This window comes from Gambusia affinis, linkage group LG02, assembly GCF_019740435.1.
Source record: "Gambusia affinis linkage group LG02, SWU_Gaff_1.0, whole genome shotgun sequence".
Taxonomy (NCBI): Eukaryota; Metazoa; Chordata; class Actinopteri; order Cyprinodontiformes; family Poeciliidae; genus Gambusia; species Gambusia affinis.
Genome location: NC_057869.1, coordinates 4,955,893 through 5,093,512, shown reverse-complemented (window position 1 = coordinate 5,093,512; position 137,620 = coordinate 4,955,893). Strand labels below are relative to the sequence as shown.

The following is a 137,620-nucleotide window of genomic DNA, read 5'->3' as shown; positions in this document are numbered from 1 at the left end:
TAATAATAATAATAATAATAATAATAATAATAATAATAATAATAATAATAATAATAATAATAATAATAATAATAATAATACTAAAACTGCGACAGACTGGCGACCTGTCCAGGGTGTACCCCGCCTCTCGCCCTGAATGCCGCTGGAGATAGGCACCAGAAACCCTCTTGACCCCACTAAGGGACAAGGGTGTAAGAAAATGGATGGATGGATAATACAAAAAGCTTTTTATTTGCTCATTTGATGCTCAAATGATCATGAAAGTGTACATAACCTAACTCTTCATAGTGTGTATTTCCAATTTTTTATGATGAATTGAAATATTGTTTTCATTATTTCCATAAATTTTCCTAGAAGGAAAATCTTAGCATTTCTTTTGGCAAAAAGTCTCAATTTTCTGTAAACTCTTGGACTGTCTTGTATTAACAGCATGTCTTGAATCTCCCCAAAATGGCTCAATGATACTGAGGTCAGGAGACTGAGGTGTGTCCACTCAGAAGCGACATTTTAACTTAGCGTCATGTTTGGGATCATTATATTGGAGTGTCCAAGCATGTCCGATGTGCAGCTTCCAGGCTGTGGAGTGTACATTTTCCTCCAATATGCTCTGTCAACAGTCATCTTGCTATTAAGTTTGACCACCTTGATGTAACTTTGTAACTCACAGATAAAACATCAGTAATACACCAGTGCATTTCACAGTAGATAGACACACTCTTCATGAAAGACCTTGTTGACTTCTTTCCAAATGTGAGGTTTATGGTTTTGGTCAGAAAGTTCAATTTTTGTCTCATCACTCCAATTAACGTTGTTCCAGAAAATTCTGGGAGCTTGTCTCTGTACTGTTTGGTACAGTAATTGCTCTGTTCCACATATTTGGTCATGCGGTTTGTTTTCTTCAAGATCATCCTTCTTTTGTAACTTGAAACAACTACACTATATGCCAGCTGAAGTTATCTGCAAGATTTTCCTTTGTTGCTGTTTTTCCACTCCAATCGATTTTCATGGCAGTTGTGGTAGACCCTTTTTTCAGTTTACTGGATCATTGTTTTGTTTCAACAGTTCCTGTGTTTTACTTCTTAATTGCAGATCAAAAACTGTCTTTTGGCCCCTAATTCCTTGGATGTTTTATATGTTCTTGTAATGTTACATATAGATCAACCACTTTCTCTCAAAGATATTTTGGTAAATATTTTTGCCTCTTCACTCCAGGAGTTTCCAAGCAGCACTGAATGAAACTTGAAGGTCCTCCTGTCAAGAGTCCAGAAAGTCACATAGACACAAATAACAAGCAAGCAGATCACAGACAAAGAAATGCTCCCTTTAATAGCAATCTAAACCCACAGACGCTAAATCACCTAGCATTTATATCAAAATTTAAACCTGAGCTCATAACTACACCTAGGATTTTTTTGGCCATACTCTTTGACTTCTAGTCATAAAAACTGTTTTAGGCTGGAGGAAATTCTGGCCCATTCATTCACTGATAGACATGTCGTTTTTTTACGATGCACTACCAGCTGGTCCAAATATAACAGAGAAGTTTTTCTTTTTCAGTTATTATAAAAGCAATGTGTTGAGTGCATGCTTCCTTTAAGAACATCTAGGGAAAAATATGATTTTATTACTGTATAATCAGAGTGTTTGACTCAGCCTTAACATTCCCTGCACCTCTCCTCTCTATGTCAAATCTTGGTATAAAAGCAGAAAGTTTGATACTTGGCAAATGTTTATTGTTTCAATGTGTAAATCCCATCATGACAAAATATATCAAAACCCAATATTTGTTTTTCACTTTTTAATTAATTTAGTGTGTTATAAAACCTTTAAATATGCCATTTAAGGACTTTTATTGCTACTGATGTATATGTTAATATGATTTGACTTTTCAAAAGTTATTTTGAAGGTAACTATTCTGAGGTTTAATTAATTTGATTAATTTGCATGACTGTCTTATAAACTATAAACATCTGTGATTTAATTGTCACTCAGGGTGGAACAGCAGAGATTGAAGCCCTTGGAAAATGACAGTTTTAATATGAACAGATACATCCAGGAGAAAAAAGCAAGACCATCAATTAAAAAGTCGGATGAACTGAGAAGTGCTTGGCAAATTCCGTTGAATTTAACAAGTAGCAGATGTCGCTTGAATCTCTGATCATCAGTATTATTACTTCTATAAAGGTTGACATTATGACACCTTGATGGTATGGAGTAGAGAAGTGTGTGTTTACATAAATCTAAAAGCAATTTTTGCAGCAAATCCAGCCTTAGATTTTCCAAAGCGTGGGGAAATAGCAGAAAATATAAGAGCTTTGTCTGAGATTCCACATACCTCAGCTAGCATTTTAAATATTACAGCTCATGAAAATACAATTACAAAAAGGCTGAATAAGTGTGAAGTTTTTCAACCAGATGAAAAGAGAAAGGTTATTCTGTCTCCAAAGATTGCGGCAGCACTAATTTTGCAGTTTAATTTCAATGAACCACAAGACTTCTCCAACACTGTGTCAGACAAATGAGACTAAAGTATAGATGATTGGTCATATTTCACAGTGTCATGCTTGCAAAAACCCCCCAGCACATTAGCCCAAAAATCTCATAGCAACTGTTGAACATAGTTTTGATTTGTTCTTCATTTTGCAGCTACAGAATTTGGGTGCTTTGTAGTATATAATACCTGAAAGTCTCTGAATCAGAGTTCAAGACCAAATTCTGCGACAGTCAATGTTCCAGAAATCAGATCATCATCAGGTAAGGTTTCAGCCTTGATAAAAGGAAGTCAGTGTTTCAGCTGTTTTGCAGTTTTCTTGAAGTTTGTTCCAGATTTGTGCTAGAAGCTGAATGCTGCTTTTAGACATGAACACAATTTCAGTGTTGTAGTTTGGTGTCAATAAAACTTTAAAAAACAAAACCTATATGAACAGAAGCAAATTAATAATAAAAGAGAAAGAAACAGTGCTAGGCTTGCTCCACCAGAAGAAAGAGATTTATTATATTTTTAAATAGCAATAAAGTGTACCAGCAACAAAGGGAAGTGTCGATGGAAGCTTGCATATTCACAGGAAGGTAAAAATATGAAACAAAAATCAGAGACTGCACAACAAGGTTGTAATTTATGGCACAGGAAAAGTGATTTTTTTGTGTTGTTTTACTGAACTTTTATTTTACCAGGAAAATAACCCAATGAGATTAAATACCTCTTTTCTGGCTAAGAGCCAGCAACAAATACAATAAAAATATTACACAGTTAAAAAACCGTCAAACTATAAAGAAAAAAAGGTAAACGTCATTGATTCGGCCTCAAGAACGTTTAGTTTGAATGCAAAAGCACTAAGCGAGATGAATTCAGCCAATTTCAAAGTTTCTTGTCAGAAGTTTCAATAAGGAGCAGAATGAAAGAAAGCCTTCTTACTCAATTCAGTCTGAGCAAAAGGAACAAAAAGGAGCAGCAAATCCTGTGAGCAAAAAGCATAGGAGTCAATATTTCTCAGCGCAATTGCAGTACAAATATGCCTTGTAAATAAAGATTAACAACTAGGAGTCCTTTGGGCAGCCAGACCAGTCCATCCCACCTGTGGGTATAAATCACAGTGGTGTGTTGCAGTTTGTAATGAGGGGTAGACGGAGTCAAGTATACTACATTGTGTGGAAGCAATCATATACAAAACAGCTCACAGTCCAACACAGGCATAAAACGCCACTGAGACAAGCCGCTTTTAGCAAGGTGTGAAAAACAAAACAAACTGTTCAAACTAACATACTCAGATTAAAAGAAATGTACAACTGAGCAGAATCATTTGAAACAAAGTATGAATATCAACCTTACATTTAAATTCACAAAATGCTTTGCCAGTTATTGCAGTTGCTTACAATTAAGAGTTTTCTAGTTTAACTCACTTGTGAAACTTTTGAAGCAACGTTTTAAAAGCACAATCCAAACAGCATTTCCTGTTGTTATCAGATTCATTCCAGGAGTTTTCTAAATGTTATTTCTGTGTGTTGAGCATCGTTTACACAATTTGCTGTCACTATGCTGAGTGCTTTATGCATCATGTGCCAGTCAAATTTATCTTGCTTTTATACAAAACCTAAATTTACCCTACGGAGTCTAAGAGCTTTTCCTGTCTGCATGACAGCAGTCTATTCATCTGAGGTGGTGTGTTTCTGTAAAGCTGTGCTTCAAAGAGATTAGAATAATACCTGCAAAGAATATTCATTGATAGTGTGATTCTGTAAGCACAATAAACTAACTCTAATGCTATTACAATTTGCACACTCTCTCGTGAGGTACATGTGTCTATGAAGAGGGATCAGTGTTATGCAGTATTTAACTTTATTCTTTCCTTTTGCTGCTTTATTGTCTTGCCTCGTAGCTTTCGTGACAAATCTTCCTCCCACAGTTCAACTTATGTATGACTCCCCAAACCCCATTTTAATCAGGACAACATAGTACCATTATAAGTCTCAATATCCTTAAGCTAATATATAGTTTTAGTATTTAAATGTAAGTTCAACTTGTCAGGATACAAAAGGTTTAACTTATAAAGATGAGTGAATATTTAGTTCTCATTATTTTTATTATATGTTAAAATTATGTACAATAGATGTACATCCACATGTAAGCAGCATGTGACCTTTTATTTTACCTAAATATACAATGCTGTGAAAGGTTATTTTCAAATCATCAAACAAATTGCAATATAAGACACAGATAAACCTGGGTAAATATAAAATAAAGCTTTACAATGATCCTTTCATCTAGATATAAGGGAAAACTATTCAAACAAACTGACTTGGGTTTATTTGAAGAAATAAGAAAACCTCTGCTAAATTCAACCACTTTTGTGGAAACCTGAGTTTATGTTCATTATACACACACAGGCTTTACTTCTACAAGACATAAGAATCAACAAATAACTAAAAGCACTGAAAGGACTGACGAGGAAATAGTGGATATTTTATTAAAGCTTTTCATTATGTTCGGAGCAAAACTAACAGACATTAGTTAGTCAAACATAGTGGTGGTACTGTAATGGTCTGAGGCAGATTTGCTGTTACCTGTATCAGACTGGCTGTAGTTGATGGAGCCATGCATTCTTTTCTCTTGCAGAAATTGTGGCCTTCAGCACAACTACGTTTAGGTTTTACTGCAGGGCAAAGTTTAGAAGCTTTGCTGACGGTCCATGTCTTCAAGGCCATAAAAACGAAGGCTATAAAATAAAATAGTTTCCCTTGAAACTAATCATTGCTTAAAAAATAACATTTTGCATTCATTCAGGTTGTCTTTATTTGATTTTAAAATTAGTTTGATAATCTGAAACATTTAAAAGTAACAGAAATGTTGTGGTTTAGCTTTTTGTTACCTTTAAATGTTGAAAGTTCTAAACATCTCAATAAGTTAAATGTTAAAGTTCATGACATGCAACGGGTAAAAAAAATAGCAAAGATATGGTATTTTGTAAATGCATTGCAAAAAGTCTATCCATCTAATAAAAAGGCTGCAATGTTTAGATTTGAAAAAATGCATCTGAACAAATTAACTGACTTGTGTAAATATCTCCTTTGGACAGATGAGACCCAAGTGGCAATGTTTGACCATAATTCAAAGTGTCACGTTTGACAAAAACCAAACACAGCATGTCAGCACAAACACCTCGTTCTGTCAAACGCATTGTTAGAGCACCAAATAGACAGGCTTGTTTTGGAGCCACATGACCAGGACATCTTGCAGCTATTGAATCCTGTATGAGTGTCTTTGTCTAAAGGCATCTAGACTAAACTATAATCTTGTTTGAATGCTGAAGTTTAACCCCTGTCAGGTCAAGGATCAAGCAAATGATGATAAGTAGACTGTGCAGATGTTGAAATCCCATGGAAGGATCTGGAAATACCTCCTCAGAAATAAATGCAACATATGTTTGTAAATATACCCATAAATGATAAAAACAACAGGTTAAAATCCCCATACAATGATGTGACAAATCAAAGGTACATTGAATTATTACTGTCTACAATGGCTTTACTTTGTATGGAAACCATTTATTGAAAAATGGTGCAATATGTATTATCATTCTTACCTGAGTTTACATTTTTAGGAGTAAATTATTATTTTTTTAATATGTAAAACAAGACAACTTAAATTGGTGGACTTTTAACATGCTTAACTCCATGGGCCTCATTTGACAAAACTGACTGGACAGAGTTTTCAAAACAAACAGTAGATATGATTTAGTGTGTATCATATGAAGGAAGAATGGAAATTCTTCATAATATTAATAAATAAAATAGAAATACACAATAAAAATTAGAGACTCTGCAAAGGTAAAAGGCCATTTATGTCATGTAAACAGTGACCTCAACCAAAAGACTTTTCCAACTTAGGCTCTGACTTTCCTTTTAAAGAATTTGTCCTATTCAGATATTGCCTGAGAAATGGTTTATTTAATAAAGTGTTCTTTTGTATTAGATTAGATGACCGATCTGAATGATGCTACACTGGCAGAGTCATAGCTCTGTCGTTTTAGCATGAATTACAATGCGGAGATTATGACAAAAGCCATTTTGCAAAGTCACTTGCCACAAAGAATTTAAAAGAATTCCAAAGTGATTGAATGACCTCATTGTGGTCGAGGGGAAAAGAGAGGGACATGCTGCACCATATTTGGGCTGTTAAACAACATTAAGAATAACGGGATTAAATGATAAATGACTGATTATTGGTGGGAAAGTAGTCAATGGTTGCTGTAACAAATGCAGAATGAAGAAATGTAAACATAAACTTGTTTCAGCCTCTAAAATGTTTCATTTTGATTTTAAGGCTGTTAGCAAGAAAGACAATCTTTAAGCAAATTAATTTCTACAACAATTATGTTATAGATACAGTAAATTTGTATTGTGTTCTGTATCTAGGAACTAAAGCACAACATGTAAATTGGGATTTTATTTGGCGTAGTCTTGGATACTTACTTAAACATGAACAAAGTGTAGTTTGTTCTTGGTTCTTCTTTCGCTCATCACCCATCCATTTTAGGAAAGTGCAAGGGCTGTTCATCAAGGAAACTGAGCATTCATCAGACAACCGATTATTCCCCTAGTCCTGCTTTTCTGTCCATCTCATTTCATTTCCATCAGTGAGGACTTGTTCTCTCGCTCTGTCTGCCCTACCCTTAATTAGCAAGCACAAAAAGAAAGTTACCATAATGAAGCAAGGAGAAGGGAAACTCCAATTTGGAGGACAAGTAGGCTAACTCTTTGGAGAATCATTTTTTCATTCTTCATTCATCCCCCAAGCCAGCCTTACCTGCATTATGTATAGATCTGAAACATAAATTCGGCTTTAGCTAATCCATATATATTTTTTTTAGCTTTTTTTTCTACCAGTTCTTGTGAATTTTATGTACACAATAATAGTAATGATCAATATAAAACATGTTTTGCAAAATAGAAAGCAAAGACTAACCATGTAAATTCCATCTCTGAATGAAAAGAAGAAAGATAGTGTTGAACACACATAGAAAAGTATTTTCCTGACTTTCCATGACACTTTAACTTCTGGTGGTTACTATGACAACACTGAACATCACACATCCATCAAAATCTTCAATGTAAATAATCATAGCCTAATAATCATAACCTTAACTATAAATGTAAATAGCAATGTGATATATGGTATAGTTCAATCATTTCCAGCACGATTGTTAAATTATATCTCTAATCTGGAATATTCCATCTCCAATTATGCCAAAAAGGGTCAATGTCTGCCCTTACATTCATTTAAATCATGCAGTGAATAACTGATTGCTATCTCTTTAGGAGACAAACTGATAAGCAGATTGATTGACAGATCAGTGGGTGTTGCTGTGGGATGATTTATCTCCAAATGGTTGCCGTGAGGTTCACATTGAGGGAAGATAAAGTCATTTTGCTCCTAATAAGCTAATGGATCCTAAATCCATTTTTTATCTTGCATTTGAGCTGAGCACCATTACTGTAATGGTGATGCACAGACTAGGGTTGAAGAGAATGGCAGGGAATGTTATTTGAGTTTAAATCCACTCTAACCTCAAACATGTGGGGGGTGGATTATGACAGAGGATATGATGGATGCAGTGTTTTCTCTCCAGTTCAGCCTGCCTTGGTGTTCAGGCTATTTCCTCGGAGGGATTAGATTGGATTATCTGGAATTATGGCAATTTATGTTTGATTGGGCATAAATCCCTTTTTGAATTACTATTATTAACTATTTAAGAACATCTACTTAGAACTAGTTATAAAATATAATTGAAGTTTGAGTATAACACTTTTTACATCTATGTTTAAGCTTATAGTGTCAAAAGAGAGTAAAAATATATCATTTAGACAACTAATAGAGGTCTGCAATCAAAAGCCATTTTGGGGTATTTCAATTGTACCCTAAACTGGTTTAAGTAGGAAAATAAATGTTAGACTTGAGGTTGTAAAAAGAACAGTATTATTCCTAAAACAGCATCAATTGCAAATGTGTTTGAATATATCACAACTACTAAACCAAAATGTCATTGTAGAATTAAACATAGATTTTTGGATGAAAATTGAATTTTTAAGCTTTACTTTTTCTACTATAACCAACTGCGTGATTTTATCTGAGAAGTGTTTAGGAAAAACATGAAAAATATCATCATGAGGATAATATCAAACCTGAAACATGCACATTGTGTTAATGTTTGGCAGTTGCCAGCTTGGTCTCAATCAAATTTTAGTAACTCACACTGCCATTCAAGATCTAAAATTACTTTTCAACATAAAAAAACAATTTTGAATTTAAGTAATATGTTACCCCCGATGAAAACTGTTATATACTGTAATAAAGTACTAAAGGGAAAGGAATGACTTAACATGCTGCCTAGCTGTTAATCAGGGGAAAAATCTGTTTTTGTAACATTCTAACTTTTTTTAGCACTTTCATTTGCTGCAGCATGAGTTTTTATATGCATATGTAGTGTTATGCCATCTGCTTCACAACTCTGAGACACCACATATACTTCATAAAGGTGACAAAGAAATGTACATAAATGATGTGTAAATATAGCAGCAATGACCCAATACTGATGGTACCTAAACTTATGATGAGATGTTCTGTCTGCATTAATGAAGATTTCCTTACCGTGGTCTGGTAAAGGCCTTAAGTTAACATTTAAAATCCACAAACTGAAGCTTATGTGCTGTAGTCGAAGCCTCACTGCAGAAAGTTTTCATCTTTTAGGTGGAGATGTATTCTAATAAAGATATTCTAATAAATTCAGCTAATATTTAGCTGAATTTAGCTATCAGGGCACACCTAGTCTGTGAATTGAGCAGTGAATTTTCCATCCAAGATTCTCAGGTAGTCATTAAGATGTTTATAGAAATGTACAAAAAGAGACAAAGACATGACAGCAAAATATAACACATAATCTATTATAGATCAAGATGTTCCAGAAAATGTGTATGTGAAAATGTATGTCCTTTCCTCATGTCTGACACATGAAACAAATTAAATACACCAACATGCCTTATGAACTTTACAAACTACAGTTACATTCATATTTTAAAGAAATCTTCTTCCAAATATTGGCGTTCTGTACCAGTATTTTTTAAAGTCTTGCCAAAAAGTCAAGCAGCTGCACATAAACCTGACCACCTGAAGAACACAGAGCCCCACTGTGCACTCACAGAGGGTGCCAATAATAAATTCATCACTTTATTACATCCACTCTTCTGATTCTGATCTGCTCATCAGTATCCAAACGGGTACATTTAGGATTACCTGACTACATGGCCATATGTCTTTAACCTCAAGTGACGCTTTTCTGAAAAATATTCAAGCATTCACCTCATAAACAATGACAGGTTTTTCCAGTGTGTATGCATTTTATGTTAGTATTGTGACTTCACAAATGTATAAACATGTTTTGTTTTCTTATCATTGTCAGTCAAGACTACATTTTTTTTCTTAAGATTATAATTTTGCTACTGACATTCAAAAGGTTAAGATCAGACAATTCACACCAGAAATGCTGTATTTTGTCCAAGCTTCTCATTTGTTTTGCTTGTTTAAATAAATTCAAAGCTGTTCCATGAGCTGAGTGTGTCCAATCACAATTGCCTGTCAGTCTAACCCACTGCTGTGTGCCCGACTTCTTGCCCCGTGGCAGCTGAAAAAGACTCCCGCTCCTCCACAACACAGGCCAGAATAAAATGGATATGGAAAATCAATGAGTGAAAAAATGCCTTAATTCGGTATTCCCCAGTCTTCATCCGTGGGGCATATGGCTCCGCATGTTTCATTTGTCAGAGTTAGAAACACCAGATTTAGACCAATTAATAGCCTGTTCTGTAAGTCATTAGGCTCCACTGAAGCCTTTTAAAGGTCTATAAATATAAACCATCTGGTCAGACATTTTTGGAAAATTAAACTCAGTTTAGAATAAAGTTTTTCATCTGTGGGAGACAATCATCCTGGTCAGTTTTACTATAATTTTTTCCTCATGTTTTGGTATGTGATTTAATTATTACAACCTGAGGGCCAGAAAAACAAGCTTTTACATGTGCACTCTGAAGACTGATTAGTTATTTTGAGAATATTCATTTGTTATATAAGCTTGTAAAACAAAAAACAAACAAACAAAATAAAAACATGAACGTTTTTGCACCAGTTAAAACCCTGAAGCAGTAATGATGGTCGTTGTCATCATTACTGTTCCTCTCAGAGTCTATGGTAGAAGCCATCACGGCTTAGAGCTTAACATTGTCAATCTTTGATTCAAAAAAGCAAAATACACAATCCAAAATTAGAAACTTTGTTTCTTCAGTTCTCTTAAACTTTGCATTTAAGAAGAATTGTGGAATTAAGCTTCAGAAACATTTATCATTATACATGCACCTTGCTAAAAATACTTACCTATCTAAATTAATTCTTTGGGGACCAATTTTATTCTTTTTCAGTGCTGATGCCTCTAAGCATCTGTGGTACTGATGCTTAAAAACATCAGTCCTGAATGAGACAAAGATGTTGTCTTTTGGATCTGTGCTTCAAAATGTCAAGAAAAGACAGGCTGATAGGGAATGTTAGGCGTTCTCTTTGATTTTTGTAACCAAGAGCACCACTGAAACCCCTGTTTCTAATCTTGATTAGTTTTGTCCTTTATCGGATATCTCTTGTATTTGTATGCCAAGGTTTTCTCATAAATCAAATACTTTGATAAAATCTCTTTTTGTCATTTGTTCCTTTGATTGAACACCTTTGAGGCAGGTGTTTTCCTAAATCACACAACAGGACCTGTGATCCTGATAACCAAATCTCGTCTGCTGCTTTTGTGTGAACCTGTGCTCTAGTTCTTTAATAATTTTCCACTGACTGAAGTCCTAAAGAACTTACAAAAGCATAGCCAAGCAAAAAAAACAAAAACAAAAAACAAAACATGGAATGCTGATAGGTTACACAGAGAAACACATTGGGAAAGATATATACACACACCACTGTCAGATAACAAAGGATTTCATTTTTTACATCAGGGATTTTATCATCTTTCAGTTTGGATTTTACCTAATTATTTATGTCAGCTTAGCAATTATTGACAATTATTTTTAGGCATCTCAGGAATTTTTGGGGGACAACATTACATTTTTTTTACTCAACGGTAAGCAGTGCAGAAGGACATGATGGGTTTTAGGCATGGCTGGTATAGCAGCTGAGTCATTGTCTCATACAGAAAATAACACATGAATCCTGAAAGTCCGTACAGTCTTTCACTTTAAGCACATTTTGTCATTTTAACTTCCTTCTCATCAAGTATAATTGCGTGAGGAAGGCATTTGGAGCAACACTGGGTTTTGCCACAGAATAAATTTTGAAAGAATGCATTTAGTCTTTTGTGTCTCTCACCAGCTATTAAGTGTGCCATAATAGTTTTTATATGAGCAGTCATTTGACTTGGTCCATCATTATGTATAATATATTTTTTTTCTATAGGACTGTACAATACCAGAGAATGTGAGATTCTTCCACAAGCACATAATAACAAAGCAAAAAGCACTGTTATACAATGGGCCCGTAGATGGATTCAAACCTTATCCATTATGCAGAAATCATGGATTTTTTTCATGCCTTTTGAAGCACATTTAAGGGGTGTTTTATTTTAAGCCATTATTTCAAAGTGCATTACAGCTGATGGTTGCGCTACAACATATCTTGATCTAATGAGATGCAATAGAAAAAATATCCCAAATTTTCTGATCAAATAATGCATTGGCCAACTATGCTTTTTTAAAAAGCCAATGTGGTATCAAACGGCCAAATTCAGTCTATTAATATTAAGTACTGGATACATGTTATTTTATTTGTGAGTTTCCTGATATCCCCTTGTAGATCCATATTTTTTTCTAAATAGGGCCTTGTTCGCCTCCAAAAACACTAACATTGTTTACTCAAATGCCAAACTGCATCGTCAAAACTGTTTTTCTCAAACTAATGGGATCACATTTATCTAAGTAAAGGTTTTGAATAATGATAAGAAAAGTTGCATCTTTAAAGTATACCTGAGAAACAGCATTTTGAGAAGAATTTTTATTACTGTGATAATAACTATGTTGTAAACTCAAAAACTACCTGATTTGACCTTTCACCCAATTTAACTACTTTAAATTCTTCTGTGTAAGATATTTCGTATACAAAACCATTTTGATTTAGTTACAACATCTACTTACAAACATAATTTAGTGTTGATCCTAAATAAATTGTAATCCTATTTACAGATATATGCAGAGATTTACATGAAGAATTAATTAAAATTTTGGTTTAAAACAAAAGATCTTTAATGGGAAAATGAAGAATTTAAAAAGAATTCTGATAGATAAAGAGACTGCTTTAGTTAAGAAGTACAAAAGTACAAAATAGCTTAACATAACTACACAGAAAGCTTAGAAATCCCCAAAAGAAGGTTTATTTTTTATGTGATCAAACTATGTTTCTATGTTTGGTTGTATGAGAGCATCAATTAACACAAGGTTTGTTTCACAATCAATGCATCTAACACTGCTTGGTATTGCTCACTGGTGTAGTTGTGCAACTAGTATACTAAAGTGGCCAAAAACTCTGTGTGAATCAAGTAAGAAAGTTATCTGTCAAGGCTCTCTGTATAAGAAAAAAATATTGGATATTATGATAGTTGAACATGTATGTACAGTGCAGATGTAAAAAATATTTTGAAATCATCATCTCATATTACTAAACCTTTTAATTTCTAGGCCACATATTGTTGCAGCTATTGAGTCACTTTACTGATGCCACAGGAGATTTATGCATAGTTAATGAAGCCATTCTCAGCATTGTGAATGTTGTCAAATGTTATCACAGTATCCACTACATGGGGCACTTTAGTGTTGCTTTGGCAGCTCTTGTGCATGCAGACTTTTTGTAATCTGTCATGTGCTGTGCTCTTGTAAAACAAGAGGAGCATCGGGTTTGAAGCATTGAAGATCTGGTTTCTTCAATCATGCCTGCCTCCAGGAAGGAATAACTATTTTGATGTTATAGAGACACTTTAAAAAGGTTTAAAATAATAAATATGCATAAAAAGTGATAGTAATGCAAACTATGTCTTGAGTATGTTGATGACCTATTTCCTGGTAAAATCTGTGCTTTCAAGCTTCAAAATAACTAAACTAACATGAGTCAATAATACAAGCTAGATTTACTATCACATGATTCAGAAAAAATTGATAGCATCAAAGCAAGAAACTTGTGTTGCAATATTGCTGTCCTCAAAATAATAGTGTGGGCTTCTTCAAGTAATAACACTGGACTTGTTTCAACTGATATTATGTGTTATCTTCGGGTGAATCAAATGGCCCAAATTATCTGCTGTCGCATTCTCAGGTTTCAATGAGCTGCAAGAAAACAACAACCTTCAGGCCTAAGACTGAGGACTCACATCGCAGCGTTGTTTAGGTTAGGTCTGCACTGTTAAAAAAAAAAAAAAAAAAAGAAAAGCTTTACGGTAAAATACTTGCAGGTGTGGTTGCCAGAACATTTTTTACCATAAATTAAAAAAAAAATATTTTTTGCAATTTTGACTTATGGTAATTCCATGTATTTTCTTCTTTTTTTTTCTCCTCTCCAGGGGGTCTTTTGTGGGCTCTAGTGTCCCTTATTTGAAAGTAGGCTGACAGGAAAGGGGGAAGGAGAGGTGGGAAGACATGCGGTAAATGACGATAGGTCCAGGAATCAAACCAGCGACGAGGACTCAAGGCCTCCAAACTTGGGTTGCACCATCCCCTACGACACCACACCACACCCAAATTTATGTATTTTCTACGGTAATAAAATGTTTTGGATATTACGGTCAGTAACTGTTGTTATTTCACCATTTTTTACTGTAAATTTACAGAGTTCTTATTTTTTTACAGTGTGGCATAAAATTACTCATAGCATTATTAATTAGCCAAAGATGCAATGCCAGCAGTAATGTTTGTCATATTGATTAGCGTAAGGAATGTTCACCTCAAGCCAAAACATAAGGAGCTGCTTTTCATATGTTTGGATATTTTCTCCCCTACCTTGATTGTCCTAAAACAAATTTAAACTGCTAGCTTGACAAATCACAAATGCTGGTAATCATTTATTTATTTGCTTGTTTGCTCAAGCCCTGACTTTCCATATAGATTTGTAGCCTGAAACGGTAACATAGATGAGATGATTTACATTTCGGTAATTAAAGAACAGATACCAAAGTCCTTAGAGGGGTATTTAACAGATGATATATAAACTTGTTAGTTCTCTTCAGGGCAACAATTACACCCTTCTATCCCAGATTTTTGTTTATGTAGAAATGAGCAAATACAGAAATTGTTATCATCTTAACTCAGCTCACAACTGGATTGAAAATCTGCATGGGAAGATGGAAAAATCTCCCCATGTAGATTTTCCTTCATGCTGAGAAAATCAGGAGGCTATCAGAGAGATGTAAAAAGAATCAGTGAACAGATTTGTATTTTTAGTAAATACATAAAAACAGAATTTTTTCAAGCTTTAATTGCTAATATCTGCCAGTTGTAGGGAAGGATGCATTTGATTTCTTTATCCCTGAACAGCAGTAGATATGAACATGCAAATTATTCAGATTGCAGAAATTAATGTGTCTGGACCTCTAGAAGAAGTGACAGCCAAACACACCTCACTAACGACCTTGTTTAAGCAAATATGACTTTGCTGGTTTGTTTAGTGAATAGTTGAAAAAGAAAAAAGGATATTGTCCAATTTACAATCAAAATTTACAGTTTCAGAGTTTGCAATTATCCTAAGGAGAAGCTATTTTCAGGTACTTGAATGATTTTGTTAGTTTGGTTACAATCCATGTCTCATGACCATTGGTAAGGGTTGAAATTAAGATGGACTAGTAAATGGAGAAATTCACTTTTTGACTTGGAATAAATTATTGGATAATTAATTCATAAATAATGAAGAGCAGAGCTAACATAAATGGTGTTTAGTAGTAAAATCTACCTTCACCCTCAGCACTTGAACGCCTCAAGGCTTTGGGCTCAGCCCTGCCCTTTACTCTCTCTTCACCTGCGGCTGCAAGGTTAACAACAATGCCCCGCTTTAATTTGCAGACAGCATGGCTATCGTAGGCCTCATGAACAACAACAATGAGAGGACCACACAATGGCAGCCTGGCGCAGGGAGAGTGACCGAAGAAGACAAAGAAGATGGTCCTTGACGTTAGAAAAAAAGAGGAACATTCAGCCACTGCTTGGAAAAAACAGCAAGCAAGTGGGGAGGTGTAGCAGTTTTAAGTTTCTGCTTAAATCAAATAAAACAAGTTCACTGTCATAAGGACTGATGACAAATATGTTCCAACAAGAAATATGAAGAAAGAATTCCAGATCATTTACTAATGTGCATGTCCGTTTGTTATATAGTTCACACTCTGCTGAGTGGAAGTAAAATTGTATATCTATGTGCAAAACTTGTGAAGTTATCCCCAAAAGACTTGCAGCTGTCTCTGCACTGAAATGTAGTTTTCTAAAGTATTAACTTAGGAGATATAGCTATAAAAACTGACTTCACAATGCACATGGTTATCATTTTATTTAACAAAAGGGAAGGCAATGGAACAGTCAATCACAAGTCTTTATGTTATTCTACAAGCCCCTTGATTGACACTTTGCTTTATGTTCTCAAAGTTCCTCAGCTAAAACTTATTCACATCAAAAGCATATGTCATTATAAGAAGGGGAAAAAAGGATTACTTTTTACAAGATAGGGTCTGCTTTTTCAAGTGACCAGTAAATTAATTTTTGCAGAGGAAACTATTGATAATAGAAAAAAGAGGAGGGAAGTATAGGGGGAAGTCATATCAACAGGATTTAGGGTGATTTGCAATATACCCACAAAAACAGGTTGTCCCATAATAATTCTACAAATGAACAAACTAATGCTTGAAGCATTTTAAAAGGGTTATTTGTTACTCACAAGTATTTGTAAATCACTAGTGATTTAGATTATTTAGGTATTATGGAATCAGAATCTATTTTCTTTAACTTGCTATCTTTTAATGTTTATTTTACCATATAGGAGCTAATTGAACTAACCAGTACAATAAGGCTTGTGGCTACAGTGACTATTTTGAGCTATTTGCTGCTCAACTATAGTTGATGCATGAGGGAAATTGAACTATGACTGAAGCTCCACACATCAACACTTTTAACTACTTTCTTATTGGCCATTAAAACTGCAACTGTTTTCTTTTGAAAGCAGAAACTTAATAATTACCTGTTGTCTTCATATTTAATCCCAAAACACTTGAGCCAATTTCGATACAATGATAATTAAGCCAAAAATGCTCACTGAATACGAGAGTAAATGTCAGACACACTTCTAAACATCATCATTATGCCGCTCCTCATTACGCAGTTATAGATTTGACTCATGAATAATAAAAAGTAACAAATATAAAGCCATCTAGTCTAACAAATCAGCCAAATTGATTCATAATAATGTTCAGTGGCAATGAAGCCTAAATTGCCAAATTTTCTATGCCTATAGGTCATAACAAATTAGAGATACTGTCACTCACCCTGCTAACTTATTTTCAGCTTCTCCCTCTAGAAAAATAACATGGTGTAATTAATTGTTCTCCCAAGTCAGTGCTCCTTTTCTAATTCCACCAGTTGTAGTGGGATTAGATAAAGGCGCAGGATGGCAGAGTTTCTATGTTAGAGTTGATTTTATCTAAGATTGTACTTTAATTTCTTCTTGTAAAGCAAACAAATCATTATCATGGGTTTTCTGGCCATACCAGGAGAACTACATTGTGGAAACTAGTGTGTAGTTATTCTATTACAAATGATAAATAAAGGTGCAGCAAAAATAATTTTTTTAACCGTACCCTAACCCTATTTTTTTACTCTTTCTAACAAAACCTTTTTGTAGAAAAATATCTCACACAGTAAGGCAACTTGTGTCACATTTCTGACATTTCTATTGATGTTCAAAAGTTATTTTATAGGAAGAAGGTGTTCTAAGTATGAAAATTTTATGCACATTCTTGCCCTTGACTTAGCCGACGCATTTCTTGTTCATTTTGTGATCTCCTGTGTCACCAAAAATGACTAAACAACCCAAAGAGAAAAGAGCATGAACTTATTACCTACAATAAAAGGTGGATGTACAGATATAATTGTCTCCCCAACAACATTCTTGACCACTGGGGCAAGTCTATGATTGAGGCCAAGCCCCTTACTGAAGTGTCTAGTGGCCAAGTTGCATTAATGCAATTTACTACATGGCTGTTGTTAAATCTAGAGTCTGCACTAAAACAGGTCACAATTTTTCCTCTGCACAGAATTATTTCCCCCTGTTTTGATTAGGTCTTGGTGCAAAATGATGGTTTCTGACCTCAAAAGGCCCAAACATGGCAATAGCAATTTCACTGTGCGTCACATTTCAGAATCAATAACCTTCAGGTTAGACAGTTGAAATTACCCAATTTAAAGATGCAATGGGAGGATATGTAGGTGACTCTACAACAATGTAGAAATAGAACACTATTGAGAGCCTGGGTAATACTCATGTTTCTTATGCATTATGATTGGTAATGTGATTGTTCTGTTTCAGCTGAGTAAACAAATTACAAATTTATGTTAGTTTTTCAAAACAGAACAAGAGTTCCAACCAAAACTAACTGTGCAAACTCAAAAAATATAATCAATGTCATGGAGAGCACTGAACATTTTGGCCTTCAGAGAGCTTTTAAATTAAGTTTTTATATTACATTTATTTTCCTGGTTCATTTTCTTTATTTTGAAATTACTCAACAAAAGTAGGAGATTATATTAAGTTATTAAGATTGCTACTATTTATTATTCAAAGGCTAAACCACTACAATAGATAAATATGCACTTTTTGGCACATTGTATTGCAAAAAGGAATATTGTGGCGTTTATCCTTAGACGAACAAACACTAAAACTATTATTGTTGACAAAATCATTTCTCAGTCCATTCATTTAAAGTAGAAGTAGCTTCACAGAAGACTGGACCTGATGCTATTATGTTATTTTCCACCAGCATCATTGTTATACTCGGTTTACTGTGTATATAGGGTGTAGCCTTTTTTCTTCTCTTTTGACTGAAAATGAGCAAACTCCTGCATCAGTACCATTTCATAAAAGCAGCATTTCACATTTATATTTGGTCTCATCTTCACACACAGCTCAGTGAAAAGCAAAGTGATACCCGTGGGGTTGCTTTTGGCTCATTTCTTCTTGTCTTACGTTTGTTGCACACAAACCCATTAAACTGCGAGGTCTTTTGTGGAGAGCCTGCTCTGTCATGTGCAACACAAACAAATGCGTTGTCAACGCACACACGCACACACGCACACATAAGCCTTCAGGCTTCTTTTTCTTGGAAGGGAGTGCTTACTTTGCAAAGTGAGAGAGTGCAAAGACTGGAAACCCAGTAAGTGGTAGGAAACTCTTGGATGTTTGACGTTGACAGAAGAGTCTGTACACTTTGTTGGTAGCTTTGACTGACACTAGAAAGATTGCATCAAATTAGAACCTATTTTAAGGAGTGGAATTGTGATGTAGTGTTCAACCTGAATGGATTATTTTTTGTACTTCTGAATATGGTAAGTATGATTACCTGAAAGGTCAAAGAAATATCAAGGTGTAAGGTGTATAACTCAAAAAATGGTCAGAGGATACAACTTTCAGTATTCACTCTCATACAGATTAGGTACTTAACAAATCAACCCTGACATAGAGCCCTTGCAAACATGTTCAGGTAAACTTTTATGCTGTCATGTTGGTTGGTTGGCAGCTGCCCCAGCCGGAAGTAGCATTAGAGCATATAGATTTTTTTTTTTAGAGAGGCAAAAACTTGATGGTAGCCAAATTATACTGCTGGAATGTGGTCTAGCCATAGGCCATGAGGCCATCTATTCATCTATTCTGTCTGAATGTGATATTTGGTACATGAAAAATACATTTTAATTTTCATTCCCAGTGAAATTCTTCATACAGATTCAAGCAGCCAACCAGGGCCAGGATTTGCCCAATTTCACCTACCTGTACTTTTTCATATTTTATACTTTTCAGGGTACATACTCAAAAGTCATGAACCTTGAAGCACACAAGGAGCTGACAGAAGGTTAATTGTTGCCATATTCAAATGTCCCAACATAGATTTTGTCATCTGAAGCTTAGGCAGGGATCAGCAATAAGTTTTATGCTGGATCAGTTTTGGATTGCCAGCATTTTACTGTATTGTTCGAATACGATAAAATACTGGCACTTTTGGTTGCCAGAATTTTACCGTATAAAGACGATAAAACCACAGCTGCCAGTATTTTACTGTAAATTAGAGCGTTGTTTTTTTTTTTTACAGTGTATTTTTAGAACGGTACCTGCATATGTTGTGTCTTTTATGTCGTTGTGTTCTGAGGCTTTTATCACCTGCAATGTCCCTTCAGCACACACAGAGCTTTGCAAAAAGACATTCTCATTTGCAGGTCCATCGACCTGGAACATTATACAGCCGGATCTGAAGTTGTCCAGACTAATTTCATTAGGCTACTTTAACATTATTTAGAGGTACTCGAAAAGTATCTTAAAATGTCTAGCTGTTTCTAGTTCAGAATTACAAAATGCACCACTAGGAAGATTGTTTTGGAATTGACGATACTTACAGCACCTGATAACATTTTTTCCTGTTTTCTATGACCTGCCTACTTTGATTTAAAGAGTTTAAAGAGTTATATATATATATATATATATATATATATATATATATATATATATATATATATATATATATATATATATATATATATATATATATATATATATATATATATATATATATATATATATATATATATATATATAGAGAGAGAGAGAGAGAGAGAGAGAGAGAGAGAGAGATGTATGTACTGTATATGCATATATGTTAAAGTAGCCTAATTAATAGATTAATGGAAATTTGTAGAAATGTGCTTGACATATTATGTCCACTTGTTCAAACATTTGCATGTTAAGACTTATTTGACAAATTTATGCTAAAATGTTGTGGAGGTTGAGGCCATTCAGCAGAGACCCATATAATACATGTTGATAAACATGACATAAGCAATTGAAAATGTCGGAAAAAGCAGAGAAGTGTACATAATCCCTTGCATGGATGTACAAAAGCATTTGCATCGTGTTGCCAGAAATGAGAAACAACTTATTTTTTTTTTTGGATATACACAAGTAACACAAAAAATCGAAGATTGAACAAGTAGCTTTGAGAATTTAAATTCTGTTCTGAGAAAAGCACTAAAGTGATTGAGAAAAGCAGTAAAAGTACATTTACATATTCACTTTTATTTGAAGCCAAAAAAAGAGGAGAAATTGCAGAGGAAAGAATCTCTCAAGTATTATTGATTTAATCAGAAAATATTCAGCATAAGCGAACACACCAAAGATATCAAAGGAGTGATTCACTAATCTTTCCCCATATGGGCTAATCTTTGAAGAGTATCCTGGAGACCTCATGCTGTTCAAGTATTTTATCTTGGTCACCATTGGTGGTACATCACACATTAGATGCTGGAGAAGCATAGGGAAGCAACATCATAGTGAGCATTATTGAAATGCACAGCTATGCCATTATCTCTCTAGTTAATTTGTATTGGGCTTTTCTCCACTCTGATCTTTTGTTAAAGACCTCAGGTGGGTTTTACAACACATGCATGCTGGCAAAGACATCATAACACATTGAGATCACGCATAGACAACCCACTGATGTCTATGCGTGACATCAGTGGGTTAAAAAACTTTTAAGAGATTTTACTTGTACATGAAATTAAAGTGTCCCACTGGTCCATAAATGCAGGTCATTTTTCAGTTGCAACAGAAATTTAAATGGTTATTTGGGTTTTACACAATAAAGTCAGCAGGAATTCACAGCATCAACACTAAACTGCTGTTCCATACAACTGTTTTCGAACCACCAGCTGATGCAACCATTTTAAAAATTTATAAGTTGTTAGTGATTATTTTTATCACTGCAGCATGCACTCTACTAAGTTATTGTTTTAAATAATGATTTTATGAAAATGTTTGTCTCTGAAACAGGTTAAGGGCAGGATTCAAGAGTGGAATAACCGCCTACAGGGTTAAGGAGAAGATATCTGTCAGTCAGGAGGCTGTTAGTTCGAACCTTGCCTCTAGAAAGTGTCATTGAGTGACACTGAACGCTTTGTTTCTGTCGATACATTGATCCATGTGTAAATGTGTGTGAGGAAAATAGTACTTTTACCTAAGTACAACTTAAAAGGTGTTACTATGTGAAACTGTTGTGAGTGCAGTGAATATATTAGCTGTAGCAAGCCATCTGACAAACATATGAAAGAAAATGCATTATTGGTCTCTGAATTATGACAGGCACATAATTTCTCTGTTGAAATAACTTTAGTTACGTATACATTTTAAAGGCTTCCTCACCTAACAGCATGCTGAAATTTAGGGTTGACTCATTTACTATTTACTGGCAATGCTGTAGATCTCACGAGAAGTTATTTGCATTTTTTAATTGGATGTTTAATTTAAAACAGACCAGCTGAACACTGTAACATATTTTCTATAAAATGATTGGTTATTTACATTTCCCTCAGGAAACAGGAAAATGATTAGGTAATTATTTCTCAATGAATAGACCACAACATCATTTCTTATTTTTTTTTGTGTGTGTGTTTTGGTGCTAAAGACACTCAGTACTCAACCTGTTTTTGAATTGAGGAAGCCTCGAGGTGCTCTTCAAGATGAAAAAGTCATCACAGAGAATAAAATGTTATTCAAGAGCCTGGAGAGAAGCAAGAAGATTAGATGAATCAGAAGTTTCTGCAAAGTAGTGCATGATGTTAAGATAGGCTACCAAAACTCATTCGGGTCTGCTCTGCTTTAGTTGAGAAACAGTAAGGGCAAAAAAGTTTAATCTTTTATGCAAAGAAAATACGCAAATGAATGTGCATATGCAATATTGCACATCACATATGTCTTCTGTCATATAGCTTTTGTCAGTGCTTTCTGTTTTGTGGTATCATTTTGAGGTCAAACAAAATTTCTCTTGTAGTGTCATGCAGTGTTGATTTGAATAACCAAGTGGCCCAGAGGCTTGATGTCACAGACCTGGCATGAGCTTTTAGCTCAGGTTGGACTGAAATCAAAGTGAAAAATCAAAGCTCTTGGAGTAAAAACAGAAAAAAAATACTGCAGAGTAGAAAGGCAGAAAAGGGAATCAATAAAGGCTTTGAGAGTAGCTTTTACACTTAGGCTTCAATTATGGAGCTGAGGATGCGGTGGATCATCGGTTCTGTGTGTGCAATATGTAATATATACACCACCCTGCAGATAGATAGATAGATAGATAGATAGATAGATAGATAGATAGATAGATAGATAGATAGATAGATAGATAGATAGATAGATAGATAGATAGATAGATAGATAGATAGATAGATAGATAGATAGATAGATAGATAGATAGATAGATAGATAGATAGATAGATAGATAGATAGATATAAACAATAATTAAGAAAATAGGCACCCCAACATCATTTTTCATTTTGTATCTAATTTCTCGTTGTAATAAGTTCATTAGTGTTATTTCAGTTAGTCCGTGGGGTGCAGCCGCGTTGGTGGCATAGAGGAGATTGAACACACAAGAAGAATAAATCTTCCAGTTGAATGTGAAGGAAGCTCAACGTGTGTGTCTCATCTTTCTCATAACACAGGTCAGTGGAAATTTATTTTTATACACATGTATTAGTTCTCTTGAAGAGTCGAAAAGATTTTGGTTTCTCTGTTTTATTTCATTTTATTTATCACAACACAATTGCATCCAAATTAGGGTGACCAGACGTCCTCTTTTTCCCAGACATGTCCTACTTTGTCCTGTTTTATTTCAATGTCCCCAGTTGGCGAGACCACTTAAACTTTCTCCTATTCCAACAAATGTCAGAAAAATGTTTTTATCAGTTGTCAGTGCAAAGCACACCAAATAAAGGACACATATCATAGAATCAACATTGACTAGAAATAATAAAACAAGAAAAAAAAATCATCCTAAGATGATTTAAGAAATGTATGCAATGAGAGTAAATCTATTTAGTGAGAGAGGTCACAGCTTTAATAAAACACGTTTCTCAAAATATACACTGTTTTACTCACCAACTACACCAACTCAAACAGGATCTGTTGTTTGTCATTAATCTCTCTTTGTGACTCTAATGGTTTAGTGGTAAACCCTGCTTCTTAGTGTTATGTGTCTTTTTAGATTAACAGTTGAAATCCCAGAGGTCCTTAAAGAAAGATCTCCCAGCTAAAAGTCTGGATCCCAGTGTGTCTCCAGCAACTAACTGGAAGAGCTGAAATATTTCTTCATGCTAGTAAGATTCTTTTTTTTAAAAGTTCACTATTTTATTTTGTAGGCAAAGTTAGAATGTCAGTCATGATAATACTACATCGACTTCAGTTTCAAATGTGATTTTCAATGTCGCTGAAAGTTACACTCAGATTTCCTACTGGGATAGATAAGTGATGAATTCTGAATATCTTTAAGTTATTAGTAAATTTTCTAAAAAGCCAATCAGTCCCAAATTAAAATGTGTTCTCTAATAAAATTATGAACAAACTTTGAAGTTCACACTCACTTAAATCAGCATTTTGAGAAAATAGCTCATTTCTCCTCTGAAGGCAGTAGTTGGCAAAAAAAATATATTTTTTTTTATATATAAATATATATATTTTTCCAGTAAGAACACTCATCTTCTTAAAAAAGTAGAAATAATTGTAGTGTGTTACATTACAAGATGAGACCTGTTGATTTTAATTTTTAATTTTTAATTTTTTATCTTATATGAAGAAGGAGTAACATAAAAAACAATACTTTCAAGGCCTTCTCTGAATACCTGTTGATTCACCTTTTACTAAACCCAAACAGAGAGAAAGCAGCGCTGGGAGACTAAGTAACGAGGATGGGAGATCGAAGGTGATGACTTGTCCAGGACTGAGTGCAGGGAACTGATGAAAGCAGACAGGCAGGTGTTCAATGGAAGAAGCAGGAGTGGCGAGGGACCACTGTGGCAGAAGGTGAGGATCCAGGTGAGTATCTCTTTGAGGAGAAAATAATGCCTGGAAAAGTAAGTACTTTCAGAGGAGGAAGAAACCTAAAAGGCACAAAAGACACAATGTGATTATCTTAGAGACCAAGCTACAGTTTACCTGGAGGATCCTTGACTGCATCACATTGGTTGAACATCATCTGAATAGTAGTTTGTCTGCCAGCTCCTTAAGCACTGCAACCCACTAGGCCTAAACAGGCTGGAGTTAGCCTGTTTAGGCCTAGTGGTGGAAAACCTGCAGCTTCAGTAGAAAGAAAAAACCTTACTCCCCAGACACCCATGTTGTCTTTCTTTCTCCTAAAGGACTTTGTTTTGATTTGCATTCAGTTTTCATTCATTCCTATAGTTTAATCCTAAATCTTAGTCCTAACTCTAGCCATTACCAGTACATGTCTAACTCAATTCTCATCTTAGTCCTGAATTTAACCTTTAATCTAATACGAAAATGGGGATTGAGCTTTGGACCCCATAAGGAGCAGTGGGTCCTCACAAGGTAGTTTTTGTTGGAAAAAAACAGCCTTACAAGATGAAAAATGCTGAAACACACTTTAGAATCACATTTGGTTATAATTTTCTATAGCTGACAGCAACTGCTTAGGATTATTTACCTTGTGTAAATACGAGCAAACAGAATTATATCAGGCTTTCCTCAAGGCTCCATTCATGGTTCACATTTACTTAATATTTATATTCTTAACCTAAAGAAAGACATACATTTCTTAGTCTCTATTTTAGAGTTTTACCTCTCATTGACTAAATAAAATATTGTTCAAATAATGTCCTCTCCCAGGTGTTTTTGGCGCAATAGTAGGATATGATACTTTGTCTAGAGTTTTTTTTTATTCTATTTTACAAAAGATTCATAAATTAGCACAACTTTATCTGAAAGCATAACACCTTCTGATATCTGCTTTTATGTTGTTTTTTTTGTTTTTGATGCAACTGCTCTGCTGGGTGTTTCATTAATGGAGGTTTAATGGAAACAGCTCTTTGTATGATGCAATAATAGTATACCTGCGATGTGAAAATTGTCCTTTTCTTTCTGTTCCAAAAGTTTTTTTTTTTTACAGGTAAAAAAAAAAGCTGTTACCATTTGTTAAATTTATGCTAATAAATTAATATTTCTGAAGAACAATTGTGGAAAACAAAGTGTGTAATTTCTTACTAAACTCTCAGATAGCTATTTAGTCATGTTTCTAAATAAGTCTAATGTAAATGTATAATTGTGCACTGAGAATAATTTGTGCCATCAACATAAAGATACACAGGCTACATTAAACCTAAATAACTCATGGCAGCACAAAAATAAATCTATGTGACAGTAAATAAGTCACAATGAACTGACTATAACAGCACTGCAGACACATGCATTCATCATAAGTTGTCAAATCCTACATTATGCTCCAGCTTTATGGTGCTCTCCTGTTTAAATCCTTATGTAAATGTCTGTGCGTGTGCAATAAGTGAGTGAGAAAAGGAAAAGAACTGTGTACAGAAAATAAGGTATCCCCAGGGACCGTCCTTACTCCTGGTGGAGCGACCTGTCTTAAATAAATCATTCCATTTCCATGCCCAACTTCCCTATCTTTCTTTAATCCGTGGGAGAGAGTGGAAAAAGATAGGAGAGTAAGCTGTTTGCCATCCTCCTTTGCCTCTATGTTGCTTTAAGCCTTTAGTAACTTGAGTTCCTAAACTTTTTTCTTTTTTTGTTGTTGACCCACTTAAATGTTACTGTAAACCCACAAATTGAGTTTTACTGTAGTGCAGGGGAAATTTCCCCCAAAGTGTATTTGCTAGTAAACAAGAAGATAGTTTGCTAAGAATATTAAACCATTTGCAAGTTTCTGCAGCTATATTGGCAGGTTGACCACATACATAACCCACGAGAGCGTGTTATGTATGTGACACAATTTTCCATTTTTTTTTGCCCCGACTTTCCCCTTATGATAATTTTAGAACGCTACGAGTTCTGAGATGGTCACTGCAATAATTCTAACCGATCATACTGCAGTATGTGGTGTGTTATGTAGAACGGATGGACTGCTCCGCTCTAACATCGGGCATATTCAACATGTTGGATTGTCTTGGCCCGATTATTGAAGCGTGTGGGGTTTTCCCTGACTAGGAGCGAGAACTCAACCTGTTAAATGTGAGAGGTAGCCAATCAGAAAGTGAGGTGACGCAATCACGGAGAGGAATGCCCAACAGCTGACATTGCACAACAGAGAGCCCGGTTTAGTGCATAGTGCAGCAAATAGATCTTTTATCGCTTAAAATGAGTCCACAAACTATCACTATTGCTTCTACATCGTCGGACATGTTTCGTACTCTAAATTGACGTATGGTATGGTGGGGGTTTTATGGAATTTTCTTCAGGAATTGGGATGTTTGTGAGTGGAATCGGCTCGTGTGTGGTGTGTTGCTCCTGCTGTGTGGCTGGACACACAAACCAATCGAACCTGTTGTACTTTTATTGGCTCCTGTGTGGTCACAGAGGTTTGGAAAATTGTCCGACATTCCTAAAATCATGTCATTGTCAACCAGACTTAAGGCTCATAAGCTCTACTCTACTTGTCTCGACCACTGCCTTAACGCTCTCTGACTCTGGTAGCTATGGTAATGTTTTCTCATCCCTTCAAAATAAGATACAAATGCGCCCCAAAAATGAACATTTTACTTTAATGAAAATTTTAACTTGGATAAAATAAGTCTAATGTAAAATCAATGGAAGCCCTGAGCTTGAGCCCTGCAACAAGATGGTCCCATCTGGGATTGATGGGAGACAATGACACCCAAGGTGTCTATGCACAGCCTGCTTGGTTTGTAAGTAGCAAAGCAGTTTGAAGGCTTCTTTGCCTCTTTAGCGAGCCGGTCACCGCATATCATGGAGAGCATGCTTGGAATGTGGGAATAATTTACTGGTCCGGGATAAGTCCATTCTCATGTCGCTTCTGGTACCGGCCCACGGCCCAGGGGTGGAGGACAACTGCCCTAGAATACTTTAGACTACCATTGTCGTCACACAGAGAACAAATTAAATGAACTAATATTTCTTTTAAAAATGAACTCTATTGTGTTTGGTATTTTTTGAGACAAAACTAAAATTGTAAACCACAAGGAATACTTTACAAGTTGAGATTTGGAGGTTGTTGGCCTTATGAATTGAAACAGTGTTGCTTAGACCCCATGGGTTTGCCTGAAAAATGCCCATGCTGCATAACAGATCAGATGTCAGCTGAAATATTGCAGTGATTGACATACCACTCACAGAAAGCAGATTCCTCTTTACTATTGCTGACAAAACAATTTCTTTTGTTTTTTTTGTTTTTTTAAATCCTGATGGACAACTCTTTTGTCTAAAACTCAAATCAGGATCTGCCAACAAAACACAAATTTGCCATTTATCGTTATAGTTTTTCATTTTAATTTTATCACTCACAGTCGAAGCTCATTTTGACTGTTACATTAAATAGAAATAAGATTTTTTCTTTTAAGCAGTGCTGAGATAAAACTGTTAAATTCAAAGTTATAAAAGAGAGGAGTAAGGAAAATAAGAAAGCAGTGTAATCTTCATCTTCTGGGCATGTTTTTTATAGGCTTGCCTGTTTATTTCTGACTGAACTCACTAAGCAGGTTGCTCCAAATCCAGTCTGCACAGACTCAAACACATCCATCAAGTTCAGCGGTTAGGAGTAATTTGCATCTATTTTTGCATCAAGGTGTAATTGTCCGCTCTCCATAGTGATATTTAAACTTTGGCTTAAAAATGTGCTCCAAGCCCATCTTGAGGGCTAGAGATCTAATGCGCTTTTTCAGACACTACACAACTTGGGTCATTTAGATTCAAAGTCAGGTTGATGTCACTTCAACATGAGGAACATCATTTAAGTATGATCATACTGGACAGCACAGATGAAAGAATTGCTATTTGCTTACAAGTACCATAAATTCTAATGTTTTAACATGTATAAATGTAACATTTGTTTATTGAGATTATTTGATTTAATGGTTTCAGCATACATAAATTACAAGATTTTAAATATTTGGCAAGTTTACTTTGTAAAAGTTCAAAGAACAATGCTCATAGTTAGATTGTTTTGTTACTATAGCAACAATCTGATGCTTTGAGTTTAAATCTTTGAGTTTGAGCTCTGTTTGTTCACAAATACAAATTAGTAAACTGCAATTATAACTGATTGTTTTTAGGTTTTCCAATTAAACTACCTGCCCTCTCCCAGATTTTACTAAATCTAACACATAAGCTAGATATAGATTGGTCAACGCGCTGCATCAACTATAAACCTATCTATTATAAACTTATCTTTTAGGAATAAATCTACTGAAATGCTCAGAGTAACAGAGACGCTTGCAATCCGGCTTAAAAGTAAAAAAAATTAAGCAATTTTTATTTATTTTTTTATTTTTAATTATCATTTTTCTAAAAACATAAACAAGCAACGCTTAGCCTGGGGGAGGGGCCAGTAAAGCAAGGCAGCCGCCAGGCTAACAATACACCGGAGGAAATCCTGGAGTCCCTGAGTTTAGCACTTACCCATTAAATCAAATCCTCTGGCTTAGAGCTTTCTCCAGTCAAGTCTCGCTGGTCAGCCTTTTTTAACATTACTTCCTTGTATTTGTTTGTGGTGCCCACCAGAAAAAGCTCACATTAGCTGTTTCGGGCATTTCAGACCTTCACAAGTTGAATCTAATTCACAGAGCACAAAAAACATGACAGCTTTAAAATAGTTTTGTTGGTGTCATTCAATTTTATGTTACAGCATCATGAAATATATATTCTGTTTCAAATGTGGCTCTGTCTTCTTTTCAGCTCAATGTCTTCCCTAGCTCTTTTAAGTTCAGTAATAAAATGTTTCAATATGTCCACATGTGTCCCAATTTGACTGACACAAAAATAATTACATGTTGAAATAGACTACAAAAAGCAAACCCCCCGTTTCCCCCCAAGATAAAGACTCATATCATTTTAGAAACAATTAGGGGAAAATGTTCAAGTATTGTATTGATAAACCCACTTGACTAATTTTGGAGGTATCAAAATTACATGGAAACCACTGTTCTGGATCTCAAGATTCTGACAATTAATATAAAATGTATTGATGTTTATTGCTGACTTTGTTTCAACACCTCTGAATGACAAAGCATTGGTGAAATGCACATGATTTGCTGAAACATGTTAATATGGATAAGGCGATGGTTTTTATAAAATTCAACATTCCTTTGAAATTGCAAAAATAATATTAAACATTAAGTTACAAATTTCATTAAAATGTATATGTGAGTAGGGCTGCACAGTGGCGCAGTTGGTAGAGCTGTTCCCTTGCAGCAAGAAGGTCCTGGGTTCGATTCCCGGCCGGGGATCTTTCTGCATGGAGTTTGCATGTTCTCCCTGTGCATGCGTGGGTTCTCTCCGGGTTCTCCGGCTTCCTCCCACAGTCGAAAAACATGACTGTCATGGTTTCTCAAAATTTTCCCTAGGTGTGAGTGTGTGTGTGAATGGTTGTTTGTCTTGTATGTCTTTGTGTTGCCCTGCGACAGACTGGCGACCTGTCCAGGGTGTACCCCGCCTCTCGCCCGGGACGCAGCTGGAGATAGGCACCAGCAACCCTCCCGACCCCATTAGGGAAGAAGGGTGTAAAGAAAATGGATGGATGGATGGATGTATATGTGAGTTTTCAATCTGTCTTGTTTTTGTTAAATTTGTGTCTTGCTATGAAAGAACCCTTTGTGGGATATATAAAAGAAAATTCTTACAAAGAATTTCAGTAACAAAGGAAAGAAGAGAAAAACAACCTTTTGAGACATTTTCAAAAGCAGGAGGTCACTCTCTCTAATACATGGTCATCTGCCCACTATGTTTTAAACAGCTTCTTGTGCTGTGGTAAATCATAAAAAAAACATGTTTCAGAAGTTTTACTGTTACTCTTCGGTAGAGAAAACCTTGGAGACTTTAACTTTACAAGCAATTTTCAGTTAGACTTCCACAAGTGTGCTTCTCCCAACAAGAATGTTTTGACGTCATTTTCAGTGTCAGCCCTGCTATTTAAGAGGACATTCTTCTTTTAATCATGTAATGATTGAATTATAATGCTTTTCACACTCTTTTCAATGTGCCAATTAGATGTGGCAGACAATATATGTAATACAGTAATTCCCCTATTGTTAAGTTATGAATTACTTATGATTAAACCCAATTATTGGCTCAATTTCATGAACCCCACGTGGGCCAGGTGACGGCCTGAGCTGCAAAATCAAGAAATTACCTAAAAAGAACATCTAATAAAATGCCCTAATAAAATAAAAAATATATATATATATATATTCAAAATCTCTCTCAGATTGGAAGAGGTTACAAAGCCTTTTCCAAGACTTTGGTACTCCAGTGAACCACAATGAGTCCCATATTCCCCTAGTCTCATATTCCATGCAGAAAAACATATTAGCCAGTGGTGAATCTTAGTGATACTGAAAAGGTCTGTTTTATCTGGATAACTTGCGCATACTGCTCCCTGCCGGAAAGTCCTGCAGAAAAATATCTGGCCATGAGTTTGTGACCTTTGGTTCAAACAGACTTGAGTTATGCATCAGGACAATAATCCAAAGCACACCAGCAGGTCCTACTCTAATTAGCTACATAAATAACAAGCAAATAAATTAAATAAATAGTCAAAATCCAAACTGTAAGGTAAAGTCCAGCATTACCTTAAACATGCTATTAATGCTCAGAACCATCAAACAATTTGGTGGGGCAAAATTCCTCCACACTGATGTAAAACACTTGTCCAAAGATCAAGTGCTTGATGGCAGTTGTTCTCACTAAGTGTAGTTATTTTTTTCTATCAAAATTTGCTTGATGCTCTGAAACATTTAATAATGACAAAAAAAAAAGCAAACTGTAAGTGGGAGCTCAGATTGCTGAGGCAGTCCACATGCTGCTCGTTCACATGTAATCTTTCTCACACTCTCCAGAATCCATAGAACGTACTCTAAAGATTTTGGTGGTCTATTTAAGCTGCAAAGCCTTCAGCTGCTCTTTGCAGTTTCTGCACTACTCCTGTCTGTCTGCCTGTCTTGTGCAACTGCTGCTTCCTGCATGCTGCTGCCAACTTCACCTTGGTTCTCTTCAGTCCATCCACCATCCCTTCACCCCCCTAAGGCTCTCAGGTCAGTCATCCTCGCCTCACTTCCTGACATGTGTAAGACATGTTCAGGGGGAAGAGACCCATTCATCACAACATGACACGTTGAACAGCATCATTGTGGAGTAATGAGACTGCAGCCTAGCTGCCAAATTCTACCTCATAGTGTAGTGGCTAATAAAGATGTATTTAAGCATCTACACATGAGTTATCTTTTTGCATTTGTCTTACTTTCTGGGAAGATCTTGAATTATCTACTAGTGTGTGAATGGCTGGTCTGAGGGTATTTTAGTGTCTGCCTGCAGTTCTAAAACAAAATGTTTGCCTAATACCCATCCATCCATCCATCCATTTTCTGTTCACCCTTGTCCCTAGTGGGGTCGGGAGGGTTGCTGCTGCCTATCTCCAGCTACGTTCCAGGCGAGAGGCGGGGTGCACCCTGGACAGGTCACCAGTCTGTCGCAGGGCAACACAGAAACAGACAGGACAAACAATCACACACACACACCTAGGGAGAATTTAGTAAAACCAATAAATCACACACACACACCTAGGGAGAATTTAGAGAAACCAATAAATCACACACACACACACCTAGGGAGAATTTAGAGAAACCAATAAACCTGACAGGCATGTTTTTGGACTGTGGGAGAAAGCCGGAGTACCCGGAGAGAACCCACACATGCACAGGGAGAACATACAAACTCCATGCAGAAAGACCCCGGGCCAGGAATCAAACTCAGGACATTTTTGCTGCAAGGCAACAGTGCTACCAACTGTGCCACTGTGCAGCCCACTGTGTGTAAATAGATGCACACAAGGCTGTTTGTCTGGTTTGGTTTTATGATGCTCTTGTGATGGAATGACAGTCTAGTCAGGATGTCCCCACCCAATTTATTAATTTCAGTGATTTTTCACACTTGATTTAGACATGGGTGTACCTCTTTTCTTTCCCCAAAAAACTTCAAGTTGTGTGTAATTTTTTTTTTAATAAATAATGTCATAGTGAGAGTTATAATGTATTGTTCAGCACTCTTGAGGTACAGTTTATTTATGCAAAGTTTGGATGATTCATATGTTAAAGCGAAATTAAAGAGTGCATTTTTCCTTGCGACTGTATATCTTTAGGAGAAGATTTTCTCTTTACTTGGATGCTCAGCAGTTTGTTGTTGGATAAGGCAATGCCTGTGTGGGAACCAGACAGTTAGGAGGTGTTGATCAATAGCATTATATTGGGTGTATAGAATTAAACTACTGTAATATCCCTAGGGAGAGACAGCCTCAGTTTCAGTTGCAAGAAGGTGCACACAGTATCTATTGCAGGATCTTTCTGTCTGTGGAAGAGGAGATTAAATTTGAGAAGGAAAGACTGGAGGACATTGCAGAAGTTGTTTTTGATAAACCACCCAGCGTAAAACTGAATCATCTTTCTGAAAACAGTTACTGAATAATGTAAAATGCTGATAGATTTCTCTCTCTTTAGATGCTTATATTTTAGGATCTCAATGTTTGTCACTCTGCTTGGTGGATTTCAAGAATCTAAAATAAGGTACAAGTGATGAAGAGCTAGCTGAATTGCGTGATTCTCTTGATACTATGTGATGAAACTTTATTGTTTCTACGTAATACTATTGATAGATTTTCACAAACTGGATATGTTACATGATTTAGTCTATTTCCTTTTATTCTCATTCTTTGAACATATTGACAACTGGCAATTACCAGTAGCAGTATGGCTGGGAACATGTTCAGCTATACCTACCAGTGCTTCTCAATTCTGGTCCTCAGGCCCCCCTGCCCTGCATGTTTCAGTTGTTTCCCTGCTGCCACACTCCTGGATTGAATCTATGAGTGATTAACAGGCTTCTACAGTACTTGATGCCTGCAGAAGAGGTATTGTAATCATTTGGATCAGCCTTTCTGAAATAGGGGCGCATCTAAAACATGCAGAGCAGTTCAGTTGAACTAAATTTAAACAATTTCATAATAAATTTGTTGCAATTCTGAATTGCTTGATACTTTGCTCTTATGGTATTTTCCCCAAACCCTGGTTCTTCGCACACTAAAGTAAAGCTCTGTATTCATCACACGGTGCAGAACACTTTCCATTAAAGAGATCTTAATTGCGGTCTCAACCTCTGAAATGCAGCTCCTGTCCATATCTGCAAATCCTCATTATTAGTAATATTCAAAAATGCCTACAATATTATTTATTTACCAAAAGAATTAATTCCTTTGTTATATATATTTTTTGTTTTTTGTCAGGGGTGAGGTTTGGAGGATTGGGTTTTGGAGCGTTTGTTGGTAAAATTATGAAGTTAAAATAAGTCAACTAAAAAACTAAATTATTTATCTTTAATTTGTACCTTTTAAAAGTACTTCTTTATAAAATGGAATTTGGCATTGGACATTGAAATTGCACAGCAGATTTATGCAATAAAAGGCAAAGTGTTACATGCAACAAAATTACTAGTTCAAACCAAGTAATATAGCATGTCATTGCTGCCCTTTAACAGCCTGGCATTCTTAAATATGCTCTTATTTTTTGTTCACAAATAGATGCAGAGAAGCCAAAAACATACTTTTGGCATTACTTTTACTATTTAGTGTAATTTGCTCTCAGTTGTATATACCGTCTTAGAATTGATCGTATAAACAATATTGTATTTACATGCACAAGTTTTTTTTAATAGATTTCATTTGTTTTATGTGTTTGCATTTGATCTCTCCATATTTGTGAAAATCTAATTACCCTAATAAGCTGAAGTAGCATGTAGTGTTTCAAGTATGCTTGAAGAATTATTAAATGCAGGTGCTGCCCCTTGAGCAGTCCATGTCAAAAAATAGGAACGTTTGAACTGCTCTAGACCAGCATATTTAGTTTCAAATAAATATTTGTGTCATTTATTAGTTTTCTCCCTCATGGGCCAGCCATAAATTCAAGCGTTTGAAGATTTGTTACTTTAAATTTAATTGCAGTGTCTGAAGGTCATCTTTGCAAAAATATTTTAAAAATTACCCTTGTTTGGAATAAATGTTTTAATGCTTACAGCAGTCCTTGCAATGAAGATAACAAAGACCTTTACGTTCATTAGTGGCAGTAACAAAAATCTTGAACATGTTAAAAACCGCGCTTTAAATAAAAGTAAGTCAAGGAACATGTTAATTAAAGAGTTAAAACTCAGTGTATAAGGTCAGCATGAGCAGATATGCTTCAAGTATTATGAGATAAAAAATGGTACTTTTAAATATTTATTATCCTTTGCTGAGCCAATAGTGAAACATATTGCATCTAGGCCTATCTTTCATATAAAAGACAATGTTTAAGTAGCAGTTTACAAAGCAAAGTTTGATCAAGGCCTCGGCAATGCAGCTAAAGTCAGCAAATTAAAGCTACAACTAATCTCTTAAGACCCGTGTAACGCTACATTGTTCTGCAGCACAAAACTGTTTTTTACAAGCCAAGTTTCATCCCAGTGCAAGAGGCCAAACACGATAAATATTGAAAGTACCCTCACTGCCAACCTGACAGGAGCCTCCTAACATTACACTTTAACATGCTTTCTGCACATTTTGATGTGCAGGGAATTTACCCACAAGCTGTAGCTTGTTCAATCAGCACAAACCTCATTTTACCATGAATACACAAGTCGGTCATAACATTTTAACCACTGACAGATAAAGGGAATCACCATACCCATTTATTTTTATTTTGTTGAGAAACCTGCACAAAGAATGCATTTTTAAATTTCCAACTACATTGTAGCAGCCCTCTCCAGTAGTAGCAGTGAGATCTTAAATTAAAGGGAAAGGAACACCACAAACAGATTGTACTCACCAAATGATTTTTTTCCCTGAAAAGCTTGAAGATCAATTATACCAGGTCACAAATGTCCAGTGAATTTTAGTTGGAAACACAATTACACTTGATTAAGTACAATTTGATAAAGTTCATTCTATTTTCTGGATCATTGCAATGTGTCAGTACGTTTTTGTTTAGAGAGCAATCAGAAGAGAATTTGCACGTGAGCAGACTAAGACTGCTTAATTAATTTTTCTAAAATAAACATATTGATATCACAAAAGCAGGTAAATGTAGGATATCACAATAAATCAATGTAATGTTTATTTTTATTTAAATGTCTTTTTTGCACATGTGCTTTTGATGTGATGGACTCTGCTGACTTGTAAGGACATTTTAGTACAAGACTTTTTCAGACCCCTTCTCCTTTTGCACACCTTGCTGCTTTGGATTTTATTAATAACTGAAGTTTATTATGCTTTCAAAAAAAGGCTTTGCACTGGCAAAAACAATTTAGATTAAAGACCAATTCTTTCATGTAGAGTTTAGGCCCTTTATTTACATAAGCTCCTTTGGCAGGACTTATACTTCTCCAGTTCTACATAGGACATTATTTTTTTCAAGCCGCATCACAATAGATGCAAAAGATATATAAACTGCCATGTTCAGTCCTCTTCAGAAAAGGTTGTCAGAGGTGGACAAATTTGCTCTTACTGCTACGGTCTGATCAAACAGTTTTGAAATGAATTGTTCAAATACTAGTGTCTTAAGCTCACCTTAAGTGCTTTATGGATTTGACAGAAAAAAATAACAGAAATATGAAAGTAACTACTTTTTTTGCACTATTTGTTTACATTATTGTTTTTGGCTTAACCAGAATGTTTTTCCCTATCTTTGAAACTGTGCTATGTAGTTTTGTATTGAAATGTGTATGTGTGAAACATCCAGATAGATCAGAGTGAGCTATCCTGAATTATGACTTCTATGTGTTTGGGCTGTGATCTGCTTAGTGTTCTGATTTGAGTATTAGTTTGCTTTGCTGGTTCAGTGATTCTTTGTAGTGTGTTGATTGCTCTGTTTTATCATTCATGAGTTTTGTTTATGGATTAATTATCTTCTCAGTTTCCGTTTCTTCAGTCATTCTTTCATTTATTTTCCCTCTGTTTGCCTCAGTTGTCTGAGTTTTCCAGGCCCTTCAGAATAATGCAGTAATCATTATTCTCAGTATTCTGTTATGGGAAAAAAGGACACTGTATTTTTCATATGAATTTGGACATGTGCATATTTCATATAGATTTTAACAACACTGAAAAATGCCATTTCCAAAATACAGTCAAGGCATGCTTATATTTATTCCTACTTAATTGACTATGATTACACATAATGGGCTATTGCACAGACATTTGCTATGATTTTGTCAAGGGCCAGTTATTGAAATCCAATTCATTTAGTGAACTATGAGACCTTCCCTCAAACTAATGTAAAGTTTGACATTTTAATAAAATACTGGTAGTCATATTAGACTACGTTTTTACTGAGCAGGTATTTTATAGTTGAATACAACAAAGCTTATTTCAAGAAAACAATTACAGAGAAAAAACAAAGGAAAATGTAATTTGTATAAATACAAATGTCAAAATGTCAAGGCTTGTAAATCCTTTCAAAAGGTGGTGATGTCACCTCTTAGTTACTGGCCTGATTCCAATCTCCATTGCAAAGAAAATGCTTACTCCTAGCCCTAGAGGTGAGCACTAAGTTTGGATTCCATTTTCTGCTCTCATTTTTTCCCTTATTCTGGCTTGGTGGGGATTATTTTGCTATTATTGCAAATTGATTTACTATATTAGTGTACAGTATTCTCCTTAAAGCATGCCAGATTTTATTCAGCATCAGCATTCATCAAACACTAAAAGGTTTTGCAAATATCCTTTGCAGATGTATATTGGAGGTGTGGCTGTGTTAATTTAGTCTCATATAAGCAAATGTGCTAAAACCATATTTCCAAAAAAATCAATTTAGTGCTAAAGAGGATAATGTGCTTTAGTAACTAGAGTTTCATCATTATCATATATTGCATTCCAAAAAAACAAAAAACAAAATGAAAATAAAAATGCAACCAAGTGTGTATATATATATATATATATATATATATATATATATATATATATATATATATATATATATATATATATATATATATATATATATAACAGCCATGTCACAGCTACAAATAAAGTTTACTAAGCAGATTTATTTGGCTTGCTCAGCTAATTAGTGAAAATGCTGCATGATAATATTTATATTAATTAAAAGACTTACTTCTCAGTTGCTTAAGTTGTGTTAGGGAAATAAGAGGCAAACAATCTTCAGCAGGGTGTTTTCAATTAACCCTTAATGAAAAATAAAATGATTTTTCTATTCTTGTGTAATACAGTTTCAAAATGTAGTTTGTCGCTCTTATATATTTAATTTCTTCCTCTTCAAATTCAGTGGTTTCACCTCCAACTTGGCTCCTTTATCAGATCCCTGCCGGTTTGAGGGTTGTATGTAGAACCTAGCTATTTCTGCACATAAATCTTAGAGTTTGTCTATATAGATCTGCCACTAACCAATGGCAACTTTTAGGACCTCAATGCCCACAGCTTGTTATTTCTCATTTCAACCATTGGTATTTTGTAAAGCTTTGTGTGCTTCTTCTTGTCAATGACCTTTCTACTGAGATATAGAAGAGACATAGGAAGGAAGAAAAGCATAGTTCTTGGAAAATTGAGAGTAACTAACTTTGACTTAGCTCACATATTTCTGTACACTGCTCTAACCGCTTGGTCAAGACATTCTATCTGTGCTTTGTGTGCCTGAATCTTGTTGCTGTCATGGGATAAACTCACTGTCTTCTTTTCTACCCACCGTTGGTCTTCCTTCCTTTTCTATGGCAGATGTTCCATAAAAAGAGCTTTGCTTTATTTAATATTCTATGTATTCCTCCACTACTATTTAAACATTCTGTCTGACGTCTGTCCTCCCACCACATGTCTGTCTTCCTTTCCTTACAGCAGCTGTTGCCAGGCAACAGCTCATGACTGCATTAGAATATTAATATATACATAAAAACAATATCAACCGGTTGGCAAATGGATATTAGATGTAAATTGCATCACTGGGTAATTCACTAGAGCTCGTATGTTATGTGTAGACAGGGACATCTCCCCTTGTTTGTCAGTGATAGTGCAGTCATCAGCACTGCTCTTTTGATTTAGTGTTTTTCTGTGACACCTATGTTTCAATGACATTATTCAACTGTAAGTAGTGAACAATTTGAGCCAAATTGGGTTTGCTCATGTTGTCTTTGTGAGAATAAATAGTTGAAGGTATAGTAAAAAAATTAGATCTAAATTTTAAAAATAGCAGATAGATAATATAGCCAAACGATGGTATTTCCTGTATTTGTGTGTTCAACATAACTTGTTATGTTGATACCACATTATAGTGTAGATAACAGGGGATAACAGTGTCTACAAAATCCAAATACAACTAAAAATATTTATTCTGCTAGACTGCTACCATATTTATTTTTAGTTTGTTATTTTTGACATCCAGAGTGCCAGTGGCTTTCTGTCATATTCATGGTTTTCCTTTAATCCACCATTCTCCTTCGCACCTGCTGTGACATAGCTCCAGATTTGGAAGAGTTCCTATCACAGCTGATCTGAATTCCAGCTGCCTGTCAGGTTTTGAACAGGTTCTGACAATTTTAAGTATTCTTTTTGTCTTTAAACCAGAAGAAGGTTGTTCCAGTGTTTTGATTCATTTTGAAGAGAATGTTTAAAGAATCTCAGACAGAGTCAAGTTAGGTATTTTAGATATCTGGCTCTGGTTAAACATTAGAAAATTTTGTGTTAGTTATTTCTTGGATGGAATATTATTTTGTATTAATTAAAGGATGTTACATCCATCCATCCATCCATTTTCTGTTCACCCTTGTCCCTTAGTGAGGTCGGGAGGATTTGTACTGCTAGATTAGCTCGGTCATATTGCAAGTGCCAGACTGAAGAAGCAACTGGTCACTTGAACAACTGCACAGCAAGGCTGTCTGCTGCCAGCTCATCAAAGCTTGGAAAAGGGCAGGTAATTTCAGGGGCACTGCCAGCCATATCTGGCAACACAGGTAACCACCTGTTTAGCATAAGACATGTCTGGTGCATCCAAGCTCACAACAGTTTCCACTGAAACAAAATACTAATTCCTTCCACCTGTGCAGGACTCAATCCCACACTCATATAGTCACTACCATTTATCCAAGCCTGCAAGTAACAGCTGTTAATGAATCATCAAAATGTCAGGTGTAGTCTTCAGTGTCACAAAATCCACAAGGGTGTAATCAGATTGCCTACTTCTACTTGCCCAGCACTGGAATAATTCAGTGTTTTGTTGGTGCTGATACAAAAAAGATAAAATCTCCAAATGCTCTTTGAATTAATTCATTGATTTTCTTTAGGCAATGAAATTGATTTAGGTTCTTCTTTTGATATTCTGCACTATACACTTACATAGCATATCTCAGTCCAAAATGAATAGGCATTTTAGTTTGTCTATACACACTTGATATGCAGCATGACAGTCTAATTTGTCACCAGCACCTGTCAGGTCTTGTGGCAGTTTGCCCTCCATGAAATGTGTCAATTTTGTTATGTTAAACTCACTTCTAATTTGTCAGCACCAGTTAATTAAAACCACATTTTTATCTGCTTCCTCACAAAATAAATGGATTCAATGACAATTACTTTGTTCAAGCTTGTCTAAATGCAACCTTTGACAATCGGCGCAAAGAAGTGAAAGGGTATTCACTTTTACTTAAGATATTCATGGTTTTGTCTGCATGGGAAGAGAAAAATATACCAAAGAGGTTGGATGGAGAATGTAATTGGTGTCTTTTCTTTGGATTTCATTTTATTTTAACCTATTTCCAGATCCTACGAAATTTAATAGGTACATTGTATATTCAGTGGTGCTTATCTTGCCAGATTTGCTCCTGTAGTGCATTTATACACATACTAGAATCCCACACTGTTAAAGTCTTTTTCTGAGCTAAATGGGAAACACTGGATGTAACAAAATAAAGGATTTGCAGCTTACATGGTGAATGTAAGGGTGTAACTGACTTTACTTTTTGTGCCATTTTTTGTCCTGTCTATGCACCAGTCATCCAGTAGAAAATAAAGTAAAATTAACACAAGAATAGCTGTTGCCAAGACAACTTGGAACCATTTCTCTTATATGCCACAGCCATGTTAAAGTGTAGACTCCACATAATGTAGTCCATTATGAAAACTATTCTGTATGTGCCAATATCTACATCTTTTCATACTCTTCATTTGGTCAGTCTCAAGTGACTCTGAGGCAGAAAACATATCTAGTATTGGTAGCAGCATTTTGTTTGTACACAAAAAATGTCAATGTTGCAGCCTCTATTTTGCTCTACTTCTGTTTGTCTGGTAGATATTGCAAGAAACCATTCCAGAAATCATTCTTATATTTTAAAGATGAAACATATCCTGAGCAGAATACACACAGTAGTAGGCACTGAAACCACATAAATATTTCCTCTTCTTTTTCTACCCATAACATTACAAGTTATTTGGCACTTTTCTCTTATCCAGTCATTGCAGGCAAATGTCTGAAGCTACTCTAAGCACAAAAGCTGCCAAAACTGTGAGAGATGCCAAAATGCAAAAAGAGGAAGCCATCACAGCCTGGAAACTGAATTTCAACACTTGGCCTACAGCTGTTACAAACTGGCTCCCTATGATGTCAACTGTAGCAATGTTGCTTCATGATACTACTAACTGTGTTTATTTTAACATACAGTTTTGTTTTTGTAGGCAAATTCTCTAGGAAAATGGAAAGAAAAAAAAAAAACAAGTCTGTATTTTATGATTAGATTTTTTTGTTGTCGTTTTCTTTTCAGTTATGTGTTTTACCATATTTCATCTAGAAACTAGTATTGTCCTAACAATGTCATTCAGTGGGGGTGTGCATAATTATCTTAAAATGTTTGTGCTTCCTCCCACTCTAACACATACTAAGTAGCTATTGCAAGGAGACTTTACCATTTTACAGTGCTAAACAAACGTAGTAAAACTACTTTCATTTTATCACACGTTGTCATTTTACAAACTCAAACATCAAAGTAATTCAATGAGACATTTTCTTTAGATCAACAGCAAGTAATGCATTATTGCATGGAAAGAGTGAGATGTGTCCTTTTCTTCAAAAAAGTTCATTTTAAAAGAGTGACATGGTTTTGTATGCAGCATCTTTAATTCTGATACCCTAAGATGGATGAGACTAAATACAGGGGCTGTAAGTACTCACCTCATTGAAGTAGATTGAATTAATTAATCTAGTATGCTTAAGTAAGGTTACACCCTGTTGCTGTATGTCTCTTAACACCTGTTTTCAGTAGAGAAAATGAAACCAGAGCTGAAAAGAGAAACAGTTTGAACTTTAAAATATGACTATTAACCATCTAGACTTCTGTTCTAGCTGGCTCTGAGTTACAATATTTTCAAAGACTTTGCTACTAGCACAGCTTCGTTATCTGCTGAATTGTCAGGAGCATAGGGGCTGTATTTCTGCTAACAGTTGTCAGTAGATAAATTGGCATTCAGCTAAAATCAACACATAGATGCACAGATTTTATTAATGCATGCACTGTCATGCTGTTATATGTCAGTTTACATCAGCAAACATGGATGTTCTGAACAGAGCTTCCCTAAGTTCTTAATTTGCTAATTGACCTAGTTTTGCCTAATGTGGTCTGCAAATAATCCACGCATTAAATCAGCCTCCTACTCCCCGGATATCCCCTTTCTGAATCTGAGTCAATTATAGTTAAAACAGAACATGAATTTAGAGTGATTCTTTCTGAGAACATTTACAATAGACCCAATTACATCAAGATTGTTGAGTCGCCCTGAAGGGTTTCTTATTTACTTCATTATTGAGATTCCACATGACTAAAAAAAAGAAAAAAAACACATATACTTGAGGTAATGATTGTGAGATTTAACATATTACAGATGTGACTTTTTCGCAAGGTTGTTAAATTTTGCTATAAGAATGTGTCACTGCTATTCGCTAAACTTTAAGATTTCTCTTGTGGGAATTTTCAAAAATAGCCTAGAGCTTGCAGTCTGCTACATGCTACCTCATCTCTAATTGAAGAGTCAATTATGCTGAATTTTTTGCACGTAACTATAGCGGATAGTATGTTAAGTGTACGTTCAGTGATTCCAAAATGCAGGTGATCTGTCACTCAGTAATGTGACCTGTTTCCTGGTTTTTAAGAGTGATGAGGACCTGAGTTTACGCTGCTTCTCTAAAAATGCTTCAAGCATGCCCCCTATGTAATCATGCCTACCTATCATTCAAAAACACAAGTCACTGTTGTACTCCCTTCCTCACGGACATTCATCAGATTTTGCATGCCACTGTTAGGCACCCTGACCTCTTCTCTAGCTGTCCACCTTTCACATGTGTAATAGGTATTACTAGATACAGGATTATGAACAGCAGCAGTCAAATCTTAAGCCATCTGTTTCACAGCTTGTTGTTGGACTTTTTAACTCCCCTGTCTTTCAGCTACAACTCAACATCGTCAGTAGAGCACTTTATTCAGGATGTCCATAAGCATATTACTAAACAGGCATGAAAATCAGAGTAACTTGTTTGATAATAAAGTGTATTTTAATTTTTGTCAAATACACTAAACAAAGGGCAAAATTTTATTAGTGAATAAAGCATTGAAATGAAGCAGTGGTTAAATGTAACAAAAGAACCAAATTGTTTTCAGCTTAAGGAACGTAATTTTGTCTCGATAAAAGAAGACTGTCACATGTTCACACGTTGTAGTGCGGCTTAGGAAAATGTGTGAAAAGTTACAATATCTAATTACATTTTATTTTTATTTTTTTTCATGTTTTAAGTTATGCATTCACCATTACCTCAGCAGGTGAAATTAACAATGTAGTCAAGCAGAAAAGCTGTAAACAAGCAGGCAGAACTAAAGGTGAAGATATTTATAGAGCAAATCAGATTACAGCTATACAACAGGACTGTGAAAAAGTATTTTCCTCTGACAGATTTCTTTTGTTTTTGCTTTTTGTCAACATAAATTTTTGGGATCACACAGCAAATTTTAATATCATCCAAAATTAACTTGAAGAAAAACAAAAAGTAGTTTAGAAATGATGATGGAATTTATTATGGGGAAAAAAAAACAAAACTATCCCAACTGACCTGGACATATGTAATGAAGTAAGTACTGCATCTTCCTAAGTCATTAATTAACTATGTAGTTGAATATTTGTGAAAACCAGGTTTATTTTTGCTAGATAAATAGTGGACGCATAGATTTTTGTGACCGCTGACTATACATCCTAACAATGACATTAATATTGTCATTTAAAGGGTGGTGTCAAAAACACTGCAGAAATAGAAAACTCTGAGTTAGACAGTGAGCAGAAGAAGATAAACAGCAATGATGCTTGATTTTAACAAGTGGAGTGATGGACATGTGCTATTTTCTCAAGTTTGATCATTTATTTTGCTGGGATCCTAAGAACACAAAAAAATTGATTTCCAGGAAAGAAATTCCTTTTTTTTCCCCTTTTTTTCTTTTAATATTTTCACCTCTCTGCCTGTACTGAAAATTGCAGTGAATGGAATGTGTGTTTGTTGTTTAGGTCCATATCACTCACCTTCACGGACACCAATGTTTAGACCTTCATGTATCAGGCTGCTGATCAGCAGATTTAGAAGTTATTTCATCTCACTAACCAGCACTTCAATCTCTCCTAATTGTTAAAGTAATTAATTCAATTAGATAACAATTAAATTGTTGATGCTTTAAGATTAGTTACAAAATTATATCAAACCAGTATAAAAACTTTGAAATAGTCAATTTGAACTATTACAATTACCTGTTCATTTACGTCTGCTCTGAGCAGCTCATAGCATGGTTTCTTGAATCAGAATTACCACTTATACTTCAAATTATGATCACAATGATTGTGGTCTTGCTGCTGCTAAGACACTGACCTCTCAATAGTGCTCGAAGGAATCAACCTAATATTAAATTAATTGGAAAAAGAAGAATAAATGTAAAAGTCTGGTGTGTAGTCAGATGATGATGTCAAACTAAAATTAAACTACCATGTAGTATGCTGCTAATTAACAAACCTTAACTAGGCTTTTATTAAGCTATAGTCAATGAACAACATGTGTTTTTCAGATGGGATTTTTTCCCCCCTATGAATATCTCTTTCTTTTCATTTGCAGGCTGCTTTGTGTTTTGCTGACATTTGATGTGTAGCTGTGTTTACGGTACTTTATGTTCCACAGTCATACAGCATCTAAAATTTAACTAAGAAATACCAAACGGTAGAATTTGTACTGACAAATATTGTTGTTACTACAATAACAAGGATGTATTCCTAGTTTGTGTTGAACCTACTTCATACTGCTAAAAATGTAGAATATTAGCATTTCCTCTGTAGAGAAAAAGTATAATTCACTAATTTTTTACTTACCTTTCATTTTTTATTCAATTTGACTTAATTTTATTTAGCCTTAATGAATCCATTACTTGGCTAATTAATTAATTAGAGTATTGAAATTGACAGTGTGCATGGCCAGCCATTTATCCCAGTAGCATCTGAATGAAGCCAACTCAATTTGCTTAATTTTGCTGGGCAACCATTTTATAAGTACTTTGTGACAGCAGTGGAACACTTTCAAAAAGCATTTTTGACCCTGAGCAATTCTGTGCCATTTGGAGATATGGTCCTTTCAAAATGAGATGCATGTTCGTTTTTTTGTTTTGGTTTTGTTTTTGACGCAATACATTTTTACTTTCACTGAAGACTTATAAATTTATTTTGAGTCTATAAATATTCTAAAATATCCCGGTATGTGGGTGAGAATGGGTATTTTCTGTTCCTCTTGGAAAGATTTACTTGCCTTCTTTAATTTGTCTTCTTGAAATAAATCACACTTTTCTGTTTAGTTTTCTTAGCACAAATGTCGATACATGAACAAAACAAACACATTGCAAAAGGAAGCTCTGATTGTTGTCTTTGTTAATGATCCATGCCAACTCTGTAGAAAAAAGAGAATTGCTGTCTTTTTATTTGTATTCATGTACAGTATGAACTACAATCTCAGGTATCAATATTGAACATCATCCTTAGTGAAATTATTTGGACTCCATACAAGCACTCTTTTTTTTCTGGTTTTTGTTTTGTTTTTTGTCTTTTTTTAACAACTTGGAGCACATGTAAAATTATGATCATAAGATTTTTTTTTGCATGATGTTTTTGAAAATACTTTTTTTTCTGTAGAAATTTAGCCATGTGATGATTTTCCTCTCCAAAAAATGAGAGATGTCCCCACACACGATAACCCTCCCCATATATGGACAGTTGGCAGAATTACACACAAGAATTCAATCACCTTGGCTGGGGGTTTGCGCAAAAAACAAACTTAGTCTGCTGGTATGTCGAGTCCAACATTCTGCTCGACAGTCTTCATTCAATTCCATCCCAGCAATCAAATATCTTTCTAGATAAGCCATCTTGCCGAAAGCACCTACCAATACACAGATTTCCCATTCATTCTGGAAAAAAAACTCACAAGCTCCAAATATAGATAAAAAATCTGAACCTTTTTTTTACAGTAGCCAGCATCAACATTGAATCATTAATCCACCAAAAGCATTGAAAAGGAATTGAGCATTTGATAAAAGAAAAAAGCGAAAAGGGAAAGAATGGTTTACTCATCCTTATGCTGAAGAGCACCATTCTTGTCATCCAAAATGAAGAGCTGCAATGAGTAGTTCCTGGTTCAGCTACTCAGGCCTGACATGCAGTTACATCTGGATTGCCTGCAAAGGCAAAAACTGCTAATTTTACTTCTTTTTGAGTTATTATTATAGTGTAAAATCCAAAAACCCAGTCATACAGCCCAAAATTATTTATACTGCTGGCAAAAAAAGTTCAAATTATTTAATTCAGAAATTTTGTTAGACATTAATGGAAAATAAAAATTCCCCAAACAATAGTAAGACATTTTTCAAGGGGTATATTTAAAAAATAAATAAATACAATTCTTTTCTTAATTAAAGAAAAAAAAATACCCTTTTAATAATTAATGGAAAAGCCTTTATTGCCATTGCAGCAATTAAGTTCCTCTACTAACCATTGACCAGCTACTGGTGTTTTTTGATTATTCATGTTTGGCAATAAGTTCCAAGTGTACCTTGCCAGTATTTTGTTCCAATAGAAACTCCTCTTGGATCAGTACAGAATGTTTATTAGCTCCTCTCAGCAAAAGCATGTTGGTTGAATTAAGAAATTATTTTTGAATCAATTCTACCAACTATATGAATAATTTTGAGCCTACTTTTTTGGAAAATTCCCCAGAAATTTCAGGTTTGTGACTGGACATCAAATTATTATTTTTTTTGCTATTCTGACATGATTTGTTTGGAAGTAACAGTAAGTAACACTACAACCCATGTTCTTAATACAATGTACTGTGTGTCAAATCCCCCCAGACCCAGCTGTAAATGCACATTCCATTAAGCCAGTTTGGTTAATAATTGGCCCAAATTGTAAATTTGCCAGTGGGAAATTAAAATATGCTTGTTGCACAGAGACCAAAGCAAAAGGCATGTCTACCTCCTCTTACTCTCCACATAAGGTCACTGTTTCCATGGCGACAGGCTGATGGCTAGTTTGCCTCCTTATTTCTTATCTATTTTTTACTTCTCCCCCATCATATGTGCAATATCAGTGTTTGAAGACCTTTCATGACCACTGTTGATAAGAGCCTCCCCCATGTGCTCGCCTCTCGCCTCTACCCCAAACATTGCTCTTTCCTTTTTCTCTCCTATTATCCACTTCCTTAAGCCTCCTATTCTACTAAGACTAAATGAAAACCGCAGCATGTAAATAGACAGGGGGAGAGACAATGTTTTGATGGTCTATAAATGGTGTGACATCAAAGTGTCTGTGAGTTTTTCCTCTGCCAAAAATGAGACTGAGCAGGGGTCGCGTCAGTATCAAAGCCCTCTACCCTCTGTAAGATGTCAGCCACAAAGTCTCATGCTGTTTTCTTATCAGCTTTCCTCTATTAGTCCGGAAATGAACTGCTGATACAGATTAATGAGCTATAACACAACTTTTCTTAGTTTGTTGCAGGTTCCTAGCTGCTTCAGTGACTATGCTATCCCTGTTTGTCTGACAGGGTCACACTACATTACAAACCAGCATCATTTGCCTTTTTATCCGAACTAACAGATGGACTATCAGCGCCTGAGCTCGTGTGACCCTGGGGTGACGGCAAGGTGGCGCGACACCAAGTGGATGTAGATCATTACCAGGTTAACAGGGAGGCTGCAGACCACAACCTTATGCTACCCTTCATTTTCCTAAGAAACATTTTGCCGTTGTGCAGCACACGTATGCAGACAAAGCAAGACAAATGAGAGATGAGAACAGGGTGAAGAACATGCCAAAGCTCAATGACAGAAAGGCAATCACACAAACCAGAAGAGTGAAAACGGGGCAAATGTTGACCAGGGAAAATGGATAATTTAGTGATAAAAGAACAGAGGAGGAATAGAAGAAAATGATTAAGGGTATGAAGTCTAGAGAAATGTGAGGAGGCAGAGTGGGAGCGAGACCTTAATCTTAATTAAAGCAAAGGATGTATGGCTGTTGTTTAGGAGCCACAGGGGAAATGCACATTTACTCATTTGGCAGCTTTGCTCTGCAGGCATGCTGGTTCCACGGTGATATAAACCAGAGCTGTGTCATTAAAAGATCTAATCTCATCGTGAGTGACAGCTGGAATATGATGGTTAGGAAAATAACACCGCAGTTGTTTTGTTTGATGTCTTGTAAGCTTCTTCCATTTTGGACACAGCAATGTCCTTCAACAAATAACAGGTTAATGGAATCAGAAATATTTGCACACTAGGCCAAAATCTGCTGTAATTTCACAAGCTGCATAACATCCAGCTCAGATTCACATTTAATAAACCATTCTTTCCCTTGAGCAGTATCACACAGAGAAAGAGAGAAAAAATGAGCTAAAAAGCTATCACAAACAGTTTTTTTTTTCATTTAGCCACTAGACATTTTTAATAAATAACTTTTGCTTTTGTAAAGACCCTTTTCAAAGTTTCAAGTTGTCTCTTTGCCAAACACTGATTGAGTGCCGTCAAGATCAACTGTCAAGTCAACGGCATTTTATTATTTTAAAGTTTTGGTCCATTGTATTCCAGTTGTAGACTGGCAATACTGGATATGTAGTCAATCTTAAGGTCAGATTTGGGTTTCTTGGACATTGTCTTTTGAACAAGCTTGAATCAGTAAAGGTTCTTGTGTGGCCGAGCTGTGTATGGTACTGAGCATTGGAGGGTGATGATAAGTGCTCTTGTACGTGTTGTAGTGGTTGTAGTGCTCCAATGGGGGGAGCGATAGGTGTCTCTCCATAGCAGCAACACCTGCAAGCTCTTCTTCAACAGTAATGACTTCCATGGAGGAGGCAGGACCATCAGGGTCCTGTTGGTTATGTTGCTTCCTCATCTTGTAGAAAATAACCAGCAGAACTGCAGCCATGAGTGTAATGGCTACAAAACAGCCAATGATAATCTTGGTGGTTTTCATCACCTCATCCAGACCATTGAGGGCTCCTTCTCCATCTCCATTAAGAATTGGTATGGTGTAAGTCCGTTCTGTGGTCCTTGTTAAAACGGGTATACCCTTTGTAGTAGAGGATGGTACCCAGCCGTATGGGGGTAGTGGTGTTTGACTGTCATCCATGGGGCTCTCAATGGTTTCCACAGTGACTGTGGTAAAGTAGGTAACTCCATTGTTTTCCACTGCAGTGACATTAAGGACTGCAGAAGCAGTAATGTTTCCTGCTGTGTTGCTGACCATACAAGTGTAAGTTCCAGTGTCCTGCATTGTTACACTGGTAAAATTTAATGTCCCATCATTGAGTACGGACAACCGTACCTTATAAGCCCCATGTGTTATCAAAGAGCCATTTGGTGTGAGCCAGCTGATGGATGTCAGCGAACTTGTACGACATTTAAGTTCAGCACCCATGCCTTCTGTCACATTCAGGTCACTGGGGGGCTCAACAATAACAGGAACATCACACTGGAAGTAGCTGTGGTCCAGTTCCCCAATATAACGACCTCTAAAGGTTGAAGGAGAATGACAACGAGCACAGCAACTGGTATTGGCAGGCACAGTTTCCTTAAGCCACCAGCTGAGCCACAAAATATCACAGTTGCAGTTCCAAGGGTTGTGATGGAGGTGCACTCTTTCCAGACGATGCAATGGCGTAAAGAGGTCATGTGGCAAAAAGGTCAGGTTGTTGTGAGCCAGGTTGAGTTCCACTAGTGACTGAAGATCATCAAAGGAATTTCTCTCAATGGTTTGGATCTGGGCATGCATCATCCACAGCTTTTGAAGGCTCACTAAACCTGTAAATGAGCTGGGCTTAATGACAGACAACTGGTTTCCCGACATTTCTAGCTCTTCGAGCCTAATTAAAGGTAAGATGTTAGGGATCTCTTTGAGGTTGCACATTCCCAAGTTCAGATAGCGCAGGTTGGTCAAGTCCTTAAAAGCTCCATCAGAAATGTAGGAGAGACGTTTGAGCTCCCCTAGATCTAGCCTTCGGAGTGAAGGAACCCGGTTGAAGGCATAAGATGGTATACTTTCAATGGGATTGTTCCGTAGCCAGAGTTCTTTAAGTTTAGACAAGTACTCAAACGCTCCATTGGGAATTGTCGTAAGTCGATTATCAAAGAGTTCTAATGTGTTCAGACTTGCCAGCCCATTAAAAGCACCAATTTCAATGCTGCGGATATGATTCTTGCTGAGTTGCAAAATCTCCAGATGACGTAGATGCTTGAAACTGTCTACCTTGATCACCTGAATCAGGTTGTCCTGAAGATTCAGGTACCGAGTATTGGTAGAAATGCCGTCTGGGACATCCCGTAGACCACGACGTGTGCAGATGACTTTGCTGAATTGGTTACTACATGAGCAGACAGAAGGACAGGTCTGAGCACGAACTAGTCCAGCCACCACCAGTATCTGAAGAGCCAAAAGTACCACAAAAAGGGGGTTGGACAGTGCCCCCTTCAGCCTACGACCTCTCATTGTCTGGCGTTGGAGGGAGTAGATCATTGTGTTCCACATTCATAGTTCATCTGGTGTTAGGCTTCCCTGTAAGAAAGAGAAGAAAAAAAGAAAAAACCCTCAGTACTCATTTGCTGTTGGTAGAAGACTATTGAGTGTTTTGAATTTAACGAAAGAGGGGGAAAAAACACTTCCTTTGTCATTAATGTCATTAGGACAAACTTTCTCAATTGACATCCATCAAGTACAGTTACTTCTTGCATATGTTTTATTTTCCTGATGATATAAAAGGAGATATTTTAATAAGTCAAGTAGAAAATTTGGAAATCATCATGTCAAAAAATTGTCAAACTTGGTTATGTCATTTTGTGTATATTTATTAAAACATAAACACTGAGAAATATCTGCATGCCAATCAATAACTTATCCATGATTTAAAAAAAATCTTTTACAAACACTAATGGTTAATAACCCTCACCCCTGAAAATACAATGAAAAAGGGAACATGGGGATTCTGCTGCATATTAAGGAGTTTTGGAGAAAATTAATTTAAACTTTTAAAGGGTAACATGCAACAACATACAGAAGGCTTTAGCTTAAGAAAGCATGTCTGTGGTCAGCTTACTGAGTTTTTGATTTTTTTTTCATTGATTAATTATTAATAATCTGAATTCATATACTAAATCAAACCACAATATGGTAACAAAAAAAAACCTTAATCTGCTATTTCAGAATCAAATCATATTGAGATTGATGAGTCAATTCAACCGACAGGTCCAGGAGTATGCGTGAAAATGCTTATGATAAAAATAAACCCAGAAAATCATACACATAGAGCACAGCCTGTACCTCTCACTTACATTCAGCAGTGCTGATGTGTCTCTGCTACTCCTTGTGTTTTACATTTAAAGATAACAACCTACCAATAAATCTATACATTCTTTACAACAAACCTATATAGGTGCTAAAAGTATAAAATGTGACAAGGCTCTGTCAAGATGTGCTGTAAAGTAATTCACACTCTGCAGTGCAGTTACTGTCTTTGCCAAGAGCAGGGCACACTCTGTATCACAAAGTAAATGTATTATTTAAAAATTAACATGTACTGGGTCCTTCTGGGTTTTCTGTTATCTCTTAATCATCTCTTTCTGCCAGCCCACAAACAGGGAAACACCGGTGTATTATGACAGGTGTTTTCTAAACTGTAAAAATTGTTAACTGAGGTAGAAATGCTCACCACTGAGGGTGAGGGGCTGACTTAATCAGAAGAAATGAGGCTAGATGCCTTGATTTTGCACCAACAAGGCTGCCACAATACTCGTGATGGAACGAGGCTGCAGAGAGACATGCCTCTGCAGGGGAATCAGATCGAATAAGACCTCCCACTGGCTGGAGCTCATTTTGTCTGGCTGGAATTACAACAAACCCTGCACTGCCACCAAAGAAAAGAAAATGTCAGACATGGCAAACACACTGACAGTGATTATCTGCTGCCAATAAAACATATCAGTTTGCAAATCCACTGGAATGCTAAAAGGGATGAGCCTTGCAACCATTCCAAGAGTAAATTAAGCTTTGGCCACATGCCGTATTCATAGTGCATCTAATGCCTCATTACGTGCAGAAATGGAATATATATCATAAGAAGGAAAAAAAATCCCCCCTTTGTTGATGCAACACTGCATGGATTAATTTCCATCTAGCTATGCTCAACATGTGTTCAGAGCCACTGCAAGCAGTAAATGCTTACATCTAAAATCCTGCCAGTAACATAAAAACACCCACCTTCACTTTTCAGCTACTGCACCAGCAGCACTGGCTTTGTGTCTGTCGGTGCTGGGACTTGCCAAATTCAATGGTTATAATGAGTTAGTTGGGAAGGTGAAAGGAAACACATTCTATCTGTAAGATCTGTAATTCAGATCTTTTAAATTAAAATGTCAGTTTATTAAAATTATTGCCACTGTTAAATCCCTTAAAAGAGCAGTGTATCGTTTTCAACTAGCAATATGCGCTAACTTGGACATTCCAACACAGCATTGTAGCAAGCTTGGCACAAAAGCATGTAAAGCCCTCCTTTGAGGAACTGAAGAGCCTAACACATTGAAATAAAAAAATCTGTTTGATCTTCTCATTGTATAAAAATGAGATATGGTATTCTAAATCTATTCTGCACAAATCCAACTTGTGAAGATAATAAATCTTTTAGGATGAAACAAAAAGCACAAAACGTTGCATTATGTATTACTTGCTTTGCAGTCACATTTTGATTTTGATATTTGCACAAACTTGTTCACATGTTTAGCATTTTCCCTCTGGATACTAAGGGGAATTTGGAATCTTTTATGTGCAACAGGATTAGACCAACCCAGTGACAAACACAAGCATTTGAATTTGCATTTGTAGAATCAGACTAAATAGTTTCATGTTTAGAGGACAGGGATTCTCAGAAAGTAAAAATATTGTTTTCACAGAACTCTTTTCCACTATCTTTTTATTGCAGTGCATATTTCTACTAATAAAATACATATTTGTTTTCAAATTGGTCCCCCTTTACATAGGACAACAGAACAGAAGAGATCACAATGCAATGAAAAATAAATAAGGTCGGATTGTTGATTAGACAATTACAGATAATTTCCAGTTAATTATATGAATATAAAATTGAATAGAGTGTTAAATATGAAGTGGTATGAAATCTGGCGAGACCTACAATGAAAGACAAATAAGTTCCCAGCTACTGCGGAGGATGTCTGATGAGCTGAGTACCATCTTGCTAATTGATTCAACACATTACTGATTCATTACATTTGCATACGTTTGTTGCATGTCTGCTTTTCAACCTCGTTGGGGTGATGTTATAACCTCACAGGCCATCTGGGTCTGTGGAGACCTGGCTGCAGACAAAGCACCACACAGATATACGGATAGATGACAAGTCTGATGTATCAGTGTTTGAAATTATCATAAATCTTGACTGCTGTGAATATATTTGCATATACCGGGCATACGCCGAAACAGCACAAGCATAGAAAGCAGCAGGCCATCTTATATTATCTTGATACTAAAGCACACTATTTTGTAACTGCTGATTATGAAGTGATTTATTGTTCTGCCTGCCTGCCTGCCTGCCTGTCTGTGTCTGTTTCTTTTAAAGCTTGTTTTAAATTCTCAGTTATTTTCCTACATACTTAAATCAAGAAGCTGGTAAATAACTAATAATTTAATTATTTATTTTAATTAAATTACACTGAAACCAGCCTTATTTTGTACTGCAGCTTAAAAGATTCAGAAGGACAGGACTGTTTTTCTAATTGCAATATGTTTACTATTACATTTTTATGTGAACATTAACTGATTTTATATAATATTTCAATAATAACCACTTAAACTTTAAAATCCAGACCTCTATGGCACAGTTACACCTACCAACGGGTGCACAACAGAGAATACATGATAGAGTTAGGATTCTACCAGCACTTATTTTGTTAAGAAACCAACTTTATTAGCAGTCCAACACATTTTGTGACATGATGGACACTGAAACTGGCTGTGTTTCACTATCCACTGTGCAGTTCTGCTCCATCTTGGCATCAGTGCTCAGAGTGCTTGGGTGTGTGGGAAATAAATCTGCCACAAGAAGTTGTTGGGTGTTGCTGACTTATCAGAATAAGATTATTTAATAAGATCTGGCATTATTAAAATTATTTCAATAACATAGCTTTAAGAAACAACATCTATTTTTGTCTGGGCATTTTTGCAGTTCAGGTTTTTTTATTTTTTTTATTTTACAGAGGCCATTTCTAAACTATGCCTGTCTATAACAAGGGTAAAGTTGCTTGCCAGCTGTCACATGGAAAATTCTGTGTCATGTTTAGAGTGGTTGTGCTAATCACATCTGTTGTTTTTCACTAGCCATTTAATCTGGACATCATTTTTATCAGCCACTTAACTCCATTGTGTGGATTAGTTTGGTCGGCCGCTTTAAAAACCAGAACTAAAAGCCATTTTGATATTTTTTGTAAGAGTGGCTGGTGGTTCTGTCTTCTCTGTGGCAAAGCACTGCTTTAATTCATTGGAGTTGAGATGAACATATAATGGTGTTGATATAATACTCTTTGTATCTGGTGTATGAAATGCTAGTTGTTGTTTTTTTATGGAATACCATAAAAAATAGGAATGAGTAACCTAAAATTAATTCTGTTTTGTGAAAGTGGCAGCAGCTTAAACACTTTTTTTTTTTTCAAGATGATGAAAGTAAATCGGCACCCTTTACTTTCAGTTACAACTGCACAGTAACACTGTCTTAAGCCAGTACATAATAGATCCAGGTTTTCATCATTCCGATTCCACAGATAATACTACCTTTGGCAGAATTTGTAAGATCTTATAAGATTTACTCTCACTGTTTCAGATCTGGATCATTTAAAAACAGCAAAAGAAAAAAAAAAAAAATTACATCTTATGTTATACATTTCTTTCATTTTTTGATAGAAACAAAATGCTGCCTGAATAGGCCATTACTGCTTATTTTAAATAATGGTTAAAAAGCCTAGTTTCTGTTTCCTGGCCTGCATATTCACTAGCAACACATAAGCAACCTATTTGTAAAATGAGTGGTTCATTTATGTTTTCAAAGCTGTCTTGATTTATTGCTTTTTATAAGGGGCAAAAGTATGGGAAAAAATCTAAGGCATTTTACAAATAGGTTGCTTTGTGTTGCTAGTGAATATGCAGGCCAGGAAACAGAAACTAGGCTTGTAAACGTGTGGAACAATGCAGTAACAGCCTATTCAGCTTATTCATTGCTTAGTACGTATTTCATGTTGATTTAATTTGGTTTTGGTTCTGATTGTAATATAAATTTGTAAAATCTGTAAAGCACCCTAATAGGTACAATCACACCATACGTAGCAGTGTATATTTTCATTTTCTAAGGTGACGTTTCATTGGTTTATAAAACAAGACCAGGTAATAATCCAACAGAGGCGATACACTTGACCCTCTGCCCTGGACTAAATCTTCGGAGCTTTCAGAAAAGGCAAAAGTTAAACAACAGCAGCAATCCCTGAGAGCGCAATTGTTTTCTTCAAAATCTCAGAGTATTTAGAAGATCAAATTCATTTTCCTCCGATTTGAATGAAAGCTATTTGATTAAAAATGAACATATTTGAGAGCAATCAACTTGCCATCTGGAAACAGAGCCAGATGGACAATAACTGGCTGTTCCAAAAGCAACAGTATAGACATTTTTCAATTTAACATCAGTTATTATGCCTAAAAATGGACTGAAGATTTGTCAGCAACTTTATTTCATAGACAGTGGTCACAGTGAATGCCTTTATTACATTCCGGTTTTCCATGCATTTATGAAATGAATATGGATTTAAAATTTTTTCTAGCTATAGAAAATTTAAAATAAGAAAATCTAAGACTTTGAACATTGATGTATTAGCATTTTTTTAGATCTTAGTTTTAAAAACTCATTGAATTAAGTTTTTTCTAACAAAAATACAGTTTTCAAACTGTCTAACTCTGCCAAAATTTTGCATATTGCTTTGTGAAAATGTTCCCAATTATTTATTTATTTATTTATTTTTTACATTTTTTGACATTGCAATAAAAAATCAATAAAAAAAATCAATTTCATTAAACTTCAGTGTCAGCCTGGGCTACATAGTGGAGCAGTTGTTTGAACTGCTGCTTTGCAGCAAGAAGGTCCTAGGTTTGAATTTCCGCCTGGGGTCTTGCTGCATGGCGTAAAAATTTGCATCTTCCCCTTGTGCAAGTTTAGGTTCTTTCCTAAATGACTGATAAAAATATGACTGAGGTTTGTGAGTCTGTCTTAATTGTCCTTGTGTATGAGCACATGGCTGGCTGTTCGGTGTATCTCTGTGTTGTATAATGCTGTATAATGCTCCTACAACATAAGTGTTATAGGAGCAGGATATATAGACAATAGATGGATAGATGGATGAATGTCATAAGCTAACACAAAGGAAGCAAAGGAAAGATATGCTGCATTGTTGTATGCAGTTTTTACACAAAAAATGTCTAGTGTGTATGTGTATTCAGATTTTGCCTCTAAACAAAATCTGTCCTGTCAATGACAAACTGCATCGAGAGGACACCTAAATCATAAGTCCAGTTTATAGAGAATGCTAGTGAAGAAGCAGCATCACAAGGACCAATGACCATACAGGTATGAGGAAGTTTAAACAATAACTCAAGTTTTGGAGATCTCAGAGACATCATTGACGGTCACAGACGGTAGATGAGAGCAAAATAAAACATGTGGCAGACAACTAGCATTCCACATCAATCTGAACACGATTCTCAGTTGTGGTTGTGGAAGCATCATGCTTTGCAAAGATTTTTCTTCAGCAGGGACAGTGAAACTGGAGAAGTAGAGAATGAGGTGAGGGGTTCTAAAATTAAAGCCTAGGTCATAGTGAATCAGTTAGAGTAAAACATTTTCATATTTTTGAATGGTCTAGTCCAGGGGTTTTCAAAGTATGAAAGGGTGAGCCCCCCTCAAGGAGCACAATGCCTGCTGCCCCCCCAAAAGACTCTAAGAGGGATTTTAAAGCCCCCCTCCCTCCAGCCTCCAGATTCTGCGTTACTCTGCCTCCACAGCTCAGATGGTTGCACAGATTTGTGACACTTATATTAATATTAATAATTATAACGGTGCTAACTTGCCATTATAACTATTGCCAACTACGGACACGTTTATTCGTGGCTGTTTTCACGTTTATTGCGCTGTTCATATTGGTTTCGATGTTTGTAGTTTTCTGGAGCGCGACGTCTTTCAGAGGTAATACATTAACTTGACATTAACAAAGACACAGCGAGACGGATCATCCGGGAAATGATGGACAAGGAGAGACTGAGTAAAACTACCTTAATGACAGACAAATTCTGGGATTTATTGTGAGTCTCTGTTTATTCCCAACCCCAAATGAGGAACTTCATGTTCAAAAACGAGCCCAAAAAGGCGCAACCAGCAAATCGTTAAATTTTCAAGCGACTTTAAAAAAAATGAAGCCCAAAGCCGCTTATAATAATCGGACTTGTCGACAGAAACTCAAAATAGTTCCAGTTTTTCCACCAAAAAAATGCGCATCTCCCTCCATTGTTTACATTTCTGTCGCATAGAGACGTCGGTCACTCGACTAGACGAGTAGAGGAAATACGATTAAATAACAAAAGAAGATAGCAACGCACAGTAACACAAAAATGATTTTTATAAGTAACTGTAGTCTGACTACTGGATTTGAAATAGCAACGCGTTAGATTACTCGTTACTGAAAAAAGTGGTCTGACATCAATAACGTTACTGACATCACTGACCAAAACATCATCTAAGGTGGGAAACATTTCCACTGATCCCCGCTCCACACGCGCACCCCACAGTACCAACTTTTTCCTAAATCCACAGAGTTGATCGTGTGCGTAAAAGAAGTTTCTCTCACATCAGTAGACAGCAAGCAGATAGCTTTTCCGGTTTACTTTTTCCCTCGCACCGCGCCTCCCCTTAAGTGCTCTGGCGCCCCCCAGGGGAGGCGCGCCTCACACTTTGAAAACCGCCGGTCTAGTCAAATTTCAGAACCAAATCCAATTAGGAATTTATGGTAAGGCTTAGAATCTTATATTCACCTACATAATGTGGTATTGACTCAGGAAGGCTAACATCCACATTTGCGCACTTTTCAGATTTCCATTTTGTAAATATATAACTTCTTTCATCTTCAAACTTCTGCTGAACTTTGTGTTTTTTTTCTCAGTTATAATACATATCAAATATAAAGGAGTTTCTGTTTGCAGGGTGAGAAAACAAGGAAAAGTGGTCTAAATATTTTTGCAAGACAGTTTGTGATTCACTGCAGAAAAAAATAAATAAATAATTGACCCCTTTAAAATGAGACTACCGGTGCATACTTTTAGGATATTCCAAAAATCTACAGTTACTTTGATGACAAACTAAAAAGTCAGACATTTTACCTTTTTTTTCTGATTTATTTTTTTCTGATAAATAGGGGGGAAATGCTTTTTCTGATCAAGGCAGTATCCTTTGAACAGAGTTATTATGTATACTTTTACTTTTGTGCCTTTATTAGTTTCAATTGGGCAGTACAGAGGGAGACAGAGCAAGAGGGTAAAGAGACACCTTTCAAGTGTTAATTCAATTCCTATTCACGAACCATCTTATGGTGCCTCCATTATGATAATTGCAAAGGCTAAATAATCTGCAGGGACCTCCATGTTCAAATGCACTTTGCAAAGGCTCTGTCTAGTCTCTGCAAAGGGATTAAGACAGGATGCCCTGGGTGGCAGACTGGCTGAATGCGAGGGTGCACTTAGTATTCGTGTCACTTGTCTGGCCCACCAATCTGCTCCCATGACTGAGCTTCAAAAAAGAGATTTGCAGGATTGGCAAACTGTAAGTGGAAGGGCATCACAGTGGAGTTTAGGCTCATTAAACTAAATGAAAACATGGCACCATGCAGTATGTTAGTATGACTCAGCCAGTAGTGACAATCTTGTTGATTGGCTCCACGCATACTGTATAAACTAACACTGTACTGTAAAACAATTTGTTTTTAGCAATCAGAAAGCTGAGGAACACTGCTAGCAAACACAATGGTAATGTGCAAGAAACACACAAAGCCTCTGTTCTAAATAGGCAAGATGAAAAAGAATGTGAGGTTAGGAAGGTGAGAACACACAGCACTGGGTGAATAATACACACATCCTTTATCCAGCCTATTTACACTAGTTTGACACATCATTGATTTATATGAGAATTGAGAATGTATCTCATCATGTTTATCTGACAAACAGATTTTTAAATGTTTACTTAGATTTTACATCTCAGCATTTTCTTCTTCATTTTATGATCAGCTAAAAGTCTTGGCTCTGCACAAGAGTATACATACCATGATAAAATTGATTACTTTTCACAAGATGTAGGGACAATGTTTTAACAATTCAACACAAGCAAATTTAAAGATTTTGTGACCAGAGATGAAAACTGAATCAATTTGCAAATTTTCAACATTTCTGAAATCCCTGCCTGTCTGTGGCATCATAGTAAGACTAAACATGATCATACAGCTGAAAAACCAGGATACTGGTTTCCAGTGTTAGTGCTGGATGAAAAAACTGTGTTGCATTAAATATGACAAAATAGCACAGTAGCTTCAATGGCCAGACTTGGCAGAATGCTACTCCCTCCAAAATGCGGAGTGCTTGAAGGGATTAGTTCACTGAAGTGTCCTCTGTTCAGTCACAGCTATTTGCCAATGCATTCCAGCCATTCTAGTTTGCAAATTGACTGAAAGCAGAAGTTGCGGGCAGCTGCTTTTCCTGCAGCTTTTGTGCTCACACTTGGGGTGAAACAATACTGACACCAAATGACTTCATACAGTGACACTGCAGTCATTTGTTCTTTTGCTTACTATTGCTGCCCATAAGAGAAGCTGCTACCGCTCATGAAATCCTTCCCATGGATCCTGTCCTGGTGATGAGTTATTCAGATGCCATACTATAGTTGTTAGGATGGAGTCAAATTGTGATTTCTGATATGCAGTCAAAAACAAAATTTGTATTTTAAATTTAAAATTGAAATGAAATTTTTGACCTCAAACAATCACTTCTTTATAACTGAGAAACCAAATTACTATCAGAATATTTTGACAGAATTTTTTTCTAGCAAATAAAAAAGTGGCTTTGGAACATCTTTACTAGATGTTCAAAGCTCACTGAGAAATTATGCTAAAAAGCCCTCATTTGTCCAAATATTGTACAGTTATAGAAATATTTTTTTTCAGGAATTTTCATACACACATATATATATATATATATATATATATGTATTTGCATTTAAAATTATTTTCCAAAGAAGCAGAATATTTTCGCATAAAAAGAGAAACAATCTTTGTTTTAAAATATTTAAATGTGTTATAATGGGAAAATATTGCATTTAAATTCAGATAATTAGATATAATTCCTATATGTATTTTGTAAGTCAGAATTAAGAATAATTTTTACATTTTGAAACTTGAAAAGGTTTTCTTACATTTTCAACTAAACCCACTGGCTTAAAGAAAAAATAAGCTCTCACTTTCCTTAGTTGTCAAACTGATAACTGAAACATAAATGCATAACATATTTGCATGTTCTTGTGAATACGTGGGTTTTCTCGGGTACTTGAGCTTCCTCCCACAGTCCAAAAATACAGTTGTTAGGTTAATAGGTTATTCTAAAGTGCCTTTAGTTACTGTATGAGTTCATGTGTGTGTTGCCCTCTGATGAGCTGATGACCTATCTCTGACCTCTGAGATAGGCACCAGCCCTCCCATGAGTCTTTAAGGATACACAGGTTTAGAGAAAGGGTGGATGGATAGCTTTCAAATAAAGGGGAAAAAATATGTTGCTGCTCTGATTCAACATGGGTGAATAATTTTAGTGCTCAGACTTCTAGTCAGACCTAAATCTGTATGCACTCTGAGGCCAGACTGCAGCACTCATAATCATGTTTAGAGTTTTATAAAATGTCCAAGATGAAAGCACTGCTGCTGTACAGATAATGGCTTTTCCTCAAATGAATTGGCCTCTACAGCATCGTCTAAAAAGCATGTTGCCTGTAATCAGAGAGATCCCTTAAAGAGTAGACTGTAGACTGTGTGCACCTGTGACTAGATGTCTATTTTTGGAAGTGCAAGAATACTATGATGTACTAAATAATGCATTTAAAACAAATTAAAGCAATAGAACACTAGCATGGTACATAGAAATAGGTTCTTTTGTGCTATAATTTTGTAACATATAAAAACAGATAGAAGGTATAAGTGGGAAAATCCTCAGCCCTGCACGGAGGATCCTGAAACCTCAAGCTAGGAGAAATGTACATTTCTTTCTGTAAGTTCTGAGTCTTCCTTAGGGTCCTCTTCCAGTGTTACATTCTCAGAATATCTAAATAAAAGATGTCCAGGAGGATTCCTGGACATTTGACTGAACCACCTTAACCATGCAGAGTTCTGCTCAGCGCACATGAGCAAATAAATTTAGTTCCTTCGATAAGAATAATCACTGGGACAATGCTTTTGCTGCTACCACTACCTGAAATGATTATTCACCCCTCATTTCATTCTACCATGAATTGTGAACATCTTCATACAGGACCCCTAACAAAATTCACTTTTTTTCCAATGTCCAATCAGCATTCAAAAATTGTTTAGCTCTCACAAATAGGCTGAGTTATCCTGACAGATTTCTTCTTCAACTCTTTGGTCAAATTTAATTATACTGTCATCTAGTTAAAGTATTCTGTTGAACTGTACTGTCATACTAGTGATAAAAAAACTACCCATGTAGTTTATCTGTATCTTGATACTAACCATGTTAATACTATCTTTCCAAAAGCAGAATGTAATAACCCTTCATGACTGCTGAGTTTATTCTTCTGTTTAGAATACACCTAAAATGGGATCTTTATATTTTCAGTGGTAATGTCAATCTTACAGATCGAGAAATAATAACACTGCATCATAGCAGCTGTGATTTGTTGACTTTGTTTTTTTACTACTTTTGGTGAATGTCTCTGTTCCTTTTATTCAAAAAGAATTTAAACAGCATAGAGAGTGTTTTTGAGATGACTTTAGTGGCCAGGCGCTTCGAGGTGGATCATGTGAGAGGTTACATGTTGATGAGGAAGATCTTCGACCATGTAGAGGACTCTACAAGCCCTCAAACCACTCAAATTGTTAAAAGAGAACAGAGAAAATGTATTCTGACAGTACTAAAATTACTTTGCTACAGGGGATTTCTGCAGATTTCACAACTGGAACAAAACTATAGAGTCAGGGAACACATTACCAGCAAACACACTATTCAAGGAGAAAGAAAAATGTGGGTCTTTATTCTGAAGACGCAACCAAGTTACAATCACAGCCACAAAAGAAAGTTGCTAGATACAGCTAAAACACATACCATTTTTCCCACTGTCTGTCATTAAACTAAGTTAAAGTTTTTGGTTTTGATATCAATTAGGATTTAAAAGATATTTCTACATGCTAACTGCCAGAATAATGAGAACACTAATGATCTTGATAATACTGGCTTTGTAAGGGTCTAATAGGCTAATTCACAACAGTTCAGTGGAATCTAGTACACCTCTGGCTATGTTTTAAAGCTTTCTTCCAGAAAACCACAATCACTGCTTTTTGCTCAGCCGTCTCTTTGTGACATCAAGGAAGAATCAAAAGAAATCAGGTAAAATGTCAGGAAGTGAACTGTGGAGCTCAATGAGTCTGAATCACGCTTGGATTTCATTTCCAGATGTCTGATGGTGCCATGTCCATCTGTTCAAACAATTACCTGCAAGTAAAAAACAGCATGGGAATGTCCTGCCATCATACTGATCAGAAAAGAGATAGGTTCAAAATGTGTGTGGAGAAAAAAAACAAAACAGGAAAATGGTTTAAAAAGCTTGTAAACATGCTGTTTGAAGCTGATGAGAGAATGCCAATATTCACAGTGAAAGGAATATTGGCAACATGGGCTGAAAGGCCACTTGGGGGAATAACGAATACGAAAATACTAAAGGAGAATCTTAAAGGGTGACTGTTACCTTCTGTTGTATATCCTATTTATTCAACATGATTCAAACATAGTTTGACTTTGTAATTTGACTCATTGAAATTGGGCCTTAGCATTTTAATACCATTTAATACCACTGCATTTATGACCTTTTAACTTTCTCACTGGATTTACTGTAACTGTTTTATTTGCTTATGATGTACTTGCAATTCATCATATATTTAGATTCAAACTTAAATTATAGATTAAAACTCAAATAGTACTTTGCTTATTCTTTGCATCACTATTGAAAAGATCCAATTACTATACTTTAGCAATTTCTAAAGCAAAAACTAAAACAAATTGTTTTTAATTTGTTACTGAGCTCATAATCCAGCAAAACCAACAATAATCAAAGTTCCTTTATGCTCTGATAACATTTTTTAAATCTGTATCTCTAACACTGAAGCAAAGACTGACATTGAGGCTTAATAAACACCATGAAAGGATGGGTGGACAGAACAGATGCCTGCCTCTATTGGTCAAGCATGCTGCTTGAATAAAATATAAAAAATACTGAGTCTCCAATCGATTCTCATACAATTCTCTTTTCGCTCTTTCTGCGGAGAGCAGGGTGTTAGGTCATCTTCACAGAGGATGTCCCTGGAGCTGGTAGTGAGTCTATGGGGAATTGCTGACTTGCTCAAGGGCAGGACTAAAGCTGCTTGCTTGTTACAAGTGCTTATATTTTGTGGTTGCAACTTTCTCTGCGCATTTTCAAAATAAATTTGCAACACAAAAGCAGCTCCTAGACCTTTATTTCAACTGGATCAAGGAGCAGCTTTTAAAGATGTTCTATTATACAGATAGCTTATTCACCGGGGCCTGTATATTGAACAAGAGAATAATAGATACTTCTCACCATTCACTTTAAGTATATACCTGCCATGTGCCTCATATTCTCTTACGGTTAACCACCAACCACAGGTACCTATTACTGTCTTGGAGTTGCAATGGTTTATTCCGAACAACGTTTTTCCATGTGATGTATGTTTTAATCTGTATGTGCAGAATTGTAGAACACAATACTGCAATCATTAAGCAACTCTTCTAGTCTACTGCAGTGACTTAGAGCTTAAAATTAAATTCCCTTTGTCCAGATTGCTATAATTATCCACCTCACTATAAAGGGTGAGGCGAAGCTTAAGGTCTGTTTAAAAATAACTACCATCCAATAAATTTGGACTCAATAAATGAAAGCTGAAGAGCAGACGTTTTCTCTCTGAAGTAATTTTGATTATATTTTTTTTCCTGTCTCTCTCTCCACTTTTGCCCCCTCCCCTTTCTGCTCTCTCTGATAATCTGCTTCGATTAATCAACAGTGAATGCATGATGCTTAGTGGGAAATTGTTATAAAATCAATCAGAAATCAGAAGTAAAGCAAGTGGAAGCCTATAATTTCCTAAAAGCTGCTTTCACACTGTGCACACGTTTTGCCATAAAGCCCCAATTCTAGCAAGAGGAAGATAAATCATCAGCATTTGCTGTACCATTGTTCTTCGAGCGCACATATTTGTTGTATTTTTGCAGCATGAGCAAGACCTAGATGATCATTAAGACTTATTTTGATGGTAGAAAAGGTAGCGCATTATATCATATATATCATATACCATATCATATACCAGCTGTGCTTGTGTTGCACTGAGGACTGGGCTAGTTTTCTCTCTGCTAATTGCTGATTGATTATGTGTAGCCAGTGTTGACAGCACACAGTAGGTAGTCCATTTTTTGTTATTATTTGTTCCTGACAAAAAGTCTCAGCTTGCAAGCTAATAAGTTCTGGTGGTGTTTATTTCCTATTAAAAAATTTTTTGGGTGGGGTTTTGGCCATGTTTGTTATACAGTCCTGACCCCATTCATCAGCACCCCTGGTGACGATGTGCAAAAAGACTTTAAATAAATTCATTTTTATCGCAGCAGCACAGTTCCAGAAAGTCGTAGAAAAGTCCAGCCCCTCATTTAAGCACATTTGCAATGAGGCAGACAAAGTAAATAAGTTAAATTTGTTATTTGCAAAATCAGTAGTTGGCAGTTATTGGCATTTCTACTAGTAATGCTTCAAAGAACCTAATTTTCCTGACAGGAAGTGCTGTCCTTAGTTTTCTACAACATTGCTGATATTGGAGCATAAAGAGACCTTCTTCTTTGTACTGTATCTCCCATGTTTGTTCACACAGCCCAACACATTGTCATTTAAAATCTCTGGGTATTTTAGAGTTCATGTTGATGCATTCCAACAAGCTTTAGGCACGGCAAAGCGAGTTTATTTGTACAGCACCTTTCAGAAACAAATAAATTGTGGAACACAAAACGGCTTGTTGTGCTTCTCACAACATTCTGTCATTCCCTCATCGATGCACACATTAACACATTGATGGTGGTAAGTTACTACATTCTAGCCAGAGATGCCCTGGGGCTGTCTGACAGGAGCAAGGCTGCCAGGCATGGGTGCCACCAGTCCCTCTGGCCACCATCAGCAGGCAAGGGACACAGCCATTGAGACAAATGGAGTGGGGATTTGAACCTACAACCCACATGTTACAAGACAAACTTCTACCAGCATCGTCATTTAAGTGAAGTGAAGTATCTTACATGATGGAATCCCAAAATATCAAACAAACAAAATGACTCTGCAGTGACATGGTAAAAGAATGTAATACAAGTTGGAATACAGACTGAAACTAGTGATATTTCAGTTAGTAATCCAAAGCATGATCAAGATCTCTTATTTAAATTTAGAAATTTTAAAGCTGGATTTTTATATCTTTTTGTGCCAAATTGTATTTGAAAATCAATTTATTTTAACAAATGTTTTTTGGAGGGCACCAATAAATGTGAGTGACAAAGCATCTTTACGTTGCCTATGTTTTGATGTAAAAACTGTCAATTCTTCTGTGGATGAAAATTTAATTTCATGTGTAATAAAAACACCAATTTCACCTATTTGAGTGAATTATTTGGTGCTTTTAATTGAGAAAAAATAAATGCTCCATATAATAAACATATCTTCCAACACTTAAAGTATTAACCCTGAGTTCTGCCTCAGTAGTGAATATAGTCTGGAATTACTTTCACATGTAAGTAATTATTCGTATTCTATGTCCAACCCCTGAAGTAATTGTTTACGTGAAGCAAATTGTTTTACTCCCAGGACCTTTATGGTCGCATTCCGACATCCAGCTTACATACTACTTGATTGCTTATCACACACACAAAATCTAAGTAAATGTGAGATTAATTTCTGTCCTTGCTTTGTTGTTTTATGTCTATTCATTTAACCAACTAATATACAGTAAGCACCTTCGATGAGAACCTTTTTAATCCAATTTAAATAAATTGCCTCCTCGATCTTACTCAGCTCTCCTCTTTCATTTGATTTAACTGAACACATGAATAGAAGCTCCTCAACATGTAGCTGGCATAATATTAGAAGTCAACTACTTTGAGAAAAGCAGTTGCTATATTTATATGAAAGCTGAAAAAAATTATGAAAAATAAACAAGTGATATGTTGATGAACAAATGATACTTCTTTTTGTTTTCCCCAAGTTATTTCAGAATGGATGAACGAAAACAATGATTAAAAATACTTTATTAATTGTTTTTACATAGATGGAAAATGATTGTTTAAATCAAACAGATTTAGACAATCTGTTTGACAGCAAACTGTTGTTTCAATTTTTAGAAACAATTGTGGTCTGAGCTGCAAACAGCAGCTGAGACCACACTATTAAAAAACTACTTAAAGTTTTTTATATAACTTTCAATAATGTAGATAAAGAGGCAAAATGTCATGAATCAGAATTATTTTAAGTATGTTCCCCACTAGTAATGTAACCATAACAAGCATGATTTGACAGCTACAACATTAAAATCTATTAAAAGATACAACAATTTAATAAAGCGACAAGCTTAAACTTCGACCTATGTGAAATATGAACTTAATTGTTATTATGGAGTCAAATTTGCATGCATATTAAAATGCTGTGTACAATATTTCGGTTTTCCTCAATCCATAAAGCATATGACAAAAATGAACGCTAAGACACCACTGGGTTACTACATCCAGGGTGATTAATACATTTATTTATATGCAGTTATATTTGCATTACTATTATATCTATTTATTTAGAAGACATAAAGAATAACAAGTTTAAACCCATACAGTATGATGAGGTTAAGTCCAATTTTGAAAGCATTTATGGCTGTTTATTTGCAAAATGCTACATCGCATTTCATAATATTCACTCCCAACAGTTTGGACCTGGGTATGTAGTTCACAGTGGTTGTTTTTCCTAAAACAGCTGCCAGCTGTGATTCAGATCAATTTTCCTGTCCAGAAAACCAAAACAATGACCTGGGGGAGGCTGCAGTTCAATGAGAGTTCCCCATTGTCAGCAACTCTTGTCACATTATACAAACAAATTCTACACACTCTGTACATATGGCAAGTAGCCATAGTAACAAAACGCTGCCAATATGCTGCAGTACAGCAACTACAGGTTTTATATGTTTCAAATGAGTTAAAAAGAGTTTAGGGCTAAGTTTGCTGAAATATAGTAACAGATTTTCAGCCAAACTGGGGAACCTGTCCTGACTAACTTGACAAATTCCAAGTATACTTTCATGAGAAAATATGATAAAAAAGCAAATGACTAGCAATGTGCTTGTTAACATGAGGCTAATTTAATGTACTGCAAACAATAGTTGGAATTTTTAAGTTAAACTTCAATTGATCATCTAGATTATTTCTTTTAGCAGTTTTAAATAATTACAATTATTTCAAACATATTAGCTTTAGTGAAATTGTCAGTAAAGTTATCTATGCACATTTTTTCATAGATGTTACTTTCACCACCCTTTGGATTTGGAGACTATTCAGTGATCCATTGGGTGAAAACCACCATGGACTTGTTTTCTTTCTATCACAGCGATGACACATATAGACAGGAAAACACATTTACACCTACAGGCACTTTAGACTCTCCAGGTCACTTAACTCGCTTGTAATCGGACTGAGTGGCGCTAGTATATCTAAGTGCATGCCATTTCTCTCTCTCTGTTCAGAAGAAATCAAAAGTAAATGTTACTATTTTATTTATTTATTTATTTACAAATTTCTCTAGCAAATTTAATTGGTAGTGATGTTAGAAATATGTACTTTCATTAAAAGAAAAGAAACTAAATCAATTAATTAATTTTTCTTAAAGGCCTACATAACTAATTTACACATAACTGTATTAATTTGTCAATAGAACATCAACTAGCCATTTTTCAATGTTTAAATTTTGTTATCACTGTTTTAAAAGGGTGGTATTATGTATTTTTCAGACACATATAGTGACATTTAATTGGACATTTAATTGTAACTGTGTTACCTTCAGTTATTATAAAAACACTGCATGTATTAAATATAACTTAAAAAAAACTGACTTCATAATTTTAGGCCTTGAATTTGGGCCTTTGTCTTTTTAAGTAACTTGTACTCTTTCCAACACTCAGCAACATCAGCATGTCATCTCAGCAATACTTTGCTTTATGCAATTAACATACAGTTTTAGAAGCATTTGTCTGAAAAGTTTGTATGATAAGCTCAGCAGATCCGCAGTTCCAACAGGTGTTTGCTAATTCCTGCTGCCCCTAGTCCAGATGAGAGCTCTGTGGAACAGAGACTCAGATGGAGACTGCAGCTCTATGGAGGAGCTTTGTCGAAAAAGGTAAAACCGAATGGCTACCGGGGAATATTCAAGAATTCCACAAACAGACATAAAAGAATCTAAGCAACATCCCAAATATGTTTTTGATGAGAAAATATTATAGTATTATATTATAGTTAAAAAAAGGCAGATTTTTTGATAATATCCCTCTACTTTCTTTTGCAAATTCATTTTTGTCATTCACAGCCAAACAATTTGGAAGACTCATCAATAAATAAAAGCCACTGCTTTTTCTCCTTGCTTTTGACCATGAGGCTTATAGCCGGGTGTGGCTCCTCTGTGGATTTTTCTTCAACCACCAAGGGGCTCTTTAGTAGAAAGTGAATCATTGGAAGTCAAAATTGGAAATCAAATAAGAAAGTGCTAATTTTCATTTAGAACAAGCACATGCTAGCAGCAGGCAAAAAAATAAAATAAATGAACAAGACAAAAAATGCTAGCAGCAAGCATGACGGAGAAACTTATTCAAATTCATACCCCCTCATCATGGGAACCACACAAAGAAAAAAGATACCGCTTTTAAGTTGAGGGTTATAGATCTGGCAGTACAGAAAGAAATAGAGCCACTGCACGTAAGCTTGGCGTGAACAAGTCTATGGTTCTGCGTTGGAGACGGAAGGCTGTGTTCTTAATAGCAGATTTATTAAGGATGCAGTCCTCTGCTGCGTCATTGTGGAAAACCGAGAGCGGCAGAGATACCAGCGGCTGATAGCCCAGTGCGGCTTATATGTGTACGCTTCCAGTTTTTTTTTTTTTTTTTTCAAAAAAATTGTAGGTATGGCTTATAGTGAGGTGCACTCTATAGTCCGGAAAATACGTTATATAATATATACATATTGAGTAAAACATCTTAATTAATTAACATAAGTAACACACTATCCAGATACTGCAGTAAATAAATAAAAATAATAAATAGATGCTGCGACACCTTTCTAGTAGCCCATTAGTGATGACTGTTACACATTCTCCTGCATCACAGATTGCCAAATGCTGTTTTATAAAACCCTACGGTAAGATACATATGTGCAAGGTGTCATTTTGAGTTTGTACTGGGACAACATCAGACGCTAACAGCAAGAGCTCTTTTCATTCTGAAGTGTTGCCTTATGAATATAGCATGTAAGGAGGTGGATGTTTAGTGGTGCGACTTGAACACTGTAGTCATGAGCTGTCTTCAAAAGCAGACTCATGGGGCAACACTTTTATCATTTTGTTTTCATTTAAAGTTTAGTGCAACAGACTTTGTTTAGGTTATGTCATTTAGTTTGTTTAAAGAAATAAAAAGTTTTAATTTAGAAAAAAAAAAAAAAAAAAAGTTTAGTTTTAAATTATTTCTGTCAAAATAAAGAAAAGCAATGGAAGTTAGATTCTGCTCATTTAGCCTCTTTTAGACCGAACCCACAGTGGCTATCAGAAGTTCACACACACTTGATAAAATGGCAGGTTTTGTTATTCTAAAAACCTTTTACACATGAAATATGACATTTTATCTGTAGAATTCAACAAGACAGCAGAAAAATCTGTTCGTGTGGAAAGTATATAAAAAATAAAAAAGGTGTTATAACCTGATTACATAAGTCTGCCAACCTAAACTAACACTTTGCTGAAGCACATTCTGATTCATCTTCAGCATTCAGTCTTTGCAAGTTCACACCTACCATGATTATGTTAAATCTAATTAGCCTGAAATAAAATTCAGCTTTCCTTATTGTTTTTTTTTTTTTTTTTTTTTTTCCTTTTCTTGGTTTATGTGGCTCTGAAAGTTTAGGCCTTTTTCCATCACTACACCAAGATTTCAGCCCTGATCAGTACTTCAGCTGTATTAACTGAATCTGTGTGCTGACTCTTGATTGATCATCTTTAAGTCCACGGATAATAACTTAAGTTTTGCCTCTGTTCAGTTGGAGAAAGCATTGATTTGTTGTATGAATTTGTTCAGTCTTTGGATGGGCTCGGAATCGCCTGGTGACATTGAGCTATGTATCGTCTGAGTAGCTCTGGTAATTCACTTTTTTTTACTTGCTACAATCAGAGCCAGCAGAAGCATGAAGGTTTTAATTTAGAGTGGCCCCAAGATGGAGCCTTGGGGAATTCTGCCTGCGACTTCTGATGAAATGCATATAGTAGTAGTATGTGTTCACAAGTTATGTCATTCATTTTCTTAGTCTATTTAAACACCCGGATCAAATCTACTTCCAGTTCTCTCTTTGAAATGCAAAACTTGACAAAAGTTCTTTGTAACATGTATTATGACACGTGTACTCGGGGGACAATAAACGCACAAAAAAGAATGTATTTCAAAAATCTGTGTTTTTTTAAATGTGTCAAATTTAATTTTGATGGAGGAAGTTAAAGGGCATGTTAAAGTTACGCTTTGGAAAGTTGGATCTGAGCATTTGAGTCGAGGAAGCGATGTGACGTTTATTCTTGATGGGTATTTTGGAGCAGCATATGGCCCAAAAATATTGCACCAAATTGGTATAAATGCATATAAATGCTGATACATGCTGTATCAGCATTTATATGCATGTATTGGCCTATAAATGCCAATATAGAAATACCTGTTCAGTAACAGCATCTTCCAAGTCCTCCAGTTTGAGGTGGTATGCACAATCAGTGCCGAGTTATAAAAAATTTGAGATGCATTAATGGGCATCAATTTGCAGGTGTTCAATGTGTCACTCCAATGCATCAAATACAAAACCTAGCTTTAATTTCATGTCAGTAGCAGCAGGAGTATCTCTCTCACGCCTGGTACACATAGCGCCAGGTGAAACACTGTATGAACAGTTTTTAATATATGTTTCTTTCAAGAAGATCTCTTTATTTCATTTCAACTATACATAATAAATGTGACATTAAGAAAAAGTTTTGAATTTTTTTTTCTCATGATTCTATTTTTTAAAATAACAAAGTCATAAAAAAGATAGAATCATGTATAAAGATGTATAAGTCACTGGATGGCATTAATTTTGACTTCCCAAATAAAAGATCTTTCTTTGCCTGTAAAATGTGAAGCATGCAAGAGCAAATAGGAGAACCTGACACAGGTAAGTGGTAAAATATGCAAAATAAATCACATATAATCTCTTCAGGATTTGTTGTGTTTAAACGACCAGTGAGGTCAAACATGCTGTGCCGTGCATGGGCAATTCCATGTTGCTAATATTTTCCCCATAATTAAAGACATACAATTTTGATGTTAAGTATTCCAAGCACATTTAACACATTGTCTCTCATGGGTTCTCTCTGCATGTGTGCAGCTGCACTTCACCTTAATCCGGGAAGCTTTTTCCACTCTCTTTCCTCGAAGCACCTTTCTCCTTCTCCCTCACTCCCTCGAGAACCACTATCCATCTCCCTCTATCCTGGAGCCTTTCTCTGTCTCCCTCCCATTCTCTACTCTCATCACTAAATAATTCCTTACAGAAGAAAATCTAATCAAATCTCAGTGAGAGTGAGAAACGCTGAGAGATGGGGAGAAATTGTGTGTGAATCAGACTTGGTAGAAGAGGGTAAAAGGGACAGAATCTGAAAGCAGCATTGGCAGTGTGTGAGAGGGTTGTAGAGTGACAGACTTGCTAGTGCATTAGCAGTCAGAGCACTTAGTATGAGGAATCCATTCATTATTCATTAGCTAATTCACCATGTGTAGTAATTAAAATGAGAGCTTGCTCTAAAATGGAATGAGCTATGATAGACTGGTTTTCTATGTACAATATTTAAAGGAGCTGTTTTTTCCAGTGCTCATGCTTCGGGGCTTTATAAATCATGTTTTCATGTTTAAATGCCTCAGCTTGCTTTGAGGACTGTTTTAGTGCCATGAGTGCACGGGGTAACAGTTTTCTCACATGAGAGTGAATCCAAAATAGAAAATGCAAATTTGCAAAATGGCCTATAAATAACATACAACACATAAATAAGAAACTGTTGCAGCTATTTTTTTTTTATTAAAATCTAATGAAATTTTTAATTAAGAAGATAAATTAGCATTGTCAAATATACATTTAGTAATTAGTCAGATGTGTCAATTTACATATTTGTATTTTGCTAATTTATTTTGTAATGTGTGAAAGTATGTCATAAAATACGCCCCTTTAATGTAATTTAATCCATACATTTGCTGGTGATATTCCAAAAAGCATAAATAATAATAATAATAATAATAATAATAATAATATATTATTATTATTATTATTATTATTATTATTATTATTATTATTATTATTATTATTATTATTATTATTATTATTATTATTAGCATTATTAGCATTATTATCATTGACAGTATTGTTTAATCATTACCTCACTGTTCAGTCTGTGTGGGGAAAAGGACAACAGGATTGCCTGTTGGGCCCTGCTTCTGATAGCTGTACTGATGAAAGGTTGGAGCCAAAATAATCACACTAGGTGTCTGTTGGTAACACTTGCTTTGCTATTGCAACCATTAGACTAATAGTCTCTCTGTCAGATGTAGGATAAATGTGGAAGATTTAATTTTTTGTATCCCTATCAACAAATACAGATGCAGACATGCCACTTTCCAGCACTAATCACTAGCTTTGGATCTAAATGAGATTTTTTTTTTGTTTACATGTTTAAAGGCCTTTTGAGAAGGAGATGCAGGGTGCCATATAGCAACTGCATCATGTGTGGGTTGTTTCTTGTAGTGTTATGAGACCTGACAGCAGGGAAGGCCAAACATTAAAATATAAATGGGAACACAGATTGGTCCTACCTGATCTCACAGACTGTATGAAAGAAACACATTTTCATTAGCATTGCTTTGGGCTCTTGTTTTCACTTGTTGAAGCTAACAGCACCATAGCAACATGGAAAATTAAAAGTCAATTAACAGCCTGGTTGTGGTGGACACACAACTGCTGAGGACATATTTGGTCAGTCAATTTAGGAGACAAGAAAGAAACTTTCAAATAATTCCCTGAGCAATGAAGGACATAATTACCATGCTTTTCAAGCACAAAATTAAAAGCGCTCTTGTCTCTGATTTCCCCCCCGTAGAAATGTGACTGCATCTCCTGCCAACAAAAAACAAAAACCCTAATGGTCCTCTTGGTTTCCATTCTTACAACACACTACTTTATTTAAATACTATAGTGCCCTTGTGAAAGATAACTGTAAAATGTGGCAGGCATTTCTAACAGAATCAGGCTTACAAACAATGCAGACACAAAGCTACCGTAATCTTGTTGCAGACATTTTCCCTGTTAACATTCCTTCTCTTCACCATATGAACTATTTTATATGTGTCCCCAGCAATCTGTGTTGCCATGTTACAAAAAAGTGACTGTAGCTTCTCACATAGTAACTGAAGACTGTTTGTTGTCTGGAGTTTTTGTATATCCTTATTTGCAAAATAACCCAGTTTCAGTCAGATTACATGAAAAACATCTGTGAGCAGTAATTTCCTGGTCTATCTACAGATTCTCAGTAGGACTTAAATTCAGTTTTAGTGAAACCAAATATACTTTATAAATTAATACTGAATTATGTTGCCAGAAATGAAAAGTTGTTGTACCTTAGATCTGGACTTTTACTGTCCCATTCCAAATTATGAATGTGCTTCAATCTAGATCATTCTACTGTAGCCCTGATGTAGGTTTGCTGAATGGTGAACCTGAGGGAGGGGGTCATCTTACTAAAACTGTGATTCATTAATGTATCATCCATCCATCCATTCATTTTTCTACACCCTCGACCCTAGTGGGATAGGGAGGAGTGATGGTGCCTACCTCCAGCTAACGTTTCGGGCGAGAGGCGGGTTACATCCTGGACAGGTTGCCCATCCATCGCAGAAAGCATCAAAATCTGATAATCTTAATAAAATACACTGACGTTTGTGTTTGTAAGGTAACCCAAGCTGAGAAACTACAAGCAATGGGAACACTTTTGGAAGTTTTGTAAGTTATTTGGTCAGCCTTTGTTTCTTTCCAAAGAAATAGAAAAGAGTAAATGTTGTCCATCTGCAATGTTTTGAGAGAAAGAGCATTTTCACCACTGCCATGGCCAAGACCCATCAGTCTGAAATCAAGCTAGCTGTGATTGACATAGGTGAAACAAAATGATTCTTTAAACTATTTTGTCAATGTGGCAGACATTTGATTCTTTAATCAACATTGGCAAATAATCTTAATCTTCTGTGTCTCTTCAGAGGTTAAAGTATTTGTCTTTGTTCTCTTGGCGTACTTTGATATTGAGTCTATTGTTGTTTAACCTACTTGTCATTTTAGGCTCTGCTTCATCAGCAAAACTGATGTGATAGCTTGAAAAGTCACTAAGAAAATAATTTTGCCTGGAGTTCTGAAATGTGCTCATCACCCCAGCAGAAACAGAGAACTAAAATAAACCTGATATGAGCTGTTTTCTTTGTGAGATCATAATGCAATGAAATATTTTGTACATTTGAGCTCTTTTTTTTCATTCAGAATTTTATATTTCTATAAAAACTGTGTATTAAACATAGACACTCAAATAAAACTGCTTTTCTTTGGTTGTATGATTGCATTATTTGATTTTAAAATCACTCAATGTGTTTTAGGTTTTAAAGAAACTCAAACTTGCAGAGTTTAAGTCAGAAAAAAAAAAAAAAATTCTGCGTTGTAAGACCCGCAATAGAAAAGCTTGTTTGGAATAAACACAGGATCGTCCTTTGAACTTTGTAGAAAAGCCAGCAGCCACACAGAAACATTTTAAAATAAAGATACAAGAACTGCTAACATACATTACACTTTTGAAACCACTAAAATATGCCATGTGCAAGCCAAAGGCAGAGTGAGTACTATTTTTATTCCTGTATAAAAAGCACTTATAAATGAAATGGCACAACTTTTTTTTCCCAGACAGATCTCCATCAAATGTAGCTAAAAGAGTGCTGTGAAGCCGGGGTAGAGGGAGTATTTCAGTGATTATTGAAGAGCACTTCAATGTCAGTGTCAACATTTTGGGCCTTTTGTATCTGTAACATTCACTGTAGTTTTGGAGCATTACCAGAATGTCACAGGTTTCTCAAAATTCTGAAAAGCTTTTAGAAAACACTTTTCACAGTGTTTTGGTGGTCTGGGGGTATATACGCTACTTTTTCTAATAAAGTGAATTTAGTAAAGAAAAAAATAAAAGTGAAATACTAAGAAATCACATGATAAAGTTGCAAAGATAACAATCGGCCATATTAAGGCAAGGTTTTCTTGACTTGAGTCTTTAACAAATAGGATGCTGGAAGAAAGAACCCATTCTGCCTAGCAAATGGGTTCTTTTTACCCTTCATATGTTAATTACTATATTTTCCACATAGCATGTCCCAATTTCACCTTAGTGCCAAAGGACAAAAGCAAGATGTACATGAAGGAACTGAGGATTGAAAGGCAGCAATAGATGTTGGCTTAAGCCCCTGTTGCTCCTCTCCACTCTCTCTCTCTCTGCCTGGTGTAAAAGTGGGTGTTCATCCCGTGAATACAGATGGCATTACACAAGCAATCCTCTAAACGACTGAGACAAGCTAACATGCTGATGTCTGAAATGGCCTTCCTCTATCTGCAGTCCCTTTGCAATGTCAAATGACTATTTTCATCTTATACAGCCAAGAGCCTTTTTTAAGGGTAGAAGCTCCAGAAAACATTTAATCCAGTTTTTTTCCACTCTTGGCTCCTCAGTGAATCTATTGCTTTTCTTTTCTTCTTAGCTGTGATATTAGTGGAAAAAAAGAGAAACGGCAGCTCTTTTGTAGATAATTGGAGAAACTGCTTAAAGCAGAATAAGGGACTTGTGCAATGAAGAATCAATGTTTAATAAAATTATTGCTTAAATGTATATTAATCCCAATAAAAGTGAATGGTGCTGTGGTATCTCTCCAATTGTCTTCTCTCTCATGCTGAGGTAGAAGACAGAACAGAATTTAACACGATTAACCTTGAGCGCAGTGGGCCGCTGACAGACCAAATCTTTGCGGTGTGAAATCCATCTCATAATTAATGCACTATATCTATACTGACGCTGCATTATCAAAATTAAGCCATGTTATAATACAATATATTTGAGTAAGACCATGTTTTTCCATTGTTCATGTTATCCGCTCAGATCTGCATGGGCAGTTCCCATGTTTGTATGATTGTGTGTCTATTTATCTTGAGAGCCAAGGCACAGACTTGTGTAAATTGGTTTAAGAGTTATTATGTGCTGTTGCAAAGACAAATGTAAACTGCAATAGAGACATGAAAGAAAATCAATTTAACCAGAGCTGCATTTGCATCATGTACAATGTAGTAATTGGCAAGAAAAATATCAACGGCTATGTTATTGAGAGCAGCAGCACAAGTATTTGGATTTGGCTGCTTAAAGTCATGCATATTGCTAATTTTAGTTTGTGCTGAAAGATTAGTGTGAACAAACACAGCCTAACTAGTTCAAGGTTCTCAAAGTTACTAGTCTTACTGGGTAAATTCCTTCTCACTCTATCTTAACAAGAGAGACGAAGCATCCGCTTTAGGCTATACATATTTAGAGGCATCAGCTACCTTTAGTGACAGGTGAGTGTCTGAGAACAAATTGTTGAGATGTGGGATTTGTAAGGCTCTCTGTCAAAACAAAAAGAACTGCTGGTCATTCACTGAACAAACTCCTTGTTTCAAGCTAATTCCTATTGATCTCCATACGGCAGGAAAAACTGTGAACGATTCTGGCATGGAGCCACTCCAGCTCAAACACAACACTGGAATCCAACAAAACGGAAACTGGTCAATGTGCATGACTTCAGGTCAGCACCCAGCTGCTCTGGTTATGGAACTGATGGATATGACAGCCTCTGTAAGGCATGTATCCTGTTTGAAATACAGAATTTTAATGAAGTGAAAGAACAATTTATCCCTTTTTTTAAAATGTAAAAGATTTAATTTATCTGCATAGCTCTTAATAAATAAAAAAGTCATTATATGAAAAAAATATTTTAACAATTTAATTAAATAAATTGGATTAAATTGCTTAAGTATTGGATGAGACAAATTTAAAAAGAATATAATTGTTACATATGCCCCCCACAAGTTTAAGGTATTCTGTAGACTTAAAATCTGACATGCAGATAGTTTCTAATGCCTCCCCGCAAGGAGAATAAGTCAGTATCCCACAGCTCTGATGGAAAGATTTGTAAAAGCAAAAGTGTGGCAAAAAAAGGTGCAGGGATTACTACAGCCTTGTGAAGATCGATTTATTATTTTACACTGTTGTGGAGGAAGCGTGGAGGAGAACAGAACTCAAATTATTTGAGGTTTTGGCAGTCAGTCGTGATTTTCATAGAGTTGGTCATCTGTGTTTTAGAAAGTCCAATGTTTGTGCAGCTGTCTATCAGGAACTTTAAGAGCACTTTATCTTTGTCTCTATTTAGAAGCCTTTGGAGATGCTAATTCCATTTTCCTGTAGGGTTTCATAACTGGTCACTCTTTAAAACCCATCAACCTCATCTAACCCAGCTGCTCCGTGCCAAACCACATTGATGCAGCTACAAAATCAAAAGTAGCCCCAAAAGAAGTACTGAGGGCTTATACTGAACAGAACATGAACATTCTCTTCAGTAGGATAACATTTTTGTATTAATCTTTTTTTTTTTCATATTAGTAGTATGTAATATTAATTGTCTTTTTAACTGAATTTTAAATGTTCTAAAAACCACACTCCAAACAATTAACTGCTTAAAGAACAAACACCAGAAAGATTTTCCAGTAAACACCTATTCTCCAAACTGCTCATATAGAAATGTTTGCTTTTGTCTGTTTTTATGTCCACACTTTAATGGGTCAAGTATACTAGACTCAAAAGATCATTAAGTTTTTAAAAGGCTTTTCTAAAGGATTTTTTACACAGAAAGAGATTTATTTATAATTGTGACCTCTCCAATGTGGATTTGTTCTTGTGTAAACAGGAGTCAGTGAGGTGTAAAACACTTTGATCATCTAATGGGTGAAATGTCCCATAAATCCTCACCATTACAATAATAAGTTACAGCAATCACAATGATTAATCTAGATTTGTTTATGGCTATTATAAAGTTCTGACATTTTACTTTAATTGCAGATAAAGTATTTTATCTCCTTGGATTTTTTTCTCATATTCTCTTTTTGTCACACTCCTATATGTAAGCTCATCAGTACAATTTTAATAACTTTGCACTGCTTAAAAAATGCTTTCAAATCACTAAGTAATATATATATATATATATTTAATTTTTAATTTTTTTTTAATAAATTAAATTTGAATTTTATTCTTTTTACTATTTTATTTCATGCAAGGTATCTTTTACATAATTTATTTGATTATTTGATGAATTTAAGTGTGACCAAAAACTAAAACTGAAGAAATCTATAAGTAGGCAAATCAGATCTATTTGATTTTATTTCTTGGCCTTTAAGTACATCCTCCCCACCTGATGTTTATGATTTAGTTGGCATTTTAATTTTCTTTGCCCATGCTTGGAAGGTAATACAGCAGGTTTAAAGCACACACTTTCTCTCTCATACACGTAAACTGAATCACATGTGCAGGTGTCTCATGTGGCCACCTTGCCGTGCTTCACTGTCCTCTGGATATTCACAAACGGAATATATGTGCTTTCGGGTTTGGAAGAGGGCCAGGCCCATCTCCTCAATTTTGGGTCATAAACAAGGCCTCTGCCCAAGGACTGCAGGGTATTTTAAAACAGGGCTCAGCTTGATTGGACACACTTCTGTTGCTCCCACCCGACTACTAGCAAGCCAGCTGATCAGAGAGGCAGAACAAAGCTGTTCTCTTACAAGCCAGTCTGCACTCAACCCCTTGTACAGAAAACAGGATGCAATTGTACAGAAAGAAATTGAAAAAAAAAAAAAAAACATAGGCTGACTTGTAGATGGTGAAAAAAATGCTATAACATTTACAGTGAGAAATTTCTGTACACAAAATTTCTCTAGGACAAATTCAGCATCGGTTGCTCATCTCAGCAGGGAGATGAACGCTGGGATTAAGTATGAGGAGAAACAAAATCCAGAACCATCCAGAGGGCCTTGACAAGGTTGAGGAATTTAAAGTGAAAGTGAGGTTTATGACAGCCTGTGCATTCTGCATGCAGCCTTACTCATACTGGTGTTTTCAGCATCTAATTTGTCCATGAATATTACAACGTGCACCATTTGGCTCATGAATATGAAATAGACGGAACCACGGGCTCCCCTCATAATCAACAGTCGACACACACAGTTCATTGTCAGCTCCATAGCTCTGCAGCACCTTTTTTCTCTGGTGCATTTAGCCAATCACTGCCGATCACAGCCATAGCTGTGTGTCAGTGTTGGGGCAAACTGCTTTGAATGCCGTGTCAGTGCAGTCTTTTGTTGCCAAGGATACGTTAAAGGTTTGAAAGCAAGCTCCTTTTCTCCGTGTTTCACTTTTCTGTCTGTTATTTATACATAGACGATATTTATTTACAGTGTCATAGCCTTGATCCTTTAAGAACACCTATTTACTATCACAGAACAGAAAAATGTGATTGTTATGTTTTATTTACCTTTGGTGGATAAACAGCTAAGCTTACTGTAGAACCACTCTGAAACACGATGCAGAGTTAAACAGCTAATGCACCACCAATCTCTACCCATCCATTTACCCCGCCTTAAGCAGCATGGCTCTGATCCAACATGGCCATATGCCCCTTAGCTGAGCCACTCTGTGCTATAATAAATGACTCATGATACATAGTCGACATATCATCACTGTCCAAGAATGACAAACCACTACTGGATGATACTGGTAGGCAAACTAATGGGTATGGGTGAGGCTTTTTATCTGGCTCACAATGGTATAATTCTGTTAAATAAACTTGACTTTTTTCTGTCTGTGATGAATTTTTGTCATTGTCTGTCATTTATTTGACCAAGGCACCTTCTTCTAAACGTTTACAGAGTTCTGTACACAGCTTTCTTTTAACTATGGATTTGTTGTTGCTCCTCTAGAATTAAAATAGGCTTCACACTGTCAACAGACAATTGAAATTTTATATCGCAGATTGCATATATATACAGATTGCATATATATCTCATGACAAATTCTTTGATTTTCCACAATCCCAATGTATACTAGCAAGTTTGATGAGCTAGTTTGGGATGTAGCCCCATTTCTTATCCATCAGGGCAGCCACTGCACACCTGTCAGGTGCCCCGCCTTGTGCAAACATACCAAACTGTTTCATGTGAAAACTATTTTGTGCCAAGCAGCTTACTGTGTCACATCGAGTGTACAGAACTATAAAAACTGACCTTTGGCATGTCCAGCAGAAATTCACGATAAATCTGTCTCAGCTGTATGCAGACCTCCGCAGAGTGACATATACCTGGGTATGTGGAGGGCCTTAATGTTATACTTGCCAAGGATGTTAGTTTATGAGGAAAAGCATGTACTAACAAGAAGGTAGTTTTGAAATACTTTTCCATTTTCAGACAAAGCTTATTAGCCTAACCCTGCTATACACTTTCTGGTGACTGTATGCTGCTGAGTTACTTTGTCTTCATTATAACGTTTATTCACTAATATCCCACAACAAATCTCTGAGGCGTTCACACAATGACTACGCTTATGCTGAGACGAAAATACATATATGTTGATGATTTATTAATTAGGCAACTTGAAAACAATTTAACAAAGGGTATCAGTGTAAAGACAATAATGTGGTTTTATAAAGTATTTTCTTTCTTCTTCACATTTATATTGAACTTTGCTTTTGCCTGTTATGTAAAATCCAATTGTGTCTCTTGTTCAAATGTTTCTGAGAAACATTTGAACAAGCAGAGTAAACCAGAGTGAAGCTGTCTCTCAACAATGTTAAACTCAATACTGAAGACAGTGATGCATGCTCAACCAGTCATATGACAGGACCTGTTAAATGAAACTGCGGCACAACAAGCCATGGGTAAAGTGGCCAAGCAGCACTGCTTTCTCAATCATTATTAATGGGCTCAGAATGTGTGATAAAGGCGACTCCCTAGTTTGTGTCAGGATTTTCTGCCTGGATAATTAAAGTCCAAGCTGCAGGTGCTAGTTAGATGAGCCAGCAAAATTTTGCTTTGCCTGTGTACTACACAGGAGTGCTTTACACTCACTGAACACCAGTGTGTTACCTAATGATTGTTTTCATTACTAATTAACATCTTGAGTACTTTGTTAATTAATCCGGTGTCCAGTAGGCAGATGGTCATAAGTGTTTAAAATGCCATTTTTGGTAATAAAAGCGTAACCAGGCAAGGTTTTGCCCTTCTAACCTAAACCTTAGTTCTTAACTGTTTTTCTAATTCCCTGATAAGAAATAGTAATTAAAACCTTAAAATGCATCTTTCCTTCAGGACCATATGCTGATCCAAGGTGGCTTATGTGTGAATGTGAAAGGGCTAAACAACCATCTGGAGGGGCCAAGGCTTGACCCGCTATCCTTGCAGTTAGGGGTGAAATGACCTACAAACCTTAGTCTTGTCAGTTTATGTGACTTACGGTTTTCTTTGCAGTGGGGACAAAGTGCAAAGAAATGACAAGCAAAATGTGTTAAATTGACACCTAAAATATCTCTTTACAGCTGGCATGCATGCAGGGATTTCAAAGACTGTGATTTGGATAGATGTAGACAACATAATGCAAAGATTTCTGCTTGCTACTGCCTTGCGTTTATGGCAATAACTCAAATCTTTGCATCATGTTGACTGCAATAAAAAAGAAAAAAAAGATTTGTTTGGAAACATGTTACTGAGCAAGTATATGGTGACCTTATAACGAGATGTCTTGAAATATAATATAGCTATTTAAAAAACACAGAATACTGACGCAGCATTTTGCTTTGGAGCACAATGTACAAACATTTTCTTTCTAGGTTAAGTGGTAAAGCCTGTTTTGTTTCTGGACTACGAGTTGTCCTAACAGCATAGTTATGTAAGGCAGCGGTCCATGAGTGATTTTTGAAGACGTGAACATTACATTCAACGTTGTCATGTGGTAAATCCTAAAAATATTCAGACAAAATGGTAGATAGGAATGTAAAACCAAAATTATACATCATCAAAGGTCATGTTTCCATAAAAACTCTGGTCTCACCAATTTGAAAAGAGACTCAAAGCAACCTATCTAGGCAAAGTAAGATATAGCCAACTACTATACAAAATGTGTAATATTGATTCAGATGTTAGTGGTGTGCAATACCTCTGCTATCCTGTTTTTATAGCTACAGAGTAAAGCCAAAATGTTGACTAGAAGGTGAATTTAAATATTTTAAATAGAATCATTTCCAAAAAACATGACTCGGAGCATCTAGAGTCAAACATTTTGCAAGAATCACACAGGAGGGAAACTACCAAACGACTTTCATTAAGCTAATAAACTCATTGAAACTTCACTGGTAATGTGATAATACTGAGGAATCAAGACCATGACAAAGAGAAGTTCCCTTTTCCCTTTATTTATTTATTCAGTAATTGAAGAGGACAAACTTTTATTTCAACCAGGGAGTTACACCAAAAATCTGAGCATCACAATAGAGGAACTTGATGTTCTTGCAGTGTTTTATGAGCCCCTGAACTGTCACAAAACAGTGTAGGTGAAAGATGTGTTAACACAAAAGGGTAAAGATGTAGCTGAGGAACAACACACTAAAGAGACAAGCTTGTCATCCCTGCAATTTCCCATCGCTTTAGTCGTGTTTGTCTTGGCAACAGTTACCGGGCCTTTATCTTTGCCAATTAAGCCAATCTAGTGGACTGCAGTAACTTCACTCTGTGGTGTTTGCCAGAGCAGTAATGAACTAGATATTAATTTCATTCTTACACTGACTCAGTTAACTCCCACCATGAATCATGAATCCTTGTCTGTTCCTCATACGTTCTAACATGAAAGTCCATGCGTGCATAACTCTAAGTGGTGTTAAGATATTCACAGACATCTAAGCCAAATGAACTGGCAGGAGATAAAATGTACATCAAAATGTGGGGAATTAGATAGATTTGTGAGGAGTTAGAAAGAGAGGAAATGAAGGAGGAGGGGGAACTGAACATGAGAGAGATACAGGCTCATCATGCCAGTCATCACTTCAGTTATTATCCCTAATTCTCGAAGGGAATATCTCAGTAAGGCGGAGTAAATTCGATGCTGATAAGCAGACAATGAGATTTGCTTGTGCCATGAGGCAAAGCCCTTCCAAGGGCTTCCTTTCACCTACAGTGGAGTTCAACTTAATGCCTCAAATAGCAGAAAACTCACATAGCTCTCATTAGTGTTGGCTGGATTCCGCTTTGTTGTTTCATTTAGAAGCAGTATTTCCAGGTGCTGCACAAACTGTTGGTGGGATTTGACTCTCTCCTCTCTGCCCTCTGTGAGTCTCAGTCTAATTAGCACTATAAACCCAACCACAAAATGTTATATGCAGAACCATGACTTCTCACATTAGGACATCCCCCATGAAATTTCTAGAGTATAAAGCCCTGGGTTATGGTTAAAGCCAAAGCGATGATGGTGTTGAAGGTTTACTGCTTCAGCAAAACTAATGTCTGTACAACAGCTTTTTAATTCAATATTCAGCCAAAAAATTAAATATCACTTCTACTGCTTGCTGGATCGGCGCTGAGATGTGTACAAACACAATCTGCTGAGGATCAATCTGACTAACCTTCATCATCCAAAAACCTGCTCTCCTAGTTTAGCAAGGTTTGAGATTTTTTTAATAGCCTGAAAATAATTAATTAGTTTATAATAGGCAGAGGATGAAACAAAATCACAGCAGTACCACAAGAACTAAATTACTTGCTTTGATCTTTGGCAGCGTCGATACAGTCCTTCAATTCACTTCAATTTTCAAAAAGCATGAAGGGAGGGTGAAAAAATTGTAGAGGTCACAACGCTGGAGGCATTTGTAGTGTATAGAGTAGATTTGTTGTTTAACCAACACATTTCAGATTAAGTCTCATAAGGTCCCAGTAGGACTATAGATCAAAACATGCTTTACAATAGAAGCTATCTGACTGAGACTGTTTCAGCATAGCTCCAGCAGCTTTCTCACCGGCTATACAAAGTTTATCTTGTAATGTAATCTGGACTATTTCTTGAGTCTCCATAGACAGTCAGTACTGTCCTAGATTTGAAAATTTTGGCAAAAACTTGAATGCAGAGAACATAATGATCTTGCAGATGGACTGAGGAAGAACTGCAATGGGAAATAGATTTATAGACATTTTTTACTTCCATCTGGTGGTCTGGTATTTCAGTTTCAAGCTGCTGTTCTCCTTTAGAAAGAAACCTTTCCAAAACCGAGGAAACATAAATAGAACTGCATAATCATGTAGTGTTTATTTTTTTTTTATCTTGTAATTTAATTATCACAATCTAGGTGATGCAAAATATCTCAACAGAATTGCTCATTTGTTTGATTAATTTCTCCTAGCCACTATTCAAATACCTTTTCTATTTTGGTATATGTAAAGCTGATTAAATACCAACTGAATAGCAAATAGATCAAATTTAAACTGAGCTTTCCATCAATAAACACTGTTGATAGTACAGCCCTGGGTTTCATACAAGAGCAAGGATGGACATGGAAAAAGCACCATATGATCAGTCTCATAACTGCAATTAAGAATCAGTCTTATGACTGATCATATGGTGCTTTTCGCCAAAATCAAGCATTTGGCGAATGCTTGATTTTAGTCTATGTCTCTTCCTGAGAAACATCACTAGAATACATGATATCATAAATTTGATAAAATACCATGAAAGTTTTGAACTTTACGAACTGTTTCACTAAAAACAGTTTGTCATTGAGGTTGTTTTTTAACAGCACAATAATTTAAATCAAGATGCCAAATCAGAAATGGCTCAACACACACAAAACTGATCTTCCTCCATGACCCTTCAGTTCTTCAGGCCTTATTCCCACAGAAAACCTTTGGGATGAGCTGGAGAGGAACGAGCAACACAGAAGACCAAGGACACTGGACAACACTGGGATGGCTCTCTGTGTTTACTACAATGTGAAATGCAGCAGGAGAAATATTGCTCTATTGGCAAAAATAATTGACAGCATGGATAAAGTACTATGAAAAATTACTTGCCATATCAAAGACTTTAATTTATTTTCTCACACTTTCATGAACTATTTTTAAGTTGCAATTAAGAATAATTTATTTAAATGATCATTTAATTGGGAAAAAGAGAGCAAATTACCAGAAATGAAAAAAGAAGCAGTGGGAAATATTACCAGGATTGACCAGTACACAGAAAACGATGAGTCAGATTGTTCTGACTCATCAAAAAAGTACAAAAATTATGCAGAACGACATCCAAAACCCTGCAAGCCTTACTTGTCTCAGTTAGGGACAGGATTCATGAGTCAACAATACTAGAGTAATTGGGCAAAACGGCTGAAAGAGATCCAAGGCCAAACCTCTGCTGTCCTTAAAGATCTCACATTTATCAAAATTGTGAAACAATTGTCTTAATGATTCCCTACAGTCTGTGATGTGAAAGAAAAATAAAATGCTTTGGAAGGAGGGCCTCCTCTGACATGTAGCATAAAACTAACAATATTTCAGAAAAAGAACATCAAACGGTTGTTTAGTAGCAGTATTGTGATGGTAAAGACGTCTTTTAATGCCTTGTATCCTTGAAGACTTGTTATATTCACTGCATCACTTCTTCTGCTCTTCATCAGAAAGTTCTGAATAAGAATGTTTAGTCATCAATTTGCAAGACTAAGCTCAAGAGCATCTGCATTATGCAGGCCAATGAACCAGAAAACACAAGTTCACTTTTCCATCGCTCAGAGAAAGCAAAATAAAGTTTCTGAAATGGCCTCAGCTAAGTCTACACTTTTACCTGTCTAGGCTGCTGTGACATGACCTTAAACAGGTCGTTCATTCCCATATATCTCCAATGGGGCTGAATTAAAACAATTCTGTGAGGAAAAGTGGGCCAACATTCCTCCCCGGTGGTGTAAAAGACTAATTGCCAGTTACAGCAAATGACTGATGGGAGGAGGCAGAGTACATTTTACGTTCAGGAGAGACCTAACTTTTAACTAGGCAATGCTTGGTTTGGATATATTTCTTCTATAGACATTAAGTCATAATTTGAAAATTGCTTTTTGTGCTAAATTGGTTATTTTTGTCTGATATTAAAATTTGCTGGGCAAATTGAAACCTCTAACCATGTCACTATAACTACAACAGAAAATGTAATTAAAAATGGCCATAGCATGGGATTATGCTACTACAATAAAATAAAAAAAAATAAAAAAACTCTTAACTTTTTGTCAACATTTCTCAAATCGAGCCAATTAATTCTATCTAACATGTTCTTTGATTTGTTGCTCCTTTGTAAAGCCTCCAGGTGTGCAAAAACAAAAGAAGTGATTGCAGTGGGCTGGCACAGTTTAGCAAAAATAATCATGATTCCTCTCGTGGCTCTGACTGGCTAATTGTGTTTATGTGGCACAGCCTAACCATTTTTATTTTATGTTTATTTTTTGGGGAGAATAACATTGAGAAAATAAATTGATTGTTACTGACACTTCCAAAAAATATTTATTTACAGCTAAATATTGTCTGACTGCTATTCAGTTGGTACTTGTAAGTAACTCAACTATTGTGAATTTAAAAACTGCATGTAAATACTAATTTTGCATTGCTGCATAATTATAATCAAAAGTAATCTAAGAACCCATTTTTACTTGTAAATGTAATACAACATGCTGACTGCTGAAAGATGAAGTGTGACATTTCTTTGACTCTGAACTTAATTAATCAGCATCTCCTGCTATCAGCTCGGGATCAGAGCGCTCAGATCTCTCCACATCCCGAAGAGTAACTCACCAAAAACAGCTTTATGTGTTTCCTTCGTTGCTGCTTTAATAAGTCCTGATTTTACTTAAGTTGTTACACTTATAAAAGTTTGAAACCCATATAAATAAATTAATACGAGGGTTATGGCAAAAAAGAAAGCATAATTGCCCTTAGGGTATTGTTTACTGTGATTATGCATTCTTCAGAGCAGGGGGCGGAACTCAGCTGCTCCACACATCACAACACTGACATATCTAGTATATAATCACAGAAAATAATGTTGACTTGTGCATTATTGCAAACTGTATTTGTGTGTAGGTTGTTGGGAATCTGTAGAGAAATCTATAAAAGGTCATTATGGCATTTGCAGAAAGTGGCTGGTTGCTGAAGAGGCAGAAACATGGTGCCTGTCGACTGAAAATAGTCTTTCTATCAGTGTCTCGCTAGAGTTGATTGCTGGCTTCTGCTGCAGGCCACTGCAGACACATGGTACGCAACACAGATGGTAAAGTAAGGCACCAACAGTCGCAGTCAAAACAATTATGACATTTGTGCCATGAGTTATATATGTTTTTCAGGCATCACTGCAGCGGCTCCACGCAAGTCACATTTAATTGTAATGAAATACCACATACAGTAAGTGAATATCATCTCTTCATACATCACCACACTCATATTTGTTGATTTGGAAAAGCAAAATTGTGAATGACACAGAGCAGGATTCAGAGAATAATCCCCTTTCTGGTGCACAAAGGCATAACTTAAGCTGCTACAGTGAACACTAAGTCTCTCTCCAGCCTGGCATGCCTTGGACTCTTTCACACCCGAGTGGTCCAACTGAGATCACCCTGTCTCTTGACTCGACACAAACACATGTTTTCTAGAGGTACTACTGGAAAGATAGCAGGAGCAATCTATCAAAATGGAGCTGGCTGGAAGTCAGTCCAATCTCAAGGTTTTTCCCGCTCACTTCTTTATGTCACGAGTACGCATACTTCAAATATACACATAAATGCAAGTCATTGTTCCATACTATATACGTTTTTTAAAAAAGCCTTTTGTGAGCTGAGCTGTTTTTCACTTTATTTGGACAGAACACATGATACAAATTAGTCCCACTCTCATCCTGGGTCCTCAATCCCGCTGAGAAATTCAGAATCATGAGCCAACAGTGTGAATTGATGAAACAACAAAACAGGTCCTACATATCATGAAGCATATTCCTCAAAAACTCTGACTGCCACCATCAGTCACCAGCTGGGAAAGTGTAATGCGGAGCACCGTGGAAATGAATCAGCATTTCTTTGGTGTTGACAGGCTGAAACCAAAAGCTTTCAAAATCAGGCATTAATCCACAGTCAGAGTCTACACAGCACACCGTTCAGCAAAAGAAAAAAAAAAAAAAAAAGCCAGAGTTCATGCAAAATCACAATCAAAGATAATTATGACCAAGGTCAGTTGTGTTAAAATGAAAGTTTTGTTATTGTCATAGTTATTATAAGATATTTAGTATGCGGAAGTAAAAAAAACTCACTTTCTGATAAACTTGAGTAAAAATACCACAGTTTCAAAGTATTCCAGTAACTTAAAGGGGTGGTATGTATTTTCAAGAAATAGATTGCCTTTTTAAGGCACAATTAAGTAACTATATTAAGTTCAGTTGTTATAAAGATGTTGTATATCATCAAACATAACTAAAAAGAAATTCGACAACTTGAAACTGGCCTCTGTCTCTTTAAGAAGCTCATGCTCTTCCCAACATTCTGCCTTCAGCACACCCTGCCTTCCCATTGTGCCCTTTACTACTTGGAAGCAACACTGAGGGTATGATTTAATGAGGAAATAACATTATAACAGGATATACAACTTAAAAAGATGATTTTACATAATGCCACCCTCTTTTAAAAAATTATGATGTGATCTAATTTTCTTTTAAAACAAGGAGATATTGATTACAGATTATTACAATAACCATAATGCTATTCATGTTATTTTTGAATGCTCATTGTTTTTTTATTGCATGTTACACCTTTTTATAGGTCAGAAACATGTGGGTGTGTGGGAGTTATACTACACTTCTTTCAACAAAAAAAACTCACTTTGTCACTTTTTCTGACATTTCACTAAAACAAAATTGAAACCATGAATACAGTACGATACTGTTTCAATCCTGCATGTTTAGGCAGTGGCTGGTAGGAATTCCTTAAAGAATGTTAAACTTTACTAACAATAACACAGTTTCATACATTTTTAAACAAAAATGTTTTACTATGTCATTTCTTTATTTTAAAAAAACAATCACTTGTACCTCTCACTGTCATTAATGAATCACATAAAATACAAAATATTGATTATTACAAAACCTATCTCATAAACAGACTGATAGATTTGTCCTTCCTTTCAATGCAGGGGAAGTGAAGATCTAACTTTCTGTCAGCTAACCAGCTGGATGCAGCTGCAGGTGGGGAAGGGGCGGGGCTGCACCAGTGATTATCTGTGCCCTCCTTTCCAAATTCATGTTGAACTTGACTTGATAAATCACCAGTATCATTTTTCATTCCTTGTACTGTTATAGACCAATGATTAGCATAAAATTATTCATTGACACATACAAAAACCATCACTACCAGGCACTGGGAAAGTACAATCATCAGACTTTCTTCTTTTTTTCTTTTATTTTTTGAAAATGTCAAACTAAAATTAGACTGAGACTTGGCTGCACCACATGCAATCTGTCTTTAACTTAATGTTATTGACCCTATAACATGAGGATCTTGGGCAGAAATTAGCGAAGAATTCTTATTTGCATGAGTCTTCATTCAACATCTGAACAAAGAAAATTGCACATGTGAGCAACCAGCCCTAAATATTACTTGATGATTAACATCCCAGCAGGCTTAGCGTTGAGTGTGAAAACCCTGGGCAGACCCAGTTGCTCATTATTTAGATTCCTGTGGCTTTGTTTAAAAAAGAAGGAATATTAAAAGAGGGCTGATTGTTAAAATACACTTAGTTGAAGACTCTAACACATATAATGGTGTTGAGTGATGACAACATAAATAACTGAGGTTTCATGTTGCTTTTCAAAAAGCAAGAAAAAAAATAGATTAGACAAATGTGTCACGCTATGTGTCACAGGAGTAAAGATAGAGCATATCGCAAGAAATTTATGGAGGAATGTTATTGCAGAAATCATAAATTACCCTTTTTGCCAGAGTAGTAATGGAAGAACAAAAACCATGTTTTGACACAGAAAAAAACCTTGGATAGATGAGTCACCGTTCACCCTGTTCTCTACCAGTGGTTGACTACATGTGTGTCACGCATGAAGAGAAATTCATTCACCCAAGTGCCCATTTCCCACAGTGAGGGCTTCTGTCGGGGCTGCTGTACTGAGCAGCCCTAGTGTGGTTTGTCTCCATTCAGTTGCTTGGCAGGCAGGTAAATGCCAAACCTCCACAGTGTTTGTCAGGGTGATCACATTCCTTGTGTTCTGCTGTTTCTCTCCTGATGACTGAACAATTTAACAAGGTGATAAACTCGCAAAGTCAAAGGCCGTGACAAGAACCGCCGTTGCTGCGGCATAAGCTCAGAACTCATGTTTTCCACACTTAATGGCTGAAAATTCTCAACCAAGCAGAACACAACGCTTATTTCAGAAACTCGGCTGGCACACAACCCTTCAGCAAACTTCATTTTTTTCCCCAAAGAACATTTAGGAGCTCAGTGTGGCTCCTCAGGTGGCCAATTGTCCTACTGAGAGACTAACAGGTGTGTGGTCCTAGTGTTAGCACTTCTAATTCATCTAACTGAAAATTTGTCAGTAGACTTTAAAAAAAGAACACATCGCTGAACAAATCCTATAGCCTATTTGTAAGAAGGTATAAAATAATTTGTGACCCATGTAATAACAAGATATGAAGCATCTTCAGGCCCCAAATGGCAAACAATTTGTGTTTTCTGTCATTCTAAATTATAAATGTTCACATGGGTAATAATCTAAACCTCTGGCAGACTCATTTGCCTAAATACACAAAACCTCACCTCACAATTCAGTTCTCAAAGAGGCAATTAAACCAGCTTTAAATGGAGATACTGCAGATTGTGTCAGCTGTGCTCATACATGCATGCAAATATCGTGGTAACCAGCCCTACTCACTCAGAGCGTGTCCTTCATTTTACAGGCTGGCCGTAAAATCGCCAGATGTGAATATGGTAGGGCACACTTGAGGATCAGTCGGTTACGGTTTAAGTGGAAAGCTTTTGGCTGCAGCAGCAATTTCAGTTGCAATGTCAGAGCTCTAAATGCAGGACTCTCTTCAAGCCACTTCAAGCAAAGCATTTTCAGCACCACACACTGATGGACAGCTCCCACATAGATTTTTTTTCTTTAAGGCAGCATTGCCTAAGCAACAATTCTAGGACTTGACATTTTACATTTCAAAACGCAACCTGTTCTTGTGGGTAACCTTCTCAAGCTGTGGCAGGGAGAGGTGGGCGTTTGGGGGAGTGTGGGGGTAGCGGTTTTTTTTCTTCTTCTTCTGTTTTTTCGCTTTAGGTGCATTACCCAGGCTTCACTAAGGTTTTTGTTTTCGCTACACGGTCAGGACGCAGAAGGACAAAACAAAATAAGATACAATGAAATTTGGGATGATGCGGGAGATTTTTTTGTTGTTTGTTTAAAACATGATTCTCTGCTCTTCAAACTCACAGCGCCCTTCACATGGACCAGCCAGTTCACCTGGCCAATCCGGCGCCCCTTTTGCTGCAAACGTGTATGCTGAGAATACCTGAACTGAATTTGAATTACCATATGACGTAGGCCTTTTTCTATCAGTAATGTCCTACTGGCAACAGGGACTAATACAGACTCACGGTCTCTATAAAGCGCTCAAAGAGAGAATTTGTTGCACCAGTTACCTCTCAAATCTCCTTTTCTTTATCGTTACATGTCTATATATCAGTCAAAGCCATTGAAACACAAAACAAAGCTCAATGTTGAGAGAGAATGCGACAGATTTTTGAACATTTCTACACAGAGAATTAAGACGCAAAAAGTATATTTCTTGGCATGTAAATGGATAAGCTAAGCGCAAATCGGGAGCTTAAGTGGCGATGGTAGATAGTTCCGAACGACCGAAAAAGGGGATAAACGGAGCAAATCCGAATTAAATACTTACGCATTTTTTCGAATAAAAGAACTCGCGGGCGAGAGCAGAGCAGGAAAATTCATCAGGGCCCCCGTCCACGTTTTCAAGATTTGCAGTACCACCGAGACACAAATCTCCATGTGAAAAGGGGGGCTGGAGGCTGCTGCAGTCCGCGTCTCTCTCGATCACAAGTCAAGATGCTCGCCTGCGAAAAACGCCAAACACTCTGAGAGTTGCGTTCATCTGCGGTGCGGTCACCATTCTAAACCCACAGAGGAGAAGCAGTAGCCTCCCGGACATGAAGGTATTCCTCTGGACCGAGGAGGAGAAAAATCCTGCAGAGTTTTTTTGTTGTTGTTGTTGTTTTTTTTTTTTGTTTGTTTTTTTGTTTGTTTTTTTTTTAAAGGGGGGGTGAAGTCCGTATACAGGCCGCTTCTCACCCTAAAACAGCCTCCCAGGCGAATCCACAAAATAAAATTCTGCCTAAAGAAAAAGAAAAAAACAGACACACAAAAAATAAAGTGAATAAAACTGTCAGCCAATGGCTCTCCCAAGTCAGATGTTCATTACTGAATGACAGTCAACGTTTACCTATTTAAAGCCTTGTGAATAAGGTCAGCGCAGCGAGAGATGAAAAAAGCGTCCAACACAGAAAAACCTTAGAATGCCTATTGGATAAAATTGAGGATATCCGTCCCACTGCAACCATCAGACGCTCCGCATCAGGATAAATGGCTTGCCATAGGCTGCTCTGAAATTCGCAGAGCATATGGCACACAGCGTTTCTGTCAAGTAAAATGGGGAAGATTGTACGGGGTGAGATTTTTCATTCCCCCTGTCAAAGCCGTTCGGTTTATTGATCACATCGGTGATAATTCCGCTTGTCAGGCAGCGTGGGTCCAGTCCGCGCTGTTTAGGCTGCAACGTCCGTGTGTTGCAAATAAAGCGGCTTTTTGCCAGCGGCTCCTAATGGTCCCCCAGCTCGCTGCCGTCCATGACTTGAATAGCGAGCGCGCTCAAATCGTCTCCGGGCGCAGATCTGCTGTGCGCGCTTGTGACTCACTAGCGTGTGTCTGTTGCGCATGTGTTGGCGTGCACGCTGGTTCCCTTATTGCCCAGGGACCACTTTAACTTTGACCACTTTGGCTTCCCGTTTCGCTGCCCATTTAAATCACACAGCAGTCATTAATTATCAGGGATCAATAGCGTTAATGTATAAAGCAGGGATCTGATGGGGTTGGAAATGCGCCTGTGTGTACCTGGAGTGCCCGTGCGCGCGCGATTCAGTTGTCGATGAGGTATGGTTGCCACCTACAGGCGTTATTCTCTATTCAGTCATCTAAAACAGACTATCTCCACAGTCAGCGTCCTCAAATAAATTCCCACTCAACATGTAGGGGTATTATCACTCCTCCGCGTTAAGCACTGACAGATGATTGTGCCCACCAAAATCAGAAATATCTATCATTTTATATCTTTACTTTCAGGGTATGAGACCATTACATAACCTCCGCTGCCGTTTTTCATTAAACATGGTTGTTTAAAATATCTCATACAACACATTTGGGCCGAGATCTGCTTTGAGACAGAGGAGAAAAAAACATATAACAAAGGGAGAAAACTCACCCACTGCAAAGAGCATCAAGGCACACATGTTGGCGTTGCCCTGAAGGTGAGCTTAAGTGAAGTGAAGACAAGAGAGAAGTGAGTGAGGTTTCATTTGTACTGAGAACAGCCTGTCTCATTAGCAGACATAATGAAGCAAAAATCAGTCATGTGTTAGAACACCTCCTGGACAGTGAGGCCAATAAGGAACATAATTCAACTGAGAAAGAGAGAAAGATTATTTTTTACCTGTCATAATGTTTCTGATCACCTAAGAAGACAGATGAGTGGGAGTTTTTACACATCTTCACCAAACAAGCGAGTTAGCCTTCCATTAAATATATATATAATATTAAAAATATATCTAATGGTCAGATGTCCTTACACTCTTTTCAGTTGTGCCACATTGTTGAAGTGCACAACTGATCCCCTCTCTATCCATACTCAGTGGCTTTCAGACATGATGTCTGTCTTGAAAAGATTAATTAGTCATTTATAATTAAAACTACAAGTCTGATTAGATCTCTGATGCTTGGACTCCGTGGTGCACCTGCTGCATTGTTATTTAATCTGTTTGGTATGGGGTTTGGTCGTTTGGCATTCATATGCAAAACATAATCAGCTTGCCAACAACTGGCACCAGTGAGATGACATATTCTAACTCACTTATTACTAATTGTAAAACTGGATCAGACAGCAGATTCAATAACTATAGATTTGTTATGTAGCATTTTTATCTGCTGTGTTGGGTTGCTTTCTGTATTGTTTTCTTTGTTTCAGATTCCTCATCTATGATGAGTGAAGTGGGATCATGTTTTATTCTTTATATTTTATTTAATTCTAGATTTTGTGTAGAAGCCCTGCGATGGACTGGCAACCTGCCCAGGGTGTACCCCGTCTCTCACCCGAAATGTCTGGCTGGAGATAGGCACCAGCACCCCTGGAGACAAGGTTTAAAGAAAATGGATGAATTCAAATTCTGTTTGCAGTTTACTTCCAACTGTAAGACACTGCATCAAAATTTATTAATATCTTTCTATCCATCCCTCCTCACGAGCAAGAATTTGTCAGTTTACTTCCAACTATCATGTAGATTAGGTGGATTAGCAGCCAGCATACTAAACAACACCGTCCTAACAGTTTCTGCACCCGCAAGGGTAACTGTTACGTATAATTGATATTCACAAATAGTTGCTAATGAATTGTGCAGTTTTTTTACTCCTTTACTATTCAGTTAATTGGATTAGCCCTACAAGAAATATCTTTCGTTTGAATGTGATTCTAGAGGGTTGTTCAATCTGTACAGCTGATGACTCAAGGAGAATATATCATCCCAGCATCTCATTGACATCCTTTTATAATTCTGTGGTCATGTATTTGTAGAGAAAGTAGTTATCACTGGATAGCTCCTCAGACTGGGATCAATTTTAAATTTCTTCCTTCATTTATCATTTAATTCTGCCAAATTGATAGTGACTCATAAGGATGATGTCTTTTGAAACCTTTACACCAATGTCACTGAACTATCAAATGATTACATACATTACAGTTTGAAGACCCTGTTGGGTCTTGATATATTGTATGTGGGCTGCTGTTCAATGCACATTTGCATTGAATAGCTACTCATTGTCAGATTCTGTTTAGAAGTGTGCTTCACATAGACCTTTACCCATTTTAACAGCCCACGCCAGTCTTCAGCATAACTAGCCATGGATGTCCATGTAAAGAGCATTTTAATACAAAAGTGATGGCTAAGTAGAAGGAAGAGCTGCAGCAAGAGGTCTGATGAAAATTAAAAAGTGACATCATTGCTGTTAAATCCAGAATAAAAATTTTAAATTCTCCTTCTCACATATAAAGCCCTTAAAATCAAGCTCCATCTTACATCAGAGATCTTACAGTTCCTTATATTCTCTGTTTGAAGGATTGCTGCAAACTCAATGGCACAATGCAAGTGACTTCCCACTGCATCTGCATGCACATCCAAGAAAAGCGAACACAAGCCACAGTGCAATCTTCTGGTTTTATTAGATAGAAAACATTTTAATCAGTTTGAATAATGAATCAAACTTAACAGCATTGTTTAATAACTAGGATCAAGTTTGAAAGTAATTACTTGATGTGGAATCTCTCTGTATGATTTGACTAAATGTACTTTTTTGTAAAGTACCTTGAGATAACATTTGTTGGGAATGATAGATATATAAATAAACCAAACTAAATTAATTTGAAATTGACAGCAATTAACTAAAGAAATAGTTCCACTGAGAACTCATTTTTCTTTCCCCAAACATCATATCTTTCAGACCTCTTTTGACTGCATAAAAAAAACAACTGATGATTGACTTTCCAGAGCACCACTTCAAAAGAAATCTCAACCACTTTCAAAAGTTAAAGTTTCTAGTTACCTAAACATAAAAAGAGCTCCCTCACTTTCATGTTAGTTATTTTTATAGAAGTCTGTGTTTTTTCACACAGATAATTAAAAACATAGCTTGTTAAAAGTATTTCCAAGTATCTAAAGAAAAGCTAAGACGCCGCGTAAACTGAGCTCTCTCTTGAGGTAATTTGCACTGCATTGCATGCAGGTGTACACAGTTGGTCCTTGTAGATTTTTGTATTGAGTTCATTCATAACTCACCTTAAATCAAACCATCTTTCCTGCAGAGCAGTACATTTATGAGGTAATGTTAGATAAGTAGAAAAAATGTTTGCCTTTTCTGTACAAACACCAATTATACACATGATATGCTGCACTTTCAGTTCTCAGCATTTTATTTATGCTTTGAAGAAATATGAATTTTAAATCCCGGATCTCCCAAGGAGGAAATTTAAAAATAAAAGTAGGAGGGGACTAGAGGGAGGGTAGCAAGCACTGTTTTTTTTTTTTTTTTTTTATTGTTTTTTTTTACAAACTAAAACCTCAGCAGATCTGTTCAATCAAATCAACAGCAAACCATTTACTGCATCAAATATGCACGTCCTCATTAGAATGCTTCCATTCAAGGGCAATATAAACACATCATTTGTCTTACTAGGACTTATTTGAAACAATACAGCAGCAGTGAATATAAGCACTTATATTTATTTCAAAGGGGATATCAGCATTTTGGCTTGAAAAGGTATATGAAAGCTTCTGTTACTGTTGCTTTCTTTCTAAAAGCATCATTGGGAATTGGCTGGATGAGTTGTGCCTTCCTTCACATTTTTAAAAGAATTTCTTCAAACACGCCTGCACAGAATATGTATGCCCTATCATGGATGATATGAAACAGTCTACTTTCAAAGGCACTAAGAAAAGAATGGATACTTCAGATTAAAAAATACTGGAATATATTAAGCTGTTGTACATTCTTCAAATTCCTTGGCTTTCTAAATAAACTGTTGTTAACAAGAGGGAGAAACCTCTAGCAGAACCTGGTTGCGTATGAGCAGCCATCTGCCATGACCGACTCGAGGGTTGAGAAGACAGAGCAGATACAAAAAAAGAAACAGAAGAACTGATGCAGAAGAAATTTCTATGTTAATGAAAAGTAAAAAGTTAATAGCAGGAGAGGGAGAACATTTAATTGCTGGCAGCAGTATCTCAGGCGATGCCCTCCTCCAAGAAGGCACCTCAGCCAAAAAACAGAATGCCAGACCAGGTGCAGCTTCTCTGGAGGGAAAAACATCTGAGAAAAAACATAAAGTTGAACGGTAAATAATGTACCGTAAGTTGGAGAGTAATACATGACGAAACTGGGGAATTTGGTCAGTCTGTTCCTCAGCAGTCTGAGCTTATTGCAGCAAAACTACAGAGATAGCTCAGGATAACCTAAATCCTTAGACTGAGGCATGAGAGAGGCAGAGCCAGGGAGCACGGTCTTTTCGGACTGTTTTCTCCCCCCGCTGGATCGGGCCGTACACTCATACTGCCTCCTACTCCCCCACTCAACTGGGCAGACATCACTATCTTATCTATGTGCTTTATCAGAAAGGAAAATTTTAAGCCTAGTCTTAAAAATAGACAGTGTGTCTGCCTCATGGACTGAAACTGGGAGCTGGTTCCACTGGAGAGGAGGCTGATATCTGAAAGACCCACCTCCCGTTCTACTTTTAGGAATTATAGGAACAACCAGTAAACCTGAAATCTCAGACTCAGTGAAGTGCTCTGTTAGGAACATATTGAACAATCAGATCTCTGATGTATGATGGAGCTTGATTATTAAAGTCTTTATATGTGAGAAGGAGAATCTTCAATTCTCTCCTGGCTTTAACAGGGAGGCAGTGAAAGGAAGCTAAAGTAAGAAAAATATGATCAAATCTTTTTCATTCATACCACAATTCTTGCTGCAGCTTTTTACATCAGCTGAAGGCTTTTAACTGTATTTTGTGGACTTCCTGATAGTAAATAATTACAGAAGTCCGGCCTTGAAGGAAAAAATGCCAGGATGAGATTTTTTCAGCATCACTCCTGAACAGGATATTTCTAAATCTGGGAATATTCCAGAAGACACTAAGATGTTTTACTTACTGTCAAAGACCAATAATGTCATCCACATCAAGGGATTGACTAATCAATACAAAACAAAGCTAAAAAATACATAAAACTGCTATTTTGCAGTATTATATTTTAGGTTGAGAGTGTTACGTATAGTGTGTCTTTCATTTAGCTATTTCACTGTAACTTACAACACATATTTATATATTTATATACACATTAAAAGAATATGCTGGGTAATTTGTCAGTTTATGCATCTGAAAAAAAAACAATACAATGTATACACTTGTGTTAAAAAATAACAAAAAGAAAAACACTTGAATTGAATCTGACTGCATGCTGTTTGTTGCAGTTGGGTTTTATTGTACTGTAGGAATGATCTTCATGAGCTTTGTGTTTGTGTTAAAGCATTAAGTTAATGAGGCCTCTACATTATTTTCTCACCTCGAGCTGCTTCAACACATAAACATCAAAAGATGTCAGGAAAAGCACATATAAACATGCTCTGCAATTCCTGTTCACACAAATGAAAAATACCCCCCCATGCCAGATGCCTTTGATTCTAACAACCTATACATTGAAGTGGTTGTGTGTAGGTAGACTGATCAGGATCCCAGGATGTGATGCAATAAGTATGTTTAAAAAATTGCAGTACTCTGTTTACAACATTTCAGTGATGAGGGACGAGGCCAAAGCTGTCTTTTAAAATGTGTGTTTCAGTGTTTACATGTAAAACTGCATGTAACCCAAAATTACTGTGAGAAACCAACAGAAAGGCAGGAAGGCAGGAGAAGAGTTTGGTTTGATGCAACAATCCTCATGAGCACCCAAAATCACTCACCATGAATTCGTCAGGGAATTCACTGCTCTTTTCACAGATGAGCTCATTCTGACACTTCCCATGGTTAAGCCGACAAGGCTGACCTGGCTTTATGTTATTTTTTCAACAGTTTGTCATTGACGACAAAGAAAGAAGAGGAATATTTGTTTTGGCCGTGACAATGAGCAACCTTATATTTTGAAGAAATGTTAATTTGTAATTTCGTGGTACTGAATAATGGAGCAGTGTGATGTTAGGGCAAGGAAGCAGAAATGCGTGGACTCGGACGGATCACACTTCTGCAAAAAACTGAAAAATTCACTTCATGTTGAGCAAGGTCAAATAGTTTTCAACAGCAATGTTTTTCTGCTAGACTGCATTCCAATTATGTTTGCTATCAGATACACCTGGAAGTATTTATTTTAATACTTTCATACTTAATACTTTGAAAAATACCCCATGCCAGATGCCTTCGATTCTAACAACCTATACATTGAAGTGCCAATTCTGAAGTACCAAAAATGTGAAATATGACCTGGAAGGTAAAGTAGTGTAGTGTATTTGATTCTCTAACATAATTGAAAATCCAAGGCTGGCGCTGGACAGATGTGATAAAAGGCAAATAAAGCATTGGGAATTTAAAATGAGTGTATGTCTTTTGCAGTCTTTTGGGAGGAAGAGCTTTCTCTCTGTGATTTATTTAGACATTATGGGTATAAAGTCTGTCAAACAAATTGAAGGGCACAGTTGGGAAAAGCTAAGTGAAAGTGTTTAACAAATTATGGGGAGAGACGGCTTTAGTTGTGTCTTTTTATCCATCATTTTGGACCATTGCCACTTTTCTGTCAAAATATATTTGGCCTGAATATTCCTGTCTCTGTAAAAGACATCTATCCTTCTTATTTCTTCTTTTCTATCGTTCCCCATCTACCCATTGGGATCCTTGGATCAGCTGCTGTTGAAGCACATGTCCCAGACTGCTTTCTGGGACAAACTTCAAGAAGCTGGGAAAAACAGATAGAAGGGGGGAAATATGGTTAGAGAGAGAAAAAGAGAGTGGCTCCTCTGGCACTACGTAGCCTCTTCAATTATTCAAATGGCCGCTGTCCCTCTGCACTTGTTCACTCTGCTTGGTTTGAATATTAAAATGGCCGCCCCCAAAAAAGACAGATTTGCAGAAGATGAAACTCATGCAGAGAGCAAAGGCTGGGTGTGCTTGACTTTTCACATCTTTGCCTGAGCAACTATTGAGCAGTCTTTGCTACTGACAGCGTGACTTTGAGGAGTAAGATATTCCTGTCACGTTTGGCCTAAATTCCATTAAAGACAGGCTGATGGACTGCATTATTAGCATGAAGAAGAGCATGCTACCTGTGCCCCAAAAGACAGGGAAAGCCCACTCAGGAGCAAACTTTGAAGTAGTAATATTTCCCTGCCCTGTCCTTTATTTATGCATCTTGACTTGGTCTCTATGGTTCAAGACATTTCTTGACATTGACGTTAACTTCTAAAATTGCAAAAGATCCTGAATCCCAAATATCTTGAGATTTGGACCAAGACAAACTATGAAAATTGGTCAGATTTACTGAATTTTAACTAGCTATTCTAGTAAGGCTTTGCAATCAATAAAAACAAACAAGGCAAAACCAAATCTTTATTTTTCTGTTTTTCTGGTGAGTACAAAAAGCAGTTTCAAATTACAATTGTATTTATTACAAAGTTATATTAATAAATGTAAAAATAAAATAAATAAATAAAAAGAAAAATATGTAAATATGAGAGCTCTTTGATTTTCTTTGTTCTGCTTTCTTAATAATCTAAATATGCAATCATAGAGATCATATTTCATTTAGGCAACTTATTGGAAGACTTATGTAAAATAAAAAATGTACAGATGATAATTTAGCACTAATGGAACTGCAATTATCTTTTTACATTACTTTCTGACTTTTTTCGTCTACAAACGTACAAAAACGTTTAATGACATATTGTTTCTTAAACTTTGTAAAACTCAAACAAAGGTCAACGGCGTTTGCTTTAATGAACGGAAGGGGATACTCTCACCTACTTTCAAAACCCTTACCTCTTTTAACCTGGTTATTGTTTGTTATATCTGTTTACTGAAATAAAACAGTTTGAACAGAACTGTTTTTGTGCATTTAATACCTCATTCTTGGAATGATAAATAAAATTGGCAGCTCAGATGTGAAAGAAAGCCGGGAATCTTTGGCATCCACTAAAAGTCTTATTGGCATCTCTGCGGTTTTTACTTATGTATGATGTTCCTAAACTGTAAGCTGGTGGTCTCCTGTGGTCGTTGCCACCTTGATGTATTCACACAGCCAGATGGTGTATTTTTCTTCATAATACAAACTGTGCTGTGATTCTGGAGCAGAAGTTATTTCCACTGCTACACAGCTGAATGCGTCATGGGAACAAACGTTGACTGCAATCAACCAAAGCAGCCAAAAAGTGATAGGAGGAGGCAGAAGTTACTGGAGCTGACTTAAAGCTCTGTAAACTGTTTTCTCTGCAGTGTTAATTTTCCATAACAGAGCTCTGTGTGTGTTCAGCAACCACCTGAGTTTTCCTTCAACGCTAAATGTTTTGCTGGAGTATGAAGAAAGGAGGATGAGCATATTTTCAAAGGGGAAGTTATAAAAAGATTGTTTTAAGGAGTAAAAATAGGTAAATTAAAGAGGCAGCTGATAAAAGATGATCAAAGATCAATAACTGGAGGGATTTATTTTTTAAGGGGCAGCTAAAACAAAATGTCAAAAAAATAAATAAAACACAAGTCAGTGTGCTTTCTCTCACTTTAGCGTTTTGTGAAATATTTGAAATTAATTGTAGTTATGACAGCAGCAGAAAAATGCTGCTGAAAATGAAAAAGTTATCACAAATTAACTTCATATATCCATGTGAAACTAAAATATGTACAAACAGTTTCTTTATTTATTTATTTATTTCGCAGTTCAAATGTATATTTATTTGGTGAAGCAACTCGGGAATTGTTATTTCATTGCATTTTTTTTGTAAATTATAGTATTAATTATAAGGACCTTCACTGAGATATCTTTGAACATCTCTGTAGATCTCCTAATGTCCTGGATTCTCTTTTATCTTCTCTTATCATTAGCTAGACCCAGAGGTGTTTTTATAGGATTATGGGCTTTTAAAAAGTTCAGATTGCCTTGCATTTAATCAAGGTTCCCAGAACCTTCGGAAGAGAAATATGCCTGGAGAATTGCCGTTCCTGTCTTCACCAGGTGCTGTCATATTCATTAGATATTCATTCTTTGTTTCAGGTCAGAGCTACATTGAGTCCTTGCTGAAGAAAAGATTTTGTGACCTCGACATACCCTTTTTTGCAGTTGTCCTTAAACAGTTAATTAAGGACATTTAGTATCATCTCCCACTGTGTGTGGTGGCAAGATAAAATCGGGACCTTGTTTAGTCTTGTCATAGTTCCACTTCTTTAGAGCAAAACAAATTTCTCTGTAGATATGGAGTTCAATATAAAATGAAATCTTATGAAAATAGGATTTTCTCCTGACCTTCCCCTTCAAGAAGTGCTAAGACAAATAGTTCTTAGTGTCCTGTTGTATCAACACTTTTGATCTCAAAGCACTTACTGTATAAGCATTCACTTTATGAGATACATCTGTTTATTCTCTTGTTTTGTCAAAAATAGAATTTGGATATAACCCAATGCATTTAGGAATTAAAATGTGGTGAATTCCAGTTGCCAAAGTTAAAATCCAGCATCGGAATTGAGAAAGAATTTCAGGTAAGCGACTTTGAATGGTTGTTGGTGTCAGTCTGGTTGGTCTTGGTTTTTCACAACCTTCTGATCAACTGAGACTTTCATGCACTTTTCACACACAACCATTGGGTGTAAAAAAAAAGTTTGAAAGAGAGAAAATAACCAGTGATTGACAGAAGCGTGGGCGAAAATGCTTTGTTGATATCAGAAGTCAGAGAAGATTTGGCAGAATTCTTTGGTGAAATGATAGAAAATCTTAGGAACCCTAAATAACCACTAATTAAAACCGACGTATGCTAAATACCCTCTATGGATACACAACACATCAAGATGGGCTGGAGCTACAGAAGACTCATTGAAGTGCCAATCTGTTTAGAAAAAGAAGGTGAGGTGACAGTTCACACGCTCACCTAAATTGGAGAATTACAGATTGGGAAACATCGCCTAGTCTAATTAGTCACAACTTCCTGTGACAATCAGATGGTAGGTTTTAAGATACGGCATGAACTGCATGAAGGCAGTCGGATTTAATAATAGACTTTATGTGATTGGCAAAATGTAGGCCTGCGTGCATAACTACACCAAGGTTTCTGCAAAGATGCTCAAAACTTGGATATTTTGGACCAAAAATATTGACTTTTCTTTTTATTTTAAGATATCACTAGGTCAATGACCATTAACGTGGCAATAAAGGAATATCCAATGTGGTTTTGGTTCTAGCATACTTATATAAATAATTGTCACACTATGTTCTGAGCTAAGGCGAATATATAGCAGGTTTTTAATAACCAAATTACAAAAAGACGTCCCATCCACTTTTCATCAAATCAGTAATAATGCTTTGATAATCAATGCCAGACACAGTAATAACCAGTAATACTCAGTGAAAGTTTTTGAAATATCAGTGTAATGACATTTGGCATCAAAAACTTTTAAAAGTGAATTATCAGTGCTGCAGGGTTGTTGAAATCTTAACTGGAGAGCATTAAATTATTATTTTGGGCACCATGTCAAGGCAGTATGTTGTGGACTTAAAGGTAATGTCAGAAATACACAAGTCAAGGGTTGAAAATCAGCTGAATGCACACGCAATTAAGGATGGACAGGAGACTTAAAGTTAGATGGAGCAACATAAGGCTCATGATTAATATTGTCAGAGATAAAAATCTCCAGTCTGGTAAAGAAAAGATTTGTTGAGAGGGACAAATTGTGAGTAATCCATTAGCCTGTCAACAATATTTATTGATGGAAGGAGTTTATGGTGAATACAACACTGTACTGTATTTAAGACTTTATATGTCTGAAAACAACCTGCATAATCCTCTTTCGTAGAATGTCAGCACACTTCAGGCTCTTTTAAGTGACGTTTCTCCACAAATATAGTTTGCTTATGGTCACTTGAAGCCACTCATATTTACTCAGATTTTAAGTTTGTTGTTTAATAACATATCCTGCTTTATTGCTCAACATGATGATTTGTGCAGTTGTAACTCGATTCCTTCTTTGTAAGGTCTGTTCAAACAATGGAGTTTTTAATATAAGCTTCAAAGCTATATGTGGGGCTTTTTGTTTCAATAACAAATATGCAATTTTAAAGAAAATTGAAGTGAAATCTCCACTTCAAAATTTAGAAATATACAAAGTTCTACACACTACTATTTCCAGAATATGCACATCAGGTCACTAACCTCCCAGTTGGCAGTAAAAATTGACGCTAGAGAGCAAATTTCATAGCAAAAAGCAAGGAAAAATAGTAAACACTTCATGAGGGTCAGCAGGCTAAATAAAATGCTTTGGTAAATGAGCACCATTTTGACAGATCCCAACATGAATTCTGGAGGCATTTGATTTTATTTCTCCTGGTGATTAAAACAGAATAAACTGAGAATAATTCAAAAATAGAGATTGATTAACAATCCAGAACCTAAATTTGACTTTGGGTTCAGTAAAAAAAAACAAATGTTGACTGAAACAATGGTAATTAAAAAAAAAAAAATGTTTATTTCCAAAGTAAGTTACATCTTATGCTTATTTAATCACCTTATTAAAGGCTGTGCAGTGCAAATAGTTTTGTAAAACATTTGCAATTTGTGCAGTGCAAATAGTTTTGTAAAACAGAAAGTGTAATGCGGTAAACAAAATGGAGGAAAACACCCAAACCAATTATCTCTATATAAATGAAGAACATTGTGATTTCTTTTCTCACTATTTTCTAATTGTTCACTTCTGGTGTTGAAAAGAATGATGAGACTGGGTTACTTTTGATCAGCCCTAGCTTAGATTCTGAGTTAAAAGACAAAAATCTTTTTGAAAACAGTAAAATAAACCATGTCAATCTGTCAAATTGTTTTCTTCTGGACGAATGATCCCAAAACATTCATGCAATGTCCTCACGTTTTGGTGCACTCATTTGGAAAACAATTGAACTCCTTTAAGGGAGGCACAAAGAAAAACAAAAACAGATGTACTCAGCAGTACTCTGATTAGATGACTTACTGTGACTTAGTGGAAGCTCTACCAAAACAAAGCAAGGCCCATTTTGGTTTGATTTCTTTAATTTCTCAAATTTAATAATAATTTATCTATAGTTTTTTTTTTGTTTTTTTGTTTTTTTTTGTTTTGTATTTGGTGCTCACAGTGAGTAGAAAAAGAGGATGACGTTTTAATGGACTATTTTTCCTTTCATTATAATAGTTCCTGATAATTAATGTAGCCTTTCACCGAATGCTTATTACTCTAAAGCCTCTTTGTGGATTAAAGAAAAAAAAAACTCCTCTGGCAAAATGACTGTGGAAACTGTAAATGTGTAAAACCTATAAATGAATGAAAGCTGAGATCCAGGTGCTCCTGAGGGCAGAAAAAAACATTTGCAGTTTTAATATCCCTCCAATCCAGAGGACCTTTCAGGAAAAAATATAATTCTAATTCTGTGGTTTACTAATATCATAATAAGTCTGAATGTGCACAGAATCTAAATGAAGCTGTATGATATTAAAATGGCTAAATTGTTTGCAAAAATAACTTCTTATTTGTATGGCTTCAGTGCAACAGACTGGCAACCTGTCCAGGGTAACCTGTCCCCGCCTCTCGCCTGCAACGTTAGCTGGAGATAGGTACCAGCACTAGGGACAAGGGTGTTGGATGGATGGATAAATGGATGTACAGCTTCAAAACTATCTGTATGTAGTTTGAAATATATTATTATTATTACATTTTCAGTGACAGTGTCAAATGCACACTTCTTCTGTTGACATTCTGATAATGAGAATGGTCCTTATTGTTAGTATATTATGATGAGCATAACTGTCCTAAAATAAAATGCTCTTTTTATATCAGTGATACTCAAGAAAATATGATGTATGTTGCCACATCAAGCTAATGTGCTCAACCGGCTGTTACTAAATTGAGGAAATTCACAACCTACATTTATCATCGTCCTCCTGCGAATTGTGTTGTGTTATATGCAATGCCCCATTGATTGTGAAACCTTGCAGTATGTTTTGAAAGCACACATATCCACATGATCTCGCTGAATGGACTGGATGTGATGTGAATGACACAGTGAGCTGCGAAGGGTTTGTGTTTTTGTGTTTATCACAGAACTATAATCAGAAAGTGTTGTAATGGCAGGCTTAGATTATAGCTGCTGTGATTTTTGTACAGTAATATGAAGATATTTCAAAATGTTTTACAATTACTTGTTTAAAAGGAATTTAAACTAAAAGCCCTAAATTGTTGCTCACAAGATAAAATTCTATTTCAAAAATTAATTATTAGATGTACGCAAACCACTCAATAAATTAGTGAAATTCTATAATACATAATTTAAATGTGTTCCAATGACTCACTTGACTTGGTAAAAGTAACTTTTGAAAACTACAACCTTCAAGCAAACATACTTTTTATCACACCTACATTTGTGATTTTTTTTTAATATGTCAATATTAAATTTCATGTTTTTTATCTGTAAGTTAAAATCAAAAAACAGCTTTAAAACATTGATTAGTATGTCATCCATAAAGTATTTCACTTAGTGTCATAATTAAATAAAATATCAATGCTCAAATTTATTGATTATACAGTACAAAACATTTTCCTTAACTGATCCTTGTCAAAACATTTCACTTAAATAATTTCTGCATCATTTGTTATTTTGGTCAAAAAATTGAAAAGTCCAACCTGATGCAAAATAAGGGCAAATATTACTAAACTGCATAACTTAATAGGCATGTTTGTATCTGCATGCATCTTGCCTAATCTGCTTCAATGATCAGATGCAAAAAGAAACTGTATTGCAACCATTGCAAAACAGTGGAGAAGATTACTCTGCTTCATAAATTCCCAAGATGTGACACTGTTTTCGTGACGTCTTTTGCCCTGTCTCGTGTTTCACTGAAACTCTGTTTAGAAGTTGCAGTTAGAAGTTGTTGTTTCTCGCTTGACTCTTATCCTTTGCGCGGTCAATCAATAAGCAAGCCCTGAAACCTCAGAAGTGAGCCAACATACTTGATGTGTTGCTGCTAGCATGAGGTAGACATATTGCATGATGCTTGCAGACAATTGCACTTCTGCTCACAGTAAATGCTTGTCTTAAAATACAATTCTTAAGCAATCACTAGATCATGTTTTATATTTCTGTTAGCTTCTACTGTGGTATTTTTCAGAAAGAAAAGCAGTAAACCATATTTTGTGTACCAAGATGTAGGATGAGCGGTTATTTACTTGGCGTGCTATAGCTCGACTAGGACCACAGATATATAATTTATCTACTTTTTTTCTTAATTTAGCCAACATCTATCCACCTCTTTTACTATCACAGTCACAGAAGGTCACACTAATTAAAACACAATTCCACATAATAACTCAAACCAGTACTGTTACTAATGTGAAATGTAACCATGAGATTCCTGTGGTTTTACCAAAAATAATATTTGTTCCTTTCCAAATTTTTCATCTTTAGTATAGGGCTATTATTGAGCAAGCAACCTGTGAACATGTGCAAACACTGTGCAACAGTTGTTGTTCATGCCAGGTGCAGCACGTCCTGTTGGCTCATCTGTGGAATCACCAGGGGTCATTGATTGACAACTCAAGGAAGGCAGAGCTGGGAAGAGGAGAACATCTTCTACTCCTTGTAAACCAGAGTGAAAATTTCAACAGAGCAAAAGCCAAAACTAAACATTGGGAGGTTTTACTTCTACATTTGTTATGGATGATCCAGGGTTTATTGGGTCAGAATGGTTCAACAGTGATATAAAAAATAAAAATATTTCTTCTGGTGCTTCAGCTACAGTATTGTGTCCAGAAACAATCTAATTGTAAATGGGAAGATGGAAATGATTCATACCTTTTTCACAAATCAACGGAGAAATCTTCATTGGCGTTAAATCAATTAAACCCCCATTATTATTTTTTTTTATTTTTAATTGGTATTATGACAGTCTATCTTTGGTATTGAACCGGAAGTTTCTAAGGTTGAAAGATTTTAATTTTTACCCCACAGATTTTCTATCAGATTCAGGTTGGAAATACTTCAAGTCCATCATGCACAGCTTTTCAACATTTAAGGCAACAATTGAGATGGTTGAAACATCATGCTGACCATCCTCAAAAATTGCTAAATGAAAGTTACACTGTATTTTACCATGAGGGAAACTTATTTTTTTTGTCTCTTTTTGTCTGACCATCTGTCTTATAAAAATTCACACACCAAGTAGCATACCTATCTGTACCAGGTGACTTTAATTATTTTTTTGAAATAATATATTCTGTAATAAGAAAATTCTGAAATGCAAAGAATTATGATTTTAAAAAAGTCTCATTCTCTTACACACTTTCTGTTTATTTTAGGAATTTAGAAACAATAGAACATTATGCTGCCATGCCTTCTCTGCCAGTTTAATATGGATGTGCTGGAACATGGTCAAATACGATCCATGTCCATGTTATTATCGAATACTGCTGTCCAACAGGCCTTGCTTCTCCAGAATTCATTATTTTGATTAATTACACCAGTCCCCGTTGAATTTGAATGACCTCCAAATGAGTATACAAAGTCTTAGTCATGTGACTTCCTGTATGGTACCTAGATTTCTATAAAGCATGATAATGGATCTATTAGCATAAACATGAAGACAGAGGGAAGCTTCTAAAATGGGCCTAAGTGCTTTATCTTCTATTTCCAAGCTTTTGACAGTTTTACCACCTCACATGAACCCAATGCTCAGGAAAAGTAAATGCATTCAAGAGGATGCTTAATGCAATGATTCAGAATTTGAACAAGAGCAGCAGCCAGACATTTTTTATCTTAGAAGAGTGTCAAAATGAAGAAAGCATCAGAGTGCATTCTCATAACTTTATTTGACACATGATGTCAAACCTGATATGTGGGTTTCATTCCTGTGAGCCAGGCTTTGACCATCTAGATGATTTTGAGACCTAAATATATCAAGGAAAACATAATAAAACATGAATTATGTTTTGAATTGTGTAAAACCCTTCGGATGAAATATACACTTAAGATGTTTTTCCAATAACCTTGTAGTGCAAAGATTATTTATGTTAAGAAGATTATGTGATGCCAAAATATATATATATATATATTTTTTTTTTATGCAAAAAATACTGCAATACTCCTCCAAAGGAAAGTGGAAAAGTGTGTTAGCAAATTATGTTTTACCTGCAATATCCATTTAATGTAAATGTTTAGTGATAGTATAAAATATACAGATGTAGTGATTCTTCCTTATTTCAAAGAATATGTATGCACTGGAGTGGCAGTAGGATGGGTCCGTTAATCAAACAGGGGTCACGGGTCATTTTCATGTTAAATAAAATAACTGACCTATTCACCAAGCAGATACTTTAAGTAATATATTCCACAATAGATTACCATTGCAGATGTAATAGCAGTGTCAGTGCTTCCATGCTCAACAATTCACAGATACTTCCTTCACTATAAATCAGTATTTTCCACTGTCGACAGTTAGGTGAGGTTTGTGGAATGACTAAAGATCACCTGGAGGCCTCTTCTCAGATCAATACAACCTCATGGTCGACGTTATCTCCTAAGGAAGGGAGTTAAGATTGATTGTCGTTAAGCACTTTACAGGATGGAAAGAGGATGAGGACGGATCATAAAACGCCCACACACCACCTACCCATCCCTCTCAGCTGCAACAGAGGGCAGCCGATCAATGAGAGCCGGATCAGCAAAAAAATAAATAAATAAACTACAGTCAGAAAATAAATATCTAAATAAACAAGGGAAGCAGTATTAAAATCCATGACAGTTCAAATGATAATAAATCATGTAATTAAATTAAGTAAAATTTATTATTTATTAAATTATTACATATTGATTTAAATTTTTCCAGCTGATCTGGCATTTTTAATTCTGTTATATAATCAAAGAAGCAGTATTGGTTAACCCTGAATCAGTACTAATCTCTGTCTTTTTACCATAACAAGATGAAAAAAGGTTCTCAGATTAATAAGAGTTCTCCTAAGCCACCCAGTGAGAAACAGATATGTACTCAATTGATTTTGCATACTTAATAGCTTCTAAAATAAAACATGCAAATATGGAATTAAAGTCTTTCCATTTGATTTAATCACTGAACTCAATATAGAGCACACAGAGTACACAGTCCATACAATACAACTACATTTTCTGTTTTTATGCCACAGTCAAGACTCAATATTATTCACCTGAAAAGATTCACATTGGGAAATATACATAAAAAACACAAACGGACTGCTTTGCTTGAATACCCGAGGAATTACAACATTACGTAACTGCACAACCTAACATATTTTGCTGAGGCCACATGAGTCACACCTTCTGTTTGTATGTGCATCATATCTTTGACTCAATACACGTAAACAAGCACACAAATAATACCATAAAAAAAGAAAAGGAACAAAACTTTTTTTAGCATGGTGTTACTTGATTTTCTTAATTGAAATGAATTAGCTGACATTTGAGCTTGTGAAGTCTGCAAATACCTGCAGATGTAGACATGCTGACAAAAGCAGGTTTTCATCTCTATAAACATTTAATAAAAAAAAAAAAAACATGTTAAATGGAACACAGATGCAAAAAAGAAAACCACTATGTGAACACACCTTTATTAATTCAAAAATGGAGTCTTCTTTTGCACTAGTAACAAATTCTCAGGACGGAAAAAGATTTGACTCACAGTTGGACACAGATTTATGTGCAACTGTTTGATGAGATTTGTGTGTATTCTTGATTTCCTTCACTGCCTGCTGTTGATGACACAGCGCAATAGTGTTTTATTTGCTTCTGAATAAATAAACCAAAAGATGTGACAGTATTTTTTTTATCAGCTCAAGACCTGCTGAGCCTTTCAGCGAGCAGAGAAGAAAATACAGACACAGCATACTTGTGCTGCAGTTTTGATGATTCACATTTTCTTCACCTTATTTCTGATAAGACGCACTGAATAAAAAGCAGTTTTAAAAAGTATATTTTTGTGCATTTTATTTTAATGCAACATGTGTATTAAAAATACATTAAACTGCATACAGAGTTAGCTTAATTAGCATTTATTTTCCTCCTGACAGAATAACAAAACGTTTTGACTTGTAACTGAGCATTTTAGAGATCTAAATGAAGAATGTGTTGCTTCAGCTCCTATGTTCTTAAAACCATTAGTTGGAGAAAATGTATGGTAGGGATGTCCAATTGGACCTTTTACAGGACAACATTCATAACTGTCTGAATTCCAGTATGTCAAATAAAAAAAAAAAGTGCAATTATGTATCTGAAGAAAAAACAGAACAACACAAAACTTCAATAAATTTAACTCCAAGCTAAGGCAAACATATATCCATGTCCTAAAGTGAAAATTATAAGAAGTAAAATTTGTAGGAAAACTTTTTGGTCCAAAAACTCTCTTTCTGACACACACACACACGCACACCAATGAAACACACGGCCACATTCCAATGACTTCCATTTATTTCTACAGCCCAATTCACACCAAAACCTAACCCCTAACAAAAAAACATAATTTCCCACAATGGTCCCCACTACAAGAATATATACATATATGTCCAAATGGCTTCCTTATGGAGTTAAATAAGAACATCTGCTTGATGAAAACACATAAGGGAAGACGCAGCACATTTGATAAAATAAAGCAATAGTTCAAAATTTAATCAGCATGCTTGGAACAAATGCTAAGTGTTGGGATCAACTATTCCAGATGCAAATAGATGTTTGTTCATATGGAGCATATTAAATGATGGTTCAATTACTTGAAGCTCTCTCATAGGTATACAAACACACACATTAACATAAAAAATAATACCTAAAGTTTAGGTCAAATATATAAAAAACTGACGACATGATATTGACTCCTTGTTTTTATCTTTTATTTTCATACACCAGAAGGATTATTTTAATATGCTAATAGATGTTTTTCCCCTTCTTTTGTCACTAAACTCTCTGATATGAGCTTGCATTTAAACATTTTGAGGAGAAAAAGGGTGAAACTGGAGCAGAGGGTGACCTATATCTGTCTGTATTTGTTCGCAAAGCTGGTCAGGTTAAGGACAACACTGGGAACCACCAGCCTGACTTTCGCTGGTAATGCTGTGGGTGTAAATGGAGTCATGCTCTGCTGAAACAGTTAGGCTTGTGTGTGCTCTACTGTCATCCATCATATTTGAGGGTGCCTGTGTCTCGGCTATGTGGCCAAGGAGAGCTGGAGGATGCTCTCCAGTCGAGCCCAGGAGATGGGGCTGAAGTGAAGATGACAGATGACAGATGAGGTGCCGTCATGGTTTCCTACAAGCTCAGTAAGACCTGTCGTCCACCACACATCTAAATTATTACCTCAGCTTCAGTGCCATTTGTAGTGCTCAGCCCCGTTGTGCATTATCCAGTTGAAGCAGCAGACCTTTAGCTTTTCTTGGCTCAAGCATTTGTTTCAATCAGCTGGGAAATAAGATAATTATCAACATACCTCTTGCTGTAACCAGCACCTGCTTTTTCTCAGAGACTGTGATGATTGTACTGAATATGTTCACATTTGCCAATTTTGCAGTGCAATATGGACTTAATATATATAAAGTTTGTATATAAAACTCATTTTCACACTTCTGGAACAGCTGGTCTCAAGCGATTACTTCCATTATAAAATACTTGACACAAACAAGCCCTAATGATAAATCCTACTGCAAACTCATTAATTCAAGACTTAAAAAAAAACATGCATGAGTCTGATCCGCTCCCTGCAGGCAGACTCTCTTGCTGTGAGCTTGGATGGTGAGGGCCTCATTCCACTAGGTTTGACTGTGGCCCCAGAACAAAAAAAAACAAAAAAAAATCTGGCAAAGGACGCTCGCGGAAATGTGAAACTACACACACGTATCTGCCAGACACTATGGGCTTGTGCTGAGTGGGAGCTCCAGCATGCCAAGTTGATGTGGAGGAAAGTAGGGCAAACAATGAATTCCAAAAGACAACAAAGTGGATGCATTCTTATGCAGAGCAATTACACAAATATAAAGTATTAACAAGATTTGCACATATTTATAGAACTAAATGGCAGTAAGAAGACCTTTTTCCAGTAAGAGGAGCTTCTCTGCAGTCCCAGGCCACAGCCCGGTCATTACCCAGGGCAGTGGACTGTATCTTGTCCAGTTCTATGAGTGAAGAGTAAATTTATACGTACAAATTACATACAAGATTATGTGAAAGTCTCTGAATTTTCCTTCATTGAAGGTGTAATACAAAGATGTTTTCACCCCCTCACTCTTTTATACAAGATCCTGCTCTGACTCATCAACTTAGTCATGTCAGTTGTGAAAAGTTTTCTTTAATATTTTCATTAATTGCCCTCTCTTGCAGAGGCTAATAAAAGCAGAGCAATGAAATGTCTTTCATGTCAGAGGGGATATCTTTTGTGTTTTTTGTCAGCCGGTTTTTAAAATAGTATAACTGCATATTTTTCTCCATTTATTATTGAAACGATGTGCCTCATTGTGGACCAAAATTATGCCGTTTGATTGAAATCGTCCTGTTTTGGTTTGACAGCTCGAGAGCCTGCGCTCTGCTCCACCCTTTTACTAAACCTTCTCTTCAAATTGAAACTAAGTTTTATGAAATGGTCTTGTTATTCTTTTTTTTTAAGTAAGCCCATTTCTTTTCTTTTACCTTTTTTTTAGTATAGGCTCACTTCAACCTTCGAAAGAAAGGATCATTAGAATAGAATAGAATCAAAATAATCCTTGAAAATTGCAAAGTTAATTATTATTCTTAGAATCTATGAAAGTAATTTTGTTGAGAAGGTCTTTTTTTAGGAAAAAGTTATAAGCATTAAATTGTGCTGCTCTATCTAACAGAGCAACACAGGAATAGCTTGTGCAATTCTTTTGCTAGAAAAACAGGAAAAATTAACTACTCTACTGACATATATATATATGTATTATATATATATAAATCTGCTTGGTTTCCAAGCAGATTTTTACCACAACTCGGTGTAAAGAGACTCAACATCATAGAAAAAATAACGAAAAATTGCTCCTGTATTACCTTATAATGCCCATAACATTCTGACATACTCATTTTGATTACTAGATAAGCCACACTGTTGTGGATCTTTTGGGGGCTAGGCCCCACACACACCTGTGCCACTGTTACACAGGTAAGGCAAATGCAAATCAAACATTATCACAGTGGTCAAGTTGTCTCTTATATGTTGAATATCCTTTCTGAAAATGGAGGCTAGCATTCATGGTATTTTAAAAGCAAACTGAAGAATTGGCTTTTAGCATTTTTGTAATTATAACCTTATCAAGTTAATTAGAGTATACTATCTGTATAGCTTTATTGTAAATAGTTTTACTTTATACTTGACTTTAAATTAAATTGTTGTTCTTTGTTTTATTGTTGTTATTAAGAAACACAGTCGTTTATTTTAACATTTTTGTCATTCATTATTTAGCATTTCTTTATTATTCGGCTGATTAGTTTTAATACTTTTAAAGGTAATGGTAATTTTATTTATGTATCACATTTTCAGCAACAAGGCAATAAAATGTGCCCTACAGGAATTAAAAAGAAATACAAACAAAATAACAAACCAAATGAAAGAGCAAAAGAAGAAAAAACTAATAATATTGAACCAAAATAAATAAACTACACCGTGTTCCAAATTATTATGCAAATTGGATTTAAGTGTCATAAACATTACATTTTTTGTTGTGCTATTAAATTTATAGATGATATTGTGTCGGGGCCCTTTGAATCACTATAATTAATTTCAGAGATCTGGGTTGATTAGTTTGTCTGGTGAGCTCAATTAAAGGAAATCTACTTAAGAAGGATGTTCCGCATTATTAAGCCGGCCACAGGATTCAAGCAATATGGGAAAGAGAAAGGATCTCTCTACTAACAAAAATCATCAGATAGTGTAGTGCCATATGACAAGGTATGAAAACATTTGATATTTAACAAAAACTGAAGCGTTATTGTACTGTGAAGAGAAAGGGTTAGGGTTAGGGTTACAAACCCATTCAGAACAAAGATGGGTTTGTACAGACAAAGGCATAATGAGGAAGGTTTTTGTTAGACAAATTCATCGGATTAAGAGAGCAGCTGTTAAAATTTCCTTTCAAAGCAGAAAACAGTTATTTGAAGCTGCTGGTGCCTCTGGAAGCTCAAGGTGGAGGATCCTCCAGAGGCTTGCGGTGTATGAACCCACTATTCGGCCACCCCTAACCAGTGTTCACAAGCAGAAACGGTCACGGTGGGCCCGGCTGTACATGAAGATTAATATTCAAACAGACATGTTCACTGAAGACTGCTTGCAACCCTGGATGGTCCAGATGGACACAGTAGTGGATTGGTAGTGGATGGCCACTACATCCCAACACTGCTGAGACGTCAGCAAGGAGGTGGTGGAGTCATTTTTTGGGCCGAAATCATGGGGAGAGAATCACTGGTCGGCCCCTTCAGAGTCCCTGAAGGTGTGAAAATGACCTCAGCAAAATATATGGACTTTCTGACTGATCACTTTCTTTCATGGTTCAAAAAGAAGAGCCGTACCTTCAGTAGCAAAATTATCTTCATGTGTGACAATGCACCATCTCATGCTGCAAGGAATACAACTGTGTCATTGGCAGCTATGGGCATAAAAGGGGAGAAACTCATGGTGTGGTCACCATCCTCCTCTGACCTCCGACCTCAACCCTATTGAGAATCTTTGGAGTTTCCTCAAGCAGAAGATCTGAGGGTGGAATGCAGTTCATATGAAAAACAGCAGCTCTGGGAAGTTATTCTGACATCCTGCAAAGAAATTTAAGCAAAAACTTTCCACAAACTCAAGTTCAAAGGATGCAAGAATTGTACAGGTGATATCAAAGCAGGGGTTCTATGTTAACATGTAACTCGGTCTGTTAAGATGTTTTTGATTGAAATAGCTTTTGATTTTAGTACATCTGACCACTTAATGCTGCACATTCAAAGAATGACCATTTGCAGTTCTTTATAATCCATAAATTGTTTAGAAAATCTGCATAATAATTTGGAACAGTGCATTTTGAGTTTTTTTATTTTTGAAAAAAATAATGTTCTCATGGGGAGCTTTGTTCAGTAAAATTTGATTTATTCTGTGATAGTTCCTGATTTGAAAATTATACTGACCATCATTTGCATTGATCATTTTGGACAATCTGAGAAAATATCACTTGCATAGTAATTTGAAACACAGTGTAGATATTCCTATTCAGGGTTGGTAGATAAGTATAAGTAGGTATCCTCTGGTCTAATTCCTTTTCTGGGTTGGGAGAATGGGAGTCTAAAAAGTAGTTGCTAAGGTAGTTTTTCTGGGTTCCAGGTTCTAATCCCTGTTCTGGGTTGCTAAATAAATGTAAGAAAGTAAGTAAGTATCCGCTGGATTTCTGTGTTGCTAGATAAATCTAAGAAAGTAATCTCTGGATCCTTTAGTTTTATATTGTATCTATTTTATGGACTCACTGGCATTTGAGCCACAATAGAAAGAGGTCTTAACTCTATGTTCTTGTCATTCTCTGTTCCTCTGATCTTTTATTGTGTCTGAAATGAAAAAAAATAAATAAATAATGAAGAATATATAAGTGATTCTCCTTAGAATGCATGCAATTTTCTCAGCCCTTTAATTACATCAACAGTTATTATATTTAATTATTATTCCCATGTTAACTATTGTTTACCCCTTTTTATGTGTTTTTTATTGCCTCCTGCTTTTAAGTAATTTGGATTGCAGCATTTTGAATAATATATCATATCCTGATTGATTGATTGATTGATTGATTGATTGATTGATTGATTGATTGATTGATTGATTGATTGATTGATTGATTGATTGATTGATTGATTGATTGATTGATTGATTGATTGATTGATTGATTGATTGATTGATTGATCGATTGATCAATTGGACATTTTTAGAACCATCAAGCCCAAAATAAAATGCTGCAGACTCACAGACTGGTTTCCTAGAAATAAGTGAAATGAGCGTGATGTTTTAAATGATAAATTATTTGGAACAGAGTGTGCTGGAATTGCAACAATTGTAAGAGCAATTTGTGCTCCTGTGCTCAAAGCAAAGCAATTTGTGCATGTCCTGTGTTCCCGACAGCCAAGTAACGTTCGCTGATACACATGAGAGACACTACAATTCCTCTCACATTTCAGTCAACAAAAGATAAGCTTGTTGACCAAACAGAAAGTCAAAATGGCTTTTTAACACATAGGCAAGTAGTATAAAAGCAAAATAGAATAATTAGTAACAAAAATGTGTCCCTGGCTCAATGTGGATGATCTCTGCGAGAACACATGAAATGCCTTGGATGGGTGCCATTTTTGGCTGAAATGCATTTTACCTGGCAAAGATTAAAATGGTGTGAGTCACAAGCTGTTTCTTGTCTGAACTGGCACTGACCAGCAGTTTCCCAGATATATAATAACCCTGCTAGCCCCTGAGATTAAAGTAATTGCTGAAGAAGAGCACGCTGTCCAATCTTTCTCATTTTTCTTTTCTTTTTCCAGATCTCTGTTTTTTGAATCAGACAGCTTCTTCTTCAGAAATAAAATCACAGGCAACAATAGCCTAAGCAGACACCTTCTACTACAATAAGAAATTTATCTTGGCAGTTTATTTTCCTCTAACCAGTTAATAAAATTGTTCTGATTCGAATTCCTTTTAAATGCTGTTTCAAATGATTGTTTCAGAGCTGGCACTGACCAGCTCTGAAACACCTTTCTGTCCTGCTCATAGCTTAATGTGACTGCTTAATATTGACAATAAATGAAATCTACATAAACATATGTAAAACACAGCTAAAATCCTGGAAGAAAAAGGTCAGAGATTATATAAAGACACATTTTCTTTTACTTTTTTCACATCTAGAAGTTTTGGGCATCCTTCCATGAGCTTATTAGAATTGAATGCTGAAGCATGGTGTAACTAAATGCAGGTTCGTAGGAGACCTGGCTATGATACACTTTTCTGTCCTGGCCATAAATATGGGGTTGAGAACTGGGCTCTTTAACACACGCTCCAAAACATTGTTCATTTGGAAGACCCAACTGTGCCCAAACTTTACCTTCCTAACTGATGTCTTGAAATTTTGCTTCAGTATTTTTACATGTTTTGCTTCTGTAGGTCATCTATATTGTGTTGTGCTCACCATGCAGCAAGATCACATAATATGAATCCACCACCTCGATGTTTAACCGTTCGGAGGGTGTTTGTAAGGCTTACAGAGTTCCATTTTATTTCAACAATTGCAATCTTATCACAGCCAAACACTTCAATTATAGTTTTCATCAGAACACAAATCTACTAAATCCAAAATCTTTGAATCTGAGTACATTTGCAAACTGTAACCCTTTACTGTTGCTTTCAAAGTGTGACCTCTTCCTCACTGAAGGACTTTTCAGTCCACAACAATACAGAGTCTGTTGAAAATATTTTCCCTTAACAGCTCCATCAAACATTTTCACAAGGTCCTTTGCTTTAGTTCTGGGTTTGATTTGCACATTTCACATCAAATCATGTCCATCTCTGGGGCAAAGAATCCGTCTCTTTCCTAAATAGAAAGATCGCTGGATATGTGCATGGAGCTCACGCTTGCATGACGTCTTTTGACGTCGAATGAATAAAGCAGATTTGAGGATGTCCACAATTCTCTTCCTGACGTCTTGCTTTGTATTTTTTTCTTCTTTTTTCATAATGTCAGGTAAGTAAGCAGTGAGTTTGAGGTGTTGTCTTCAAATATGCTCATAGGTGTGCCTCTATTCAACTTAAATGTTGTATATTTATGTATCAAAAGCTTACAGTATCTTGACATCATCTGTGGTTATCCAAATGTTTAAAAGCATAGAAATCTTAATCTGTCAGCTTCTGACTTTGATGACACTGATGAAACAAATAATTTAAATATTCCCTTTTCCAAAATACAGTAAATAGAAATAATTTGGCTATTCCTGGCTCAACTAACACAATAAGAGTTTAGTATAATTTGGCATCAGAGAGTGAGAAGAAAAAAAAAATATGGGACTAATAAATAATTAGTTTAACTGTATATCTTGGTCAGAAAGTTTGCACAAGAACAAACATTAAACAAAATACAACCCTGAGAAGTTGGTCTGGTTGGTAGGTACACAAAGTGCCCATTATAATGAATTAAAATGTACATTTTGTGCCAATTTAATTCTAGCATTGACTGTTCTTCCATTGCTCATTTGCTTTTACAGGAACCTATAAACAGTGAGCAGGCTAATTATTGCACAGGGCAACATTTGGAGGATAAATACTTAACCTGAACCTTAACATGAACATAATTTACAAACTGTGGTGGAGCCACCATTTTTCTAATCTCAGACTGAGGGAAAAACAGTTTATGCGTTTCTGTAAATCACTTGGAGAATGATTTACACTGACAAGCTGTGGGCAGTGAAGTATGATAATGCACAGATCCAAGGAGTGGAGACTCACATTTGATTGTCTAAATCTCCCTCAGTGAAGAGCATGAGGCTCTATGGCAACAGCAGGGATGAGTTAAATTTTAACTTAGTCATGAACGCTTAACAAAATGAAAACTAAGATTTCATTTTCTGATTCTGTTGTTTGAAAATTACAAAAAAACAAAATCCTCAGCTGAGATTTTTCTTAAAACATTTCTGTCACTAGGAAATTTTACATTACTATTAAATGTGTCTGCATATCTGACCACTAAAAGATCATAAAAAATAATAATTATAATAATAATTTAGACACTTATTCTATTGTCAGACAAACATATGTCATAGTCATACATCTGAACTAAAAACAAATTTGAAAAAGTTGTAATTATGGTTCCATGAGCGATTAGCAACAGCAGGGTACCAGCAGAGGGCAACAAAAAATCATTGTGTCCTCTGCTAGCTCTATGTAGGACACCTCCAACAGCTTCTTTTAACAAGAAAAAAATCAAACACTGAAACCATGTGGGAAGCCAAGTTCTTCTGGGATCTGTCTTTGACAACTTCTCTGATCTTACTTATTGCTGTCATTTTATGCTGTGGAGCATCAGGGAAGCTGTCAGGATGTGCAAACCTAAAAGTAGAAGTAACCGGACAGTACTGGCTCTCACAAAAGCACAGACGTCAGAAGAAGTCAGACTCTGCTTTTTAAAATCTTGTTCTTTTTTCAGAGTTGTTAAATCTCTCAAAATGTAGACATTTTTCAAAATCACTGAGTAAACCATTATACGTTACAGGATAAAAGCAAGGACAAATCATTTTATGAGTGGGAGCAGTCTTTATTTCTTAGATTTCAGATCTAGAAGATTCAGCTCTAGTAATCAACTTGGCTTGCAGCTCTTTTAATGAGTGTGAAAATAACTAAATTAGGGACAAGCATGTTGTATCTTCTCTGTATGCATCAAATCACTTTATGCATGAATCATAGAAATATGGAGTATTGCTCTGCAGATAACCGGAGATGTTTGGTGGCAGCTGCACAGGCGATCGTGTGCCTGCCTCTTGGCTCACGTCTATGCCTCTTGAAGCCGGCATGTGTGCCAAGAAGGAACTAAGTTCCTTGCAAATCCATTCACTGAGTATGGTTGTCATTCCTCCAATCCATTCAAATTTGATTTGGCAAAAAATAGTTTGCATGAAAGAACCTTGAGCTTCAATTCGGGGAGGTGATGAGGGGGAGGGGGATGATGCATAAAACCCAGGGAGCTAAATGAGTCAAGCAGAGGATAGCAGTGCACATATAATACACTTGGTTGATGAATTTAATACCCCATTTTGAAATGGAAGGGTTTTTTATAGTGAGGACACAGTCTGATAGATTTACTTCAGGGTATACAGTAGATGGATGAGCATTCCTCTGCAAAGAAGACCCAAAGCTCAAAACCCCTGGCTGCATGGCGTCTCTCTTTGTCTATTTTGTACGTCCTTCCTGCCTGTGTGAGAGTGATTATATGTCAACCCTTCCAAGATGAATAGATGGTGGAAAAGCTGAATAGAGTAAGGTGAGAGGTGACATGCAACAAACAATTAGTCATCACTGTCCAGTCAGTTATTTTTGGTGCAGCTGCGATCTGATGTAGAGGTTGATTGTCTCTCAATAAGAAGGCTGGAAGTTGATCTCCAGTCCTTCTAAAATGGAACTTGTTTAGTTTATGACATGCAAGAGGTTCCAGGAACAACAACAATTACAGGGAGTACACACAAGACTAAAAGTATGTAGCAGTGTGGAGAACTGATAACTCCAAAAGTTGTCCTTTTTGTTGCAGTTGTATGACCGTGAGTTTTGGACATTTTATTTGGCTTTTACTTCTTCCTTTTCAATCATCAAATCAAATATGCCTCCTTGTCCTGCCGAGTTGGCTTGAACTTTACTGATATCCATCCATCTATCCATTTTCTTTACACCCTTCTTCCCTAAATGGGGTCGGGAGGGTTGCTGGTGCCTATCTCCAGCTGCGTCCCGGGCGAGAGGCGGGGTACACCCTGGACAGGTCGCCAGTCTGTCGCAGGGCAACACAAAGACATACAAGACAAACAATCATGCACACACACTCACACCATGCAGAAAGATCCCCGGCCGGGAATCGAACCCAGGACCTTCTTGCTGCAAGGCAACAGCTCTACCAACTGCGCCACTGTGCAGCCCAACTTTACTGATAGTGTGGGCAATTTTAGAAGAATAGCTATTTTCTAGTTACCATCCGTTAATCAGCACACATCTGCTTTATTTAAATGACATGTTCTCATATCATTCCAATTTTGAAGTGTGTCAGGTCATATTGATACTTCAGGGTATCACCTATGTGTTTTACAAATTAGAGTTTATTATTTTAAAAAAGGTGATTTTATATATATATATATATATATATATATATATATATATATATATATATATATATATATAGATATAGATATATATATAGATATCTATATATATATAGATATCTATATATATATATATATATATATATATATATATATATATATATATATAAAGTTATTGATATATCTACTAGAGGTCACCAATAAATATGGAGGATGATTAGTTTCCAAAATCAAAACTGTAAAAAAAATAAATAAAAAAAGTCATGTTTCTGCCTAATCAGAATGAAAGAACACTCAAAAAAACATCTGCTCATTATGTATAGAATAGCAAATAGTAAAGAAGTGAAAGATGTTAATGCAAATTCAATTAAACATTTTCCTGGTACAACAAGAATTAAACCATCTTAAAACTGCAGGCTTACAATAAACTAACAGGCCTGAAATAATCAGTTAATTCACATGTGCATTTTATGCAAAAAAGAGTGCCTACTGTAAATACTTGAACCATAAGAATGTAAGCATGTGTATACATGGTTGTCAGTGTTGTGTGTCTCTGTGTTGCCAGAGGAGTAACACAAGTAAGGACCGGTAGACCCAGACATTGTTAGAATTAAGCAGGCAAAGAAAATGTGAAGATGGAAATGAAAGCTTCCACCCAAAAGTTTACCTGTTATTGTAAACAACCTCATTATTTAGATTCCTTTAACAAACAATTAAAATTTCCAAGTAAAAGCAGAGAACAGTTTTGGAAATTGATACAAAAATGCCTTACTTTTTTTCTGACTGAATAGGTTTACTGTAGCTGCCATTGAAGGTGAAGAACAATTTTTTGCAGTAGAGTTTAGAACACTTTTCTCTTAAAGTTTTTGTTTTAATTATTAGATTTTTTTTTTTTTTTTAAATGACGCCAGCACTTTTCCTTGGCCCATCATTACCTTGGTGACTGCTGTCTTGACTGCTCTCATGAGAGGCATGAAAGGATCCATGATAGCAATTTATTATCAAAATCCACTTAATATTTGTGAAGTTAGGGACATTATTCATTGTGCCTTGACAGTTTGAAGGACAATTTAACATCAAAACTCTGTATATAACGGCTTTCAATCAAGTAACTTTTATAGATGTGCTGGTGTGTCAGCTTTGACTTTCTAGTAAGGACTATCTATTGCAAAACCTTTTATAAATCAGCTTAATCTGATAATTTACACCTGTTAGTTAATTTTAGAATTTATATCATTTTATATATTTCAGACATATATTAGGAACTACATTAATTTGTCTTACACAAGATCAAAGTAATTTTCTGTCTTTCAACTGTGCTGAGCTCTTGCTTATCTATCGATGAACAGTCTGGCCTCTTTGTAATCTGATAGTTTGAACGTCTTTTTGATTTGTTATGAAGTTTGGGGAAAAAAAACATCACATCATATATTTCATGAACAACATAAATAATTAACATGAAGCAAAAGTTTAAAGCAGCAGTGGATTCACATTTGCACATGAAAAATAGTGAAAAAAAAATCCTGTATTTTTTTAAAAACATCTTTCTTGTTAAACCTTTCTGAGGATCTGCTCAGAGCCCATGGGAAAAGCACCTCTGCTGGGAGGGAAACCGAGGCTGCGTTCAAAACTAAAGTTATGTATATGAAACTGAGGAAAACAGGAATCTCCACAGAAAATGTCACACTCAGATATAGAATTTGATGATGTAGTTGATTTAATTTCTATTCATTATATTAAGTAAATCAACCACTCAGAAGCATTCAAATCTAATAATAAGGAATATTTGTTTTCGTCAATAGTGTTATTTCAATGTATTTACTGCAGGAGAGAAAAAAGCCATGTGAAAAGTTGCATGAAACAAAAGAAATTTGGTTCAATTCATTTAATTTTGTTTTACTTATTAAAAAGTTTATCTGCTGAGGCCAGTCAAGTCCTATTCCCATGTGGTGCATAATTAAGGATCCTCTTAAGGTAGACAGCTGGGAGAAATCCTGATCAAATGCGACATACCGCTTTGACTAACTCCTTTTGATTTAGATGACCCTTTGCTCCACTCCAACTTTTCTCTAGAAGTCCAAACTCATCTCTCTCTGAAATCAACTTATTTCCACCTGTTTCCTCAACGCCAAAATAAAATGACAGCTTTGGCATGTAATTGTTTCTGTGACGGCTTTGAAAAGGATGTTTAACTTGATTCTGCATAATTATGGCTACAGGCTGTTTCAGAGAACTTTGGCAGCACTAGGTTAGAACTGGGCTGCACAGTGGCGCAGTTGGTAGAGCTGTTGCCTTGCAGCAAGAAGGTCCTGGGTTCGATTCCCGGCCCAGGGTCACAATTTTATATATCACAATTGTGAAACACTTTTCAGATTCAAAGCCAAACATCTTAAGTCAACAACCATGGATATGCTAATTGCTGTAATAGTCAATTTTGTAGTTACTATTCTCTCTGTTGTCAGAGAGAATAGTACAACCAGCTTGTAGTGCAAGTAACTAATAGGGAGAATGACTGAAAAATCTATTTTAGAAAAACAATGCTGATTTTACAGCTCAGACTTTAGGTTTTGAGGGAAGTATAGTAAAGGTTGTTTGCATCGCTATCAACAAAGTCAGACCTGACAAGAAGACAAAAGTGAGACCCAGGTGAATGGATTAAGGGCAGAAGAGGGCTCACAGCCAAGTGCTGCTGCTGGTTTGATAAGTCGGCTGAGGGAGTCGATTTCCATTGGAATTCAGCAGACATCAAACCTTTACACACAGTGTAAGTAAAAGTACACCATCTGTTTTTCACAGACTGTAGCTAGAAACATGTATCAGTAAACATAGTAGCTGGCAGAAGACCTTGTTGTTTTTCTAGCACTAACTCACATCAGGTACTTTATTTGACCTGTATAAGATACTACCCTTATCAAACAAGCCATATATGTTTATTTGTCTCACTTGGTTCAGTACAGTAATAATTTTAGAAAGGCTTAATGGTGTCAATTGTAAGCCAGGTTTCTAATCCAATCTCACCTATAAATACAGGCTAAGACTTTATTTGCAGAGAGGAACATCAATCAGTATTCTGTTACACAAAAAGTGTTTCTAATTAAATAATTCACTGGCTTTTGTCAGCATCATATAAAAATTGATTTGCTGTTTCTTTGTTCCATTAACTAAATTTCCATTTCTGTTCAGATTACACATAGAAAACTTAATGATTCTACCTGGATAATAGATTTAAAGAGCCAATTTAAAAACTTTAATTAGCTGGCACTTAATGCACACGTCCTACATATTTATTGTGTTTTAAAAGGTTTTTCTTATCTCTATTACCTTTTACATCCATTAACATTTCACACTAGTCAGTGTAGTAAGAGGCTGTAAACTAGCAGAGCATGAAGTGATTTCGAAACAAAATTAGAAAAAAAAAAAAGAAAAACAGAAAAAGAAAAATAACCTCTTTTGTAACATGACCTTCATGGTGTGGTGGTCATGTAAACAAACACCTATTAGGCAAGGAGAAACATGTAGTGACATTTGAGAAACTTTCAGCGTGATGAAAACTAAAACCTGTGGCGAGCAAAAGCTGCGTTGTTTTTATTAGCGTCATGTTACTAATGGCTAATGTTGTTCTTGAATGTTGAATGAAAATGTTTACTTTTACTCTCCTACATTATCTTTGGTTTAGTATAAGTCCCGGATTCAATTTAATCCAACTCAGATTTAGGGTTAAAAAGACATGGCTTGTGATTAAAAAAAAAGACTTAGTAAATCTTCACATTTTCTTCCTGCTTACTAGGTAACAAGTCCAAATATGCCCATTCATTTTAATAATTTCTCAAGTACCTAAACAAAACACTGCAGAATGCTGCACTTTTGCCCTTTGAGTCACACGGATAAGGGCCTCATGCTTAATCCTCCTCTTGCAAAGAAAATGTGCACACATTGAACTGCTTTGTTGCTGGTCACTGAATAAAAAGGTCATAGATTTCAACTTCTTGTGTTATGGTATGAAATGCAAACTCAACACATCTGTCAAGGGTACCGGAAAAAAAGAAAAAGAAAAGAAAGCAGGACACAGAAGTTCTTTAGAGGCTTTAGGGGTAAATTATTCCCAATTCAATCACAAAAGCAGTGCTGATATCTCAAAAAACCCAACCTTCAAACTGGAGGGCATAAACTGTGCCACTAAACCTCCATTTCCTTGTTTAAAATGAAAAACTACAGGTGTCTCCTCTCTCACTCTAGCTTTTGACATCTTTCTGTAATAAAGATAAAAAAGACCCGAGCATGAGAGGGTTTGAAAGTGGTATATGACATGTTGATCATTCTTGAGATTCCATTGTTTTGTATTTGGATGTGTGCGCTGAGCGGCTGATACACACAGAATTACAGTACTTTGGTCTGAACGTCAATAATATTAATTCATATCACCATTTGGCCTGTCACAACGCTTTTACTGGAGCTAAAAATCATAAACACATTTACACTTTAATCAATATTGTAAAAAATATGGGGCAGCAATGAATGTTCCTCTTCTCCTGAGATATGGGTGCCAAACACGTTAATACAACTTGAACATAATTTATGGGTGGAGAGGCGCCACTACAGCACTTGAGCAGTTTCCATCCCTCGGCTGATTGAAAACACTGGTGAAAATAACATTTTCTGCAATGCTTTTAATGAGATACTCTGCGCAGAAGCTGATAATGTGTTCCACGAAGGACACTTAATGGGTACAGTAATAAAGCAGAATAGGATCCAAAACATTAATTTGATTTTGTGGCTATTCAGTGCAAGCTTCAAGATTTCTCAATAAACATAACCATCAAAGAAGGTTTTTGTGAGAATTTAAACCAACATGCAAATATAGAAAATGTAGAGCTTGATAAGTGAAGCCAAGAATTTGCCAGAGATTTGGCTTCAGGGAAATACAGAAGCTCAGACTCCCCATAAAAGTTGGAAATTACGATTAACAGAAAAGACAAATAATTGTTTTATTTATTTATTTTTTTAAGTTATTTTTACAGTTTTGTGGCACAAAGAAGAAACTTTTCTGTGTAGTTTTTACATAGCTTGAATGTCTGTGTCTCTGCTTAGGGAATTTGTGGGATTCTCCTTACAAAGGCAATTTCTAAAAATAAATGTTTTTTAATAACGCATATTGCATTTGAAAAAATATTGTAAATGAATATTTTTTTAATTCTCAATGATAGTAAAGGGTTTGCTAAAGACTAGTCCTAGTCTTCTAACGTATCTACCTATGAACTGTAATTGTAATTTCAGTATTATTTTCTACTAAATTAAAATGATGGAATGGTAACTTCAGACGGAAATTACAAATAAAAAGCACTCTAGTTGAGGTACGTATGTGCTTTATGCTGAAAAACTAGCCTAGATCACTACAACCAAGCAATTCAATTGCTTGGTAAAAATGGTGAGTAAAATCAGCCATACTGATTATTAATATACAAACATTCCTGAAATATCAGCTGGATCCATAATCAATTCCAGTGCAGCTTCTGTTCCTTTCTTATGTAATTTTCAGAAGCTGAAAACTGTTTTCTCTCCTTAAAAATCAATTTGTGAATATTAAACATTTAAATTTATATCCTTTAATAAAAATGTAAACATCGAATGCAAGTGATTTTATGTTGTGTCTGCTATTGGCTGGAAAATGCTCATAATTCCCCTTCTAAAATCACTGACTCTGTTTTAGTTACACAGCTTTCCAATACTATAACATTTTAAGCCTGAAACCACACATTAAAATTGAATTAGTGGTTTATCTTCAGAAGCAGAGTAGTGCAGCCACAGTGCAGTCAGATTCACTTTGTACCTCAGTTTGTCTTGAGCTCTCAATAAACCCCACCCCCATCTTTCCTTGACTTAATGTCATGTTCAAACCAGGTCAAGTTTAGAAAAAGACATAGTGGGTCATTTTTCTACAGTATGACAGTACCTGTCCAGCAGTTCAACTAAATCATAAGGCATCTGTGACAAAGATTTCTGTGCCAAGCTGCCCTTGTTCCATGTGTGATTGATGTGCCACAGTGTCCCTCCAGAGCTCTCGTATTGTAATCTTGATGTGACTGTAAGTAAACTTTTCATTCAGGCCATAAATATTAATATAAATGCATAATAAAACAAGTATTTGGAAATACGAATATGCAACATTTGCCAGTATTAAGACATTTCCCCCCACTCTGACAATTGAGAGTACAGAGTATTTGCATGTTTTTATTTTTTAATGCCTTGGATGTGAATATGCTTTTAGACTATCAAAAAAAATCTAAAACTTCTTCTTTTTCCCCATATTTGTGATGCTCACACGGTCTTTTTCATCTTTTGGACCGTTGTTTAGGAGACGATTTATCTGAATTCTTCATTAGGAGGTGAGAAATCTTGGCAGCACAAAAAAGATTTTTGTTTCACATCCCCCACCCACCACTCTAATAAGCCTGCGGCACATTTGACAGCGCTCTGTTTTGAGTGAGTAAAGTTGTGGAAGCGCCGGGATAGTGGCAGCAAAGGGAGCTTGTTAAAAAAATGACAGCTCTGCCTTTCATGAGAAATAAGTGTGCACACAACTGAACGCATGCTGTGCAAGGATCTACAGGCACTGTACAAGTTTTGCGCTAAACATGCTATCCTGCTGCTGGGATGGTGGAGCGGGACTGAAAGGATGTCCATGAACACAGCACGAGTTCTTTCGTGCCACATAAAGTTATTTTCTGTAAAAGATGTTTGACAAAATGACCACAGGCACTCAAGTGTACACTGTGATTTTTATTCCACCAGTCAAAGTTTTGTCTCTTTTGTAAATGAGCTGTTTAATATGAAATGTGGCTTACAAAAATAAAGGGACAGATAAGTAAACAAAAAAATTATCAAGTCACAACTGACATCTCATGTTTTATTCGACGAGGCAAAGGAAGTTAAAAGTATTACAGATTAAGTGAGATCTGTGCTCTAGTTCTCTCTGACATACAGCAATTCCTTGATTTCAGTGCAGCCAGGCTTGAACAGAAAGGCATTTGAACCTGAGGACATTGGTTTGACAGCTACTCTCTTGTGAGTTGTCCCACAGTGCTTTACAGTGTACCTGCAGCTACCTCCAGATTGCAGGCATTCGATCTTCAACCCCGAATTTACCCTCACCATCACATTTCATCCATTTTGAGGCGGGCAGCCATGAAAGGCAAATGATTACAATCTGCTCCCCTGATTGAACTCGGCTAACCTTTCTGTAACAAATGTCTCAAAAATAAGCACCAGTAAATGTCACACTATTCCCTTTTCTTCCACCGGAAGGGCTGAGGGGTCCAAACCGCACTGCTTCATCTGGACAGCAATATCAAACAGGTAATCATAGCATTCACACCTGCAAAACACAATGATTTAGGGAAACAATTAACATAAATAAACAGAATTTTAATGTGTTTGCTTAACTACAGTAAGACAAATACATTATGTTAGATCAGATTTATTAGGAAAACACTTGCTGGAAAAAATAAATGCTTACATTGTTTTTGCTTTTTCCCAAGACTCTCCCCAAACATAGACACCATGCCGGCGAACAAGAACTGCACATGAATCCGGGTATTCTTCCATCGCTCTGGCCATCCTGTCCTTCAAGTCCTTCTCTTCTGGTGTGTTTTCAATAATAGGAACGACCAGCATGTCATCATACCTACAAAAGCCAAGAATCAAAACCAAAAATGCACAAATTATTGAAACCTTCTAAAGCTGTACATTTTATAGCAAGAATCTCAGGCCCTTGCAAAGCATCATCACACCTTGAAATGTTCCACATCCCAGGCTGTTATAACTACAAACTTCAATACACTTATAACAATCTGAAAGAGCAAAGTGTGTTGCTATTTAGCCTCGTTGAATCTGGTATTCCTGATTAAAATCAAGTCTACATTTCTTCAGGAACCACCTCATTTCTAAATAGAGAGGCAACTGCATATAGTCTAATCTCAATACACTTAAAGCTGTTCTGGAAAAGCCTCAGAGGTTTGTTAGAAAAAAAGGATGAATGAACAATGAATCATGAAGACCTGGAAGCACACCAGAGAGGAATGAGAAAAAGTCCTGGGTATATCTGCAGGGTCAAGTCATAAAACATTCTTCCAAACTGTGCTAATTAGAATACAAACCTAGACGAAAACTTGTTAAAGAGAAATGGAGTTGCACAAAGTTTTGACTCACGGGAGCTGAATATAAATGCCCGATACACTTTTCAGAACCTTTAAGAAAATTTCAAAAACTGTGCATTTTTATGCTATGGCTTCATAGTATAACAATTGTTACTTTGTTTGGCCAAGCACACAAAGTACATAAAACCTTTTGGTTTGTGACATGACAAGATGTAAGAAAGTTAAAGAGCATGAACGTTTTTACAATTCACTGTTAACTACCAGAACATTTCTTTGATACAGACAACATAGAATTCTGGCTTTGCACTTAAATAGTCATCAGAAATATACGTCTCTCTTTTCCTGTGTTGTCTGCTGCATTTTTCATTCCATGCAATAAGTGAAGCTGAACAATCATTTTCATGATGTTTAAGACAAAACAAATTGGATAGTTGAGTAGTTTGCTTTGGTTGAAATTTTTGTAATGCTAACACTAACTGTGGGAAACCACAATATGGACATTACAGAAGCAGCGCAGACAAGTCTTTAATGTTAATAAATCCAATCAACCATCAGATGAGTGTGCGTCAGGTTCACTTGAAAAATATGGCAAGACCGGGCAGACTATCTGAGAAAATTCTGGCAAACACTTATTATGGGAAAATAGTATTTGCATGCAGTGACTCAGATGTACGGTGATTTATGCCTTTCTCAGAAGTGGTGGAGGACAAAAGCCAAGCCCGTTGATTTTAAAAGCAAAAAAAAAAAAAGAAAAGCAGCATAACCAGAAGAGGGTGAAAGTATTACAAATGTTTGCCGATGAGCTGAATGTTTCTCTTTTACCAGGACATTAAACCTTTCTTCTGACTTTACCAATGCTTGCTACTTGATTACATACCGATAGTTTGTGCCTGATATGCCCTTACGAATCCCCTTTATCATCTCTTGATGCGTTATCCTGAAGTCTTTGCCAGGATACAGCAGCGTTGCCATGACAGCAGCCTTGGAGTGGGTGTGTATAACTGCCTGTGCCCCTGAGTTTTTGCAAAGGGATAAACAATTTCAGGTTTTTAAGTGTTGTACTCTGGTATATTCTCTCTTAAATGTTATTTATGGTACGACTTAATGAATAAAATATAGCACATAGTGAAATATGAAAGAAACAGCTAAATTGTGTGTGTTGATAAATTCTAATTGTAATGACTGGCCGTCAATTTGAAGTGAGGGAATTTTTGAAATACTGACCATTGCTGAAGTTGGCTTTATTAGTGGACACTCTTTAATGTTTTTAATGTATTTTTTATGAAAACTGCAGCATTTCTTAAAATCACAATTTCCACATGTAAGATATATGAGTTTAACCTATTAAAGCATTTCCTGTAGATTTTTGCTAGCTATCATTTGATTATCATGTAGGTTAGCCATGGGCAAGACAACTGCTTCTAAATTCTCAGTTTTTCCCCAAAGGTTCTGAACCCAAGCAAAGACACATCTGGGAGAGGGAAAGGGAAAGTATAAGTGATACAGGAAACTTAAGCAACATGTCTTCAAGCATGAACATTGTTGCTACAAGTTCAGTCTAAAATGAACCACCAAAAAAAGGATCCAAAACCAGTCTGACTCAAACTCCCTGCAGCACATTTCAGTTATCTGATCATTAACATTAAGCCTACAAAGTCGTATAATAAACAAGCAACTTTATAACTTCCATTTATCTCATCTGATGTGACTTTATTATCAGTGGATATTGGACATGATTTGATATGAGATTCTCATTGCATTATAACCTTGGTTAATGCAAGGTTATAAACACTGTTTTATGATATCACAGCATTTGTACAAAACTTTAAAATATAAATATATACCAAAAGGCCCGTCATGGTAAAAACAAATTGCTGAGTGATTAATTGTCTCAAAAATTACTGTGATAAACAATAATATTGCTTGAAGACCATTTTGGTAATGACATAATAATGCAAGCAATATCCTGCCAAAAATAGATGCACTTTATTCAAAAGAACTCTTAACACTGGAACCGGAAAACAAAACAACCAAAACCAAAATAAAATGGACTCTCAGTCTCCATTAACAAAAACACACTTGAATAAAAACTAAGCATAAAACCAAAGTGGAAATAAAAACACATTATTAAACACACATTCAACCAAAAGAGTGAAGTTTGTATACTATGTTGCCCTTCAATAATCATTAGATTTAGATAGAGAAGATGAGCACATTCAACTACCTGATGCAATAGTTCACTCCTCCCTTAAGCCAAGTTCAAACAACACAATATTTTTTTAGTGGAGACCACCAGAGTTGAGCCTTTTTTTATTCAGTGTCATCAATAGAAAGAGAAAAAGGCCAGAAGAAACGACAAAGGCAATAAATTAAAATTAAGTCGATAACTTTCATTTATTGTACGATTGATTGATGTATTGTTTGTCACGACAGGCCTAGTATAGCATAATCTTTTTAGTAAAACTGAAAATTACAATATTATTCCTACCAATGAAAAAATATAAATTTATCTGACATGTATTTTGAGCTACAAACATTCCAAAATTTAGAGCGGATTTGCAAATAATTTTGTGCCTCTTTGTAGAATAACAGCAGAAGCATAATAGGCTGACATTAGATGGTTAATTAGCCAAGCTATCTGCTCAGGTAGCCAGCATGTAGTTGGTTTTTTAACAGATCTGCTGCTCATGGTTTACCACTGTAGTTTTAAAAACAATGATATGTGAGGTCTTTTAATCTTCTTACCATTTGAAACATTTTTCAAGAACTGACTTCGTTTTTTTTTTTTTATTACAAAGACAAAGTGTAGTACCCTTCAATTTGCCAGATGACGGGCAGTGCTGTATTACTCTATGCTCCATGCAACCAGGGAAAACTGATCACTACGGAAATTTCTCTGATATCTCATTAAAAGTACTTTAATCTGTATGAAAAGCAGGAAAGAAAGTTAGTCATTTGAAACTAATATTTAAGGCTTTTATATACTTCAATAACTGCAACTGGCTCTTGTCCATTTCATAAATAATATAACAGCGAGGGACAACTCAATGCAACACAGCTCCCATTCAAAATAACTCACTTTATGCACAAAATATTAGATCAATACAGCTTTCACCCACCATATTTTCACTTACAAATGAAGCCCTGAATTTGTTTGCTATAGACCCTAACCTTTAGGGTTAAATCTATAACAAGCTTTAAAAAAAATTCATATAATTTTAATCTCCAGTTTCATTCTCTTCTTAAAGTATTCTCTTTTTTGATAAGAAAAAAAAGAGAATAAGATGACCGCTGACAAACTCAAATTGCAGTTCAGACACCAACAGGTCCATTCCTCACACCCTGTGATTTAAATTCTCCTCCAGTCTTTTGCTGAAGTTTAAAGTTTGTGGAACTTTAAAATGAATGATTGCACTCACAAAATGGACGACTTGTAACGTTCATATTAAAAGGTACAAATGGGTAGAAACAGGTTAGCATAAGTGGGACGCCAGGTGTGAGGAGTGACTAACCTCTCATGGTGTAGGCGTTCATAAAAAGTGGCGTACACTGGCTTTTCTTTAACTTCTTCCAAGCAGGAGGACAACTGATGTCTCTCTCTTCTACGTCACACACAAACATATCCTCTGGCTGAATACAACCAAAGATAAAGCATGAGAAACAGGCACAGAACTACTGAGAAATGTGAGTCATCCTTATTATGAACAGGTTGAAAACTGCTCACCTGTATTCTCTCCTTTTGAACACCTGACGGTGCAATGTAGATCTGATCACTGTGAGTTGTAGAGAAGTGGTTGTACATTATTGTCAGGAGAAGAAAGAAAAAAAGCTACATTGCCAAGAGAATGAAGATTTCTTTGAACTAAGCTTGTGTTTCCCCTGCCTTGTAAAAAAATGCCATCATAAAACGTGGGGATAAAAAATCTCCCATTACAAACCCCACATCCTAAATTATGTTAACTCTTGCTTCTCTGTTACATTAGATTTGAATTTCTGTCAACAACTGACATAGAAGATAAATATGATTACTATGCATGTCAACAGATCTTATTCTCCCACTACTGCATTGAATTTGCTGCGGAAATTCATATTACGCAGGCTCGGTGGCAGCATCTAATAGAAGAGAGTCTGCAATGAAATGTAAATAAATGCAGAACTGCAGCATTAAATCGGAGGTGCTGATGATCCTCTCTAAATCTTTGGAATAATCTAGTTGTAGAGTGTTAACGTTTCCAAATAGAACGCAAAGGAAGAAGCTATTGTAGTGAAGTCTATCGAGCAAACATGTCCAGATAAAGAGGCATTTTATTGATTTTGATAGGATGGTTTGACAAGGCTGCCTTAGTCTGTGACTCATTTCTGAGCCAAACCAAAACTGCAGCCGGGGGATCGAAACTTAAAATTCAGGCCTGCACTCGCAATACAACAGAAAAAGCATTTTCTTTATATCATCCTATAACATTAGGATAATATGCACTCAATTGCTTGATCAAATTAACCTCTGCTTGCGAAAATCTTGTTTGCGTTACCTCAAGAAATCCAATTGTTTATCATCTGAAAACACAATGAGGAGATAATAAATGTTGGGCCCAGACTCATTCCTTAAAGGCAGGGTTATTTCAAATTTTTATTTTTTTTTAAAGGATGAAAAAACAGCCTCTGCACAGGGTCTATGCTGCAGAGGGACTAGGAATTCTATATGGGAATCTCGGGCATAGTCATTAAACAAGATGAAAGGGAAATTCTTCTTTGACTCATTTTAGAGTTTCAGTGTTTTTCTGTCTGACTGAAATACCAATGCACATGGAGTGGCAGTCAGTAAGTCTTATCTAGCCTTTTATTGGAGTTTTCATCATGATCCCTTGTTGACTTCAATAAATGTCTGCAATCCTAAATTTCAAACAGAGATTTGCTAATGGGCGGTACTTTCTTTGTAGCAGATTTCATTCAAGTAAGTAATAACCTGTCAAAGCCTTCAATTTCAATTCCAGTTTGTTGTAACAGAATTGTTGCCTTTACCTTCAATTTGCAAACACTGCCTTGGTACAGCTGACCTCCTACTGAACTTTATACAGCTAATTCATAAATAGAACTTGATATTTGGCAATGTTGGATATTTGCAACAAGTTGTATGACATCAGAACAGGATGGCAGATGAAAGGAATCTTCTTAACTAAAGTAGATGGAATAGATGATCACAGATGGACAAAAAAGAATAAAAATAAACCCACATTACTCAGCGGCAAATATATCCACATACGAACCCTCGTCTCAAACTGATCCCACCACCAGTCCCTGTCACCCATCCAAGCTGGTAGAAGAGCCGGCATAACTCGGGAATGAGAACACGGGGATGCTCCTTCTCCTGCGATACACACACACACACACACACACACACACACACACAACAACAACTCACTAAGGAATAAGGGAATTATGGTTGAACAATGTCATTTCAGAGGTGCCATAACAACAGAAAATATTTTTGTAAGTTGTTTTTATAGACAAATAACACATTTCAAAGAGATAGTATGTATTTTCCAGGCACAGAGTGCCATTTAATAGCACAATCCAGCAACTACTACATTTAATTTAGAGAGTAAATCAACATATTTAAATTGACTGTTATACTCCCAATTCCACTAACTGAACAAAATAAAGTTCTGTTTTTACAGGTTTGACCAAGCTTTTGAAATAATTAGTGTATTTAAATCAATTCAGCACCAATTTCCTGTATCTGATCAGTATTGGTCAATACTAAACCTCAGATATTTGTATTGGTATCAAAAGTGAAAAAAAAAATGGAACAGGTCATCCTTACTTCTATTGTTATAAAAATGCTGTAATCAAACATGACTTAAAAAAACTGGACTTTGCAATGTAACACCTTGAAATTGGATCTCTGTTACTTTAAGAAACTCCTGCTCTTTCAGAAACTCCACTTTCAGCAAGTCATCAACAACAATATTTCTCCATTAAATCCTTAATATTGTTTTTAGGAGCGATGTGCCGAGAAGTAGCTTATATGATGAGCTCGGCTTATGTGCAGCGCCACCAGGTGTTTGCTGATTGCACTAGTCTGAAGGAGTAGAGTGGCAGGGGAGAAGTGGTCTGTGAGGCGGACGCTTGGCTCGGAGACTGAAACTCCGAGGAGAAGCTGTGTGAAAAAGGGGACATGACTGCCAAGGCCACAGGTGATTAAAGGA

At 36.0% G+C, this 137,620-nt stretch overlaps 2 protein-coding genes across 4 annotated transcripts in view; both read right to left on the bottom strand.

Moving 5' to 3' along the window:
- Nucleotides 1-43,437: 43,437 nt before the first annotated feature.
- LOC122846407 (leucine-rich repeat-containing protein 4C-like) lies at nucleotides 43,438-94,244 on the bottom strand. Its single transcript, XM_044143367.1, has 3 exons — nucleotides 93,816-94,244; nucleotides 93,255-93,707; nucleotides 43,438-50,961 (listed from the first exon to the last, which is right to left on the bottom strand). The coding sequence occupies exon 3, from the start codon at nucleotides 50,932-50,934 to the stop codon at nucleotides 49,039-49,041; it is 1,896 nt and encodes a 631-aa protein (XP_043999302.1). The 5' UTR covers nucleotides 50,935-50,961; nucleotides 93,255-93,707; nucleotides 93,816-94,244; the 3' UTR covers nucleotides 43,438-49,038.
- A 35,781-nt stretch (nucleotides 94,245-130,025) lies between these two features.
- The window catches only part of LOC122844868 (APAF1 interacting protein), a 16,506-nt gene continuing 8,911 nt past the window's right edge, over nucleotides 130,026-137,620 (bottom strand). For all 3 annotated transcript variants that reach the window (XM_044140710.1, XM_044140702.1, XM_044140694.1), the window contains exons 3-8: nucleotides 136,679-136,779; nucleotides 135,139-135,187; nucleotides 134,927-135,044; nucleotides 132,292-132,427; nucleotides 130,775-130,942; nucleotides 130,026-130,633 (exon numbers count right to left, since the gene is read on the bottom strand). In XM_044140710.1, coding sequence (XP_043996645.1) covers nucleotides 130,534-130,633; nucleotides 130,775-130,942; nucleotides 132,292-132,427; nucleotides 134,927-135,044; nucleotides 135,139-135,187; nucleotides 136,679-136,779 — 672 coding nt within the window. In that variant the 3' untranslated portion in view covers nucleotides 130,026-130,533. The remainder of the gene's footprint in view (nucleotides 130,634-130,774; nucleotides 130,943-132,291; nucleotides 132,428-134,926; nucleotides 135,045-135,138; nucleotides 135,188-136,678; nucleotides 136,780-137,620) is intronic.

Excerpts from the sequence above, each read along its gene's own strand:
- LOC122846407 (XM_044143367.1), bottom strand. The coding sequence starts at position 50,934 with ATGTGGAACACAATGATCTACTCCCTCCAACGCCAGACAATGAGAGGT.